General features: G+C 37.6%; 1 protein-coding gene across 3 annotated transcripts; it reads right to left on the reverse strand.

Annotated features, from left to right (window-relative positions):
* Positions 1–35,996: 35,996 nt before the first annotated feature.
* Positions 35,997–106,175, reverse strand: ORC5 (origin recognition complex subunit 5). 3 transcript variants are annotated; one of them, XM_007532674.3, is made up of 14 exons: positions 105,984–106,175; positions 103,055–103,147; positions 101,556–101,756; positions 98,598–98,672; positions 94,502–94,613; positions 87,400–87,530; positions 83,159–83,207; positions 82,982–83,072; positions 81,669–81,721; positions 79,465–79,577; positions 76,840–76,887; positions 74,201–74,311; positions 45,936–46,048; positions 35,997–36,548 (listed from the first exon to the last, which is right to left on the reverse strand). In XM_007532674.3, the coding sequence occupies exons 1-14, from the start codon at positions 106,053–106,055 to the stop codon at positions 36,503–36,505; spliced, it is 1,308 nt and encodes a 435-aa protein (XP_007532736.1). In that variant the 5' UTR covers positions 106,056–106,175; the 3' UTR covers positions 35,997–36,502. The 3 variants fall into 3 exon arrangements, with proteins under 3 accessions (XP_007532736.1, XP_060052354.1, XP_060052353.1); XM_060196371.1 differs by having other exon boundaries at positions 101,556–101,596; positions 105,984–106,001; XM_060196370.1 differs by lacking the exon at positions 101,556–101,756.
* Between the last annotated feature and the right edge of the window lie 38,004 nt (positions 106,176–144,179).

Here is a 144,179-nt window from a genome sequence, read left to right on the forward strand (position 1 = left end):
CCGTATGCGTCTCCCTATCCATACCAAATAATATTGCATCTGCCGATCACAACCTAACCAACACAACGATTGCCACCTCAACATGCTTCACCTCAGACTGTGTCCAGAGACTTCACGAGTGGAATGACAACCCTTCAGCTTCATTACTCGAGTGAGACCTTTCCTTTTATAGTACACTCTAATTTCATCTCAGGTGGTTCACTTTCTAACAAAGTCCCATAACCTAGATATACACCAGTTGCTGTAAGAGAGAGCTTATGTTCACACGTATCCATAAACTACTGCAAAATATATGCCTGAAAGCAGAAGTACACTAGAGTTTGCAGTGAGTACCCCCCTAAGACTTCCTCTCCACTATTCCAACCTTTGGGTCCATGATTGCTCAACAATTTGTTTGGCTTCATATGTTAACTCTCTTTTCAATCACCAGGTTCCAGATGCCACCAGGATGCTGGCCAGGCTTCCCTGGATTGAAGACCCCACCAATGTGTCCTGGAGCTCAGCTTCCCCAGAGACCCACCCTACTAGGGAAAGAGAGAGGCAGACTGGGAGTATGGACCGACCAGTCAACGCCCATATTCAGCGGGGAAGCAATTACAGAAGCCAGACCTTCTACCTTCTGCAACCCTCAATGACCCTGGGTCCATGCTCCCAGAGGGATAGAGAATGGGAAAGCTATCATGGGAGGGGGTGGGTTATGGAGATTGGGTGGTGGGAATTGTGTGGAGTTGTACCCCTCCTACCTTATGGTTTTGTTAATTAATCCTTTCTTAAATAAAAAAGAAAACTAAAAAAAAAAGTAACTAAAAAAAAAAAAAGAACAAGCAAACAAACGGAGACAGAGAGCGGAAGTTGCTACAGCACTGAAGCTCCCTGTAGTGCAGTGGAAACTAGGCCCAAGCTTGGGTGGTGCACATCACTGACAAAGCAGGCTAACCATGCTGATGAGCTATCTTGCCTGACCAATTTATCTCATGCTTCAGAGTCCAGTGCTTTATCTATTGCACCACCCTCCTGGACTGTCTTTTTTTCTTATTTTTTTCTCTTCTTTTTTTTTTTTTTTTTGTAAAGATTCTACCCATTTATGTATGAGAAAGATAGTAGGAGAGAGAAAGTACCTTACATCACTCTGACGCATGTGCTGCCAGGGATTGAACTCAGAACCCCATGCTTGAGAGTCCAAAGCTTTATCACTGCACCACCTCCCGGACCACTTCTCTTTTCTCAGGCCTTTGGGTCTTGCAAGTATAGCATTCTCACTTTTTGACTAAGACATGAAGAACAAGAACAAATCACAAATGAAGTTTAAGGACTTGGCCTGGACAACGCAAAGCAAAATACCCACTCTATCCTTTTGTCGTGAATGTGATAATGCATGAAGCTGAGTAAAATTAAAGATGTTTGCTTTAACCCCACATCAAATAGGAAGGCATTCAAAGATTTTGAGAAGAAAGGTATATGATTTAAGTTTTAGCAACTCTACTACAGTGGCTATGCTGACAAATTGTAGGAGGACTGAGATAGAAATAGGCTGATTATTAGGACATTTGAGTCATAATTCAGGTGAGAGATTAAAGTAGATTTATAATAATGTGTTGGTAGAGTTGGAGAAAGTTCCTGGATTCTGATTTTATTTGGAAATTTCTTTCTTTCTTTCTTTTAAAATTTATTTTAAAAAGGAGACACTAACCATAGGATAAGAGGATACAACTCCACACGATTCCCACCACCAGAACTCCATATCCCATCCCCTCCCCTGATAGCTTTCCTGTTCTTTATCCCTCTGGGACTATGGACCCAAGGTCATTGTGGGATGTAGAAGGTGGAAGGTCTGGCTTCTGTAATTGCTTCCTTGCTGAACATGGGCATTGACAGGTCGATCCATACTCCCAGCCTGCCTCTCTCTTTCCCTAGTGGGGTGGGGCTCTGGGGAATCGGAGATCCAGGACACATTGGTGGGGTTGTCTGTCCAGGGAAGTCTGGTTGGCATCATGCTAGCATCTGGAACCTGGTGGATGAAAAGAGAGTTAACATACAAAGCCAAACAAATTGTTGAGCATGAGGTCTCTTTCTTTGAGGCCATCCTCTTATTACCCCACTCACAACCCCTGACTCCTACCTCCAGGCTTCTTTTGCCTGATTCATAACTTTTTATACTGAAGTCACAGAAGATGTGTTCTATATCTGCCCAATTATTTAAGTTTTAATATATTTTTTATATTTATTTTATTTATTTATTCCCTTTTGTTGCCCTTGTTGTTTTATTGTTGTAGTTATTATTGTCATTGTCATTGTTGGATAGGACAGAGAGAAATGGAGAGAGGGAGGGGAAGACAGAGAGGAGGAGAGAAAGATAGACACCTGCAGACCTGCTTCACCACCTGTGAAGCGACTCCCCTGCAGGTGGGGAGCCGGGGTTCGAACCGGGATCCTTATGCCAGTCCTTGTGCTTTGCGCCACCTGCGCTTAGCCCACTGTACTACAGCCCGACTCCCATGATTTAAGTTTTAAAAAACAATGCCAAGAATCAAATCCAGGGTCTAATGTACGTATACAGTAATTTACCTCCCCAGTTGATTTATATTTTGAAAAAGGCTGAGAGAGAGAGAGAGACAGTGAGAGAGGGAGAAGCAACAAAGTAAAAAAAAAAAAAAAAAACACCACTATGGAATTTCACTTATTTTATTTTTTTTATTTATTTACTTATTTTTTGTTTTTGTTATTCTTTTTTCTTAAGTTTTTTAAATATTTTTTAAAATCATCTTTATTGGATAGAGACAGCTAGAAAGAGGGTAGAGGAGATAGTGGGAGAGAAAGAGAGACACCTGTAGCACTGCTTCACCACTTGCAAAGCTTTCCCCCTGCAGGTGGGAACTGGGGGCTCAAACCTGGGTCCTTGAGCACTGTAACATGTGCACTCAACCAGGTGCGCCACCATCCGGCCGCGTCTTTGTTATTCTTATGTGTTGTCTGAATTGAACCCAGGGCCTCATGCATGGAAACTACTTACCCTCCCACTTTCTCTTTTTATAGTATGTGGGGCTTGATTTCTTTTTCTTTTTTTTTTTTCCTATATATTTTTTTATTTAGGAAAGGATTAATTAACAAAACCATAGGGTAGGGGGGTACAACTCCACACAATTCCCACCACCCTGGGGCTTGATTTCTTTAATAAGCACTTGACATGAGTCAAGAGACACATTAAAATCAGGGACTAAAAAGATCTGTAGATCTTTCCAGAGACAGTGCTTGACTTTGTCTTTTAGAGTCATGGAGAGAGAGAGAGTAATGTCAGTGGTTCTATAAAGAAAGACAGCAGGGCTCAAAAAAATAATGGGACATCAAAGGTTAAAGATTAAAAAGATATTTATACACCTTTCTCATATTTGGGAGCTGCTCTTTTCTCAGATCCAGATTTCTGGTCCTTTTTCCAGCCATGACATAATCTATCTGCAAATCAGATTTCAGGCTCAGGGGAAACAAACAAACAAACAAACAAAAAACTAGTATAGCCACAGGCCCTTTGGAATATAACTAAAATATGCCTACTAGCTACCTACAGAAAGGAGATTCCTCCCCCACCCCCCCAATTCTTCATTTGCACTACTCCAGCCTTTAGGTTCATGATTAGCCAACAAATTGTTTGGTTTTGTATGTTAACTCTCTTTTCAGCCACCAGGTTGCAGATGCTAACATGATCATGCCAACCAGACTTCCCTGGACAGACAACCCCACCAATGTGTCCTGGAGCTAGATCCCCCAGAACCCTGCCCCACGAGGGAAAGAGAGAGGCAGACTGGGAATATGGTTTGACCTATCAATGCCCATGTTCAGCAAGGAAGCAATTACAGAAGCCAGACCTTCCACCTTCTGCATCCCACAATGACCTTGGGCCAATACTCTCAGAGGGTTAAAGAATAGGAAAGCTATCAAGGGAGGGGATGCGATATGGGGTTCTGGTGGTGAGAATTGTGTGGAGTTGTACCCTCTTATCCTATGTTTTTGTCAGTGTTTCCTTTTTATAAATAAACAATAAAAAATAAATTTTACCAAAAAAAAATATTTAAAAAACTTCCTAGACCATTACCCTCATATCTATTTTGAAAGTTTAAATTCTCTAAGGACTTAAAGAATGGGTAAGAATGCATAGAGTTTGGATAGATTGCCATACAGGTCCTGCCAGGATTATTGCAAGAGATCTTTCCATTCCCTTTCCCTTTCAACTTACTCCATTCCTTTTTCTAGTTTTTGTATCTATGTCCACTTCTCTCCTCCCTGTCCCTCAACTTTCCTTCTCCTTCCTGCCCTTCTTCTTGATCTTCTTTCCACCAGAATCTATAGCTTCTCCCCTGCTCCCACACAATTCTTCATGTCTGGCCCTTTTACCATGAACTCCTGACTTGAGTTATCTGAGGATTGGTGTGCTCACAGCACTTCTGAGGGCTGAGCAGGTGGAAAAGACAGATAGGGAAGGATAGATGTGAGTGGAAGATGGACAGAGGGATGGGCAGAACCATTTCAATCAATTATCCTTGGCTCTCATTTCAAGTCCTTCAGTCAATAGAATTAAGTTTGTGTGATTTAATATTTATTGTGCACCTTGTACCATAGCCAAACCCTATTCTGTTTTGTATGTTGAGATGGAGTGGATGGAGTTTTGTTTTATTTTGGCTTCAGCAAATCTATTTCTCTCCAAAAACCCAAAAGGTGGTTTGTGGTGATTGCTGGTCTGTCCAGGGGATGAGGCTCTTACGCTTCTTGCCAGAAGGATGCTCCCTGCTCAGTGTCAATGGGCGAGCATTTAAAACACCAGCAAGGGACCTGGACCTCCTGCTTCATCACTATGCCAAGAATCCCCAGCCTGTATTTCTTTTTCATCTGGTGCCGACAGGGTGGTTTTTGTGTTTTACCCACTGGCTGACTAAATTAGAGTCTTGGCTGAAAATGAACTGGCTGAAATTCAATCCAGACAAGACAAATACCGGGGGTTGGTAGACTATGGAACTTGTAAGAGCTAGCACTGGTCATCTTTACACAGGATTTTCCACCAGGAGATGTTACAGTTTCAGCCGATAGAAATGTGACTATCATTTGGCAAGTGTTAGGTTGTGTTAAGAGGCGGAGTAGTGTGATGGTAAACACCAAAGGGTTTTGGATTAGATCAACTGAGTCTAAATATTGGCTGTCCCATCCAGCTGGGTAACCTTAGGCAAATTGCTTAAACTCTAAGTCTGCTTAAACTCTAAGTCACCAGCATGTCATTTAGGGTGGCACTTGAGTGACCAGATGGAGTTGCTGAAATTATGTGTATAAAAAACTTGGTGCAAGCTCTGGCACAGGTCTCCCAGTGACTGGGCTGTGTCTCTATGTCTTCCACATGGGATTCTGGTTTTGTTTGTTTTCCAATGTGGAGCTGGAGGGAGAACTTATGGTCTCACTAAATGTGCTGAGCCACTTCTCCAGCCCAAATTCCTTTCTCTGATGGTATAAAGGGATTGATCCTGGGACTTCAGAGTCTCAGGCATGAACATCTTTTGCATAGCCATTATGTTATTTTCCTTGTCCTTCTTTCTTTCATTTAAATGAAACAGATAATGAGGGGCAGGCTAGAAAAGAGAGAAACTAAAATACAACAGCAATTGTATTACCCATGATGTTCTTGGTGTTCCCATGTGGGGGCAGGGATCAAACCCAAAGTTTTACACATCTACTAGGCTATCCCCATACTGTGCATTAGGTTCTATTTTTTTAACACCAGAGGACAATCTAGTGTTAAATACAAATGCTTACTGACAAAAGGAGTCTCATTTCACATCTGGTTGGAGGTTAGATCTGAGAAGAGAGACAGTTGAAACTAAAAAAACAAACAAACAAAAAAACTGGAGCTCTTTAAATTGCACAGTGATGCACCCGGTTTAAGCACTCATGTTCCAATGTGTCCCCTCTGTGCAGGGTGTAAGGGAAGGGGGAGGGACCTTCACAAGTCGTGAAGTAGCATTGCAAGTGTCTTTTTCTCTTTCTCCATGTATCTTCCCCTTTCTCTTAATTTATCTGTCTTTATCAAAAGAAAGAAAAAAAAGGGGGTGGGGAGGCTAAAAAAAACAAACAAACAACAACAACAAAAAAAACCCCTCAAATTGTAGCTCCCTGGTTTGGATACTTGCTGAACATATCCTGTGCTGTGCCAATGGCCTACAAGTTTCAGTCTCTGTATAACAGCATGTGTTTGAGGATTATCTCCCCTCAATAAATGGTCACCAGGATCCAGGCCACAGATTATATAGGTCATCCCAAAAGAAGCAACTTCTCACACTCCTTTGAGCTGAAAAATTCCAGCAAAAACAAACATTGAAACCAGGATAGAATCATAACTTCTTAGTCTACCATTGGGATGTAAAAAAAAGTCAGTGGATAAAAATCATTATCAATATAGATATTTAGTACATGGTAAGTAAGGATAGCACACTGGGGCTATTTGCTGATTAATGTCTCAAACGGTGTGAGGGAGAATTATATACATATATATTGCATGTAAATGAAAGCATAGCATCCCCTTTTTAAAATTATTTTTATTTATTCATTACTTATAAGATAGAGACAGAGAGAATTTGAGAGGTGAGAAGATAGAAGGGAGCGATACCCGCAACACTGATTCTCTACTCACAAAGCTTTCCACCTGCAGATGGGTACTGGGGGCTTGAACCCTGGGTTCTTGTGCATGGTAACCTGTGAATTCAACCAGGTGTACCACCATCTAAACCCGTAAAACAAGATTTTAAATAGACATAATAAGGTTAGTAATTAAATTAATAAGTATACATTATTATTTCAATGAAATGCTAGTCTATCAAACTGTATAAAAGTTGTGGGGAGTCGAACGGTAGCACAGCAGGTTAAACACACTTGGTGCAAAATTCAAGGACCAGCGTAAGGAACCCAGTTTGAGCACCTGGCTCCCCACCTGCAGGAAGGTCGCTTCACAGGCAGCGAAGCAGGTCTGCAGGTTTCAATCTTTCTCTCCCCCTCCTCTTTCCATTTCTCTCTGTCCTACCTAACAATGACCACAACAATAACTATAATTACAATAAAAAACAACAAGGACAACAAAAGGGAAAATAAATAAATAATTTTTTTTAATTTAAAAAAAGTTGTGAACATTTAGTCTTAATGCCTAGCCTTAAGTCATGGTGGAGGAGTAATGACAATGAAACATACTTTGAAGACTGTCAGTCTAGATCCTGCTTCACATTCACTCTGATATCCTGTTCTATCTAGGTTCTCACCATGCCCTCCCACTGATATCCTCAGATTAACAAGGTTGACCCACAAGATTTCCTAAATCTGTCTGCAATTTCCTTCTGGGGAAGACTTCAAAGACATCTCATGGAATCTCATGAAAATCCTTGCAAATTTTAATTTAATAGAAGACTAGAGGTCAGGAGATGTCTTAGGAGTTAACACACAGCACTTATCCTGGGTTCAGTCTTCTCCCCCCACCTCACAGCACCACATGGAAGCACTGTGGACAGCATCAGGGATGCTGGAATCATGCTTTGATTTCTCTTTTTCTTTGTATTCTCTTTCTCTCAGACTCTCTCAAGGTATATAGAATAACAGTTGGGACAGGTAGGCTATTTAATGGTATCATACATATATAAGGTCTCAGATCATCCCCTGGCATGGCATTAAAGTAAATAGAAAATGTTCATGGGCTGACGTATGGGGATCAAGCTCTATCTTTCCTTTTTTTTTTTTTTTAAAGATTTTATTTATTTATGAGAAAGACAGGAGGAGAGAGAAAGAACCAGACATCACTCTGGTACATGTGCTGCCAGGGATTGAACTCAGGAGTTCATGCTTGAGAGTGTAGTGCCTTAGCCACTGAGCCACCTCCTGGACCACAAGCTCTATCTTTCCTAAGTTAATTGTTTATTCATCTGTTGGGGAACAGTAAAACCACTGCTTAGGTTACTTTGTATTTCAATTTCTTCAACATTATTAAAAAACATATTTCTTAAAATGCAACATGCTTAATATAGTGTGTATGTGTGTATGGTACCTGAGAACAATTGAAAGTAAACATAAAATTGTATCCCTGTTTATAAACACAGTGAACAATATATTTATCTTAATTCATAACAATTAGCAGTCTATTGCCTGTATGCATTAATAGTCAGGGTTACAAACATGAAACAGATATGACCATTTCAAAAGTGCCACATATGTTTTGGGGGAGGAAGTTGAACTGTAATTTGGAAAACAAAAAGATTTTAAATTCACATTTCTCTAGATATTTAAAAAATATGATAAATGCAATTGAGTTCACATTTCAGTAAGCTGTAGTCTCTCCTCTTCACAATACCCTGATTGAGCTTTTGTAAAGTTACCAAGCATTTGTTTTCAGTTTATGTACAGGATTTCTCCATGGAGATATGTCCATAGCATGAAGGCATTCAATATAGAAAATGACATGCAATGCCTTTATTCTTCCAGTTTAATTAATGTGGTGACAACTGCTTGGCAGAGACTATAGTGGAGAAGAGGCCTCTGTAGAGAACTGCAGGTTATAAGCAGTAAGGAAACTGTCAAACTGTTTCTGGGACCCAGCATATCAAAATCCAAAGCTTATTTTGCAGTATCACTAGAGATAAATTCTGGGGAGGACAAGCAACCTGAAAACTGGGTTAGTTAGTCTAACAAAAAAGTAAATTGACAGTGGTAGACATTGTGTGTGTGTGTGTGTGTGTAGTTCACATTTCTGGAAAGTGGTTTCTCACCTTTAAAAAAATCAATACCAAAGTCATAGGCCCCTTGAAATATACCTAAAATAGACTTCCTAGCTTCTTCCAACATGGAGACCCCAAATTTCACCTGCTATATTCTTACAGTTAGGTTCACGATTATTAAACAAATTGTTCTGCTTTATATCTTAATGCTTGTTAGCCACAAAGTTGCAGTTGCTACCCTGATGCCAATCTGATGTCCCTGGGCAGATGACCTCAACAATGTGTCCTGGAACCCCACCTTTCCAGACCCTTACTCCATTAGGGAAAGATCAAAACAGGCTGGGAGCATGGATCGACCTGCCAACTCCCATGTCCAATGAAGAAGCAATTATAGAAGCCTTCCACCTTCTGCACCTCATAATGACCTTGGGTCCACACTCGCAGAAAGATAAAGAATAGGAAGCTACCGATGGAGGAGATGGGATACAGAACTCTGATGGGAACTGTATGGAATTGTATGCCTCTTATCCTACAATCTGGCAACCATTACTAAGTCAATTTTAAAAAACAATACCAATAATATCAGTTAGCCAAACAATTTCTCCAATCCATGAAAAAATAGTAACCAAATCCCAGTGAAGAAAGAGAAAAGAAAGAAGGGATAGCAAGAATAGACAGTTATGCAAATCTATTATCCACTGTATATTCTAGGGGTAACAAGAGGGCAAAGGGAACTAGAGCAGAGATACACACATAAGAGAGTCCACTCTGAGTCAGATTGCTTCCCCAAAATAATTCAAAAATTCAGACAGGCAAAGAAGAAGGAAGAAGTGTATGACAAGATAAAAAAAAAAAGAGAGAGAGTGAGAGACAAGAGAGAGAAAAGGGAAAAGATAAGAAAAAGAGCTGTAATTAAAGAGCAGTGAAAGGAAATTCCCAAATGTGTATCAGCGAATTCAAAAAAGCACACTGTGGTGTGGGGGCTGGGGGCTGCGACTTTGGAAGCTGTAGGATTAAGGAAGAAGAGATGACAAGAATGAGAAAAAAAAAGAAAGAGAGAGAGAGAAAAAAGAAAAGATAAGAAAAAGAACAGTCATAAAAGGGCAGTGAAAGGAAAGGGGTTTTTTTTTTGTATTTATTTTTAATTATTTAATTAGCTATGCGGGTTGAGGTAGAGGGGTTTGGCTACTTAGAAAGAAAAAAGGCCAGAGGTTTCAGAAGGGTATAGACTTAGAATTAATGATATTCCCTGGTGGGGCAGGAATTTGGTAAAGAAAAGGAGGTCCCCTCCCCTGCTAGGAGCTGGTCCCCAGGCACTGGTTATGGGGGGTGGGGGGGCCAGGAAGGAGGTATGCTTGAAAATTAAAAGGAAGAAAAAAAAATTTTTTTCCCCTTTTTTCCCTACTCTAATTCTTAACCCAAGTTAAGTTATAGTCACCTCCTTGGTGTCACCGCTAGGACCCCTTATTGGCTGGCCTGCTAAAGGCAGAAAACCCTACTGTTTCCAGGAGATGTGGTCAGAGCTTAGCCACTAGCAGCTTCTCAGTCCGCCATCTTCCCACCAATAATATCAATACCTATCCAAAGTACTAAAAATTTGCTTGAGGAATTCAAATTTCTTTCTTTTCTTCAAGGGTGTTTGAACAAGGTAAGGTCCTTGTTTTGTGAATGACCTGAGGGATAGACAGTAACCAAATGATCAGCCACAGTACAGATAAGTAATGAGAAAGACTGGGGAATAGAGTTCTATTAGTTTGCAAATGTTACTATTTTTGAGGACCCAGGTTTATGCCCCCAGTCCTTAGCAGTGAAGCAGTACTGCAGATATCTCTCTTTATCTCTCCCCATCTCTTCCTTTCCTCTCAATTTCTCTCTGTCTCTGCCAACAAAGAAAGAGAAAAATGGCCACCAGGAGCAGTAGGTTAGTCATGCAATCATGAGCCTCAGAGATAAAATGGTGGCAATTAAAAAAGAAAAAAAGCCTAGGGAAATTGAAAAGCCCTTGGTCCTAGATGAAGAGGTAGGCCACTGCAGACAGAGGAGTTAAGGAAGATCTCTCTGAGTTTTGACCTGTGACCTTGGTTAAGGCAAGGAAACCACCCCATTGTGCAAGCACCGAGCCTCAGCAATAACCCTGGAGGCAAAAAAAAAAAAAGGACTTCTTACCTCCAAAAGAGGAAAAATAATAGATTCATCTTATTTTAAGCCACTAAATATGAGATTTACATATTGCTATAGCAATAATAAAAAACTAATACAGTTTCCCCTGCTACCCAAAAGTGAAATATTCCTAGGAATCTCTCACACAAATGCTTCTTATTCAGTTCCTGCATGGTTCCACTTTTCGGCCATTTGCTATTGCAGTTAATTTCCATTTTTTGATTTATTTGTAAAATGGAAACACTGACAAGACCATAGGATAAGAGGGGTACGATTCCACATGGTTCCCACCACCAGAACTCCATATCTCATCTCCTCCCCTGATAGCTTTTATATTCTTTATTCCTCTGGGAGCATGGGCCCAGGGTCATAATGGGGTGCAGAAGGTCTGGCTTCTGTAATTGCTTCCCTGCTGAACATGGGTGTTGGCAGGTTGATCAATACTCCCAGCCTGTCTCTTTCCCTAGTAGGGCAGGGAAGCAGGGCTCCGGGGGAAGCCGGGCTCCTGGACATTTGTATCCCTTCCTCTTGTGAGTACATTGGCTCTTCATCCACCAGTACTTGGTCACAGAATGCTCAAACATCATCTTTATCCACATCCACATGTGTTGAGAGGCTGAACCTAGTTCCTGGGGAGGAACCAAGGGTGTGTGTTCCCCCTGTAGCAGCTACTGCAGAACAGGCTTACTTTCAGGCATGGCATAAGAGTAAAAAGCTTATTCAGATTCCTTTCAGTTAGTGAAAACAGATCCTACTGTAGAGCTGTCATAAAAGGAAAGTGATATAATTTGAATTTATGGTGGGGGAAACCTCTTCAGTTGTCAGAGGCATTGCCTTCTGGTGCATGATAGGTCCAATCAGCATCAAGTGAGGGTACTTTGAACTCCCTTATTATAAGCAACAAGGTGATGAAGTAGATTTCTAGATCCTTTACAATGTCTTACAAGGAGCTATTACCATGGAATCTTCTAATCTTACAAACTATTATTGAATTACTAACAAAAATTACGTTAAAAATTTAACCAATGATTCTCAACTCTGCCTCTGAGAATTTCTCCAGAATGTTTAGTATCTTTTTTTTTTAATTTTTTTAAATCTTTTTTTATTTTTTATTTTTTATATTTATTTATTTATTCCCTTTTGTTGTCCTTGTTGTTTTATTGTTGTAGTTATTGATGTCACTGTTGTTTGATAGGACAGAGAGAAACGGAGAAAGGAGGGGAAGACAGAGAGGGGGAGAGAAAGATAGACACCTGCAGACCTGCTTCACCGCCTGTGAAGCGACTCCCCTGCAGGTGTGGAGCCAGGGCTCGAACCGGGATCCTTATGCCGGTCCTTGTGCTTTGTGCCATCTGTACTTAACCCGCTGTGCTACCGCCCTACTCCCTGTTTAGTATCTTAAAGGTGTTATAGGTGAAAGCCTAACATGAGTAAAAATAATCTTGTACAATACAAGGTAATAGATGATGATGTCTACAATCATATGATTAGATCAAATGGTTTTTGTTCTCACCACCCTACAATGATTGAAAAATTATCCTAATTTCTGACACTAGTTCTCACTTGAAATTGTTTAAGTATACATTTTCATTTAAGCTTTTATAGATATAAACAAATGCAAGCAAACTAGATGGCAAGCAGTTTTATTTCAAAAACTCTTTGTCAAATAGTGAGATAGAAATATTGTCATTTCTTCACTTAACAGGAGAAAAAGGTATGGAGCATTCTGAAGGAATAGAAACAGCTGGAATAATTAATGTCCTCCAGAGAAAGCTTTATTCCTCTGTTTTGCAAATAACTTTCTAGATAATTACTATGCCATCATGTGATGATTAGATCAGTTACCTGTCCCCATCACCCTGCAGATATTTGGGGGTTATAATGTCGTGGTACTTCTTACATTCAATAAACATTTAGTAGCATTTGGTTATGAAGATACTGTATGGAAGTAACATTCTTGGGTTATTCAAGGACACAGCTGAGTAATCCTTAAAGTGACTATCAGATGGAAATGGATTCCTCATCTTTATCATTATTTTTTTAATGTCCATACTAATAGTTATTTGTTGGCTATATGCAACGAGAATAATTATCAAATGTCATGAATGCATCATTTATTCCATGGAGCACATGTACAAACCTATTTTACATACAAGCCCTAGCTAAGCCTCAGTCTCCTCTAAGCACTCCTTATCCCTTAGCATGCCACTGCTGACTTGCCCTAGTTTATGAACTTAATGTTTGAATGAAAATATATTTAGATGTATTCCTTGAAAAGAATTAATTCAGGAAAGACTCTTTTAGATTTTTTTTTATACACATCTAACAATCCTGGTTGTCCTTTGTGCTTGTGAATTTTTAGATACAAGGCTAGGATGTTCAGAAAGAACAAAGACCTTTGCTGTGTCCTTAATACCCCAATATCACAAGTTACAATTAAGGTTATGTTCAATGCAGTTCCTCCCCTTCAATGTCATTTGAAAAATCCAATTCCCGTATCAGCTGAAACCCCATAGGGTTCCCACTGTCTTCTGGTGACTTCCTAGAAGATGAAAAAAGAAAAAAACAGCTGAGATTGATTGTGGGATCACAAGTTTTAGCAACAGCCCCTGATCTAAGAGTATTTCCAGGGGGAAGATAAGTCTGGCTTAAACCTGTCAGAAACAGCCACCCTTTCCCTTATATGAACTCTTTCTCAGAGTTAATCATGAGCAAGGTTTCAAATGACAAACAAATCTGCTACCCACCGTAGACATTTTTAAGAATCCAATATACTATAGAGTTCTGGTGGTGGGAATTGTGTGGAGTTGTACCCCTCTTATCCTATGGTTTATTCAATGTTTCCTTTTTATAAATAAGAAATTTAAAAAGAAAAAGAAAGAGAAAGAGAGAAAAAAGAATTCAATATGCACAATGTCCTGACTTTACATTTGACAAAAGTAAACTTAGATGCTCTGAAATCCATGCATGTGATGTCTAGATTACTATTAACTAGAAGGCTTATATTAAGAACTCAACTTGTGAAGTATACAGTTTCTAGAGACTAAAGTATTGAGAATAGACTGATCATTCTATCCTCACCAAAAGTGTAGCAGTGATATAAGTGAATAGAGTGTAACTTGGGTTTGAAAGCTTCTCCTGTATAAACATTTTTTAATGTTATTATTTGTTTGCTAGATAGAAACAATGAGAAATTGAGAAGGAAGGGGAATATCAAAAGAAAGACAGACATATGCAATACTGCTTCACCAGTCATGAAGCATCCCCGCTGTAGGTGGAGACTTGGGGCTTGAACTCTGGTCCTTGGCCATTGTAACATTTGCAATCAGCCAGATGCACCACTATCCCATCTAGAAAGCTCTGCTTCTTAAATATTTATTACTCTCTCTAAAAAAATTGTTTCCTCATTAATAAAAATGATGGTATCTCCCTGCAGGGTTGTTAAAAATGGTCCACAAAGTCTATTAATAGAACAATCATTGCTAGGTTTGAGATTCTTCTCCTTTCTTTTATTGAAGTATAAATAAAGACATATAATAATGGACATAAATTGCATAACTTTTAAAATATTTATTTATTTATTTTCCCTTTTGTTGCCTTTATTGTTTTATTGTTGTATTTATTATTGATGTCGTTGTTGTTGGATAGGACAGAGTGAAATGGAGGGAGAGAGGAGGGGAAGACAGAGAGGGAGAGAGAAAGATAGACACCTGCAGACCTGCTTCACTGCCTGTGAACCGGGATCCTTCTGCTGGTCCTTGCACTTTGCGCCATGTGCACTTAACCTGCTGAGCTACCACCCGACTCCCAGATTGCATAACTTTAAAGTTTGTAAGTCAATTGAATTTTTATATATCCACTAGGTGTAAGAACAATCTAGATCAAAATATAGAGTACTTCCATCGTTCCAACAGACCTTTTTCTCTCCTTTATTCTTTTTTAAAAAATTTTATTAGTAATTTAATATTTATTTACAAAATTACATGTGAACAGGGGTCTAATTCCACACCATACTCATCACTAGAGTTCTGAATCTTTAGTCTCTCTACTGCCACCACAATTCCCCTAAGATTGTAGGCACACAACTATAGTAGTTTTGCTTGAGTTTGCTAGCTGGCCTGAAGTTGAATAAAAATATTGTCTGAGAAAATGGTGTCAGAGTAGAGAAAAGGGCTAGAAAGTTGAATTAGGGCAGTGAGTAGCTCCCATCCCTGAAAAACAATTCTGTGGATATAATTATCCTGACCAGGACCCATATATATATATATATATTTAGCAGCAGAATCTGTATCACCTCTGAGTCCCTATTGGTCTGAACTCACAGCTCCTGGTCACAGCTGGGAACTTTGCAGGCCACACTCATTTAGGACCAGTCTTGCTTGAGTGGCAGGGCAGGATAACTCTCCCTCCCTTGGGTGGTTTCCCCTTTGTTTTTTAATAGAGACATAGGAAAATAGAGAGGGAAAGGAATTGGAGAAAGAGAAGAGAGAGAAAGAGAGACCTATAGCACTGCTTCACCTGTTCCACTGCTCATGAAGCTTCTTCACCCCTGCAGGTGGGGACTGGGGTTGAAACCTGATCCTTGCTTGCTGGAAAGTATATGCTTTACTAAGTGCACCACTGCCTGGTTCTGAGTGTGTGTGTGTGTGTGTGTGTAACACTTTTAGGTTCACAGCAAAACTGAGAGGAAAGCGTAGGGATTCCCTGTTCACCCACCGCTCCCCCCACACACACACATTTAGCCTCATCTGTTATCAACATCTCTCATCAAAATGATTCAGTGATTGTAACTGATAAACTTCTATCACTATACAGATGTCATTACCTATACATTATTATATAAATCATCATAACCCCAAATCAACAGTGTACATAGAAATTCACTCTTGTTGTGCATTTTATAGATGTGGATAAATATATAAACACTATACAGATTGTTTTCAGTACCCTATTGGAATTTTGATTATGATGATACCAAACAGATGAATCAGTTTGGGGATAATTAAAACCCTAACAGTAATGTTTTTTTTTTCAGTCTATGAACATTTATTTAAGTCTTTGAAAAATACCTCTCAGGGACTTCTAATTCTTTTAAACAAGGGCTATTGCATTTCTTTTGATAGCTTATATTCATTTTTATGCTTTAACATTTGTTTATTGCCACCAGCTTTATTGCTGAGGTTCAGTGTCTGTACTACAAAGCCACCACTCCCAGCAGCCATTTTACCTTTTTTCTTGGTCTTTCTATTTCTATTAGATAATACAAATAGAAATTGGGGAGGAATAGAGAGGGAGAGAGAAGGAGAGACACCCGCAAACCTGCTTTACCACTTTTGAAATGTGCCTCTTAAAGGTGGGGAGCAGGGGGCTTGATCTCGGATCCTTGTGGTATGCTATCAGAACCCACGCACTCCTTTTTTTCTTTTAAAAATATTTTATTGATTTATTTATTTTGGATAGATATAAAGAGAAACTGAGATGGGAGAGAGAGAGAGAGGGAAACAGAGACATCTGTTTCAGCATTCCTGAAGCTTCTCCCCTGCAGGTGGGGACAGGGTCCTTGTACACTGTAATGTGTGCACTTACTACCTAGCCCCTCATTTTTTAAGCTTTTGTATATGGTATTTTTTTCATTTTCCCAATGTTTGTTATTACTATACATGGTCTTTCAAAAAGCTATACATAAAAGGACAACTTCTTACTTCTAATCTCCATGTCTGTCATTGTGTGTGTGTGTGTGTGTAGGGAGAGAGGAAGGAGAGAGAGAGAGAGAGAGGAAGTCTTGTGTAAAGTTTAAATTATTTTTCTGAAATGTTTGGTCAAATATGCTAGTGAAGTCATCTGGTCTTGAAATCTCCATCAGATATTGAAAAAAATGGTATATTTTCTTCTTGAAAAAAAAAAAACTTAGTGATATTCTTGGCCCAGCTTTGGAAAGTGAATTTTTTTTTTTTTTAAGATACAGAGTGGCAGAGGGTGTGTGAAAGAAACCATAGCACCAAAGCTTCTGTCAGTGTGGTGGGATCCAGAATCAAACCTTAGAAAGTAGTTTTTAAAATATTCCTTTAGTACATCAAAGTTGTCAAATTTGTTGGCAGCAAGTTGTTCATGATGTTTTTTATTGCAGTTTTAATGTCCATATTATAGAGTCTATAATAACATATCCATTTTCATTTCTTTTTTCATATTCATTTCTTATATTACTGATTTATCTTTCTCCTTTTTGTACATCAGTCCTGCTAAGAGGACTATTGTTCTTAATTTTTTTTTTTGCCTCCAGGGTTATTGCCGGGGCTCAGTGCCTGCACCACGAATCCACTGCTCCTGGTTCCATTTTTTTCCTTCTGTTACCCTAGTTGTTTTACCATTGTTGTGGTCATTATTATTGTTGTTATTTATGTTGTCATTGTTGGACAGGACAGAGAGAAATGGAGAGAGGAGGGGAAGACAGAGAGGGGGAAAGAATGATAGATACCTGCAGACCTGCCTTACCTCCTGTGAAGCGACTCCCCTGCAGGTGGGGAGCCGGGGGCTTCAACTTGGAACCCTTGAACCGGATCGTCCGCCTGTCCTTGAGCTTTGCGCCACATGCGCTTAACCCACTGTGCTACCGCCCCACCCCCATTCTTCTTAATTTTTTTGAAGACCTTTAGTTGGCTTCTGCTGATTTTTCTCAATTATTCTTGACTTTACTGGTTTACTGATTTCCACTCTTTAAATTAAATCATTTTATTTGCTTGGATTAATGTCTGCTCTTTTCTAACTTCCTGAAATGAAAATTTAGTTCACTGACTTAAATGCTTCTTTTAAATTATACACACTTAAAGTTTGTTGTTAAAATTCGGAGGCTCTAGCCGGGCGGGCTAGCTTCACGGGCAGGTAACAGAGACGACCAGAGACATACGGCTGGGCAGGGAAGCTGTATTTCTTTATTTAGGAACAACGATTCATAAACTAAACCAAACTAATCACCAAACAGAACTCTGCTGTCTCTTTGCGGTGGCGCAAGCACTCTCTCTTACTCTGTAACTCTCCAACTCTGGAACTCTGGAACTCTTTAAATCTCCAACTGTGGAACTCTCTAACTCAGGCGGGGTTCCTTCGGGGCCGCGAAACTAACTGGACTGATCCAATTCTCTTGGCGGGGGAGAACTACCCAATGTAAAGCATACAACAAAAGTTGTATTTCTTTTATAAACACTATTTTAGTCAAATTCCTTGATTTCATATTTTAGTGATGATGAAGTTAAAGCATTTGTTTGCACTGTGAAATATTTTGACCCATATATCATTCAGAAAGCTTACATTATTGTCTAAATATCTAGATAACTAAATATCTAGAGTTATTTATCCAGTTATCTCACTATTATTGTGTCCTAGTTTAATTTTTCAATGTGCAGAGAACATACATACCACAATACCTCAAACTTTGTAAGATTGTCCTATTCTGTGTGCTTTTGAATACATAATCTGGAACTATTAAATATATACACTTATTAGGTCTAATTAGTTTGTCTGTGTTTCTTAAGTATTCTATAAATGTATCAATTTGTATGTATGAGAGTATATACTTGATCTATCTGCTACCAAAAAGCAGATGCTACAAATTCAGCCCACTAAAGATTTAAGACTAGCTTATCTTTCTTCATTCATTATGACCTTTCCTTTACTTTTTTTTTGGGGGGGAGGAGGGATATTTTTAAATTTTTTAAAATAATCTTTATTTATTTATTTATTTATTGGATAGAGACAGTCAGAAATTGAGAGGGAAGTGGGTGGTAGAGAAGGAGCGAGACAGAGAGACACCTACAACACTGCTTCACCACTCACAAAGCTTTCCCCCTACACGTGGGCACCTGGGGACTAGAACTCATATTTTGTTTTGTTGTCACTGGGAACACCCTTGGGAACAAGAGTTGACTCTTTCTCTTAAACACTGAAGACATTCTGGGTTGCTCTTGTTTGTTTGTTTTCTTTCATTGAAGCTTCCTCCAGTGTGGTGGGGGCCTAGCTTGAATCTGGGTCATGCTCAAGGCAAGGCATGTACACTATCCAAGTGAAATATGTTACTGATCCATACACCTTTCATTTTTATTTACTTTAATTGCTTTCAAAAGTAGAGCTGCTCAGTTTTGGCTTCTAGTGGTCCCAAGGATTGAACCTCAGGCATCAAAGATTTTTATATTATTATCTTCTAGGCCAGGCTGACTTTGTCAGATAGAAGAAGACAGAAAAAGAAAGCTAGGGAGAGATAACACAACACAGATGGTTCCTACAGTGCTGTGGTGAAGAGGATCAAATCAGGACCCAGCTAATGGCATTACAATGCCCTATCAGGTGAGTTATTTCATTGCCCAGAGTAAGCCCTTTTGTATTCAATCTAATTATTCCATGTCCAGGACACGGCTACAATTGATAGGTTTCCTGCTCCTACGTTTTGTCTTTTCCAAAGAGCTAGAGAAATAGATAGCTCATCAAATAGGGCACGCCATGCAATGCCATGCCTCAGCTCAAATCTGAGTCTTAATACTACAGAAGTATGTGGTGGCACCAGGGAAAACTCCAGTGTTGTGGAATCTCTTCCTCTCTCTGTCCTTCTGCCTTTATCTTTATAGCTGAACGAAACAGAAAAGTCAGCCCAGGAGTAGTGAAATCACATGTGCAAGGCCCGGCTCTGCAAAAACAAACTAAAGCAGAGAGCCACATAAGTGGAATCACACAACTTGAACTTGTCCCCCTCCCCACTTCTTAGCATGATGTATTTGAGTCACCTGTGTTTCTATATGTGCTGTGGCGTAAATTTATAAATATGACTTTTTTTTGGTCAGGCTGATGAAATAAAGCAATTTACTAGTTTTTAAATATTTAATTATTTATCTATTCCCTTTTTTGCCCTTGTTGTATTGTTGTCGTCGTTGGATGGGACAGAGAGAAATGGAGAGAGGAGGGGAAGACAGAGAGCGGGAGAGAAAGACACCTGCAGACCTGCTTCACCGCTTGTGAAGTGACTCCCCTGCAAGTGAGGAGCTGTGGACTCCAACCTGGATCCTTATGCCAGCCTTTGTGCCATGTGTGCTTAACCCGTGCTACCACCCGACTCCCGAAATAAAGCAATTTAAAAGTTGAGCCAGAGAAAAACTTCAGCCCCTAGACTTTGGCTTAAGATATTTACAAGTGAAAGTGGCAGACTAAAAATCTGGCGCTTTGATTAAAAGAAGACTCTTGCCCTTATCCCAGGTAATAAGACATAAACAAAAGTCTGCATCCATACCTAGTAATTGAATAAAAGGGCCAGTAAGTAAGTGATAGGACCAGAACCAGTCATCTTAATTAAGACTGTCAATAAGGGAGCCAGGCAGTAGCACAGCGGTTAAGCGCAGGACCATGGTAAGGATTCGGGTTCAAGCCCACCTGTAGCGGAGTTGCTTCACAAGCAGTGAAGCAGGTCTGCAGGTGTCTTTCTCTCTCCCTCTCTGTCTCCAACTCCTCTCTCCATTTCTCTCTGTCCTATCCAACAATGAAGATATCAATAACAACAACAATAATAACTACAACAATAAAACAACAAGGGCAAAAAAAAAACAAAGGGAAAATGAATAAATAAATATTAAAAAAAATTTTTTTAAAAAGACTGTCAACAGAGAAGTTTCTGTCAGATAGTAAGGAGATTGAACCCAACACCTCAGACAATAAAGGCATGCACTTACCCTTGAGCCACCTCTCCAAGTTCTTAGTGTTTTTGGCGTAAAAAAAAAAAAGTTTTTTTTATATTGATGAAGAATATTTTAGCATTTTTTCTTTATATGATTTTTTAAAATTTTTGCTCTACTCTTTGTTTAATCCCAAATAACAAAATTTTCTCTTACCTGTCCTTCAGTATTTATAAACTTAGGTTTTAAATTTAGATTTATGATATATATTGTTACTTTTTAAAAAAATATTTTTATTTATTTTCCCTTTTGTTGCCCTTTTTTATTGTTGTTGTAGTTATTATTGCTATAGTTATTGATATCGTTGTTGTTGGATAGGACAGAGAGAAATGGAGAGAGGAGGGGAAGATAGAGAAGGGGAGAGAAAGATAGACACCTGCAGACCTGGAAGGGACTCCTCTGCAAGTGGGGAGCCAGGGGCTGGAACCTGGATCCTTAGGCCTATCCTTGCGCTTTGTGCCACTTGCGCTTAACCCGCTGTGCTACCACCCAACTCCAATTAAGTTACTTTTTTAACGTGTACATTTAACCAGGTGTGCCACTCCCCAGCCCCTGAGTTACTTTTTAAATATAATCCTACCTATGTGTCGAGGTTCCTTGTTTTCACATAGATGTTCTATTGTTTCAGCATTTTTAACTAACGAAACTCCCCCTTCTTTACCAACTTATCTTGGTATCTTTGTCAGGCTTTTTTTTTTTTTTTTTTTTTACTCTGTCTTTGATCAATTTATGTCTGGAAAAAAGATGTCAAGATAACTCAGTGGATATACATTTGTCAGCACCATATATTTAATTGAAGTGGTGAGAGTATCTTTGGCCTACACCTAATATTAAGGGGAAACACTAAATCTTTTAACAGTGTGATACTAGCTATGGGCTTGTCAAAGGTGTCCTTTATAAAGTAGAGAAAGTTCTTTAATTCCTCATTTTCATGGAAGTCTTTTACAATCATGGATAATGGACTTTGTCAAATGATTTTCTGCATCAATTAAATTAGTCATGTGTGTTTCTTCTTTAGTCTATTGACATGGTGAATTATATTGACTGATTTTTGAATCTTAAATCAGTCTTGCATTCCTGGGAAAAATCTTCTTGGTCACGGTATATTATTATTTTTACATATTTTGTGACTGATTCATTAATATTTTGCTGAGGATTATTGTATCTATCTTAATGAGAGATGCTGCTTTGCAAGTTTTCTTGTTATATTCTTGTTTGGTATTGGTATCAGAGACATTCTGAGCCCTAGAAATAATTTGAAAATTGTTTCCATTTCCTTTTTCTATGAGTTTGTATGGAATACATTTTCTCTCTCCTTAAATAACTGCTGGAGTCCTCCAGTGAAGGATATAAGTTTTCAGTCTGTTTATTCTTGAGAAAGCTCTTTGGTAGTCTGTTCTATTAGGAATTAATTTGCTTGATTTAAATAATCAAAACTTATGGACATAGAACTGTCCATAAATCCTTTTTTATTATTCACTGTCTGGAGAACTAGTAATTGTGTCTTTTCTCTCTCTGTCTCTGTCTCTCTCTCTCTTTTTTAACAATTTATTTTTTTATGGGGGGGGTGGCAGTAGCGAGCAGGTTAAGTGCACATGGCACAAAGCTCAAGGACCAGTGTAAAGATCCCGGTTCCAGCCCTCGGCTCCCCAGCTGCAGTGGGGGTCCCTTCAAAAGTGGTGAAGCAGGTCTGCAGGTGTCTATCTTTCTCTCCCTCTCTCTGTCTTCCCCTTCTCTCTCGATTTCTCTTTGTCCTATCTGACAGCAATAACAACAAAGACAATAAACAAGGGTAATAAAGGGGGAAAAATAGCCTCGAGGAGGAGCAGTGGATTCTTGTTGCAAGCACCTAGCCCCACGATAACCTTGGAGGCAAAAAAAAAAAAAGATTTTTTTACAAGATTATAAGATACAATGTATAGTTCCATACTATACCCACCACCAAAGTTCCTTATCCTCACCCTCCCACACCTCCCAAAGATAACCACCATAGTTCTCACAAGTCTTAATGTTTGCTTGCTTCTGTTTTGTTAGTTTTTTTTTTTTTTTTTGGAAAGTTCATATAAATCAGGTCTCTAGATTTCGCATATGAGTGAAACCATCTGGTAGTTTTCTTTTATCTCATTACTTATTTCACTAAGTATAATCACCTCCAGTCCCATCCATTTTGCCCCAAGGGACACAATGTCACTTTTTTTTTTTAAGTGTAGAGTAGTATTCCATGGAGAATATATCCCATAACTGCTTTAGCCAGTCATCTGTTGCTGGGCATTGAGGCTGCTTCCATTCTTTGGCTATTGTGAACAATGCAGCTATGAACATAAGGGTGCATATGTCTCTTCTAATTAGTGTTTGTCTACTGAATAAATGCCCAAGAGTCATACTGCTGGATCATAACATAATTCCATTTTTTATTTAAGGACTTTCAGTACAGTCTTCCAAATGGGGCTATACAAGTTTTTATTCCCATCAGTAGCAGAGTTGCCTTTTTTCTACAACGTCTATAATAGTTGTCATTTCCTGGTTTATTGAATAAGCCACTCTCCAGTGTGAGATGTTATCACAGTATAATTTTAATTTGCAGTTTTCTAATGATAAGTGAAGTGGAGCATTTCTTCATGTGTTTGTGGGCCAGGTTTATCTTTTCTTTAGAAAACTGTTGGGGACAGGCAGTGGTGCACCGGGTTAAGCTCACATAATAAGAAAACTCTCTGTTTACTTCTTTGGCCCACTTTTTTATTGGGTTATTTTTGCTTCTTTTGTAGATATGTACTGATTTCTGTACAGATGTTTGGTATCAGTCACTTGTCTGATGTGTGATGTGCAAATTTCTCTTTTTTGTCAATTAGATCATTAAAAGTCTTTTCAGGGAGCTGGGTGGTAGCACAGTGGGCTAAGTGCACATGGTACAAAGCACAAGGACCGGTGGAAGGATCCTGGTTCAAGCCCCCGGCTCCCCACCAGCAGGGGAGTCACTTCACAGGCCAGGCGGTGAAGCAGGTCTGCAGGTGTCTATCTTTCTCTCCCCCTCTCTGTCTTCCCTCCTGTCTCCATTTCTCTCTGTCCTATCCAACAACAACAACAACAATAATAACTACAATAATAAAAAAAGGGCAACAAAAGGGAATAAATAAATGAATAAATATTAAAAAATATTTTTAAAAAAAGTCTTTTCCAATTTTCTGGTCTTCCCAGTGATAGATAATTATTTTTCCTTTAATCATCTTTCTACTGCCTTTCTTTTCTTTCTTTCTTTTTTTTTTTTTTTTTTACCAGAGCACTGCTCAATTTTGGCTTATGGCGGTGTAGGGGATTGAACCTGGGACATGAGAGCCTCAGGCATGAAAGTCTCTTTGTATAACCATTATGCTATAACCCCACCCAACTGCCTTACTTCTTATGAGAAACTAACAGGGTCTCTTCTTTTAAAAATTTTTTTTTAATCTTTATTTATTGGATAAGGACAACCAGAAATCAAGAGGGAAGGGGGTGACAGAGAGGGAGAGAGACAGAGAGACTCCTGCAGCACTGCTTCACCACTCATGAAGCTTTCCCCCTGCAGGTGGGGGACCAGGGGCTCGAACCAGCATCCTTAAGCATTGTAATACATGCACTCAGCCAGGTGCGCTACCACCCCACCCTAGTAGGGTCTCTTCTGTCTTCTTTCTTATCTGATGTTCTTAGTTGCCCCATCAAGGTTTTTTTTTTCCCTTGAGAGACATTATAAATGTCAACTATTGAATATGTTCTTGCATACTGTATAAACATTAGAGAAGATGTATGGGAAGTGTCAAATGAAGTGCCAGATTAGTTGTTAGAATTGTTCCAAGTAGTTTTAATTGTGAAAAGATCTCAGATGACAGTATATAGCCAGAAATTTTTTGGTTCTTTCCCTTTTCCAGGTAGCTCTTATTTGTTATATAATGATGATGGAAGTATATTTAGTATCTTAATCTTAACATAGGCTTGTCAGTTTCACTTTGGTCTGTCTTCGGCTACTGTCTTACTAATGAGTGTCACTATTCACAATGGGGATTCAGAGAGAATCAGTGTAAACTCATCTGACATCTGGGGCCGCCACTCTAACCATGGTCTTTTCTGAGTGCAACTGAGGTGTGGGTTTATCACAATTTGGGTTAAAAGGTCAATGACAGATAGATGAATGTACTGGTGAACATATTGGTGGGATATAACCAAATACTTCACATGTCGATACACTTTGAAGAAATCTTTATATTTGGTGCAGAAATCTGGTTAACAATCTTCATTAACTAAATTTTATTTCTGAAATGGAGAGGAAGTAAATTCTTTGTAATAAGAACAGCTTTAATTTTCATTGTGCTGCTCAGGCTTGTCTCTGTCTCATATGAAGCTTTCTTATATGTAATAAAATTAATTAAATGAACAGGTTTAGAAATGAGCTTTGGAGGGCTGGGGAAGTGGGCTCAACATTAGAATGCCAGCCTAACCTGTATGCATGAGGCTCTAGATGTAATTCCCTTCACCTTATGGGAACAGAAAGAAGTTACTCCACAATTGGTGGGGTAGGACTTTGTATTCTCATATACTCCTTTGCTGTTCTTTCTCTCTGTTTTTCTCTCATCCTAATAATGGGGGGGGGGGGGGTTGGGCCAGGGAAGTGTCTCAGTGGTAATGCACATGGATCTACTCTAAGCACTTCACCAAAACATAAAACAAAACAGTGCATTTCAAAATGTAAATTCAAGTTTTGTCTGGGTTGGGTAGGGTATGCCTTGTTACATCTAAAAATCTCACTCACTCCTTTCCTGTCATATTCCTTTTTAATGCCACAGAGAACATTTGAAAATTAAGTATTCAAAGTTCATAATTTAGTATTTGAAATTTTAGTGTTTTAAAAGAGAAATTCCAATTAGATCATTAATCCCAACTTCCCATAGGAAAGATTTGAACAAAGGCTCCCTACTATTTAGGAGCAAGTTCCCAAGGAATGTCCTTTTCAAGTAGCCTGGCATATTCCCTAACAGCAGCTCAGTCAGTAAACAGGAAAAGTTTTCTAACCAAGCAAAATCTACCTTAGATGTACATCATTTATGTTTTTCCATTTAAGATACCAACAACCCCCAAGTTTCTATCTCTAGCCTGGACTTCTAGCTCTAGACTGGTTTAACATTCCCTTACCATCTTCCACTTAGAAACCTGATAAAAATATTTAACTAACCACATCTATACCTGGACCTTTGATAGTATCTCCTCTAGTCTTCCTGTGTCAACTATAGTCAACTCTACTCTTCTAGATATTCAAGACAAAAAAGGAAAAAACAAAAACAAAAAAGCACTGACCTCTTTCTTTCACAATCAAGATCTAATTAATTAACAAACCTTGTAGGTATTTGATTTATATCTAGAACCCCACAGCTTCTCACCTTTTTTTTTTTTTTTTTTTGGTAACACCTTTATCCAGGACACCATTATCTTTGACTTGAATTATTTTTAAGTCACACAAGAGAATAAACCTAGAGCCTTGTGGCAGTGCTAAACTGCCTACCTGGTATAATTTTATTTGGGAGGTTATTTTTTTTTTTACATGGGGAAAATTTATTGCAATTTGATGAGACTTCAGTTGTGGTTCAGAAGCAGAGTAAATTCAGTACTAGGGGAAGGATTATAGTGTAGGATATCTTAGAGATAGTTTATGATCCTGTCACTTCAGAGGAAGCAATGCTTTTTGCCCAAGATGTTGTATTTAAAAAGCAGAATTCAAAACCTACCCTAACCTCAGACAAAGGGACACGAACCCCAGGGGGAGGGGGAGCATTCAAAGGTAAACATGATACCAGTGGGGCCCCCAGAGAGACGCAATCCTGCAACAGGTTCTCAGGACAGTCACCTTCATGAGGGAATCTTCTTCTTCTAGCGTTTGCCCTTCTTCCGTAGCCAGTCAACAGCGTCAGGTTGAGCCTGATGTAAAGTTTTGAGACCTCCTTTGAATCTGGAGAGGTGGCAGTCGTTTACTATGTGGGTCATAGTCTGTCTGAAGCCGCAGGGGCAGTTCGGGTCGTCTCTGGCTCCCCAGCGATGGAACATAGCGGCGCACCGGCCATGGTCTGTTCTATAGCGATTGAGGAGAGCCCAATGAGGGAATTGAGGAGAGCCCAATGAGGGAATGAAGACACAGAACTTTGATGCTAGGAATGGTGTGGGATTCTACCTGTCATTTTGTAGTTTTGTAAATCACTAGTAAGAAAAAAAAAATAGAGATTCTATGCCAGTTTGGGTTTTCTTTTGTGGCCAGACACTAAATGGAATTTAGTCTCTTATTACTGCTTCACATACTGAAGGGTGTGAGTTTTATAGGAACATTGGAGATTTAAAAAAATAAAATTGTGGTAAGTTGAAGAGCAGTAGTTATGACCACTACTATGTATCTTCTTTAACTTACTTGAAGATGGTTTGCTCCTCACCATTGTCATGCACACTGTTTTTTAAGAACTAAAGTCTAATTCACTCAACAGCCACCTTGATTCTGATGATTTCTTTATATCATATGTATCTAGTAATAACTGTAATCTCAGTCCAATGACCTACTTCACTTACTTTGTTACTTTGTTTTTAATTTTATAAGGGACTTAATACTGATTTATAAGATTGTAAGATAACAGGGGTATAATTCTGTACTGTTCTGACTACCAGAGTTCTGTATCCCCATTTCCTCTATTGGAAGCTACTGTAGTTCTCCCAAGGTTGCATATATATGGGTTGACTATTATTTCTATATCTATCTATCTATCTATCTGTCTAGCTATCTATATTTATATATATTTGTCCTTTTTTTCCCTTATGGTCCTGCCTTCGCTTCCTTTCTAAGTCACACCTACACCTACTATTCTTTCAGAATGTCTTTCCTTTCTTCCTCTTATTTCTCTGGGTTCTGGTGGAACTGTTTCAGAGTCTCTGGTCATCTTCCCATATCATTTCTCCCCTCTGGGAGTATGGACTGAAATTCTTTTGGGGGTGCAGAAAGTGGAAGGTCTGGTTTCTGTAATTGCTTCTCTGATGGACATGGGCATTGGCAGGTCTGTCCATATCCCCATTCTGTTTCTATCTTTCCCTAGTGAGGTAGGGTTCTGGAGAGGTGAGGTTCCAGGACATATTGGTGAGATCATCTGTCCAGGGAAGTCAGGATGGAATCCTGATAGCATCTGCAACTTGGTGGCTGAAAGGTAGGAAGATATAAGGCAGGACAAAATGATTAATGAACATGAACCAAAAAGTAGAAATAGAATAGGTGAGAATAGGGATCTTAGGGTGGAAAGAAGCTAAGAAGTCTATTTTAGGTATGTTCCTAAGAACCCATGAATTTTGTAGTTTTTGTTTGTTTGATAGCTAACATGGAGGTGGACAAAAATATTGTCTGGGAAGATGGTGTCAGAATTGAGAATTGGGCAAGAAAGTTGGATTAGGGCAGAGAGCAGCTCCCAAATTTAAAGAAAATGTATGACTATAATTATTTACCCATCAACCTGACTTAGGGCCCAAATATATTCATATTAAGCACAGGAGCCTTTGTAACCTCTGAATCTCTCTTATCTGAGCTCACAGTTCATAGTCATAACTGAGAACATTCTAAGCAGCACTCATTTCAGGACCTTGAGTAGCAGGGTAGTATGACCCAGCTTCCCTTCAAAGACGGGGACAGTCCCTACCATTGCTACTTTACAGGGGGAACAAGATCATGGAGTGGCCCATGAAAGGGCTTATGATGACGTTCCTGATGGAAATGACCAGTGATGGTAACCTTCTTCACATTTCCACTTAGATTTCACTCAAACACTTCAAAGGCAATGTGTCTAAATTTGTACTTATCTTCTTCATTCCACAGACCTCTCCCTCCAGGATCTCCTCTTTTAAGGAACGGATCTACCAATGCTGATAGTACCTACTGTCCAGGTCAGAAATTTGTCTCCTTAATCCAATGCTGTATTTCCTGCACCCAACACAATGACTGGCACAAAGCTGGTACTTGGAATTTGTTGAATGAACATTGAATATCTTATGGGAAATGTTGTAAAGTTAGACTTTTAAACTCCTCCCAAAACCAAGGAAATCAATTATGATTTATCTAAACTCTAAGCAAATGTTCAGTGCTTCTAACATCCAGGCTCTTCCCATCATGCCAAAGTTACCACTATTTACTCAAATAGTTGAATACCTTCTAAAATCCCCATCATTACTGTGCATCAACATGCAGTTAAATGAATGAATTGATTATAATTTTCTCTGCTCTACCAAATTTCTCTTTCTCATACTGTGCTTCATGAACATGTCACTGCTGGAAAATGAACACTAACTGCGTATTCAGGGCATTTAACAGCAAATTTGAGTGAAATGTTGATATCTTGATAGGAAAGATTTCTTTGAGCTCTACTAAGCATTTTTGAAAGCAAATTGTGTCAGCAGACTGAAATTACATGCAAAATTATCTAAACTATCCACATATGATAGGCAGTCACTTTGAAACAGATGCAGCTTTCAAAATGTAGGGGATGAGGCTGAAATAATATCAACCTCCAGTCTAATTTTACCTCCAATCTAACTCTGCTCACAGTTGAAGGCATAAAACGCCAACAATTATGGTGCACAACACTGAATGAATTAGCAAAGGAGGACACAAATAGCTCTATTGTACAATGGGGCAGTTGCTGCATTGTCTACTATCTTAGAGTCTTACTGAGTTCTTACAAGATATACAGTATTCCTGGATCTGGTTCATTGCTTTAGTGTCTTTTGTATGGAAGCAAAGTAGGATATACTTTGGAAGAACTAAAGAGGTTCTTTCTGTCTGAGGTTTCCATGCTCCAAGCCACCTTAATTACACTGAACAGTTGTCATCTAATCTGTTGGAATTATACCATCAATTGTTCATCCATCACACCTTGAGGGCAAACATTTCTCAAAAATTCCTGTCACCTGCTCTCTAGTCTGATCATTCCCAGCTCCTATTTTTAACTACTCTTGAATTTGATGAAACATTTTTCTTGAAGTCTTGAAAAATAATGAAACAGTCTATGGATTAGAACCCCGTAATCCTAAAAATTAAAAATTTAAGGTATTATGTCCGTTTGAATTGCAAAATTTTAAGCAATACATCATTTCCCAAGTTAAATAAGAATACCTCTTTTCAGTTGGAACATTGCAATATTCCTCACTTAACTGCTCTTTAAGACACAAATTCTACATGGCAACAACAATAATAATAATAAGAATACTGATAAGAATACTCCTAACATTTATTTCGTACCCATTATGTACCAGGTACATAACTTAAATCAGGAGTTTCTGTGGAGACCAGGAGATAGGTGACCTGATTGGCCACAAACCGTCCTATGCACAAGACTCTAGGTTCAAGCCCCTATGACTACATGGAAGCACTCGGGAAGAGCACCAGGGGAGCTCCATGATGACGGAGTGGTCTGCATCATCATTTTTCTCTCAAAAGAAAAAAGTATTAAAGTTGGGCAGGGGAGGTCACTACGGGATATTGTACATGTACATGTCCATTCCCCAGCATCAAGTAAAACCAATCAGGGCTTTTTGCTTTGTTGCTTCTGTTGTAGAATGTACATTTAGGACATTTAGCAACTCAAGCATCTACCCTCCCCACTTCATACCCAACTGTGACAACCAAAAATATCTATAGAAATTGCTTATTGTGCACTGGATCGACCTTCTCGTGGTGCATCCCGTGAGTACCCATTCATTGGGGAATCTGACGATCCTTCTTAGCCGACTGAATCCACATGGATCCCAGTCACTTTCAAAGCCAGCAACAAGCAGCTCCTGACAGCTTTCAACCTGACGCTGTTGACTGGCTACGGAAGAAGGGCAAACGCTAGAAGAAGAAGAAGTGAGCAAAACTACCACTAGCTGAAAATTACTATCCTAGATTTATCAAGATTGTGTGTGTGTGTGTGTGTGTGTGTGTGTGTGTGTGTGTGTGTGTCTATCTATAGGGGTCCATTTCTGGGTTTCACCATGTTGGGCTAATTTTTTTCAGATAGAGGCAGAGAGAAAGAATCCACAGCATCAAAAACACAATTCAAGTTAGGTATCTTACTGGCCTAGATTATGAAGTTTTTAAATACTTAAAATAAGTTCATAAGGTTAAGGTCTACTCTTCATTGCATAGATAAGAGGTACAGAGATTCAATAACTTGCCTAGTCAGAGCTTGAAAAAATATAGCCAGTACTTGATTTAGTAATCCAGAAGCTCCAATTCTCTCTTCATATATATATATATGTATATATAATTGACTTATTTATATTGGATAGAGACAGAATTTGAGAGAGGAGACAGGGAGAGAGACTACTTCACTGCTTCTAAAGCTTCCCCCTGCAGATGGGGAGAGGCTTGAACTTGGGTCCTTGCACATGGTAATGTGTCTGCTCAACTAGGTGTACCACCACCTGGTCCCAAAGCCCCAATTATTAACTGCTGCCCTAGAGACATCACCATTTTCTGGCATTAGGGTTTAACGAGAAGCTTGTAGGATCAGAATTCCTTCCAGAATAATTGAAAAGTAATTGCTCCAATAAGGAAGACTGATCTAGGGATGGAAATTGACTTGAAAATGAGAGGAAGTTAGGTCTTCAACAGACTGCATGCCTGGATTATGGTAAATGGAAGGTATTTTTAAAAAGAATGCTTACATATATATACCCTGCAGCTTGGTTAACTTTCTGCCTACCACTTAAATACTTTTTAGCTAGATGGAATAGATGCTGAGAATAAATGTAAGGCTTCCTCTCTTAATAGAAATATCTGGCCCACCCGTCTGCATAATTTCCATCATTAGATTACCTCTTGTAATCGAAGATTTATTTCTTCCAATTAGAGGATTCATTTGCAGATAACCCTTGTTAAAATGTTAATATCCATATTAAACTCTGTTACTCTTCATTTAAATTAATTAAATTAGTTATTGAGTCATTTGGCAAGCCCTTAGAAAGTAAATTATAAAACAGAAAAGTTCTGATAGTACAGCCAGGGCCAGAGAAAGGCTGGGGCTGCTGGCATGGTATGTCACATACCAGACAGGCACTGTGGAGGGAGGGGACAGTGGCCAGCAGTGAGGATGAGCATGGAGTCAGAAGACATTGCCTCTTTTTTCTGTCCTTTCCGGTGTTCTACTTTTTTTTTTCTTTTTTTTTTTCCTCCAGGGTTATCACTGGGGCTTGGTGTCAGCACTACGAATCCACTGCTCCTGGCAGCCATTTTCCCCATTTTATTGGATAGAACAGAGAGAAATTGAGAGAGGGGGAGACAGAGATGGAGATAGACATCTGCAGGCCGATTCACCGCGTGAGGAGTATTCCTACTGCAGGTGGGGAGCCAGATGCTCAAAACCCAGATATTTGTGTCAGTCCTTGTGCTTCTTACTATGTGTGCTTACCTGGGTATACCACTGCCTGGCCCTGATACTTAACAATATCTTCTGTCAGTCTGGAATTCTGCCCTCAAAATGCACCTCAGTCCTAAAGCAAACTCTTGAGGGGTGAAAACTTCCAAAGTGGCATTGCTCCACTTTGAAGCACCTAATCAAACTGTTTTCTATTTTAATGGTAAGTGGGAATTTTTGTGCAGGAAATCTAAGCCTGAAGTCAAAATGCACATGGGTTTTCCTTGGCCCTGGTTGCCTCCCCCATTTTTTTTTTTCTGTATTGAGGGAATTAATGGTCTATAGTCAACCATAAAATACAGTAGTTTTGTACACGTATACCATTTCTCAGTTTTCCACATAGCAATTCAACCTCCTCTACGTCCTCTGACATCAAGTTGGCCCTGGTTTTTCTACAAATTTAGTGCCACATAAAATGTCATCATCTTATCTGGGATAAGTAAGTAAGTCCTTTTTTTTTTTTCTTTCATCGTATTTCTTTTTTTTCCTTTTATTTCTTTATTGGGGAATTAATGTTTTACATTCAACAGTAAATACAATAGTTTGTACATGCATAACATTCCCCAGTTTCCCATATAACAATACAACCCCCACTAGGTCCTCTGTCATTGCTCACTGTTTATGTCATAAATTAAGGAAGAGTCTTTCTTGCCATGTTATGTGAGGAGGCAAAACAGAATTCTATTCCTTCTGCTCTTATTCATTATTTCTGAATAAATCCAAGAAGATAGCTACTGGGTTGTTTTCTTTAAATCATAGTGGCTAATGACTATATGAAAAAGATTATCCATCTGGGAACACATATAGTCAAATTTTTTCTTCAAAAAAGGAAAAGATTAAAATCCTATTGAAGGCACTCTATGTAACTTAAATCTGCTCAAAACAATCTCTAAGCGGGGCTGGGCTGGGTGGTGGCGCACCTGGTTGAACGCACATGCTATAGTGTACAAGAACACAAGTTCGAGCCCCCAGTCTCCACCTATAGGGGGAATGCTTTTCAAGTGGTGAAGCAGTGTTGCAGGTGTATCTGTCTCTCCTCTATCACCCCCTTCCCTCTCAATTTCTGGCTATCTCAACCCAGTAAATAAAATAAAGGTAATAAAAAAATTATCTCTAAGTATTCAAATGTTAACAAAAATTTTTCCCAAAAAATATGAGCAGACAAGAAAATCATTCACATACCTAAAGTAAACTTCCTAGCTTCTTCCCACCCAAAGACCCTAATTTCATCTGCTCTATTCCTACCTTTGGGTTCCTGCGTATTAAACCATTTGTCCTGCTTTATATCTCACTGCCTTTCAGTCACCAAACTGCAGGCAGTACTATGATGCCATCCTGGCTTCCCTGGGTAGACGACCTCACCAATGTGTCCCTAAGTCTCATCTCTCCAGAGCCTTCCCTCACAAGGGACAGACAGAAACATGCTAGGGGTATGGATCAACCTGCCAAGGTCCATACCCAGCAGAGAAGCAATTACAGAAGCCAGACAGACCTTCCACCTTCTGCACCTCATACAGAATTTTGGTTCATATTCCCAGAGGGATAATAGGGAAGTTTCCAGTGGAGCAGATGGGACATGGAACTCTGGTGATGGGAACTGTATGGAATTGTACCCCGTTATCTTGCAATCTTGTTAATCATCATTAAACCACTATTAAAAATTTAAAAATCATATCCAAGGTTCAAAACTAATATAATAGAAAAAAAATTATTGTGGAATTCCTAAAGGTATAACCCTTCCTGACCTCAAATTATACTATAGGGATATTATAATCAAAACTGCCTGGTACTGAAGCAAAAATAAACACACAGACAAATGAAACAGAATTGAGAGCCCAAAAATAAGCCCCACACCTACAGACAACTAATATATGACAAGGTGGCCTAGAACATTAAATGGAGATCCTTTTCAACAAATGGTGCTGAGAAAATTGGGTTGAAGCATGGCGAATAAGAAACAGGATCATTACATATCAACATGCACAAAAGTCAACTCTAAGTGGATTAAAAAAAAAACTGGACTCTAGAAACCACCAAACACACAGAATAAAACATTGGTGGAAAACTCTACGATGCTTACTTCAAAAAAGTCTTTGAAGAATCAAGTCCAACAGCATGGAAACACAGAAAGAAACAGAAAGAATGGGAACACATCAAATTGAAAGGCTTCTGCACAGTGTAAGGAATCACCACTAGGATAGAAAGATAACCCTGCTGAGTGGGAGAAGACCTATATAAGCTATATATCAGATAAAAGGCTAAGAACCAAAATATATAAAGGTCACCAAACTCAGTGACAAACAAATCTTTATTAAAAAATAGGGAGAGGACATGGACAGAATCTTCACTAAGGAGGATATCCAAACGCCAACAGACATATGAAAAAGTGCTCAAAGTGACTGATTATGAGAAAAACACTGATTATGAGAAAAACATCTAAGTTCATTTCCCACGTCTACACTCAACTGGACCTGCCAATATACGCGGATATCGCCCACCCTGTTCAACGTTTGACGTCTCGTCACCCAATCTGGTCCCCTACGCCTACACTGAACTTCTCTGCTCCAGTCTCTTAGAAACAGAGCTGGCAGTCAGCTGAGGTAAAGAACAAACATCTCATCACAGACCCCTGCAAGTGTCAACCCGGCTTTGACCTAGCACGTTATGATTGGGCCCTCCTCAATCGCTATCGAACAGGCCATGGCCAGTGCGCTGCTATGTTCCATCGCTGGGGAGCCAGAGATGACCCGAACTGCCCCTGCGGCTCCAGACAGACTATGACCCACATAGTCAACGACTGCCACCTCTCCAGATTCAAAGGAGGTCTCGAAACTTTACATCAGGCTCAACCTGACGCTGTTGACTGGCTACGGAAGAAGGGCAAACGCTAGAAGAAGAAGAAGAAGAAAAACACAATGAAAGACAATGAGATACCACTTCACACCTGTGAGAATGTCATACATTAGAAAGGACATAAACAAGTGCTGGTGAAGATGTGAGTGATAAAAACCATTTTACACTGCAGGTGGGGATATAAATTGGTTCATTCCCTGTGGAAGACAGTCTGAAGATACCTCCTAACATTAGTAATGGACCTACCACATGATTTGGCCATCCCACTCCCTGGAACCTATCCAAAGAAGTCTAGGTACACCAATGTTCAAGGTAGCACTATTTGTAATAACGCAAACAGGGAAGCAACCTAGATACCCCACATAAGATAAGAAGCTAAGAAAGTGATAGTATGCATACACAATGAAATACTAGTCAGCTGTTAAAAATGAAGTCATCTCCTTAGCTTCATCTTAGATGAATAGCAGAGGAACCATGTTAAGTGAGATAAACTAACTAGTAGGATGAATACCAGATGATCTCTCTTACAGGCGGAACTTAAGAAATAAGTTGCGAGAAGCGAAACAAATGGTGAAACTTGGACTAGAACTGGTCTACTATAGCAACATCAAGGATAGGGTGGGGACAGGAGAAGGTGGCTGAGAGGGTACTGGGAACCCAATGCACAATGGTGGAAGAGACCCAACTTGGTGGTGGGAATGGCGTGCAGATATCTGTCCCAAAAGGATAAGAAACTGTGCCTATGTGACAAAAATTGTCTTGTAAATCATTATTTTCCTAATAAAACAATTAAAAAAATATATTCTAAAAATTGCTTAGATCAAACCAAACATATATGCAACTCAATTTTTTATCAGACTTCCATTACAAATAATTCATTTTAATATGAAAACTATGACAAAAGTAAAACATTTTTCTGATTTAAAAAAATACCATCATATGGATTTAAAAGCTTGACTGGACAATTAATTTGTATGAACGACCAGATAAACCTCTCACAAGCACACTGTACTTACCAAGTAGGCTTAAAGATGGAAAGTTGACCTATATCTGATCAAACTACTCTGGGCTTTTAAGAAATTATGGTGAGAAGATAAGCATAGACAAGATTCTGATTTTCAGAAACTTTTGTTTATTCTATTTTGCAACTATCATCTTTTAAAACTGTGGCCTTAGGAAAACCTGCTTTGGCAAGCAACTGTAGCAGTTCCTGTGGAGAGGAAGTGAAAAGACTGGGCTTATATACAAGGGCTGCTGGCATGTTCAAAGCGCAGGGGATAGTTCACAGAGCAAAATGTAGTCCTAAGTAAATGGGTTGCAGGCAATTTCAGTGTTAAGATAACATCATTAAGAGTAGAACAGATTGTGCTCAAACCCTGCTGTTTATAATTAACACATTGCTTCCAAATACTCCAGGGCCCCTGGTAAATAGTCTTCTGCTCACATTCACCCAGACCAATCAGAGTATTTTCATCAGATTCCATGCTGGGCCAGCACCTGTCTGGACAAATCCAATACAGCCAAAGAACTCCTCTCCCTGGCCAGCTAAGTAGCTGGATGAACACAGCTTGGCTTAGTCATTGTCACAATGTCCATATGGCTTTGAGGCTTGTTTTCACAAGAAATCATACAAGTATTTTATTATGTCAAAGTTCACCGTCCTATAAACAAAAAAACAGATATGTTAGTATCCTTACCCCCCGAGACTGCTCAGTTTTGTCTGATTATAAGAAACCATACATAATAGTTCACAACTATGGCTAAACAATTCTAAAATGCTATCAAAAGCACTAAAATGAAACGGACATTAATTTCTAAAAATGTTGCTAAGAACAGCTTCTTAAAAGCTTCTCATTCCCATGAAGTCTGTTTTTCTTAAAACTTTTCAACATTCTATATTAAAACTAAATTATAGAACATTAGGATTTCATTTGAAGGCTGTTTGCTTTTTGTCTAATGAGAATAAAGTAATTAGAAATGCAGAAGTACTTATCTTTTTCTTTTGAACAATGTTTATCTCCCAGAACACCTGTTTTTATCATTACATAATGCACAACTCATCTATTCTGATTTGTAGTTCTCATTCTTCTCAGTCTTAATACTGCTTGGCGTGTGTGTATTGTAACTAAATCTGTATGATCCAAGAATATGATACAACAAACAGACTATGAGAATGTATATTTTTATACTGTGATGGCAGGCAGAATATAGCAGGGAGAAAAAGACATATAATTACTTTCCTTTCTCCAAACTCATTCTTCACTATAAATATTCAGACGTGGAGGTTTATTATTTGAATAAATGGTCAAAATAATTAGATATAATGATCTAGAATAAGTATAAAATTAAAGTCTTAAGTATTCAATTCTACAAAAATAATCATGTGAGAAGGGCCTTTTAAAGATTCACTAATTGCATGCTCTTATTTATTAAAGTATCATCAATGCTTTTGTCTATCATCTTGTGATACACTTTAAAAAGATTCTAAGCAAATGATTGGCGTATCAAATATTTTTTAAAATTCAGAATGGGGGGACTGTAGATACTGATGATAAAAACACTTAAAAATAGATCAAATGAGAAGCTATGGCTATTGTGATATCTACTGCTGGACTGAAGAATATGCTGTTCAAGTACAATAGTACCCCTGAAGAAAACAAGATCTTTCTACATGATATAGAAACTGCCCACAACAGTCCTGTTAGCACCAGTAATTATATAACAACTAAAAATAGTTATTCAAATATAAAAAGCAGTCTTACTTCAACCATAAAGGTATGATTATTATATCATAAACCCATTTTTTCCCTCTTTCAACTCTAGAATACTCTAAAAGAATTTAAATCAACAAGACAGTTTTCATATTTTTTAATTTTTTAAAATTTGCTTCCCCTCCTTTTGTTGCCCTTGTTGTTTTATTGTTGTTGTGGTTATTATTATTGTTGTTATTGATATCATTGTTGGATAGGACAGAAAGAAGTGGGGAGAGGAGGGGAAGACAGAGGGGGGGAGAAAAAGACACCTGCAGACCCGCTTCACCGCCTGTCAAGCGACTACCCTGCAGGTGGGGAGCTGGGGGCTCAAACCAGGATCCTTCTCCGTTCCTTGCACTTTGCACCATGTGCACTTAACCCACTGTGCTACCGCCTGACCCCCAACAAGGCAGTTCTAATAACTAACTTCCTTTTTAATCATGATACTAGTTAAAACAATCTTTTAAGAATACCTTTGAAGGAAACAGAGTAGGCCATTATTAATTAAAAGGATAAACAAGTAGTATACTTTGTATGTTTCTCTAGGTACATTTCTCTACAATGACTTTGAGTTTTAAGCTACGAATAAAAAATGAAAAGATAAAGTGGTTTTGCTGGTTGCTTTCATGAGTGTTTTTAAATTGACACTGGATAATAAAAAAATAGTTAAGATGAAGCTAAGACTGAAATAACTTAAAAGTCCAATAGTATGGGACTAGAAGACATTTAACAAAAATATTCTATAGTTATATAAAATGATCAATATGAAAACTTACAATGATATAAGAGGGGAAAGGAAAACAGAGAATTGCAACTTTGTTCTGATAACTAAGAAATACTTTTAATGACTAATACAAGAAAAACACATGAAAAATCCGTTGTGAATTATTAGTACTTATTTAGTTATCTATTTGTGAAACTAATCATAGCATAGTTTCTGCAATAAAATTCTCTTTAACAGAACAAATGGATTTAAAAACATAAAGCAATTTAAATGTATTTATGAAAGTTTCACTACATTCCATTGCTATGCCTTGCTTCTGGGAAGCACTGAAGTAAATTGAGTCATAGAATTAAGTTTTTAATGACATAAAAACAAAAATCAGGACCTGGGAGATAGCTTAATAGTTATGGAAGACTTTCAGGACTGTAGCTCCAGAGGCCCAGGTTCAATCCTTAGCGCCACCATAAGCCTAAAGTAAGTGATGGCCTGGTTTAAAATATATATAAAATGTAAAATTTTTAAAAGCTATCCTGGGGCAGGGGGCCAGGACTTTGTCATATATAAAGACTTGTGCTTGAGCACCCAGCCACTACAAAGGAACATCATGGTGAAATGACTCCCCTGCAGGTGGGGAGCCGGGGGCTCAAACCAGGATCCTTCTGCCGGTCCTTTTGCTTCACGCCATGTGACTTAACCCACTGCACTACCGCCCGACCCCCCCATCCCCCAATTTATATCCAAAATAAATAAACATTAAATACATTGTACAAAATGCATGCTTTTTATGGCTTCAGATATACTTTAGAATAATACAAATACGATAGTTTTTGTATACTATGCATAGACTACCTCAGAGAACTTAAAGAAATTGTTTTCTGAAATAAGCACCTGAAAAAGAAATATATATGTATTTATAGTATTATAGGATATAGTATTGGTGGATATTTGCTTAGGAGTAACTCTTCAACAGAGTTCTAGAATACTTTCATACAAGTAAATTATATGGTACCTATCAAGGGATTTATTGATAATATTGCCTTTCTGGTTTCATTTTACTTTGCTTATTCTTTTACTACATGAAATACTTTCTTGTAAGATATTATTTTATTACATTTTTGCAGTTTGAATTTGGATTTTTAAAAATTTTTTTTAGTTCAGTTCTTAAGACTTGAAATGGTATAGTTGCAATCTTATATTACAATGTCTCCCTTTTGACTAGGAAAGAAAAGCAACTGGGAACTTGGTTACTGTGGGCGTGGCACACCCAGTAGAGTACACACCTTTTCAGGCCCAGGTGCGAACCTCCAGTCCTCACCTACATGGAGGAAACCTGATGAATGGTGGAGCTGTACTGCAAGTGCCTCTCTTTCTCCCCTCTCCTATTTCTGTTTCTATTAGAAATTTTTTAATAAATTGGGTTTGGTGGAATAAAGAATGTTCACGAGGACATGCCTCTGCTAAACACACTGCTATGCCCACCCCAAGAGCTAAGCACTGACTATAAAGCACAATATAGTAAATGTTAGATGAATAAATGAAGAATCTTATCTGATGCTTTAACTTCCTCCTAAATACTACACATACTGTAATCACACATATATCCCACTGTATTGGAAAGTGTCCTTGATTAAAGTCATAAATGGCTACTATTAAGTTAGATAGATTCTGCTTGATTTCTTGGCTACTGACAATTTTGGCCATACTACATTCCCCTTAAGTCTGCTATGTACAAGTTTATGGATGCGTGCACAGTATTCTGCTTTTTAAAAAATGTAATAGCTGAGGGGAGATGGGCGGTAGCGCAGCGTGTTAAGCACATTGGTGTGAAGCGCAAGGAGACCAGTTCGAGCCCTGGCTCCCAAACTGTAGGGGGGTCGCTTCACAAGCGGTGAAGCAGGTCTGCAGCTGTCTATCTTTCTCTCCCCCCCGTCTTTCCCATCTCTCTCCATTTTACTCTGTCCCATATAATAATGACGATATCAATAACAACAACAACTACAACAACAATAAAAAAAGACAACAAGGGCAACAAAAGGGAAAATTTAAAAAAATGTAATTGCTGGTAGCTAGGTGGTAACACACCAGGTTAAGCACACAGAGAACAAAGTGCAAGGATCCTCGTTTGAGACCCGGCTCTCCAAGGGCTGCTTCACAGGTGGTGAAGCAGGTTTTCAGGCGTCTAGCTTTCTTTCCCCTTCTATATCTTCCCCTCTCCTCCCCTCCCCTCCCCTCCCCTCTTAGTTTCTCACTGTCCTATCAAAAAAAAAAATGTAATTGTCACCAGGGTTATCACTGGGGCACAGTGCCTACATGAATCCCTTGTTCCTGGCAGCCATCTTTTCCTTTCATTTTATTAAACAGAGAGAAATTGAAAAGGGAGGGTGAAGGAGACACCTGCAGCACTTCCTTCACTGCTTGTGAAGCTTCCCCCTGCAGATGGGAACCAGGGGTTTAAACAAGGGTACTTGGACATGGTAACCAGGAGCATGGCTCAGCTCCTACATAAGTGTTCTTTTTTTAAAAAAAGAATATACATGTTTTCCCTTATTATGAACATTTAAATTGTGTCCTGCAATCTGACTGTTCTCTATTTCAAGTGTATGGAATCAGGTCTACCTACATCTCTCCGGCCCCAGCACCCTCTTCCCAAGACTTCACAGGGGCTTTGTGCCTGCCAAGACTCTACTGCTTCCAGTGGAATCTTTTTTCTTTTTAGTGTATGAAAAACAAGGAGAGAAAGAGAGAAGAGAGATACCACAGTACTATTTCACTAGTAGAGACGCTTTCCCTTTACACGGTGCTCCTATGTGGCAGACAAGGCTTAAACCTCAGGCCTCAGTGCATGGTAAAGCGAGCACACTACTCAGTAAGCTCCCGCCCTACATCCCTCACACATCTTCTTTGGTACTTGCTTTAGGGATTGCCTCTCCAGTAAGTCTTGAATTTGATATGAAACTCAGTTCTTTTTTTTTGCCTCCAGGGTTATCACTGGGGCTTGGTGCCTGCACTATGAATCCACTGCTCCTAGAGGCCATTTTTCCCATTTTGTTGCCCATGTTATAGTTGTTATTGTTATTGTTGTTGGATAGGACAGAGAGGAATCGAGAGAGGAGTGGAAGACAGGAGAAGAGAAAGACACCTGCAGTCCTGCTTCACGACTTGCAAAGCGACCCCGTGTAGGTGGGGACCTGGGAGCTCGAACCGGGATCCTTACACCAGCCCTTGCACTTCACGCCATGTGAGCTTAACCCGCTGTGCTACTGTCCAGCCCCCTGAAACTCAGTTTCTACCTCCCCTAAAATCACATCCACAATGACCCCCTTTTATCTAAAAATTTATGGCTAAGTTATCATAAGAAAATAGGCAACTTTTAGTTCCTTTTTTAAATATCTATTTTTATTAATTTTTTATTAACTGATTTAATATTGATTCACAAAATTGTAAGATAACAGGTGTATAATTCCACACCTTTTCCACCATAGAATTCTATGTCCCCACTCCCCTCTACTGGAAACTGCATTTGTTCTCCCTAGATTATAGATATGGGTTGACTATTATATATGTATATATGGCAACTTTTATTTCTTTTAGCATACCCTACATTTAAAACACTGTATTAAGTTTGAAGATGTGGTAGTCAATGATTAGCACAAACAGCCCATGTTTTTACCGTCTTAAAACTATACAGAAAGATGAGTTCTAGTTATTGGGTTAATTTATTAAAGCCACGATAGGTATTAGGAACAGAAAATGGAACCTGTATAACTATATGTGGTATGTGAGGTGGGGTGGTTGTGGTAGTCACAATATAGATGAGAAGGTGCCTTCAAGGGATAGTTACATTTGAAGCAGTTAGCCACGTAAAGAGGAGACTGTCAAGTGCTGATCATGCGAGGTGAGAAATAGAAACGTGAATTCAAAGAATGAGGAAGAAACAAAGTGGCTGAAATACAAATACCCATGGGAGAAGACATGTGTTCCAGATGTGGTTGAGCATAATGGAAGGAGGCAGGTCATTATGGCTTGCAGACAATTTTAAAGATTCTGTTTGAATCTTTAAAGGGTTATAGGAATCTACAGAAGACTTTGAAGTAGTAAGTTGGTACCAGATCTTTACAAGATCATTCTGGTTATAGAGTAGACAACAAATAAGAAGAGAATAAAATAGGCAGAAGACCAATTAGAAGATGACCAGAGAAGAGGTGATGGTTGCTTGGCCTAGAATAGCAGTAGCACAAAGTAAACTCATTAGGTGCAACTGAGCTAATGTCTGAGGTACTGGGAATGTGGATGAGAGAAATAACAAGAATGACTTCCAGGACTCATGTCCTATATAAGATGGCAGTGCGTAGTGCTAATCACTAAACTAGGAATGAGTGAACATTGAAAGAAGCCACAGCCATATCTTTCTTAGCTTTGTTGGCATATGTATAGAAGTTAAAATTTCCAGCATTAAGTTTTGCAAAGGTATTAATTATAGCAGAGGCAAATCTAACCTAAAAAGAAAAAAAGGCACGGTACATAAATAAATTACTGGAATTTTCAAGCACCAGGTTCTGAGTTCTACCCCAGCCAAAGTGATGCTCTGGCTTTCTCTCTCTCTCATGAGAAGTAAATAAATATTTTTTGTAAAGGTCTTGTCTTTAAACATTGAAAACTTATTAATATAGAGTGATGAATGTTTGAGAGATGGATACAGTTAAATCTGCCTAATTAAAAAAAGAAGTCAAGTCTCAAAAACCAGTTACATCTACAGATCAGATGAAAATAATGAGCCTCAGCAAGAAACCGGGCAAAGAATAAAGAAGGGCAAACAAGGGTGGAATCCTGGTCTCTAGAGAAATACTGTTCAGTGTCACTGAGAAGACAAACTGGTGAGTAAAGGTGGCTCTAGGGGAGTGGAGAAGATGGTACCCAGGTCACAGCTGGAAGAATCCACCTTAGACAGGAAGAGAGGGATACTCTACTGAAAAAGGAAAGAAAGAACATGACAGCAAGGTTAGTAGCTGAGAAAATTCTCAATAGCTGGCTTCAATTTTCTTCTGTGAAACACAACAAAGCTAAATAGTGAATATAAACATTGAGATTTATGATTCAAGTTGATAATCTCGGTGGAAAGTTTACCTGTGAATTTTGTGCTCTTCAGTATATAAGGTGGGAAGGCAGGGAAGCTGGCAGAAAATAATTACTTCAAAAGAGAATAGAGAAATAGAAGCAGATTGCACATTTCTCAAAGCCCATTATTATTCCAATAGTGCTGGGGGCACTAAGAATCTGGAAGTGGCAAGGCAAAGAAAGAATGACACTGAAATAGCCTCTAACCCCAAGGGTTTCAGAAAATAAGCAGCCACTACTAAATCCAGGTCCAGGGGAAGTAGTCTCCCCTGGGAAGAGTAATATTTTCATTAAGGTAACAAGGAAGAATATTACTCCCCAGAGAAAGGAGGGAAGAGACAATAACAAGGCAAACTTCAGAGCTCCTAGGATCTACGGTAAAATTCCATCTTCGTAGTTCTTTTATTCACATTTGAGGCAGTAAAATGAAATGTACTTTTGAATATATATTTAATATCATTGACACTGTGGATTAAGTAATAGTAAATTCAGTTTGGGCTACTGTATATCCATTGATTAGAAATTTACAAACCTCTATCTAATACAATATGATGTCAGAGCACAATTCAAATTAGAGTATGTAGCGTCATGACATGTATAGCAATGACAAATTCCTTGAAGTATGCTTCACTCAGAAGTTAAGCCTCTGATAAAGGCTACTGGATATAATTTTTAAAAAACATCATTGCTTAAATAGTAATTTGTTTTGTCATACTGGGCACACTTTAAGATCCTGTTCAACTTCTTCTGTACAAAACTGTTCATTTTTTTTTTTTATCATAATGATACATTTCAAAACTCACATTTCAGGCTAGGAGATAGTATGCCTGGTACAGCAAATGCTTTGCATGCTGGAGGCCCTAGATTCAAGTCCTGGCACCTGATGGGCAGACCATGAATGCTGGTGCAGTGCTCTTATATTTCTCCTAAGTTTTTCCTGTATTACCTCTCCCCTCACCCCATTCTTAAAAAAAAAAAAAAAAAAAAAGCCACCCAGAATAGACAGTTCTGTTGGGGAGGCTGTTCAAGCACAAGGATGAGTTCATTGCTAGCACTACATTAAACAAAAATACCCTCTCATTTTATATATGTGAATCTAAATGTCATCAACATGTCATAAATAGCTGCACCAAAAATGGAACTTTTAACTAAGAAGTTGCCTTGCTAACCTGTGTAATCTGAACTTTTAAGACGTTATAAAACCCACTTGGAAGAAATCTTTAAATACAAACCCATACCAAGTATCATTTTTGAGCTGAATAAATAGGTTTTTGGATATATATTAATACATTTGAATCTATGCAAATAGTTCCATGTTTAATTTTTTAAAGGATACTAAAACAGAATATTCATATTTTAAAAGACTAGCAAAGAACTTTCTTACTCAGCCTAACAGTCTGCACACAGATACACTCCTTTCATGCAGTTCTGACAGATCATTATCCTGATACAACCATGAGATGAGGTCATTTACTCATTCATATAAATGGTTTTAACATTTTCCATAGCAGTAACTATACCTCTTTGTGAGAAGATGCATTACATTTTTAGACAGTGCTCATTTTGATAGACACACTTTCTTCCCTAGAACTTCTAATGTTCTAGAATTACTCAGAATTAGTTTCATCTACTTTGCACATGACAGCCCCTGAAATATTTGAGACAGTTACTATATGCCTGCTCCATATCCTCTCTCACACCTCACCCATCAGGAACAATGTGACATATTCCTCCTCTTACCCTCTCAGCATGTACCACTTGTCAATGTCCCTCTTTTAAAAAACTTCAAACTCCACATGACACACTAGATTTGATCTCTCAATGGCAAAGTAGACCTATTACATCCTTTGAGTTAGACAGTGAATTTCTATCAGTGTTATCTAAATTGGGATTAAAAAAAAAAAAAAAACCCTTATAGTCAACTAAAACACTTCAGACTTAAGTCTCTCTCACACTGGTTTAATGCATAATTTTTGTAGTCAGCTGTTCATTAAATCCTGTCTACTACTAGAATATTATTGCTGTCTTTATGCCCCCTAACTCTTAAGACAGAGTGAGATAGAGAAGCAAAGAGAGTGAAAGAAAGAAACCAAAGCACAAGCACTGAAGTATCCTTCAATGAAGTGGAAGGCTGGGCTAGAACCTGGTCTGTATACATGGCAAAGCAGTGCACCATCCAAGTGAGATATTTTGTCAACCCCTATTACTCCATTATATTAAGGTAGCTCAAAATATTGTTCTTTGTGATCAAATAAATTAATTTCCTAATTTCACAACATTTGTTAATATGATAAGAGGGTTTTTCTACAGTGAAGCATATTAATTCTTGGTACTTAATGATCTTTTCTTGTTTAAATGACCAATGATATTACATTAGGAAGAGCAGTAATTTTTACATTTGGTGTATTTTTTATATAATTCAATACGCTTTACATTAACAATTATTTTATACTTACCTAGCAATAGATCTGATGAAGTCTAATGATACTGTGCATTTGTATTTTGGTCCATCAAGTTGATCATCATGGCCAACCAGGGTTAACAGCTGAAGTGTGACTAGAGAAGAAATCTAAAAATAAGAAAGCATTTTTTGAAAATGTTTTAATGAGATTATCAGATGTCTCTTTTCCCCCCTGGAACATTATATAGCTCTTGAAATAAATAACTGAGACCACAAGATATTTACAAAGAATATTCTGAAATATATATATATATATATATATATATGTATATATATATATATATATATATATACATATATATATATATATATACACACACACATGCAAATAGGTACTTATGCTTAGAATCTGAGTTGCAAACTAGCAGTCTAAAAAAAATTCCATTAGAGACATCTTTGCTCCCTTAATGGCTACAAGAAATTATTACTACCCTTAAAGACGAAAACTAAAACAAATTCCTTCTCATAAACATAATATGGAACGTCTCACTAAATATTTCAGATTATCAAAATTACACTCCTTGAGAAGTTAAAGGTGAATCTGGGAATTTTTTAGAGTTGGGTAGCCAATCAGATAAGAGATAAGAAATATATCAGATATGGATTTATTAGTCTTTCTTAAAAACTGATTACCAATCGACAAAATTATTTCACTAAGTATATTAAAAGTAAAGTAACTGCTGCAAACTAAAGGAAAAAATTTAAATCTACATACATGCTATTTTTAAAAGCTACATCTAAAACAGAATAATATGTGAAAAAGTCTAAGGACAGAATGGTGAATATATGAATACTAATGAAAAAGAATAAAGAAGATGTAAGTGCTGGGCAACGGTATACCCAGTTGAGCGTACATGTTACAATGAGCCATGACCTGGGTTCAAGACCCAGCCCCCATCTGTAGGAGGAAAGTTCTGCAATTGGTGAAGCAATGCTGCAGGTGTCTCTGACTCTCCCTCTCTATTATTTCCCCCCTTCCAATTTGTCTTAATCCAATAAAACAAAACCAAAATATAACTAAAAGAGAATAATTGAAGGTATTCACTTAATAACAAAATGCAGGCCCTAAACCCATCTCTTATGAGTTGCTTGAGATTTTTACTATGAAGGAAAGTGAAACAGAACAGGATGGACAACTAAGGAATGATGGAAGTATAGTTACTAATATGCTAACTACTAATATGTTAACAGTCAAGACAAAGTATTGGTCCAACCAATGTGAAAAAAAAGTCTAGAGGTTACTCAGAATACTAGAAATGAACCTATCCTATCACTTGACCATTTCTCTCCTGCTTTCATTTACACCTATGTTCATAGCAGCAAAATTGTAACAGTTAAAACTTGGAAGCAACCCAAATGCCCCCCAAATGATGAGTTAAGAAAGCTGTGAAATATGTACACAATGGATTATCACTTTGTTGTTCAAACTGATGATGGCATCTCCTTTGCCTAATCTTGGATGAATATCAAAAGGATGATGTTAAATGAAATAAGCCAAAAAGAGAAAGACGAGCGCTGGATGATTTCATTCACAGGTAATACTTAAGAAAGAAGGAAAGGGGGGCCGGGCAGTAGCACAGCAGATTAAGTGCAAAGGGCAAGGACTTGTGTGAGGATCCTGGTTCAAGACCCTGGCTCCCTACCTGCAAGGGGGGGGTCACGTCACAAGCAGTGAAGCAGGTCTGCAGGTGTCTGACTTCCCCTCCTCTCTCAATTTCTCTCTGTCCTATCTGGCAATAACAACAATGACAACAACAATAACAATAATAACAAGAGCAACAAAATGGAAAAAATGGCCTCCAGGAGAAGTGGATTCATAGTGCAGTCACCTAGCCCCAGTGATAACCCTGGAGGCAAAAGAAAAAAAGAAAGAAAGAAAGAAAGAAAGAAAGAAAGAAAGAAAGAAAGAAAGAAAGAAAGAAAGGAAGGAAGGAAGGAAGGAAGGATAGGAGGGAGGAAGGGAGGAAGAAAGAAAGAAAGAAAGGAAGAAAAAAAGAAAGAAAGAAAGAAAGAAAGAGAACACAGGCTGAAACTTGAACTAGACATGGTGTACTCCACCAAAATACAAGACTCTAGGGAAGGGAGGGAGTGGAGAAGGCATTGGGATTTTCTGCAGATACCTATCATGGGGAGATGAGAAACTGTACCCATGTATCAACAACTGTACTGTAAACAATTAAAATCCCTCCCAATAAAATCTGGAAACAGACAAAACAGGCAGGAATCTTGATGAGAAAGGTCTCAAATTTTAATGAATAGCCAGCTATATAAGAAAGAATTATTATAGTCTCCTATGGCAAACTATATTTTTAATTTCAAATGAATCTCAGTTTTCCTGAGATTCATTTGTAAGAGTAAGTAATAACAGTCATTTGAAATATACATATGATATCCCTATATTAACAAGTATAGGGAGGTTTCTTAGTTTTTTCTTCTAGTATAGAAAATAAAATTACCTTTTACTTTGCCACTGGCTTTTCTCATAATTTTTCTTATAACTATTAGTTTCCTGTGATCCAAATACTTTCAATTCTTTAGCCCAGACTGCATGCCAAATTACTTTCTTTTATATCTCTTACTAGAATCATAAGTACATTGCTAATCTAGTTCAGAGTTCAAATATATTTTATTGGGTTATTGGAAAAATCAAGACATACTCTTGTTTTTTTATGCAAAAATGTCATAACTTTCTCCCAACAACCCACTAATACACAATTTAATTTTTTACTACTTTACCACATTAGTTATAATCAATTTCCAAGTGTAGTTAAGCTGGAGCAGGTAGTCTGTTGAGTCCTTTTCATTTCTACCAGAATTCCATGGGCAAATCATGTAAATTATGCAAAATGTAGCAGCCAAAACACTAATAAGATCACTGTTCAGTTTTTTTAGGGGTGTGGTGAGGTGGTTGTCTGATTTATAAAAAGCTAATACATGAAAAATCTAAACCTAAATAAAATAGGATGTGATTAATCACATTTTAAAATAATTCCAGAGAATTTTTATTCTTTATCTTTTCAAGAGAAACAAAATAACTTGAAAATTTAGAACATAACATAAAGCAGTATACAAATATACAAATAATATAAAAGTATCTTGTCATTTTACTAAAAATACCATAAGGGTAAAGTGGAAGAAATCAAGCCTAAAGATTGACTGATTCAACATTTTAACCACTAGCACATTAATTTACAACTAAATGAAAACTTTTGGAAAAAATAAATACTTGCAAAATTATGTCTATATGTGTGAAAGTATAAGCACACTTTCATCCTCATTGTTCTATCTTTAAAATCATCTATTTTTTATTTTCGATATTCCAATATTCATGAATCTCTTTGGAACTCCTTCTAGGTACTATGAATTCTAAGAATGAAGTTTTGGGGAATGGGCAGTGGCACACCTGATTGAGAGCACACATTACCATGAAGAAGGATCCTGGTTCAAGCCCAGGTCCCCACTTGCAGGGAAACTTCTGTGAGTGGTGAAACAGTGCTGCTGGTGTCTCTCTATCCCCCCCGCCCCCATCTTCCTCTGTTCTACCAATTAAAACAAACAAAATGAAGTTTTAGAAAAAAAAATTTTTTTTATTTACTGCAAGGGGAGGGGACAAATGGTTCAAAGTACAATCATTGGCACATGAGTGCAATCTGTCATCTCCCTGTACTAGGCACATACAGAATGCTCTCACCACTGACTTGGGTCTTTTTCCACCACCACTGATAAACTTCTTTGCCCAACTTTAAATGTTCATTATAATACAATGAAGTTTCACCTCTAGGCAAGCATTAATCATAGAAACTTTGTTATGATTAGTGGGAATGAGGCAGAAATCTATGGATAATAAAGAATCAGAACCAGATTTATAGTGGTATCTTCAGTATTGCATGTGCAAAGGTAGAGACAGTCATTTCTATTTGCTGTAGCAGCCAATGATTCAAAAACAAATTTATTATTGAAAGAAAATAGATACATAGAATTCATTCCTATTAGGATTTAGAGGACAGGAAATAACTTAGAATAATACTGGTTTCAGCAAAAAACAAATTGAAATAATTTGCAGCCTATGTAAGTACTGTCTCAGAAGGATTTAATCTTTGTTGGGGGAAAAGCTCTCTAAATAATAATGGTAAAATGTGTGTATACTCTGAAATATTTTTAAACACTTGTCAAATTTACAGAAGACATCTCATGCTTTTTAGCTTTGAATTAGTCTGGAACATATTTCATAAACACATACTAATAGAGTTTATTATATAGCAGGGTTTGATGAAGATAGTAATTTTTAAAGATTTATTTATCCATTAATGAGAAAGAGAGAAAGAATCAGAGTATCAAGCAGGTACATATGATGTTGGAGATCAAACTTGGGACCTCAATACTTTATTTACTGTGCTACCTCCTAGGCTGAGAGAACTAACTAAAAAAAAAAAAAAAAGTGCAGGAATACTTCTGTCCAGAAAGAAAGAAGGCATATTTTTTTACTTCTATTCTTCCCTGTAAGTGCAACTATAAATCTAGGAAATTACAGTTGCAGCAACCAAAGGAGTATTTTGAGAGTGGAAAGAGAAAGACAGACTGCCTCGGTATGAAGGAAAGGAAGAGTGATATAGAGGCAGGAAGTTTTATGATTTCCCAATCCAACAACATAAGGAGGGTTATCATCTTCCACCTCCCAGTTTAGAACAGGAAGCCTGGCAAAACAGGACTGGTAATTGTGGACACCCTGAATGACAAAACTATCCAAATTAGGACTAAAGACTGTCTCCAGCATACCTGTATTAAAGTCACAGCTGAATTAAGCTCTTCAAACAAAAAAGAAATAATAAAAGGAAGCATTAGCATGAAGGAGGAACAACAACAGGAAGATCAGAAACTGGATCAAATACACCATCTACTCATGGGTTTTCTGTATCATATTGATTAAAAATAGTGAGCACAACCTAATATTGAAGGCAGTGATAATGGTTGAGAGAGAGAGCACACCAGGTATGTGGAGACATGGGTTTGAAGCCCAGTATCACATGGAAACACCATGGACAGGACCAGGGTGGGCTCCAGATACTGGATCTGTGCTATACTGTGGCATTTTATTTCACCTTTCTGTCTCTGTTTCTCTCTCTCTCTCTCTATCTGATATAAATAGAATAAAAGTCAGCCTGGGAGCAGTAAAATTGTGCATGAAAGAGCACCAGTGTCACACTATAACCAGTGAGGTATCTTTCTGGCCCAAAGAACTTGAATAGAAGTAAGGCTGCCACAATATGAAGGAAATGGGAAGAAAAAGAAGAAAAAAAGCTGATACCATGCATAAAATTAAACATTTGGCAACTGCGCTCAAACATTTTATTCCAGAGAACTAAATGTTGACACTTCAAGTTAAACAAATATTCCCCCCAAATAATTACTGAATAAATATGTTCATAAAAGACACTATATTTTAGAGGGTTTGAGAAAGACCAATGGAATAAATTTTACCTTAAAATATTTAAATTCTTACAAAGTTACATAAATCTACTCAGAAATAAAACAACAACAACAACAACAAAACTTTGATGTGACCCTTATCAGGATTATAAAAGAAACTACCTATACAAGACTGCATAAAGTGCGCAAGTCAAGAATTTTGATTAGTTCAATACTGACATGCATGGGGAAGGGCTACATGAGTATATAGATTTTCCTATTGAAATCCAGCAAGTTATTACTTGTGGCTGTCACAAGAAGGGTTTGCTAATCATTGCTTTCATGTTGTTAGCCCAAGAAGGCCTCACAAAAATACTATAGTTCTTTGACTAGGACAATTTATCACCTGTCTCAAGCACAGGTGAATTATAGATAAACTACTTTAATATAAATCCCAATCTAAGTGTTCTACTTATTCCCAAATTCTACTTTCATATCTATATTTTTTTTAATGAAAAGAGCTTTTTTTCTTGTCTGTTTCTCTGAGTAAAGAAAAAAAATCAACTGTATTTTAAACATATCAAAAGCAAAAATGCTTCAGTGTATTATTAATTAGTGTAAATAAAATTTTCAGCTAGCCTATCAGTATTGGAAATCTAAAGCTCAACCCCTCACTTTACAGAAGAGAAAAAAGGTATCATGAAAGGATGACTGGCATTTCCATCACTCATTAGTCACTCCAAAAACACCTTATATATTGAGACAGTCTAGCACAAGTGTCAAAATTATTTAGTACAAAAGACCCAAGAAGAAAGTACAATACATATACCATGCTAAAGATTTATTAGAAAACATTTTAGACTTGTAACTCGTAAACTTCAAATTAAACATTTACATTAAATAATGTATTTAACATAAAATGTTCAGTCAAAATAACACATATTGGTTCCTGATGAATATAATAACATAAGGTGGTTTATCAAGACTATGTCTCCTGTAATAAATATCCCATCAGCATTTTTATCTTTTCTCTTAAATTTTTTAAAAATTCTTGAGAATGATATCTATATCTATATATATGTGTGTGTGTGTGTATATATATATGTATATATATATATACATATATGTAAACTAATATTCACTCAGGATATATAGCAAAGGATGTGGGAAAAATTGAGTGAGAGAAGAAAATGCTATGGGAACAAGTGAATATCAAAACTGCAGGTAATTAGTGGGGTATGAATTAAAATTTATTGATTTCAGGCTCTACAGAATAAATATATAGCCACTAAATAGGTATATATCTACAGACTGCAGATGTAGACACTTTTATTTCTTCACTCATCACAACAATCCCACCATGGATGGGCCCTATAATAAAAACCTTTGTTCTAAATGAAGAAACAACTATAGAAAGGTTTGTAAATGTTTAAGGTCAATAAACTATGAACTTGAGTAAAATCTCACTCCAACACTTATATTCCTTAGAAAACTCTAGATATGGAGCTGCTGCCGAATATGGAGAACAAATCACTTTAGTCCGGCAGACTATGTAAGGAATGCTTTATAGAAGATGGCAATGAAAAGGGAAAATATACAAAATATTAGCTTTGAAACTGTTCTACGCTGAAAAGTGCCTACTATGAAGATGCTGCAGCTTAGCTCTTTTGGTGGTGGGAATGGAGTTTATGTACACTACTAGTAAAGTGTAGTCATATAAACCACTACTTAATTAATATGAGAGGGGGGAAATTAATTGTCTCAAAGTTTTTAAAACACAGACTGAGTCTTCTTAATATATAGGCTGTGTATTTGATACATGGACTCTCTCAAAAGCCTAGACCAAGTAGATTAGAGGCAACCAGTGGCACAGCTATTTACAAGACACTGGGTACTGTACAGCAAACCCTAACAAAAGGACTTTTCAAAGTTAACCCAATTACCAAATAATGTGATGATAACATTAACTATCCATTGTCTTTATGAACCCTAAGACAGCAGGAACCTCACATCTCCACTATAGAGCCTATATTTCTCCCAGTCCTGGAAACTTAGGATAGGGCCCATTTCCCCACATGCATCTCCCAATCCGTATCAAATAATAACGCAACGATTGCCACCTCAACATGCTTCAGCTCAGACTGTGTCCAGAGACTTCAGGTGTGGAATGACAACCCTTCAGCTTCATTACTTGGGTGAGACCTTTCCTCTCACAGTATTCTCTAATTCCATCCCGGGTGGATCACTTTCTAACAAAGTCCCAAAACCTAGATATAGACCAGGTTCCAGGAGATAGAGCATATGTTCACACGTATCCATAAACAAGTACAAAATATATACCTGAAAGCAGAAGTACACTAGAGTTTGCAGGTAGTACCCCGCCCCCCAACACTTCCTCTCCACTATAACCTTTGGGTCTATGATTGCTCAACAATTTGTTTGGCTTTGTATGTTAACTCTCTTTTCAGCCAACAGGTTCCAGATGCCACCAGGATGCCGGCTAGGCTTCCCTGGACTGAAGACCCCACCAATGTGTCCTGGAGCTCCGCTTCCCCAGAGACCTACCCTACCTGGTAAAGAGAGAGGCAGACTGGGAGTATGGACCGACCAGTCAACATCCATGTTCAGCGGGGAAGCAATTACAGAAGCCAGACCTTCTACCTTCTGCAACCCACAAGGACCCTGGGTCCATGCTCCCAGAGGGATAGAGACTGGGAAAGCTATCAGGGGAGGGGGTGGGATATGGAGTTTGGCTGGTGGGAATTGTGTGGAGTTGAACCTCTTCTACCCTACGGTTTTGTTAATTTATCCTTTCTTAAATAAAAAATAAATTTAAAAAAAAAGGAAACCAACAGAGTACATACTACAAACTAACTGGGGGAAAAAAAGTGAAATTATAACAGAAAGAATAAAATAAGTCAGTGCCCTGACCCAGAATATAGATTACAGACTCACCTTGAGAATTAACAATCAATAATTCTGTGAATAGAATGCAAAGGATTTGATTTCACTTAAGTAAAATATTAATGTGGCATTAACCTACTGACATTTTTGCTTTTCATAGAACGTTAAATATAAAATTACTTTTTTTTTCCTTCTGCACTGCTGGTGGGAATATAAATTGGTCCAGCCTCTGTGGAGAGCAGTCTAGAGAACTCTCTCAAGGCTAGACATGGACCTACCATATGACCCAGTAATTCCTCTCCTGGGGATATACCCCAAGGACTCCCTAATACCCAACCGAAAAGATATGTGTACACCTATGTTCATAGCAGCACAATTCGTAATAGCTAAAACCTGGAAGCAACCCAGGTGCCCAACAGCAGATGAGTGGCTGAGAAAGCTGTGGTATATATACACAATGGAATACTATGCAGCTATTAAGAACAATGAACCCACCTTCTCTGACCCATCTTGGATGGAGCTAGAAGGAATTGTGTTAACTGAGTTAAGTCAGAAAGATAAAGATGAGTATGGGATGATGTCACTCATCAACAGAAGTTGAGAAGAACAGAAAGGGAAACTAAAAGCAAGATTTGACTAAATCTGGAGTAGGGCACCAAAGTAAAAACCCTGGGGTGAGGGTGAGGGTAGATATTCTGGGCGGCAGGAGCAGGTGGTGGGTGGGATGGGACACAATCTTTTGGTGGTAGGAATGGTGTTTATGTACACTCCTATTAATTTGTAGTCATATAAATCACTAATTAATATGAGGGGAAAAATTGATCGTATGTCTCAATAAAGCACAGACTGAGTCTTTTTTAATACATAGGCTAAGTCTTTGATATGTTGACTCAAAAGCCTAGACCAGGGAGAACAGAAGCAACAGATTGCACAGCTATATGCAATAATGTCAAAGGACATAAATTATGGTGATTGATGTTGGGTATGATACAGCAAATCCGAACAAAGGGATTTTTCAAAGTTAACCCAATTGCCAAATAATGTGATTATAACAATAACTATCTAGTGTCTTCTTTAACCCTAAGACAGCAGGAACTTCAAATTTCCCCTACAGAGCTTATATTTCCCCCAAAGGGTGGGGCACACTTTCCTGCATGCTTCTCTCAACTCATACCAAATAATATTGCATCCGCTGATCCCTACCTAATCAATGCAACAAGTACCACCTCAGCATGCTTCACTTCAGACTGTGTCCAGAGACTTCAGGTGTGGAATGTCAACCTTTCACCTTCATTACTTGGGTGAGACCTTTGTTTTCATAGGATTCTCTAATGCCATTCCAGGTGGTTCACTTCCTAACAAAGTCACAAAACCTAGATATAGACCATGTCCCGTGAGATAGAGCATATGTTTACATGTATCCATAAATTAGGGGAAAATATATACCTGAAAGCAAAAGTACACAATAGCTGTAGTGAGTCAGTATAAAGTTCATAATGAAATAGTATCTAATTAGACTTAGATGCCCTTCTCACCTACTTCCTATTACACTTCCCTCACTCACTCCAAAGCTAACCTTAGCAAAACAAGGACTGCAAAAGCTGAATAAGGGCAAGAGATTGGCATATTTTAAAGATGACTCCTTAGTCACTATCAGGCCACCCAATCAGCTGGGGTCCTAGTCAGGGAGTCCTGAGATTCTCAAACAGACATGATGGGCCTAGACCTCAAATAAATCCCTTTCTCCATTGTTACCAGTCATATCTATCAAGAACAACAAAATAGACCCCTTTGTGGGCCCTCCATAGGACCTTGCCCTCAATGTGGATCAACAATGGTAGAGAATGTTCCATCCTCCGAAGGGAGGATTGACAACATACTCTATGCTACACCAAGGAAGATAGGTCGATATTGGGCAGCTTGGAATGTTCCTACTCATGACCACAGAATGTGAGCTCAGATCTACAGGGATGCAAAGGTCACATAGGCTCCTAAGTTGAATATGGGCCCAGACCAAATCAAATCAATGGTGTTTACAGTCAGCAATATTTATACCCCTTTCCCACATTAGGGAGCTACTCTCTTCCTTGATCCAGCTTTCTGTCCCCTTTCCAGCCATGACATCATCTCCCCAGACAATAACTTGAATCTACCTGCATATCAGATTTCAGGCTCAGATAAAAAAAACAAACAAAAACTAGTATAGCCAGAGGCACTTTGGAATATAACTAAAATAGGCCTAGTAGCTATCTACAAAATGGAGGACCCCCCCAACACTTCATCTGCACTGTTCCAGCTTTTAGGTCCATGATTGTTTAAAAATTTGTTTGGCTTTGTATGCTAACTCTCTTTTCAGCCACCAGGTTCCAGATGCTACCATGATGCCAACCAGACTTCCCTGGATAGACAACCTCACCAATGTGTCCTGGAGCTCCGCTTCCCCGAGCCCCACCCTACTAGGAAAAGAGAGAGCAGACTGGGAGTATGGATCGACCAGTCAACGCCAATGTTCAGCACGGAAGGAATTACAGAAGCCAGACCTTTCACCTTCTGCATCCCACAATGACCCTGGGTCCATACTCCCAGAGGGATAAAGAATAGGAAAGCTATCGGGGGAGGGGATGGGATATGGAGATCGGGTGGTGGAAATTGTGTGGAGTTGTACCCCTCTTATCCTATGGTTTTATTAATGTCTCCTTTTTATAAATAAATAAATAAATGAAAAAATTGCTTTTTTTTAAGATTCTCCTATTTCGGATTTTATTTCAGATAAAAATTTCAGGATATTCTGGGATACAAAATTAGCATTAATTTTCTATTAAGTTGGTGCACTCTTTTAAATTTATTTTATTGTATATAAATCTCTAAATTGAAGCAACACATGCAAAAACATTATTAAATACACACTGGTTTACAGTATAGTATTTAACACACAGGAAACACAAAATGAATCTTTTTAATATATAGGCTGTGTATTTGATATGCGGACCCTCTCAAAAGCCTAGACCAAGTAGATTAGAAGCATCCAATAGCACAGCTATATACAAGATACTGGATACTGTACAGCAAACCATAACAAAAGGACTTTTCAAAGTTAACCCAATTACCAAATAATGTGATGATAACATTAACTACCAATTGTCTTTTTGAACCCTAAGACAGCAGGAACCTCACATCTCCACTATAGAGCCCCTACTTCCCCCAGTCCTGGAACCCTTGGATAGGGCCCACTTTCCCGTATGCATCTCCCAATCCATACCAAATAATATTGCATCCGCCTATCACAACCTAACCAACGCAACGATTGCCACTTCAACATGCTTCACCTCAGACTGTGTTCAGAGACGTCACGTGTGGAATGACAACCCTTCAGCTTCATTACTCGGGTGAGACCTTTCCTTTTATAGTACACTCTAATTTCAGCTCAGGTGGTTCACTTTCTAACAAAGTCCCATAACCTAGATATACACCAGTTTCTGTGAGAGAGAGCTTATGTTCACATGTATCCATAAACTACTGCAAAATATATACCTGAAAGCAGAAGTACACTAGAGTTTGCAGTGAGTACCTCCCTAACACTTCCTCTCCACTATTCCAAGCTTGGGATCCATGATTGCTCAACAAATTGTTTGGCTTCGTATGTTAACTCTCTTTTCAATCACCAGGTTCCAGATGCCACCAGGATGCTGGCCAGGCTTCCCTGGATTGAAGACCCCACCAATGTGTCCTGGAGCTCAGCTTCCCCAGAGACACACCTTACTAGGGAGAGAGGCAGACTGGGAGTATGGACTGACCAGTCAACACCCATGTTCAGCGGGGAAGCAATTACAGAAGCCAGACCTTCTACCTTCTGCAACCCTCAATGACCCTGGGTCCATGCTCCCAGAGGGACAGAGAATGGGAAAGCTATCATGGGAGGGGGTGGGTTATGGAGATTGGGTGGTGGGAATTGTGTGGAGTTGTACCCCAACTACCTTATGGTTTTGTTCATTAATCCTTTCTTAAATAAAAAATTTTTTAAAAAAAGTTAACAGTAAAAGTTAAGAACTCTACCTCTGTTTTATTTATGCTTTCATTGATGGCTCCTCAAAACAAAAATTCTGGGGCTTAGTACTCAGCTTAAAAATAAATCTAAGGGGACCATATTCCCCAACCCCTCTGCTTTAGCAGCATACTGACACAATTAAAGGAATTTATGCGATCTTAAAATAATAATGTTTAAAATTTACTTTATCTTAAAATGATCTAAAAAAAATCAAAGTGAACCTTTCCCCCCCCCATGACTGAGGCATTCACACAAAAAGAAATAGGAAACCTTATACATAGAAATTTTATACCTAATATAGGACTATGCCATATTTGCTTAGTTTTTGCTGTCTACTATTATGTTCTTTGTTCTCTTTCATGTAGGAGATGTGCTGGTTATTTATGTCTTAACAATAGGAGTTCATGTACCACAGTGAGGACTTTTTTCTCTTAATCTGAGAGGCAGTCACTAACAAGCTGCAGCTGGAAGTGCTTAATGTTAAAACAGTGTGAACCTGTTCCTGGGCTAATAATCTATGTTCTTCTGCCAACAAAAGAAAATCAATTTACAACTGTAATTAATTTTTAACATGCTCATTATTTTTAAACTTTCACAGGTTAGTATGTATGTCGACTTGTGAAATACTTTTTAAAACTTTTACTAAAGCAGCACTACAATCTGAAACATTACATTTTTAAAAAAATAAATTAACTTACCATGTGATATGTCAGTATATGATCTGTACAACCCAAAAAGCACTGAATTTGATCTACATTCAAATGATTTCATAGCTTACTTGCATAAGGCACATACAAGAGAGTTCAACTTATATTTTTACAATACACAAGTTAGAAGTGACAAGTATTACAATGGGAGACAAATACTGTCAAAGCTACCAAAATCATTACCTCAATGTTCTATTACTTTAAGAAAATGAAAAGCATAATGGCTTGCTACTCTTCAAGTAAACTAAGACAAATAAAATGTGGCATGTGTTCATACAGAAAGCAACTAAAGATAGCACTTCTAACCTCTGGTACTTCTTCAGCACAAATACTGGAAACCTGTAGTACCTAGAAAGAATGCGCTTAGAAGCATGGCAAGTCACTAACTCATGAAGTCATTAACTCATGAGTGAATTTCATGTTCAAGGCACTGTGTAAGAGGCAAAAAGAAAAAAAAAGTCCAACTGCTCAAATAATGTGAAGTATGAGGAGAGATAAACATGTATAAACTGGTAATGAAAATGTAAATGTTGTGTTTGTCACTGCCAGGCCTTTATTGCTCTAGTGTGATTGTTTTTCCAACAGAGCGTGAAAGCTATCATAGTGCTGACACTTCCTCAGTGCACTGAGAGCTGGGCTTGAACCTGGTTGAACGCATGACAAAGCAGGTGCACTATACAGGTATGCATCTCGCTGGCCCAGTTATAACATATTTATAAGTATAAATATGTTTACATATATGTGTATATATGTGACCTTATATGTGTATACATGTGTACGTGTACATACACAAATATATTTATCATATAACAGATAAGACATATATTACAGAGAATAAAATGACTGAGATGGGAGAGACAAAATGTAGATTTGTTGGATTCATCTGAAGGCAAGTGAGGGAGCATTAAATAGAGTTCAGTAGTGATAAGGTAACAGCATATATGAAACTACATACAAAAAAATAATCTGCCTATAAGAGGTAACAGCTTAATGTGAATGGTGTATAACGTGAATGAAGGAAGTGGCAGGAAACAAGAGTTAATCTGCAAAGAGCCTTAAAGAAATGCTTGGTAGACCTGGCTCTGTAGCTGAGTGGCAACTCATCTAATAGAGCACAGTCTAGCATGTGCAAGAACCCAGGTTCAAGTCCCTGGCCATCACATGGGTATGCCTGCATAGGAGGGAAGGAGTAGTGTTGCAGTGACTCTCATTTTATCTATTCCTCCATCTCTCTCTCTCTCTCCCCCCATCTCTCATCTGCTAGGACCAATGGAGCTGTATAGTCAACATACCCCAGGGATGACCCAGGTGGAAAAAAGAACTGAAAACAGAAAATAGGATTAAATTAATTTTTTTTCCATTTCCCCCCCCCCCTTTTTGTTGCCCTTATTGTTGTAGCCTCGTTGTGGTTATTATTATTGCCATTGTTGATGTTGTTCATTGTTGGATAGGACAGAGAGAAATGGAGAGAGGAGGGGAAGACAGAGAGGGGGAGAGAAAGATAGATACCTGTAGACCTGCATCACTGCCTGTGAAGCGACTCCCCTGCAGGTGGGAAGCCGGGGGCTCGAACTGGGATCCTTACGCCGGTCCCTGCGCTTTGCGCCACATGCACTTAACCCACTGCACCACCGCCCGACCCCCTAAATTTATTTTTAAGATATATCTATCTGGGAGTTAAGACAGCTCAGTGTGTAGGGTACCTGTAACGCCATGAGCATGATCCAGGTTTAAGCCCTGTCATGACATGGAATGATAGAGGACATTTTGGTGCCATGGTATTTTACCCTGAAAGCAAAAACAAACAAAAAAAGAAGCCCCAGGTTTCATAGGGGAAAAAATGGCAGTGAAAGTGGAAGGGACGTTCAAGAGACATTTCTATTTAGGAGGAAAAATAGGATCACTTAGTGCACTTATTTGGCTTCTGTGCAACCCAAGTTCAAGGTCAAAGTGAAATCTAATAATTACAATAATAGCACTACCTGTTGACTCAGCAATAATAATTATAATAGCACTACCTGATGACTCAGTAATACCCAGCACAATAAATGTGCAGAGAATTAGCAAAAACAAACTTCAGAACATGACAACTCAAAAAGACATAAATGAAACAGAACTCCAAGAAATTTTAGAAATAGAGTCAGAGAAAGACTATAGGAAGCTCATTATGAAGTCTCTTCAAGAACCTAAGTACAGTACTGAGAAGCATACTCAAGGATTGAAAGAATTATTTTATTGAGGAGTTAGGAAACACAAAAGAAAAACTCCAAAGTTCTCTAAGAAATTAGAAAATATGAAAGAAGAATTTCAATCAGAATTTACAAAGCAGTTAAAAAGCAAGAAAGACAAACTTCAAATAGAATTGCAGGGTGTGAAAACACTTTGAGTGCAGTACAAAGTCAAGGATCAGGCTCTGGAAGTAGGCTCACTCATGCAGAGGAAGGAATATCTAAACTAGAAGATACAATTAGTCTCTTCTTGCAATTTAAGGATGATGGAAAAGAAAGGTTTAGAAAGAATGAAGCAACCCTCTGTGCAAATGCAGACTCCATCAGAAGGTCGAACGTAAGAGTGACAAGAATTCCTGGGGAAGAGGACAGGGTAAAGGGAACAGAGGCTATATTCAGGGAAATTATAGCTGAGCATTTTCCTCACCTGGGAAATCCTCAGAATATAAACCCCCTGGAAGCAGAGCTTATACCCATGTACCTAAATACAAAAAGACCAATAATACATATATATTATAATATAATATATAACATATATTATTATATATTATATAATAAAGATAAAAATATATAATTTGTATTATATATTATAATATATGTAGTATAATTTAATATAGACTATATTATATATATCATAGTAAAAATATTAAAACTCAAGAACAAGGAAAGATTATTGCAAACTACTAGGAGAAGAAAAGTGGTATACAAAAGTTTCATCAGATCTCTCTTCACAAAGCCTGGAGGCAAGGAGAGAGTGGAATGACATATTTAAAATACTAAAAGATAAGAACTGCCAGCCATGTATACTCTATTCCTCAAAGCTGTTCCTTAAAGCTGTCCTTCCAGTAAGAAGGAGAAATAAAGGTCTTCTCAAATATTCAGAAGCTAAAGGAATTTGTCACCATCAACCCTATCTAGCATGAAATGCTGAAAGGAGTCCCATGGGAAACAAAGGATTACATGTTCTAGGTGAGGTGAACAGCAGTAGACTAGAACTAAGAACACAACATAAACAAGAAAGAATAACAAAATAGGAAAGGAGAGGGAAGTAATGGAAAAAACAGTGTTATCAAATAGTAACTAGTTCAAGACAAAAATAAGTTTTTTTTAAAACTTATTTTTAACTTTTTTAAAACTTATTTTTAACTTATTTTTAACTTATTTAAAACTTTTTAAAATAAGTTATTACACTTATCACAATAGTTAAATTAGTGAGGAAAATCACCATATAGAAGAAGCATCCACACAAAATGACAGAAGGAAATGCGAAAACAATCAACAACCTAAAACAACTTTAAAACAAAGCCCAGAATGGATGTACGGAAACCACATGTATCAATAATCACCCTAAATGTGAATGGCCTGTGAAATTCACCTGTGAAAAGACTCACAGCAGCTAAATATATTAGAGACCATGATCTATCCACTGTATGTCTCCAGGAAACACAGTCAAAGAAAAGATCAACAGAAGCTTAATGTGGTTGGAACAAGATGTTCCAAGACAATAATGCAGAAAAAAAGAGCAGTACCAGTAATTCTGTTCTCAGATAAAATACACTTTCAGGTAAAGAAAGTAAGTAGCGATAGAGAGGGACACTACATATTGATCAAAGGATCAATCCAACAAGAAGCCAAAGCCATTATAAATATAATTGCACCCAATTATATAAAACAAGTACTCACTGAACTTAAGGTAGATACTGACAGTGACACAGTAATAGTAGGAGACTGAAACATACCACTCACAGTAAGAGACCTTGACAAAAAAATCAAAAGGGAAATAGCAGTTTTAATTGAAACCATAAATGAAATGGACCTAACAGATATATAAAGAACTTTCAATCCCAAAAGAAATGAACACAGTTTCTACTCAAGTAAACATGGATCATTCACAAGGATTAACCATATGATGGGTCACAAAGACAGCCTAACCATATACGTGAATATTAAAATCATAAAACGCATCCTCTTAGACCACGATGGTATGAGGCTAGAAATCAATGACAAAAAGAAAAGACCCATGCCTCCAAGTCTGGAGACTAAACAACATGCATATGAATAATACATGGGTTGTTGAAGAAATTAAGAATTTCCTTGATATCAATGAAAATGAAAAAACCAGTTATCAGACCCTATGGAATATAGTAAAAGCAATCTTGAGAGGGAAGTTTATAGCAATACAGGCCCACATTAATAGAGGAGAAATCACTAGTTAAGCATCTAACAACTCAGCTGAACCAACTAGAAACAGAGCAACAAAGAGATCCAACAGTCAGCAGGAGACAGGAAATAGTTTAATCAGAGCAGAAATCAACAAAATGGAAAACAAGAAAGCCATCAGGAAGATTAATGAAACTGAGAGTTGATTCTCTGAAAGGATAAATAAAATAAACCACTACACTCACTAAGAGAAAAAGAGAGAAAGTAATGATAAAAATCACTCAGAAACAAACGTGAGATATTACAATAGATGAGGCAGAGATACAAAGGATCATGTAAGATTATTATGAACATCTAGATACTAATGAATTTTATAAAACATTAAAAGAAGAAAGAACACCCATTCTCCTCAAACTCTTGCAGAAAAATAAAAGCTGGAATACTCCCAAATACATTTTACAAGGCTAATAACATTCTGATCCCAAAGCAGGAAAGTATTACACCAAAAAAGTAAACTATAGATCTATATCCCTGGTAAACATTGATGCAAAGATCCTCAAAAAAAAAAAAAAAAAATCCTGGCAATCAAATCCAACAACATATTAGGAAAATAACAGACCAAGACCAGGTTGGATTCATCTCTGTGAAACAAAAACGGTTTGGCATCAGCAAGTCAATCAATATAATCCACCATACCAACAAAAGGAAATATAAAAATCACATGATCTTATCAATTGATGCATAAAAAGCACTTGGTAAGGTCCAACACCCATTTATGATAAAAGCACTCAAAAAATTCAGAATGAAAGAAAAATTCCCCAACATAATAAATTATATATATATATTTTTTCTTTTTTCTTTTTTTTTTTTCCCTCCAGGGTTATTGCTGGGCTCGGTGCCTGCACCATGAATCCACCGCTCCCAGAGGCCATTTTTCCCCCTTTTTGTTGCCCTTGTTGTTGTAGCCTCATTGTGGTTATTATTATTGCCATTGTTGATGTTGTTCATTGTTGGATAGGACAGAGAGAAATGGAGAGAGGAGGGGAAGACAGAGAGGGGGAAAGACAGACACCAGCAGACCTGCTTCACCGCCCGTGAAGCAACTCCCCTGCAGGTGGGAAGATGGGGGCTCGAACCGGGATCCTTAAGCCGGTCCCTGCGCTTTGCATCACATGTGTTTAACCCACTGCGCCACCGCCCAACCCCCTGAGTTATATATATTTTTTAAACCCATGACTAACATCGTATCAGTGGGGAACTAGGCAAGGATGTCCACTCTCAATACTTCTATTCAACATAATCTTAGAAGTCCTCACCAACATTATAATAAGGCAAGAAAAAGAAGGAATTCAGATTAGAAAGGATGAAGTTAAATTATCATTATTTTTATATGATATGCTGTAATACCTAAAGGAACCCAAAATTTGCAAAAAAAAAAAAAAAACTACTAGAAAGCATCAATAAACTCAGCAAAATAGCAGATTAAAAAATTAATACTCATATCTGTATACAAAAGATGGGCCAGTGGAAAGGGAACTCCAGGAAGCAATCTCATTTACAATTGAATCCCAAAATATAAAATACCTGGGAATAAATCTACCAAAGGAGGTGAAAGACCTTTTCAAGTAAAATTATAAGACACTGTTAAAAGAAAGAGGATGAGGGAGTTGGGCGGATGCACAACGGGTTAAGTGCACGTGGCACAAAGCGCAAGGACCGACACAAGGGTCCCAGTTCAAGCCCCCGGCTCCTCACCTACAGTGGAGTTGCTTCACAGGCAGTGAAGCAGGTCTGCAGGTGGCTCTCTTTCTCTTCCCCTCTCTGTCTTCCCCTCCTCTCTCCATTTCTCTCTGTCCTATCTAACAATGACGACATCAACAACAACAACAACTACAATAAAACAAGGGCAACAAAAGGGAAAATAAATAAATACAAAAAAATTATTTAAAAAAACACTTAAAAAAAAAGAGGATGAAACAAAGAAAGGAAAGATCATCGCCTGTTTAGGCAAGAGTAAACATCATAAAATGGCAATACTGCCAAAAGCAATGTATAGATTCAATATAAATGCTATTAAAATCCCAATGAGATATTTTAAGGAAATTGAACAACTTATCCAAAAATTCATGTGAGATTATAAAAAGCCAAGAATAGCAAAAGCTCTCCTGAAGGATCACAATTCTTGACTTCAGTTTATCCTACAAAACAATAGTAGTTAAAACAGTGTGGTATTGGAACAAAAATGGACATATGGATCATGGAACAGGAGAGCCCATAATTAAACTTACACATATATAGGGAAATTATATATGATAAAAATGCCAAAAATGCTCAATGGGAAAAAGAAAGTCTCTTTAACAAATGGTGTCTGACAACTATATTTGGAAAAATGAAACCAGACCACCACCTAACACCATGCATCAAAATTAACTCAAAATGGATCAAAGATCTGGATATTAGACCTGAAACTATAAAATAGATAGAAGAATACATCAGTGAAACATTTCAGGACCTTAACATTAAAGATGTATTTAGATTATCATGGCAAATGGTAACAAAGACAAGATTGAACAAATGGGAGTATATCAAATTGAAAAGCTTCTATATACATCAAAAGAAAAATTCATTAGGATAAATACAATACTCAGCAAATGGGAAAAGATATTTGTACACTGCACTTCAGACAAGTAGTTGATATCAAACACCTATAGAGAACTCATACAGCTCAACAACAAGAAAGAGAACAGCCCCAAAAAATAGTGGGCAGGGAGTTGGGCTGTAGCACAGTGGGTTAAGTACAGGTGGCACAATGCGCAAGGATTGGCAGAAGGATCCCAGTTTGAGCCCCCGGCTCCCCACTTGCAAGGAAGTTGCTTCACAAGCAGTGAAGCAGGTCTGCAGGTGTCTTTCTCTCCCCATCTTCCTCTCCTCTCTCCATTTCTCTCTGTCCTATCCAACAATGACAACATCAACAATAAAACAACAAGGGCAACAAAAGGGAATAAATAAATAAATAGTAAAAAAAATAGTGGGCAAAAAATATGAATAGATGGCTCTCTAAAAAGAGATGCACTCTCTCGATCCATACCATTTGATACTGCATCTGCTGATCTCAACCGAATCAATCCAACCAGTACCACCTCTACATGTTTCACTTCAGACGGTATCCAGAGATGGCAGGTGTGATGGCAAACTTTCATCTCCACTACGCTGGTGAGACCTTATCTAGCTCATGGGACTCCTGATTCAAAGGGTTATATGCATCCCATGTTCACAGTGGCTTCATTCACAATAGCAAAAACTCAGAAACAACCAAAATGCCCTTTAACAGATTACTACATAAAATAGTTATGGGACATATACTCAATGGAATACTACTCATCAGTAAAAAAAGATGATATTGTGTCCTTTGGGATAAAGTGGATGAAATTGGAGATTATACTTAGTAAACCAAGTAAGGATGTAAAGGACATCTATAGAATGGTTTTACTCACATGTAGAATATAGAGAACTCAATATATGAATGCGAAAAAAAGTGTCAACCTGTATCTAAGACTATGGGAGAACTATAATGGTTATTTATGGGGATGGTGGTAGGGACACAGACGTTTGGTGATGGGAGTGGTGAGAAAAAACAAGACTATACTGTAAACCATCAACCTCTCAATAAAAAATAAAAGTTGAAGTAAAATAAAAAAAAAAAAGACAAAAGAGAGGGTTCCAAGATCATTTCTTCATTTAACTAAAGTTACAAGTATTACCTTTCTGTTTGTCTAGCATCTAATATTATGCATACAGCAAAGTATGCTCCCTTAGTAAAGAATAAATAAATAATTTGAAATCTAAGGAGGACTGAAAAGGTTTAGAGAATAATCTGATTTAAGATACACCACCAATGTGTGATGACTAGGGCACATTCCAGTATAACTGTTCTGATATACTTCAATTTGTGTCCACATCTAGAGACCACGGACTAAAACTAACAGAATTCAAAAGTTATCACTGTACATGTAGCTTCTAAAGCCAGGGTAGTTATTTTATCAAATAAATGTGAGTTAAAATAAAGGTCTATTTAAATAAAATAAATAGTAGTTAAAATAAAGGTTTATTTAATAAAATAAACCTAGTAGTTGCTTTCTTTCTCTATAATAGAAGGGCATGATTACTTCTATTCTAACAATTAAATTCTCTAGGTACCTACCCTTCAATGTGTCTAAAGTGAGGGAGATTGTTTTTAACTGGAGCTATACTCTGCTCTGGTTTATGGTAGTTCTGGGAATTGAACTGGGACCTCTGGTATCTGAGGCAAAAGTCTAGAGGTGAACTGCAACTGAGAATCTTAATTCCTCATCTAAGGAAAAGAACTTTTTGTAGTACCAACTACTCAAAAATGTCTATGCATACACAGCAGAGCAAATCTTCTCCAAAGGACAAATTAGCTGTGAGTTGACAAGGAGTCAAGACAGGCATAACATTTCCTTTTATTATTCTTTTCTAAAAGTACTTAAACATATAGCACAGGAGTCAGACAGTGGTACACCTGGTTGAATATATACTTTACCATGCACAAGGACCTGAGTTCAATCCCCTGGTCCCAATCTGCATGGAGGAAGCTTCACAAGCATTGAAAAGATGTCTTGGAGGCAGAGTCAAGCTGGTGGCCTGAAGGTGACCAACAGACAGATTCTCCCCCCAAAAACTGATTCAAATCTTGGAAAAAGATGTCTCTTTTTCTCTATCTTCCACATACCTCTCAATTTTTCTTTGTTCTACCATATAAAAAACAAAGGGGTGGGGGATCAGGGAAAAAATGGCTTCCAGGAATAGTGGGTTTATCATGCAGGCACCAAGCAAGCCCCAGTGATAACCCGGTGGCACATTTTCATATTCATACATTTTTATATTACATATTTATTTGTCCAAATCATTTATCTCTTAACCCATTATTACTAAAACTCTTTTTCTCTTTACAATGATCAAATCTTAAAGCTCTAAGGCATCCACCTTTACAGTGACTATAATAGTATAGGTTTTTCTTCATCATGTGAAAACACATATCCTTACAAACCTTTCTGTGTACACTTTAAGCAAAAAGTCTACCAAGTCAAATGAAATTTATTGGTGATTCTTGAATACAATTCTTTCCTAAAGTGAAAAGGATATGTATTTTGCATATTTACTGGAAGCAGTCTGTTTTGAGAGAGTATTTTATTCAAAAGTTAATGGGATGATTTATGCATACTTTTATATCTTCTGCAGTATTTTACACACTAACCTTAAGCAATAATTCCATTTTTATGTACTTCAGTAAAAAAATGGGTATTTCTGGGCTGATTGTATTCACAAAGAGGAAATGATTACATTGAAGAAATTTCTAACACAAGATTTAGGGAAGATAGGGAAAAACACCATCCTTTTATCAGAAAGAAAAATCTCACATAGCTGTGCAATAGAATAAAATATCCTTTCTCTTTTCATTACCTTTGGTAGCAATTAACATTAGTATTCCTTGTAATAGTTAGTCACAGATCACCTTTTTATAGATGAAGCATCCCAAAGTACTTACAAAAGCCTTCTGAACTAGGCACCTACTGCAGAGTAGTCTGGTGGCAGAATAGTAATACATCCACACTGGGGGTAGCAGGAGATTTGAGAATCTAATTTACTGCACCAGTGGAGACTGAGCATCAGGGCAGTGAGGCTCTTAGCTGCTAAAGAAGGGCCTGGACTGCCTCTGTCAAACAGCTCCCCTGCTGACCTATTCATCAGTGAAGTAGGCATTAAGTAAGGCTCCTCTACCATCTTTGGTATGGAATGGCTTAAAATCTCAGTGTATTGAAAGGAAAAACGTAAGAGTATTAGAAAATGTTAGCATTCAAGATATTTTCTATAATTAACATGATTTACCATAACAGCATCAAGCATTTCAGTGGGATATTACAGAGACACTAACACGATGTATTCCTAATAAGCACAGCACAGAGAAATTGTGAAAGAATCACTTCTTATGGATTCTAATAGAATCTAAGAAATTTGTTGTCAGGAAATATGAATATCATAGCTGGATTTGAGAATGTTTACAAAGTTGAACTTCTCATCTAATCAGCATATGCAGTAGATAGGCTATCAACTATGATTTGTGACATTACGTGACTAGAATGGGATAAATGCAGTTATTATCTTTAGAAATGCAAATCAAACAACCATAATATTATGAAATATGCAGGCTAATTTTTCAATTTTTTAAGAGATGTTTCATTTATTAACAGAGAGAGAGAGAGAGAACAAACCAGAGTATCATCTTGGTACATGTGAAGCCAGGGATCAAAATCAGTACCTCACTCAATGCCATTCTCTGGGCAGCAAACGTTAAGACTTCTTATATTAGCCAGGAATATGGCTTAGTGGGTAGGTGAATAACCTTCCCTGTGTGCGGATCCAAGTTTGATCCTTAGCACTGCAGATGACTGAGTGGTGCTCTGGTCTCTTTATTTCTCATAAAATAATTAATAACTCCTCTATTTTTTTTACCAAAAATTGTAGTTATAAGTCAAATCAGTATAGCCTTCCTTTATCATTAGTATTTAAAATATAGCTATTTAACTTCTTCAAGAAAAGCCATTTAGACAACTTTAACATTTATAATACACTACTTATTTGACTATAACTTAACAAATCTTAGTCTTAATGAAGATTACCTGATGCCAATAAACATAATTACTTAAATGTAATATAGTTATCAAGTAACTGGGAACCACAGCACTAAATTGAAAACAAGTAAGAAGATCAACAAAAAGATATAAAGGAAATATTTATATAAGTATCTTCTTTATCAAGAATCAGACTACTAAAGTAAAAACACAAATAAAAAACCCTTTTTATTCATTTCAAGCATTTAAATATTAATTTTCACCTTAAGTATTTAAGTTTTAGTTCCAATAGTTCCCCCCTCCAAAAAAATGCAGATATATGCTATTAATTCAGTTGTACCAAGTACAAATGAAGAGCAAAGAATGCCATAGTGTGTATAAGGTTCCTGTAGGCAGAAACTGCCTTTTCCACACTTTTACAGTGCCCAGAACATAGTGAGTTCTTAATGAATATCTATTAAGTGAACATTTAAACAGTAACAAGTTAATTTCAAGTGGGAGTCTTGAATTTTGTCATCACCAGGGCTTCCCCATTTTGGACTAATTTACTTGGCAAGATACAAGAGAGACATAGACTGGCCACAGACAGCAATGGGATGGGCTTGAATTTGGGTCATGTGCACAGCAACATAAGTACACTGTTGAAATGAGCTACTTTGCTGATCCTGAATTATTAATAAAATCTCTCCATTAAAAAAAAACCTGAAAATATATGAATTTAGCATACATCTACCTCTATGTGAAGAAAAATGTTCAAGACTGAATAAAATACTAGTTTTCCTAACAACTATAGCAAAAACATCTTCCTCTAGCTAATTAGATAAGCTTCTGCTTTCTAAACTTTCACAGATAAAATAACCAGTTTATCATTATGTTTTATCAATGATTATAAGTTCATTTTGAAAATGTCAAAATAATTAGTTTATACATACCTTGATATTTCATAAAACAAACACAAATGACTAAAAGGCATAGATTATCTAAATTCTACCACACTTAATACAATTTTGGGGGGAAAGATCATGTTACTTAAATGATGAAAAATTAAATGCAACAAGTATGCATCTACAGTAGTCTAATATATAGTATTATGAAGTGATTTCAAAAGCGGATGGAAAAATGCCAAAAAACAAATTTGTATGTTATACTTTGCTCCAAAATCCATTTTACTTATAGTCTTAAAATTAATTTAAGAGGATATTTTAATTTACTTTTCTTAATCATTCTGAAATTAGGCATTAAATATGTGAATAATGCAACTTGCCAATATGGCATACAAAATTTTTTAAAAGGCTAATTTTCTTTCTGCTATTTAATATTAGCTCTGAATCAACGGACTCTTCTAGCAATAAAACAACAATTCACAATTAAAATTTTAATGACTACAAAGGTTCTTGGGGTCAGAGAGTTGGCTGAGCAGCAGAGAACATTCTTTGTATGTATAAAGGCCTGGGTTTGGTCCGAGGCATTAGATAATGGTCCTGTATAAGAATAAGAAACATACATACACACACAAACACATCAAAACTGGTAGAATGATGTAGAGGTCTTGGTTTTATCTTTTTTCTCTCACACTCTTTCACAACAACAAAAAGAATTTTTAAGTGGTTATTTCTATAACTTTGTTAGAAAAAAATTAAATGGAAATAAATTTGCTTAAAAAGAAAAATTTAGTATATATATCACATCTGATAAATTTATCATGTTAAAAGCTATAAATAATTATGTAATTAGTGTATTTATAGAATTAACATACTACCATAGAAAAAGTCCTGGGTCTGGGAAGACCACATATGGTTATGAAAGAAAATTTTAATACCTGAGGATCTTTGAGGTACCAGGTTCAATCCCTAGCCCCACCATAAGCCAGAGCTGAGCAGTGCTCTGGTTTTTCTCTGTATCTCTCTCTCTCCTACTAAAATAATACATCTTTTTAAAAAATCCTATAAAAAGCATGTAGACTAAATGAACAGAAAGATTATTTCATATAGGTTATACTTAACAAAAAACAATTTATTTCCAGTTAGAAAGTAACTCCTTTCCAATTTTATTTGCATATTCATAAAATCATATATACATACTTGCGTGTGTCACTAAATATCTTCAGGCAATTTTATTTTTATTCAAAATAAACCAATATGTTAGCAGTTCTCCAAATAGTAAAAACAGTATTAAGTAAAAGCTGTTTCCTTTGCTCATCTTAAAGCCAGAATGCAACAACGTTGCCATCTAGTGTGCATATCAAGGAAGTATTTAAAATACTAATGTCCTACTCTTGTTTGCACTTAAAAATTTAGGTGTGTCTAAGTTAAATATAAATTGTCGCTTCTATGGGTAATGATTACGGTGACAGTAAGTGAAAGAAGCTCACCAGAGGGATAGTGTGTTACTTTGCCAAATATGTAGCCCAGGCTGGAGCCTGACCCCCACCATATTGAAGAAGCTTGGTGATATGGTCCTATGATTTTCTCTTCCTCTCTCTGGCTCTCTCCCTCTATCTCAACAAGAAAGAAAACTAACTGAAAATATATAGCAGACAGGCCCTTCTTTTGGATGTAAATTCTGTCACTTCTTGTTAAAGAAAAAATTTTTTTTTTCTTGAATATTTTAATGATCAAAAAAAAAAAAAAGGCCATTCAACTCATTAGGGTCATTTACAACTACAATTTGCATACACCCCCTCCTGATCCTTTGTATCCCAAATAGAACTGAGATCAAGTCTTAAATGACTGTCAATGAGCCAAAACCACTTTAAGATGAGGGTTTAAATATACAAAAGCTATCACTTTAATTACTGCAAATGAGTAAGTGATAAAGAATTAAAAATTATTTAGGACTGCAGAAAATTCTACAACTATTAAGGTTAAAAAATTAATTAAAAATGAATGACATTGAAGAAAAAAAAAAGTAATGATATTGGAGACTTACAGAGGTGTGGCTACAGAACAGGAGCCACTTCAGACCACTCTCCTGTGCAACTAGGAAAAACAATGAAAAGTTCCCTGAAGACTCAACAAAGTACAACCAGGATTTCTTCAGAAACTCACTAAGTCACAAAAGAGTACAGACACATGTGGTCAGCAGGTGGAAAAGGGGTGAGAAGGAAGCAGGGAGTATAGTGGTTATGCAAACAGACTGCATAAATTTTAAGTTTTCTAACTTATTCGGCTATTTTCCAACTATCTTTCACTGTTACCCTGCCTGGGGCTCCAAAGTTCCAGGTTCAGTTCCCCACACCACCATTAGCCAGAGCTGATCAGTGCTCTGGTTAAAAAGAGAGAGAGAAAGAAAAAAAGAAAGAAAATAATATTTTCTGGGTTATTTTAAAAAATCTTCTATAATTTAATTCAGTAGATTTTTCTGAAATTGTCAACTTATAAGCCTTAAATATATATATGTATTTTTTAAATATTCCTATTTTGTGCTACTGCTGCCATCTACTGTAAGTTCTGTGAACTTATTCACTCTGGAAAAAAATTAAAAATTTTAATGCTTATTACTGTCAACCTGCAGAGAATACACACACACACACAGGAGGAATAAAGATATTATAGTTTACTTTCTTAAAATTATTTTTAAGGTTTTCATTAAATTATAATTTATCATTATAATCATGAAGCCATTTACTAATACTTGTGGTGGATATGAAGAGTTGTATACACATATATAGCTGTAAAACAAAAATATCATGCAATATTGTAAAGCAATGTTAAATCAGTGAAACATTAGGTGGTCTGGGAGATGGCACTAGAGCGTTAAGACTCTCAAACATGAGGTCTGAATTCAGTTCAGACCAGCACATGTACCACAGTGATATCAGTTTCTTTTTCTCTGCCTATCTTCTTCATGAATAAATTAATAGAAAATTTAAAAATAAAAAAATTAGAAAAAAATGTGTGTTTACATTGAAAATTTTTATTTTAAAAGACCCAGAAACATTGGGTTGCTTTTCTCATTAACCTGTATCTGAAAATAAGCCAATTCAGTAATACTCTCAAAAATTCTGTATTTGACATTTTATTCACCAAGAACACTGTCCATTACAGTTAAAATAGTATCACATGCAGACCAAAAATCTAAATGCCTATAACTTACCAGTTATACAAATCAAATATCCCATAAAATAAAAATGATAGATGATGACCTATCAGTAAGCTTACCTGGGAAAAGATATTTGCTGTTGGAGCAACTCTGCTGTCCACAATACTATATAATATTGCTAACAATCTGTCTAGTGGAAATGGTTTTGGTCCAAGGAGATGATTGCTTGTCTGTAAGGGGGGGAAAAAAAAAGCACAAAAGTTCTTCTCGTAGCTAAACACTCCTCACTTTCTGTACTATATTAATAGTAAATATATATATATATAAATTCTCCAAAGAAAGTGACAAAAACCAGCTTGAAGTCTTTAATATAAAACTTTCTCATATGATCACAATTTCCCTTTTAATATTTTCAGGAATTTGTGACTTAACATCAAGAAATATTAAATAAAAAAGTTTAAATCACTCAGCATAGTCCTGAACAGCACCTGCATTTTGCTGCAATAACCACGTTAGATGACTTAGCCAAGTAATTTGTCAAGACAGTGCATAACTAAAACCACAGTCAAGGATGTAACCCCTAAACTAGAAATTACTTTTTACTTCCCACCACTCCTCTTTGTACCACTACATACAAAAAGTACTTGTTTAGTATAACAATTTAAAAAAGATCAGCTGTAGTAAATATTAGCTAGAAGCTAATGTTTTTTAAAAATATTTTATTTATTAATTTTCTCTTTTGTTGTCCTTGTTGTTTTTCATTGTTGTTGTAGTTATTATTGTTATTGATGTTGTTGGTGTTAGATAGGACAGAGAGAAATGGAGAGAGGAGAGGAAGACAGAGAGGGGGAGAAAAAGACACCTGCAAACCTGCTTCACTGCCTGTGAAGCAACCCCCCTGCAGGTGGGGAGCCGGGGGCTCGAACTGGGATCCTTGCCGGTCGTTGCGCTTTGCACCACATGTGCTTAACCCGCTGTGCTACCACCTGACTCCCAGAAGTTAATGTTTTATAACTTGTGATTGAGCTTTCAGCTCAAAAAAAAAATTTATTAATTTTTTTAAAGTATAAAATGTTTAAAATTGAGAACAAGGCCATATAGAAAATAATACAATTTACTGTCATTAGAAAACTGCAGTAGTCAACTTTCATCTTATTAGAAAGTCTTAATATCAGTATAGGAATTTAAGTATTATTAGCAAAGATAAGCAACGGAAAATTATACTTACATGCATAGGAGTAGCTATTTCATTATATATTTTAATGATTTTTTGAGAGAATAAGAAAGAATAACCATTATGCTACCTCCCCATCCCATAGTCTATATTTTAGGTCAAATCTATAAAAATAACAGAACAAGAACTGATAGAGAACTAGAAAGCTCTTATATCTGTTCATACAGCTCCCTCTGTCAGGAGTCCCTTTCTCCTAGATTTGAATAAGCTGCACTCATTTCACGTCAGCCCTTTTACAGTCCTGACATCATTAACATTCAGTCATTTCCTCAAAATTCTGATTTTGTTTAATGGCCTAAATTTCTTGTATTTATACTCTTTCTGTTTAACAAGTACCCACCGAAACACCAAATGTAAAGATAACAGTTTGCTTAAAGAACTGGTGAGAACTTTGGTCCACAAGACAGCCTCAACTAGACTTTTCTCTAAAACTCACCATACACTCCAGTCGTCATTTCTCTTGCTTGGCTCAGATAATTTACTCATCTCCTCTCCCTAGTTTGCACATACCTCACCATTTCTTCAAGCCCATTCAAGTGCAACCCTACCACAAACCTTGGCTGAACCACACAGCCAACATGATTCTCTTCTATCAATCTTTTATCAACCTAAAACAGCTACACATTTGAGGGCACAAAATCAGTGACCTGTCCAGGGGACAAAGTCTTATCAGAGATGTCTAAGTGAAAGAGCTTACTAGAAAAATGTCACCATCTCAATTGAATGGATTTGTTAAAATAAAGAAAATAAAATAAAATCCTGGTATACTTCTGGCTCAGTGTGAAAGGAGAAAAATATTTCCAGGAATTTTTAGCAAGAAAGTAGGCCTAATTTTTTTTTTTGGGGGTATAAAAACGTCCAAACTGAAAATTGCTTCAAACAATCCTAGGCTACCAGCATCCATAACAATTACACAGAAGTATGGAAACATATAAAACAACATACTTCGTGCCTTGAAGCTTCTGAAGACTGTATCAAGAATTAAAAATAATGTGATATTCAGGAAACAAGGCATTCATTATATGTGTAAGTCAGCAAAAACAGAAAATGTGAAATCAGATCAATGACTTATTAAAAAATTGTAAACTCACTTAAAAAAATTTTTTTATTATCTTTATTTTGATAGAAACAGTTAGAAATCAAGAGGGAATGAAGAGATAGAGGAAGAGAGGCAGAGAGACAACTGCAACACTACTTCACCACTTACAAAGCTTTCCCCCTGCAGGTGGGGACCAAGGACTTGAACCCGGGTCCTTGCATACTGTAATGTGTGTGCTCAACCAGGTGCACCACCACCTGGCCCCGTAAACTCACTTTTATCTGTCAACTCACTTGAGTGTCTTCACTAACAACAAATACTTTCTACTACATTATAGTGGTATTATGTCAAGTCTATGCAACTTTAGTCACAATATTACAAACACAACTGACAATGACTAACACAATTATGCATTGATCTACTTCCTAAAAGATGCTAAATTCATGAGTTTATCCTAGTAGTAATATTAAAATATAAAGGAGTACCTTTTCATGCTTCTTTAGAAAGTTGGTTTTCTTGATTTTCCCATGATGCTGCAATTAAGGAAAATAATTGTTAAATGAAAGCAAGATACTATTGCACAAATACAGAAAATTTTGTTTAAAACATGGAACTTATAATACTTGATTATTTTTTATTTTATACTACTTATCACCTAAGATATCACCTTTAAACACTGACAAATTTTAAGATACACTTGATTTAGATCTTCATTGTATAGAGGATTTCTTTCTTTCTTTCTACCATATCACTGCTCAGCTCTAGCTTATGTTGGTGCTGGGGAATAAATCTGGGGACTCAGAACTTCAGGCATGAAAATAATCTGCATAAATATTATGCTGTTTTCCCAAGCCCAGGATTACTTTTGCATGTAAAAGAGGCTTTGAAATGAAACAGAGATGGTGATATACCTAGTAAAGGCACAGTTTACCTACCATATGGGATAAACCAGGTTCAATAACCCAGCCTTCATCTGCAGGAAAGAAGTGTCACTAGCAGCTGAAAAGTGGTGCAAGTGTCTATTCTCTCTCCCTCTGCCTGTCTCACTATTTATTAAAAAAAAAAAAGGCACTGGTAGCAATGAAATTATGGTACATACACTCAACCTCACCAATAACCCTGGTAGGATAAAAAAAAAAAAAGAGAGAGAGAGAGATGCAGCCTAAAATAACTTACTGTGTTGATGTTTAAAAACTTATTCATTTATTAGAGACACAAATTGAGAAGGAAGGGGACATAAAGAGGGAGAGAGACCTGCAGTACAGTTTAACTGCTCATGAAGCTTCCTCACTAGGGGCTTGAGCCTGGGTCTTTGTGCATGGTAACATGTGCTCTCAACCAAATGTGCAACCACCTGGCTTTCAGTATTGACTTATTACAGTACACTTTTGCTATAATAATAAAAAAAGATAATGGATTTTTATTCAAAACTTGTAAACATTCTGCAAATTAACAACAACAAAAAAAACCTGAAAACATTTTGCTATGCACTTAGAATCTCATGAAACTAAGGCTACTGGGAGAGAGGCAAAAATTAAAACTTACTTTATTATAAGTACATTTAATGAAGAATTAAATACCGTATTTTTTTCAAAAAAAAAAATTCAGAAATTGAGTTTCTTTAGCATACATGCAGAAGTAGTTCACGAATGTTTGGATAATGGTGTGTGTAGTTCATGACCATGACACTTCAATGGAAACTCTTGAATGAAAGAATTACCACCCTCCTTCAGCTAGCAAAATAGCTCCTTTGGACAGTGTGCTACTTTGCCATGTGCACGACACAACTTTGAACTCTGTCCTCTTGCATAGAAGGAAGCTTCCATGCTGTGATGTCTTTCATTCTCTCTCTGCCTTCTCTACGGTTAACAAAACAAAACAAAACAAATCAACAAAGGCAACAACAACAAAAAAGAATGAACACCCTTAAAACTACTCCTACCCTGCATTCTTTAAACAAAATCTTAAGTGATCTTTTCAAAATCTAGATCACCTAAAATATACTGCAACTCTTCATGAAGCTACTTCTCCCAAATTTTTAGAGTGTGATCTTAAAATCTTTTTCTTTTTTTTTTTTTTTCCCTCCAGGGTTATTGCTGGGCTCGGTGCCTGCACCATGAATCCACCGCTCCTGGAGACCATTTTTTCCCCCTTTTGTTGCCGTGGCCTCGTTGCAGCTATTATTACTGCCATTGTTGATGTTGTTCGTTGTTGGATAGGACAGAGAGAAATGGAGAGAAGAGGGGAAGACAGAGAGGGGGAGAGAAAGATAGACACTTGCAGACCTGCTTCACCGCCTGTGAAGGAGTCCCCCGCAGGTGGGGAGCCAGGGACTGGAACTGGGATCCTTACGGCGGTCCTTGCGCCTTGCACTTAACCCACTGCGTCACCGCCCGACCCCCGATCTTAAAATCTTTATAAAGAATGTGTTCTAAATACATATCTAGTAATATTTTATTCTAATATCTGCCCCTTAGAAATTTATAGGCATTGGGCAAGGGTAGATAGCATAATGGTTATGCAAATAGACGTCATGCCTGAGGCTTCGAAGTCCCAGGTTCAGTCCCCTGCACCACCATAAACCAGAGCTGATCAGTGCTTTGGTAAAAAAAAAAAAAAAAAGACACTACAAAAAAAAAAGCATACCAATAAAAATATTCCTTAAAAAATAAAGTCATTTGTTATAAAAATAAAAAAGACATTTATAGGCATTGAAAAAAATTTTAATTCCTGGAATTAGGTAGTGAGACAGCACAATGGTAAAAAACACTATTTCAGGGGACCAGGCAGTGGCAGACCTGGTTAAATGTACATATTACAGTGCACAAGCTCCTGGGCCCCACCTGTAGGGGGAAAACTTCACAACTGTAAAGCAGGGCTGCAGGTGTTTGTCTGTCTTTACCCATCTGTCTTCCCCTCCCTTCTCAATTTCTCTGTCTCTATCCAATAATAAATAAATAAATAAATAAACAAAATTTAAAAAATAAATAAAACAGTATTGTATTCAAGTTCTACCACCACCTAAGCTACAGCTAAGCAGGCCTCTTTTACATTAAAATAAATCTTCAGGAATTATCAAAACTAAGTGAAAAGAAGTTAGCTATTCTTACCTTAAGAAAGAATCTCTTATCAGTTCTCGCTGGATTATATGATGCAAGGTATGCAGCAATTAAAATAAACTTAGAGTAATAAGGGAGCTCCACATGAGTATATGCCGAGAGACCTACACATAAAATTCTTTGTGAAATTTTTTTTCACTTGATACATTTACCTCTAATAATTTTTTTAAATTTCTCTATTAGGGGATTAATGGTTTACAGTAGACAGTAAAATACAATAGTCTGCACATGCATAACATTTCCCAATTTTCCACATAAGAATACAACCCCCCTACTAGGTCTTCTTCTTTCATCATGTTCTAGGACCTGAACTCTACCCCCTTATGAAAATACTTCATGAAGGTTTTTAGTATAGTGTTAGACTTTAAGCATCTGTACATTTTTTTTTACATTTTATCACTTATCTTTTGACTCTCTTTTAGTATTCTGTAGTCAAACTCAAAAGCACAGATTAAAATGACATTATAATAAAGGTGAGAGTGATGGTGATGAGCAGTTATTAATGACATGCTTTTCCCACTCTGTTATCTTGGCTTCAATTCTACCCACTCTATCCTTCAAAGTAACGCTTTCCATAAATCTTCCAAAGATCCCCCCACTACCAAACCAAAAATAGAGACATTTTTCTCTACTATGAATGCTTATTTTTTGAATTTCACATAGGAATTTTGTAACTTTATATTATTTCATAGCAGTGGTGGGTACCCAGCCCTCAAGCTATATGTGGTCTATGAAATCATTTGTTCAAGCCCTGCCAAGGTAACTGCAGGCAGGATGTAGTAACATCAAAAAGCTACCTTCTAAGTTAATAATGTTATATGGCCTTTGAAGGATGTTATAAATATTCCAGTGGTCATTGGCAGAGAAATAGTTCCCCACCCTTTCCTTATAATAATAGTTACTTATACTTAAATTATACTTCTTACTAAGTTATATACTTTTTACTTGATGAAGTCACCATCAAAATTGTTTTTATCCCTATGGTGTCTTGCACAAAACTGATCAAATAAATGGACAGATAATGCAGTCAGTCAAGCAGCATCAAAGAGAAAGAAAGAAGGATATAATATTTATAATATATGCAGAATATATGTCAGATACTGTGCTACTGAGTAGTCAGAAAAGTCCTAACATTTTTACTATGCAAAAATGCATCATGACTTTTCCAACAAACCAATAGTTGATTTACTTAGACAATCCCTGAATATGCAACAATTTACAGCTAGGTACTCTATTTCAGATGAAGAGACTAAACTGAGCAAGCCACAGAATTATGGAACACTCCAGTACTATAGACTTTCCCAACTCAAGCACCACTTTTCTTTCTATTATAGCACACAACTAGAAAACACATGTATGACATCTGGAAAATTAGAAACCAAATAGGCCAAATAAAATTTCAATGCCAACCCCCCCCCCACTTTTTATTGCCACCAGGGTTATCACTAGGGCTCAATACCTGCATGAGAAATCTACCACTCCAGGTGGCTATTTACTTTCTTTTTTCTCCATGACAGACAGAAACTGACTGAGAAGGGGGGAGATAGAGAAGAGATAAAGAAAAATCTGTAGCACTTCACTCATGAAACTCTCCCCTGCAGGTGGGGGGGACTGGTGACTGGAACCCGGGTCCTTGTGCAGGGTAATGTGTGTGCTAAAACTAGAATGCCACTCCCTTTCCCCACTGCCCTTCATTTCATGTCACCACTCCCAATCAGTAATCACTGACCTATTTTAAAATTAAGAATATTCTAGACAGCCACCTATTTTTAAAGTAGATGTAATTCTATAAAACCCTAAAATAATATTTTGAAAACAAAGGCATCCAGCTTTCAAAATCTAACTGAAATGCAGCCCCTGAATTCTGTAACATAAAATTGGGCCTTCTTCCATGAAATACATACATACTATAATAAAATTATGTCAAACATGTAAAAAGATAAAGTCTACTTGGTTTTGACATAACCCAAAATTTAGAAAACAAAAACAGTGGTATGTAAACTGAATTCCTTCTAGTCAACTAGACCACCCTTTAAAAGAAAATCATTGACTAAAATGTTGCAGTTTGCTTAGTAAATATATTTTTATAGCAATATGTATTGCCTTATGCTATCTTTAGTAGAAACTTTAGTATATTTATTAGTAGTCAATGAAAGCAATATTTCTGACAACTATGTTAATACTTCCTGGGATACCTTTCAGTTGTCCTGGATCTGTGTCTTCTTTCTGTATCTTCTCCCACTGTGAACTGTAAGAGAAGAGAAAAGCAACAAAGGACTAAAGTTAATTAAATCATCATACTGTACTTATACACAACTTTTACTTAACATACTTAATTTTTCTACAATATCAACTAAATTCCATAATAAACAAGAAAAACAATATAAAGATATACCAATGCCTGGATGCTAAACTTTTAAATCTCTTTTTCTCTGGTAATAGTTCAAAGCTACTAAAAAATTAAATTAAATTAAAAAACTTATTAAACCATTAATAACTTTACCTACCATTCGATAAAACTTTCAAAATTACAGTTGCCATATTAGATATACTAGTTATATATATTTTCTGAAACTTCAGAGCAATCTCTTAAAGTAATCTATGATGATAAGAGAAAACTTAGGCCAAGGGACAATTTATCCAAGAATACCCTGCTGGTCAGTCGTGAAGCTAAAAGCTTAGTTCTGATAGAATGCCTGAAAAGTTCTAGTTATTTTCCCTGTTCTGTCTTCTTGAAACTGAAACTATTAGCAGTCTCAAATATAAGAAGACTACGAATTGATTATGTTCATCAAATCAAATCTACATGGAAACACATGTAAGTATAAAGACTGCCCTGTGAGAAAGATGTGTTAGCAAGGCAGTTAAATGTAAATGATCTGTAAAGACCCCTTTAGTCCTAAAGTTCTCTTACACTGCTTTCAACTAAGTTGACTAGAAAAAGAGATCAATTCCTCTACCCTATCTATAGTTGAACAGTGTTACAGAGATAAGGCATTTTCACATTCATTAACTTTTATAAATGTAAATATATTTTACCACTTAAAATATCAGAGCCCAAGCTTTATATTTAAATTGAAATTTTTTTCTTACAAAGAATTACTCATTTAACATTGTAATTTAACCCCAAAAGACAGAGAAAAATTAACCATCTTTAATGAGAAAGACGGTGAGTAGCATTTACTATTATGAGTTTAATAAGCTTGTGAGGTAGGTAGTATTTCTTTCCTTTTTTAATGAATAACAAAACTTAGAAAAAAATAAAATTTCAAGGATAAAAAGCTTTTAAATGGTGAAACCAGCAACTGAACTCAGATCACGCTTACTGAAAAGCTCACTTATGGTCTAAATAAATATACATGATCTATTAATTTCCAGAAGAAACTACTAAGAAATTCTTCAGGCCTAAAAGAGTATTTTCCAATGTGAAAAATGTAAAAAGAAACTGTGTACACTTTAGTAAACAAGTAAAGGTCTAGAAATAAACACATACAAAATAGAAAATTACCTTGATATTTCCCTGAGATAAACAGTCTGCATGGCTTTCTTCAAATGAGGTTCAATGTTTCTCCAGAGTTTACGAGTATCACGTTCACTTGCTAGCAGAAAGAGGAAAACACTTTTAATAGTTTGTAGCTTACAAAAATTTTCTTCAACCAAATGTTATAAACGAAATTACAGTTACCTTCTCCTTTAACCACAGGTTCACAATATTTGGGAAAATTTAGTACTGCCTAGAAATAAAGAAGTACAAAAAAGTGATTTATGTGCCACAATTAGAAATTATTTCTCAAGTGTAAATTTTATTGCAACTTGGGAAATTTTAATACAATTGTTCAAATAAAATACTATATTGCAATAGGACCATTATCAGTAGTCACAGTTAAGATATGAAATCTAAGCAACCAATGGCACAGCTATATACAAGATACTGGGTACTATACAGCAAACCCTAACAAAAGGAATTTTCAAAGTTAACCCAATTACCAAATAATGTGATGATAACATTAACTATCCATTGTCTTTTTGAACCCTAATACAGCAAGAACCTCACATCTCCACTATAGAGCCTCTATTTCCCCCGGTCCTGGAAACTCAGGATAGGGCCCACTTTCCCGCATGCCTCTCCCAACCCATATCAAATAATATTGCATCTGCCGATCGCAACCTGATCAACGCTACGATTGCCACCTTAACATGCTTCAGCTCAGACTGTGTCCAGAAACTTCAGGTGTGGAAGGACAACCCTTCAGCTTCATTACTCAGGTGAGACCTTTCCTTTCATAGTATTCTCTAATTCCATCCCAGGTGGTTCACTTTCTAACGAAGTCCCAAAACCTAGATATACACCAGTTTCTGTGAGAGAGAGCATATGCTCACATGTATCCATAAACTAGTGCAAAATATATACCTGAAAGCAGAAGTACACTAGAGTTTGCAGTGAGTACCCCCCCCCCAACACTTCCTCTCCTCTATTCCAACCTTTGGGTCCATGATTGCTCAACAATTTGTTTGGCTTTGTATGTTAAGTTTCTTTTCAGCCACCAGGTTCCAGAAACCACCAGGATGCCGGCCAGGCTTCCCTGGACTGAAGACCCCACCAATGTGTCCTGGAGCTCTGCTTCCTCAGAGACCCACCCTACTAGGGAAAGAGAGAGGCAGACTGGGAGTATGGACCGACCAGTCAACGCCCATGTTCAGCGGGGAAGCAATTACAGAAGCCAGACCTTCTACCTTCTGCAACCCACAATGACCCTGGGTCCATGCTCCCAGAGGGATAGAGAATGGGAAAGCTATCAGGATATGGAGATTGGGTGGTGGGAATTGTGTGGAACTGTACCCCTCCTACCCTATGGTTTTGTTAATCTATCCTTTCTTAAATAAAAAATAAATAAATAAAAAAGATATAAAAACTTCCACAATTGGCTAAATCCTGCCTGATACACTAGGTCTAGATATAAAATAATATACTGAGTAGTAAAATATCACTGGGAGTTTAAAGCATAAACTATGTCATTAAAAAAACTGTAACATAGGTGGTAGTGCAGCAGGTTAAGTGCACATGGCACGAAGCACAAGGACTGGTGCAAACTTCACAAGCAGTGAAACAGGTCTGCAGGTGTCTGTCTTTCTCTCCCCCTCTATTTTTCCCTCCTCTCTCAATTTTTCTGTCCTATCCAATAATAATAACAACAACAAGGGCAACAAAAATGGGGGAAAAATGGCCTCCAGGAGAAGTGGATTCGTAGTGCAGGCACCAAGCCCCTGCGATAACCCTGGAGGCAAAACAAAAACTAACATATTTAATGTATCTCTAATTCTAAAGAAGTAATTTATTATTTTCCAAGGTCTGAATATTCTCACAAATCAAACATCATTTAGTTTAGTAAACAATCAATTTAATGGACAGCACTACCATTTGCTACAACCCAAACTCTTACCACCATTACATGGATAGTTCCACTAATAGAGTTGGGTCCCTTGTGTTACATGTGATCTGGCTTCTGTCCAGAACAGCCAAGTCATTGGAATAGTTTTCCCAATTTTACTTCATAAAAAAGTAGAATATTGCAAATTCTATTAAGTAAGTTTATTAGTTTTGATCTACAGGTGTGAATTAAATTAATAACATTAAAATGTCATGCTAGTTGTTACTGGTAAATAACTTTAAAAAATATTCCTATTGACAGTCAGATAGTAGCGCAGCGGGTTAAGTGCACGTGGCTGAAAGCGCAAGGACCAGCATAAGTTTCCCAGTTCGAGCTCCTGGCTCTCCACCTGCAGGGGAGTTGCTTCACAGGTGGTGAAGCAGGTCTGCAGGTGTCGATCTTTCTCTCCCCTTCTGTCTTTCCCTCCTCTCTCCATTTCTCTCTGTCCAATCCAATGACAATAATAACTACAACAATGGCAACAAAAGGGAACAAATAAATAAATATTTTAAAATATACTCACATTTTGTGTAAAATATAAATAAGTATATTCAAATAACAGTACAAAAGCAGTAAAGTAATTATACGAAACTACTTTCAGGCTTTAACAAATTACAGTAAGAGGAAAATTAGTATTTTACCTAAATCATTACAAAAGAACAGAGGGTACACAATTATTATATTACATTTAATTGTCTAAACACTTTCTATGCTTAAGTAAGTCAAAGCCTAACCCTTATGAACAAGTGGAATTTTATCAATAATGTATCTGTCCACATACTAAAGACTTTGTACAACTTTGGCTATTAATATTCAAATGTGCTTCTAATATTATGCCCATCTCTCCCATGTTAACCATCAAATATAAGTAAGTTCTCACTTGTCTGTTTTGTGGCTATTTATCTCATGTGTAAATTCAGTCCCACTGGTATTTTAAACTATCTTCCCAACAACTGAGTTATTGAAAATAAGAAGACTGTTAACAAAATCACAAATATAAACCTAATGTCCACACAGAAACAATTTTTTCACTAGTGATTTAATAATGATTGGCAAGACTATGGGATAAGAGGAGTACAATTCCACACAATTCTCACCATCAGAGTTACACATCCCATTTCTTCCACTGGAAGCTTCCTTATACTTTATCCCTCTGGGAGTATGGACCAAAGATCTTTATGGAGTGCAGAAGGTGGGAATTCTGGCTTCTGTGATTGTTTCTCCACTGGACATGGGAGTTGACAGGTCGATCCATACCCCAGCATGTTCCTATCTTTCCCTAGTGGGGTAGGGTTCTGAGGAGGTGGGGCTCCAGAACACATTGGTGAGGTCATCTACTCACCTGAACTCTGTTTTCTAGGCTTAAATATCATTACTATTTTCTGACATATGCAGAGAATATCTTAAGTATTAATAGAAATTTCTAAAAGGAAACCAGACACTCTTCACTCCTTCCTCATATATCCCTACAACATAGAAGTACGGTCAAAGAAAAAGTGAATAATTTCACTTTTAGTGAATAGTAAATAGTGAATATTGTGCATTCTGCACAATACCTCAACTATAGTGTGCTTGCTCTGTCATGCGTATGACCCAGATGACCCAAGCTAAAGTCTGAGTCACACTGCACTGGAGAAAGGTTTAATATTGTGGGATATTTTCCTTTCTCCCTCTATCCCAGCCTCTCTCTCTGAAAAAAAAAAAAAAAAAAAAACAACCAACTAAGAGTGGTGAAACAATGGTGATGACAATGGTAATAAAATAAATTTGATGATTTTCCGAGCTGCCTATGATCCATAAACATCTATACTACTGCTTAACCTTTTTAAATGCATAAATTATAAGTCTTTTATGTAAACATTACTAACTCAAGATCAGTGGATAAGACCTACAAAGTACAGACTACACTTAAGTTTGTCTACATTCCACACCATTAACATTTTATATATACATATATATATATATATATATATATATATCCTGACAGAAATTTGTCACCAAAAAAATTAACAAAATTGTAAAACTGCATTAATTATTAATAATTTCTTTATTGGGGATTAATGGTTTACAGTCAACAGTAATATACTATAGTTTATATATGCATAACATTTTCACATAACAATACAACAATATAACCCCCACTAGGTCCTCCTCTACCTGATCATGTTTCAGGACCGGAACCCTTCCCCCCAACCAAAGTAATTTTTACTATTTCTTTCTATTACACTTAATTCTGATTTTAATGGTGTTGTACACTTGCTGCAATTATTAAAAAAGAGAAGGAAAATCATTCCTAGTAAATAGTGAAAAGACAACTAAAGATGAAAGCTTTCTGGCCAAAGTGTATACTAATCCACAAATTTCTTGCTACAGTAGCCCCAAAAAGCTTGACAAGAATTTCCAGAATAAGATTTCATTTACTAGTATATCTCAAATCATTTCTACATGGCAAAACATTCAAAGATAAACATCTGCTAAAGTAACATGGATCACTCACCAGATGTCTAAGTTCCTTTAAATCCCGGCAAACAGTGTAGAAAACTCCAAGAAGAATATTAATGTAGGCAGCATAGAAATCAGCTGAATACTCTGGAGGGTGATCATGGGACAGTATCTTTTGGAGGTTGCCTGTAGACAGGACACAAATGAACTTGCAATGACCAACACAACATGTTTTCTTCATCCAACCTTGGAATTCTCTCTTTACAGCTTGTTTGTTTGTTTTGCCACCAGTATTATCGCTGGAACTTTATGTCTATAAAATTCCACCATTTCCAGAAACTTTTAAGAGAGAGGAAACAGAAAGAGGAAGAATGCCACAACACTCCTGCACTGCAAATGAAGCTTCTCCTCTGCAGGTGCTCTCCCATGGGCGGGAGGTTGAACAGTTTCGCATGAATGAGAAATTATTCACTCAACCAGGTGAAGTTATTTATACAGTAGCAAATGTTTTAAATAAATGCATTTTTACTCTGCTAGAAATATCAAATTGTAAAAGCATGATTACCACTTAAAACTACCTATTAACAAAATTTTCCATTTACATTATGTAGGCCAATCATTCATTCATTCATTACTTATTGCAAAACACCATTTTCTATGTAATGGTCTCTTCTAGCACCTCAGTTAAAAGCTTTCTTTAGGCGACTGGACTGTGGCGCACCAGATTAAGCACACATAGTACAAAGCACAAGGACCCATGCAAGGATCACTGTTCAAGCCCCTGGTTCCTGACTTGCGGGGGGGTCGCTTCACAGAAGTGAGGCAGGTCCGCAGGTGTCTATCTTTCTTCCTATCTCCCACTCCTCTCAATTTCACTGTCCTATCCAATTAAAAAATGGAAAAAATGGCCACCAAGAGCAGTGGATTCATAGTGCTGGCATCGAGACCCAGCAATAACCTTGGAGACAAAAAAATAATAAGAAAGCTCTCAAGGGAGGGAATGGGATACAGAACTCTGGTAGTAGGAATTGTGAGGAACTGTACCACTCTTATCCTATGGTCTTGTCAGTATTTTTATTTTATAAATAAATAAAACTCCCACAGTTCTGATCACCATAATTCCCTTTCATCTATTGTTCCCACTAAGTATATGGTTTTCTATAGTGTAATAGTCTGTCATTTCCCATGCAAATCTGCTCCATATTTTGTCATGTGGTTATCATATATGTTATATTCAAATTACAAATATCTAAAATAACTTTAAAAAAAATTTATCTCAGCATCAATTGTCTGAACTGCTTATATTTCTTCTTGCACTTTCATATTTCATATCTGACAGATGTCTCAAGTTTCTGTTTCTGGGTCTGTTTTATCTTATTAAAAGTTAAGTGTTAAATGTTCCTAATTTCTTTTTTCTGTGGCACTCCTTTCAATGGCTCTTTCAAAGCAGGTCTGGTCACGGCAAACTCCTTCACTTTCTGTATACCCGATACAGTTTTTATTACTCCTTCATAACGGAGTGATAGTCTTGCAGGCAGAGTATTCGTGGATAATAGTTACTGTCTTTCAACACACTGAATATGTCATCTCACTCACTCCTGGCATTCAGGGTATTTGCCCCTCTACCCTCAGTTCTTTTAACAGTCACTTTTTTCTTTTCCATAGCAGCTTAAAACATTTTTCCTTTGCCCTTGACTTTTGGTAGATTTACACAGGGTCCAAGTCCAGAGGGGAGATTCTAACCTGCATCCCCTTCTTTCCAGCTTTTTCCTTACAAACACTGACTCTGCAGGAAAGGGTGGAATCACTTCCCCAGCCTGTATAACTTTACCAGGTTAGTTTTTCTGGTGAAGTCATGCTCCTGGATCTTGAGACTTCACTGGGACAGTTTCTCCAATAGAACTACACCCCCAGTTCACAGGTCTTCAGGCACTTCCACTGGCTAAGACTGCCCGCAGCCCAAGCATCTCTAAGTGGTTAAATGTCATAAAGCTTTTTTAAAACCATGCATAGGAAATGACCTGACAGGCAGAAAAATTTGAGAGGTGCCAGCCAGGTGGTAGCACACCTGGTTCGGCATACACATTACAGGGCACAGGGCACTGGTTCATGTCTCTGGTCCCCACCTGCAAGGAGGAAGATTAATAAGCGATGAAGCAGTGTCGTAAGTACCTTTCTCTCTCTCTGTACCTCTCCCTTCAATTTCTTTCTATCTCTATCCAAAATAAATAAATTAGAAACAAATAACACTTTAAAAAACTGCAGAGGTAACTATATAAATGCACAAATGAGAAGCTTTGGAAAAACAATTCAAGCCTCCAACTCAGATTATATTCCTACACAACTGCTAAACAACTCTGTTATTTGTAGGTAAAATTTAAGAAACAAGAACAGAATTGCAAAGCACAAAGACCTGGACTGGGTGTGGTGCAATGCACCAAAGCAAAGAACTCAGGGGGAAGAAAAAAGGATAGGCTAGAGGTGGCATTGAAGTCTTGACGCATAATGATGGACAAAGACATAAACTGGAATTAAGAGTGTTTTACAGACACACAAGATGGGAAGATAAAAAGTTGTACCTATGCATCAACAACTGTACTTTATAAATTATTCTGCCCACAATAAAATGATAAAAAAAAAAAAAACTTGGGGAGGGGGTTGGATGGTGGTGCACAATAAAACTCTCACAAGGCTAGACATGTACCTTCCATATGATCCAGTAATTCCTCTCCTGGGATTATACCCCAAGGACTCCATAACACCCAACCAAAAAGAGGTGTGTACTCCTATGTTCATAGCAGCACAATTCATAATAGCTAAAACCTGGAAGCAACCCAAGTGCCCAACAACAGATGAGTGGCTGAGAAAGCTGTGGTATATATACACAATGGAATACTATGCAGCTATCAAGAACAATGAACCCACCTTCTCTGACCCATCTTGGACAGAGCTAGAAGGAATTATGTTAAGTGCGCTAAGTCAGAAAGATAAAGATGAGTATGGGATGATCCCACTCATCAACAGAAGCTGAGTAAGAAGATCTGAAAGGGAAACTAAAAGCAGGACCTGATCAAATTGTAAGTAGGGCACCAAAGTAAAAACCCAGTGGTGAGGGGTAGACATGTAGCTTCCTGGGCCAGTGGGGGTGGGAGTGGGCGGGAGGGATGGGTCACAGTCCTTTGGTGGTGGGAATGGTGTTTATGTACACTCCTAGCAAAATGTAGACATATAAATCAGTAGTTAATTAATATGAGAGGGGGAAATCAATTGTATGTCTCAAAGTTTCTCAAAAGACAAACTGAATCTTTTTAATATATAGGCTATGTATTTGATATGTGGACTCTCTCAAAAGCCTAGACCAAGTAGATTAGAAGCTTCCAATAGCACAGCTATATACAAGATACTGGGTACTGTACAGCAAACCATAACAAAGGGACTTTTCAAAGTTAACCCAATTAACAAATAATGTGATGATAATATTAACTATTGATTGTCTTTTTGAACCCTAAGACGGCAGGAACCTCATATCTCCACTATAGAGCCCCTACTTCCCCCAGTCCTGGAACCCTTGGATAGGGCCCACTTTCCAGTATGCATCTCCCAATCCAAACCAAATAATATTGCATCCGCCGATCACAACCTAACCAAAGCAACGATTGCCATCTCAACATGCTTCACCTCAGACTGTGTCCAGAGACTTCACGTGTGGAATGACAACCCTTCAGCTTCATTACTCGGGTGAGACCTTTCCTTTAATAGTACACTCTAATTTCATCTCAGGTAGTTCACTTTCTAACAAAGTCCCATAACCTAGACATACACCAGTTTCTGTGAGAGAGAGCTTATGTGCACACGTATCCATAAACTACTGCAAAATATATACCTGAAAGCAGGATTACACTAGAGTTTGCAGTGAGTACCTCCCTAACACTTCCTCTCCACTATTCCAAGCTTGGGATCCATGATTGCTCAACAAATTGTTTGGCTTCATATGTTAACTCTCTTTTCAATCACCAGGTTCCAGATGCCACCAGGATGCTGGCTAGGCTTCCCTGGATTGAAGACCCCACCAATGTGTCCTGGAGCTCAGCTTCCCCAGAGACACACCCTACTAGGGAAAGAGAGAGGCAGACTGGGGGTATGGACCGACCAGTCAACGTCCATGTTCAGCGGGGAAGCAATTACAGAAGCCAGACCTTCTACCTTCTGCAACCCTCAACGACCCTGGGTCCATGCTCCCAGAGGGATAGAGAATGGGAAAGCTACCATGGGAGGGGGTGGGTTATGGGAATTGGGTGGTGGGAATTGTGTGGAGTTGTACCCCTCCTACCTTATGCTTTTGTTCACTAATCCTTTCTTAAATAAAAAATTTAAAAAAAAAAAGTCCCTGAAAAAATAAATAAAATAAAATAAAATAATTAAAAAAATAAAATAATAAAATAATAAAAAAAATTTTTAAAAAATAAAAAAATAAAAGCAGGATAAACAATACAATTTTCTTCTTTGTCTTCGTAGTTCTTGCAATTCCAGATAATAGTAATTTATCACAGACTGGGTTAAAAGCACATATTACCAAGGGCAAGGACCCGCGCAAGGATCCTGGATCTGGGAGATTCCAGAAGATGGAGGAATGAGAAGCTGCTAGTGGCTTGAGCTCCGACTAAATCTACTGGAAACGTTGCTATTGTAATTCCTGAGGTTGGTGATTGCATTTGTCATAAAGGTATTTAGTACAGTGTTGCTTGTACTCAAAACAAGGATCCTAGATCTAGTCCCTGGCTCCCCATGTGTATGGAGGATGCTTCACAAGCAGTGAAGCAGGTCTGCAGATGTCTCTCTGTCTCTCTCCATATCATGTAAAATTGAAATAAGCAAAAATTCAGTGAAAAATATTTCAAGAGGTTTAATAAACACATATTGCAATCCCAGATAAGGTATAGAGGAGGAATCATTAGAATATATAAAGAAACAAAGGCTAAAATTTTTCCAGTGTGTGAAACTACATGTATTCATATATCCAAGAAACACACACATACACTCCCAAGCAGGATAAACAATACAATTTTCTTCTTTGTCTTCGTAGTTCTTGCAATTCCAGATAATAGTAATTTATCACAGACTATAATAAATGTAGAAATAAAATTACAGTGCGCGCACAAAGATTATGAGACATGAAACTAAGTCAAGCAGTCACTGTTTACTAAAGAGTAACTTTACCTGATAGAATAACCAAACCAAAAATTTGATCTAGGGCATTATAATCCACCTAGAGGAATAAAAAACATGCTTTAAAAAAAATAAGTAGTCTGCATAAGGCAGAAACTAGAAAATAAGAATTGTGAACTGTGAGCACTGCTGAAAGAATTATCCCGAGCATCAGAGACTGCATTCCAAAAGATGACTTATACCATGGGATAGTATTAACCACTAAAACTATCCCTTTACCTTCATCTCATGTTTAATTACTTTGACTGTATTTTGGCTTATATATGTTTCCTCTTAGAATGCTTTAATATGATTGTGGTGTTTTGCTTTAAAAAAGGAGGTGGAGATACTTAAAAGGCACAAAAACAATGACAGTAATATTGAATCCATTATTATAGCTTTTCAAAATCTATTACTGTACTCCAAAATTGTCAAGATAACTGCAAATTATTAACTTCTCAAATTCTTTCAATATATACTGCTTTGTATTTTCAACTAAGTTTTAATCAAAATATTTATTTTGTGACTCTTATGGGAAAGAACCTATTGAAAATAGGAGCTATCTCATCTATTTTAGGTTCTCATCAGTTAATTGGGTACAGTGGGAGTTCTATTTCATGACTGCTCTTACAGAAAAAAAGCAAAAAAGTCTGATCTAAACAATTGTTGTTTACTTCTGATTAGTTCCAGCAGGTGGCAATGGTTAGCAGAAGACACTGTAAGTTATAACAGAAACAAAAATGAGATTTATCAATAAAAAGTCAAAAGTCAACCAAAACAAGATGAAGATTTCCATATAAATTCTGTTCTGTTAACTGTCTAATTCTTACCTGCATGGCTGCTACAATATGTATTTTTGAATGAGTAGTAATGGTGTACATGTTCACACCTTTAGTTAGTACAATATACTCTAGTGTATCCTATATAGTATGCGCTATATACTTCTAGTGTTCAATATACTTTAGTGTATTAACTAAAGGCATGAACATCTATACCATTAGCACAAAGATCTGAGAATTATTAATTCAAAAAGATTTATTAATTATATGAGAAAAGCCTTTAGTTCCCAAACAAAAGCTCTTTAAGTGAGAAAAACATTTCTTTAAGTGAGGAACATTTTAGTTGAGATTGGCAACAAACCTTAACAGATCAAAACATCAAGGTAATCCCATTTGAACATGACAGTTTAATTGTCCACCGCTCCCTTTTTTCTACCTTTTCTGATAAATATAGAAGGAGGAAAGGAGAGGGAAAGAAACAAAGACATCTGTAGCACTACTCCACTGCCTGTGAAGCTTCCCCTTTGCGGGTGGGGACCAGTAATACTTGGACCTAGGTTCTTATAAATGGTAACGTGTGTGCTCTGCAATCAGTCCTACTCTAGTTTACAAATCAAACAAAACTATTTTACTACATATCATTTGTCAAAACAGTGTTCCAATATTTACCAAAGCAGAGTGTTCTCTTTGGTGTAGCAGTATTGGAACTATGGTGATTAAGTGCAGTGAGTTGTATACACCACATACACAAAACCATACTCATGAAATTTATAATATTGGGTGGGGTCAGGCAATAACATACCCAATAAAGCACACTATACACAAGGAGTTGGTGGCTTTTATCATGCACAAAGACCTGGGTTCAAGCTCCCATCCCCACTTGTAGGGGGAAAGTTTCATGAGACTAAGCAGTGCTACAGGGGTCTCTTTTTCTTCTCCTTCTCCCTCCCCTTCTCTACCCATCCCCTTTCCCTCTCAATTTCTGTCTCTCTCAAAGAAAAAAGAAAATTAGCCTTCAGGAACAGAGGTTTCACTGTGCAGGCACCAAGCCCCAGTGGCATTTCAGGTGCCAATAAAAAATATTAACTTGTAGTATTGTAAAACAAATTAAATTAATAGTATAGAATTTAGAGAAAAAGATAAACAGTATTGGGAAAAAAAAATCAAACTTACCTATGCTATAATCAGGAAAATACAAGACAAATGGCTCAAAGCATCCATTATTCGGACGAAATTTTTCCCAAACAATTTCACTGAGAAAGATAACAGTCACATTTCTGTCAGTCTATAAAAGAACAATAAATAAAAGTAACTACATATTAAAAAATCTTGATCAGAGTAATAAGTTCATTTGAATTTTTCTTTTAAATAAACTCAAAGCTCCAACATGTATCAAATTATTTGCATATTAACAAGCCATATTTAGAAAACCTAATCAAGGAGCTCATATACTTGCAAATTTTCATACATAATTACTTGGAATTTCCATAAAACTTTAGATTACTGATATTTCACTTAGCCAAAAATTCTAAGGCAATTACACAAGGACTTATTGTATAAAAATTCAAAAACACATTTACTTGAATCAACAAAATGACCTTTATAAGGGTTTTTTTAAACTTTCATTCAATAAATTAAAAAGTTAACAAAGACAACACCTCTCATTAATAAATCGCTATAGTTATCCAAAGAAAGGAAATAAGAGTAGAAGAACAACAGATCAGTCAAATATATGATCACACAATAAAATTGTTAAATTTTTAAAGTTATTTTCATACAAATCATTGAGTAAAACTGATGTTGAATATACATATGCATACTGATAACAACAGTCTTCTAAGTCATTTTCTCAATAAAAATAATATAAACAAGTATGAGTATTAGTATCTAAAATACCAGTGATAAGTACATGGACATCTTCTGAAGTATATTTACAAATTATAATTAGTCTACCTAAAGAGCATTACAAGGGGCAGGGGTAGATAGCATAATGGTTATGCAAAGGAATTCTCATGCCTGAGCCTCCAGAGTCCCAGGGTCAGTGCCCCACACCACCATAAACTAAAGCTGAACAGTGCTCTGGTGTAAATTAATTAATTAATAATAAATTAATAAATAAAAGTTAAAAAAAGAGCATTACAAGAAAGAAAAAGCTCAACATCTATGTAATTCTTCTAAAGACTGGTCATAAATGTCCTATGTCAGAATGATTCCACAGACACCACTATTCTTTACCTCAAACATAACTTTTCCCATATTTTTTGTGTTATCTCTTACACTGACAAGACAAGACATGTCAGTACTTTGTTCTATATCTATCTACTTGTCCAATAACCTTGGCCCCAGTCTCACACCTAACTGAACTATGCCTTGAAGGTGATTTATTATACCAATTTTCAGTATATAGAAAAACATTCTTTTGACTAAAAAAGATAGCTAAATTCAATAAATAAATGATATCTTCTTTGGTGCCACCAGAGTTGTTGCTGGGGGGGGGGGGTAGGTGCCTGCTGGACTGGCAAATCCATTTTTTTTTTGTTTTGTTGTTTTGTTTTTGATATTAGATACAACAGAAAGAAATCTGGAGGGGAGGAGGAAATAAAGTTTTGATATTAGATACAACAGAAAGAAATCTGGAGGGGAGGAGGAAATAAAATAAAGGAAATAAAGAGACACCTGAAGACCTGCTTGTGAAGCTTCCTCTTGCAGAGGGGAAGTGGGAGCTCTAACCCAGGTCCTTGCATATGGTAATGTGTGCACTCAAGTGGGTGTACCACCACCCAGCATCCAAAATCTACTATCTTTACCAGAGAAACATTTTCATTTTCAAATGTCTTTATTGTTTCATGAACATGTTCATCTGTAAGATTCATCAAATATATTTCTATAGGAATAAAAATCATGCTCTAAAGTAACTTTAATTGTGAAACCTTTGTCATTTAAAAAAATTATTATTCAAAAACATTTTATAAATTAATTAAAATATATTGTTAAAACTGGACACTATCTCTCCAAAGCCCTACCCAACTAAGGAAAGATAAAAAGAGGCTGAGGGTAGGGATTGACCTGCCAATGCCCATGTCCAGCGGAGAAGCTATTACAGAATCCAGAATCCAGAACTTCCACCATCTTATTTAAATTTAAATAAGAATTTTGGTCTGTACTGGGGGGGGGGGGATTGTTAGAGGAAGATAACCAGAGAGCTTTGAATTCAAATTCCATTACGTTCCAGAGAAGTGGAAAAAAGGAAGGATGCTAGAAGTAGCAATAGGTGTAAATGTGACTTAGATGAGATTAGGTGTGTTCAGGATGATATGGCTGCAGACAGGCTAGAGGTGAGAATGTTTTTTAAAAACTGAGAAATTTAACACATGTACCCACAATGTATTTAGTGTAAACCATTAGTCCCCTTAATAAAAAAAATTTTTAAAAACCCTTTATCAAGAATTAATGCTAATCACTTCATAATTAGAAAAAAAAAAGCTACAATAATTGAAAAATAAGCAGTATTAGATCACAAATTGCTTTTACTTTGAAAAATTCTCAACTTGACTCATAAGAGAAATTAAAATTATATTAATTAAAATTTAAATAGCATTTCTTTTTTAAAAAAATTTAAAATCTTTTTTTAAGACCATTTATTTATTATTGGATAGAGACACAGAGAAATTGGGAGGGGAGTTGGAGATAGAGGAAAAGAGACAGACACCTGTAGCCCTTCTTTACCACTCATGAAGCTTTCCCCTTGCAGGTGGGGACCAGGGGCTTGAACCTGATCCTTGTGCACTGTTACTGTGTGCTCTTAGCCAGGTGCATCACTTCCTGGCCCCTAAAATAGGATTTCTTACTAAAGGAAGAGAATTCAGGGCCATAAAAAGTGGGGGTACAGGTGGAGGAGGATACATATAGGTAGATAACAGTCAACCCATATCTGTGATTTTGGGAGAACTACTGCAGTTTCCAATGGAGGAAATGAAGACACAGAACTCTGGTGGTGGGAATGGTGTGGAATTATACCACTGTTACCTTATAATTTTATAAATCAATATTAAATCACTAATAAAAAAAGAGACTTAAAAATTAAAATAAAAGCTATCAGTCTAAAAAAAATTTAATCTATTAAAACCTGCATTGACTCTTCTGAAAATACTTTCAATAAATAATCATATATGTCATAATTTAAATTTAATTTTACTCAGTTAATAAAACAACTGAACCCACCCAAAAATGGGGAGAGGATATGAACAGAATCTTCAACAAAGAAGACATCCAAAAGTCCATCAGACATATGAAAAGTGGACTAAGTCATTGATTGCCAGAGAAATTCAAATAAAGACAACAATGAGATATCATGTCACTCCTTTGAGAATATCATACATGAGAAAGGATAGTAACAATAAATGCTGGAGAGGTTGTGGGGATAAATTAACCCTCCTGCACCTGGGAATGTAAGCTGATCCAACTCCTATAGACACCAGTCCAGAGAACTCTCAGTAGGCTAGAAATGGACCTGCCCTATGATCTTGCAATTCCTCTTCTGGAGGTACACCCTAAGGAATTGAACATACACATCCAAAAAGATCTGTGTATACCTATGTTTACTGCAGCACAACTTGTAATAACCAAAACCTGGAAACAACCCAGGTGTCCAACAACAGATGAGTAGCTAAGAAAGCTGTGTTATGCATGCACAATGGAATATGACCCATTTAAGAGGAATGATGAATTCACTTTCTTCACCTCATCTTGGATGGAGCTTGAAGGAACCATGTTAAGATAGATAAGCCAAAAAGAAAAGGATGAATATAGGATGCCCTCACTCATAGACAGAATATGAACATAAGGAGAAACACAGCAGAACTTGAACTGGGTTTGGTATATTGCACCAAAGTAAAAGACTGGGGGTGGGGGGTGATCTACTTTTAGGTCCTGGTGCATGACGGTGGAGGAAGACCTAGGCTGAAGGTGAGAATGCTTTGCAGAAAATTGAGAAATTTTACACATGTACCAACAAATGTATTAGTATAAACCATTAACCCTCTCAATGAAAAATTTAAAAAATTTCAGAAATTAATGCTCATCACTTCACAATTTGAAATAAAAGCTACAATAAATGAAAAATAAGTGACAAATTGCTTTTACTTTGAAAAATTCTCAACTTGACTCATGAGAAATTAAAATCGTATTAATTAAAGTAGCATTTTTTTCCAATTTTAAAAATGACAATAAAATCTGATTATGCCACAGAGAAAAAGATTACATTACTTACCAGCTCTTGCAACCTAAGAAACCCAGGCAAAAGATTTGCTTCCATATCTCTTAGATACTCCGCTTTATCTAAAACCTTATTAAATAGAAAAAAAGTATTAAAATTAATTCACAAAACCCTTTGTAAATCATTTATAGAAGTCTCTTAAAAGAAAAATCGTAACTTAAGTTTAATTTTTAAATGGTATTTACATTTGTAGAGGACATTCTCAAGTTAAAAAACAGATTACTCATAACATCTTTTAACCCAAATATCTAAATAGAGAAATGTTTCGGAGTTACATTAAAAAAGTTTATTTTACAGGTACAGTATCAAAAGGACAATGAAATAAGATACTCTATAAGGACTTCTGTAATATAGTTTGGATCTGGAAATATGGCACTGCAAGCTGTTTTACTCTCTCAAAACAGCCTTAAGCTTTTGATGGTCTTTGAGGGTCCATACAAAGCTTAACATTGTTTTTTCCTATTTTGGTGGGCAAAAAAAATGGGATTTTAAAATAAAGATGGTACCGAATTTACAGATGGTTTTAAGATTTTTTTGACATTTCAACAATATTAATTCCTACCATACATGAGCTCCTATCTCTTTGAAATGATCCTAGTAATAGCTGATAGTTTCCTAAGTTTATATTCCGGCAAGATGTTCTAGACTCATATATATTCTTTTCAGAACTGAAAACAATTTTCTCCAAAAATGAAAGTCATGTTAAAAAACATTAAGTTTTATTAAAGTTAATAAATATTTTGCAATTACTTTGGCTGCCAATTATAATCACTTAAACTAGTGATACATTTTAAATGCAAGGAAAATGTTTCCCTGAATAGCCCAAATTATTTTGTATTGATTTTATTAATTAATGGATAGCTTATAGCACTGTATGAGAGTAATCAACATAATATATCTCATTTCTAATTAGTTTAGACAAAGTAAAGCTAAAATTACTTATTACTAAAAAGATATAAATTAGTTTCTCTACTCCACATTCTCATTCTTATGCAATTTTCCCATCAATCTCTATTTAAATAACTCTCTAAGCCAGGACACAATTAATTCAAATAAACTAGTTCATTTTTATACATAATTTAATGCAAAATACAAAGCTAAAGCAATAAACTCACTTTTCTGGTGTGATACAGTTAATTCACCATAATTAATTATTTTATGGTATTCTCATATCCTTTTTCAAAAGCAATTATCAGATAACTAATATCTACAGAAGCAAAATCTTTGATTCAGATCTAAATATTTTCCTTAATGATTTAAATGAAGGCATTCTATAAACCCTTGATTTTTAAAGTGGTTTATGTATTAGAAAATATTTTCAACCACCTTTCTCTATTGTTTTCCTATGTATTAAAGCTTAAAATGTATTTTTAAAAATGTTTCACACTAAAAATAAGTCAACTTTTCCATCCTTAATATTTATTCAACAAATACCTAATGAATGCCTACTTGAATACATCAGACAAAAAACTCAAGAGTCCTACTAACTCTTCATAGTTATTTCTAGAACATTGAGTACTCTCTACAAACTCTTATCTTTGGGGGCTGGGTGGTGGCGCACCTGGTTGAGTGCACATGTTACAATGTACAAGGAATGGGGTTCAAGCCCCTGGTCTCTACTGGTAGGAGGAAAGCTTTGCAAGTGATGAAGCAGTCCTGCAAGTGTCTCTCTTATTCTCTATCTCATACTTCCCCTCAATTTCTGCTATCTTTACCCAATAAACAACTAAAAACAATAAAAAAACAGATTTCCACCAATATTTAAATTAAAAAAACTTATCTTTGTAAGTCTGATCACTGGAGTCATCAAAATATTCTAGTACTATCCCTTCTCATATGTAGATATTGTGGTTGTGATTCATAATTCTCTAATGCAGCAATGACATTTTTGGGATATTGCAAAATACACATAAAAGACCTCACTCAGTTATGGGACTCTTTGTTTCTTGAATTCCTCTCCAACAAGGATCTTATTGCCCACTCTACACCATGGTAAAAAAAAAAAAAATGGGGGGAGTTGGGCAGTAGCACAATGGGTTAAGCACAGGGGGCAAAGCTCAAAGACCAGCCTAAGGATCCTGGCTTTCTACCTGCAGAGGAGTCACTTCACAAGTGGTGAAGCAGGTCTGCAGGTATCTTTCTCTAATCCTCTCTCTTTTCCCCTCCTCTCTCCATTTCTCTGTCCTATCCAACAACAATGACATCAAAAACAACAACAATTAAAAAAAAAAAAAAAACAAGGACAACAAAAGGGAATAAATAAATATAAAGAATTTAAAATATAACTTAAAAGAATTAATTCCTAGATAACTGGTATTTGGAGTGTAGTTTGTGACCCAATAAATGAGCAGAGTTGTGGCACAGGGACCATATCTGATTCCTTTCAGAAACTGGACATGTAAAAACCATGTTCATAATTAGTATTTCTCTTGTTCATCATGTTGACACTGTCATTGATGATCCAAACCCAATAGTGAATTAAACAAGAATGGCAGCTCACCTTAAAGAGAATTGCCTAATGTGATTTTTGTCTCATATACCTTACATGTGAAATTGAAGAAGAAACACCAAAAGCCAATAAGCAGAGACCACAATGCCCCATCACAAGCCTTCTCTCTCTAGCCCAAAATCCAGGAGCGTGTATTACAATGAGAATTCCAGGTCACTAAACTCTTCACATTTTCACTGTACATCACTGATTTCTTCCGTTACATTCATTCTCCCTCATCTCTTCATTCTCTAAACATTTGTGTTACAAGTGTAATGTCACAATTCTGTTACTAAGCTCAAATTCCTTTTGGATAAAAAAAGTATCTGAAATTCTTTTGTATTCAAAAGCACCTTGCATAATGCACTGTACATAATAAAGCTAAAGCAAATATATTTGGAAATTGAGCTAATAAACAAAAATCAGTCTCCAAACAAATGGTATAATGAAGTTAAATTACTTACAATATATACAGTTTGATCCTTGAGATTTTCTGCTTTAGTTACTTGTTTAAATAAACGAACAAAGTCATTAAAAGCTTCACAGATTATTTGAGTAGAACATTCATTTTCAGAAGTACTAAGTTGATTCAGCTTATTTAAAATGTGTTCCAAAAGCAGTCGTACAGTAAAGCATTCAACACAATTCACAAAGACATGTGGGAGCTGGGGGGGGGGGGGGAGAAAAAGTATAAATAGTAACAGATACAAATCATAGCTCTGCTAATCCTCCTCATTTTCTCTTCAAAATGGATAGCTCACTGTTCTCCAGCCTGTTCTATGTCCCCAAGAGACCAATCACTACACGCTAGTTCTAGCTGGATATCCTGCCAATAGGGAAAGCAAACAGGAGAATGAGGGAGAATGGTAAGCAAGGGAAGTTGAATATTCATTCCTTTGATTCATGCCCCCAGCCCTCAATGGTCTACATCTTACAGAGGTTAAATTCTGCTATCAATAGTCACACCACTAGTTCAGCAGCCCTTCGTCTAAAACTACAGCTCTTGCTGGTTGCTGATAAACAGTCCTTCCTAGTGCCCATTCATGCTGGAAGGGAAAAAGCACTCAGGCCTTTACTATGTCTTATGGATCTCTTAACACTTTTTAAACTTTGTGAAATAAAATACTCCTTCATTAATCTCACTTCAATTATCTGAGTTTGATGTTCATTTCCTACAGGGACTGGTGACTTTTTTTTTTTTTTCAAATCTTACATGGAAACCCAAGTACATGTGAATGTGATAATTCTTAGTGAGAATTTCATACTCACATTTTAAGGTAGTAAACTTAAATGATGAAGAATTTATTTACTATTTTCTACCAGAGCACTAGTCAGCTCTGGCTTATGATGGTATGGGGATTGAACCTGGGACCTTGGAACTTCAGTCATGAGTTTGTCTTGCATAAGCATTATGCTATCACCCTTGCCTCCCCCCCCAAAAAAAAAAAATTTAAGAGTTAAAAATCAGTAATCAGGATAAGAAGATACTGGGTTGTCAGAAAAGTCATGACATATTTTTCTAGTCACCCAGAACAGCACACACTTTACCATGAACATGGTCCTTATTTGAGTCCAGGTATCACATGGGACGTATCATAGACAATATCAAGGGCATGGACGATGGAGTGGTACTATAGTCTAGTTGCTATCTTTGCCTGTTTCTCTTTCTCCCTCACAGTAATCTATTACTGTGTTTGTTTCCTACAAGTATTAATCAGTTAAAGAAAGTCTGAGGAGAATTTGGTTCAATCTTTTAAAATAACTTTCTAACATCAGAGCTCAAGTTATCTATCAATAGTTACTTTCTAAATGTTTATAGTCTTAAAGGTATCCAGACAAAAATTAATCATAAGTATTTTATGTAGATAGATATCCCTTCAGAGAAAGGTAAATTGGACTAAATAATCTATTCAATCCTTTCCATTTCTATGACTAAACATATTGAGTGTGGAGTTATTCATACCTCTAAAGTTTTCATCAATGTTTGTGTTACATAGGTCTTTCCACTGGCAGTATGTCCATAAATAAAAATGGATGGAAAGCTGAAATGATGTCTCTAAGAGAGAAAAGACAAATTACCAGTCTTCAAATATGAAGCAAAATAAGTAAACCTTTATCAGCCAACCATGTTTTTTTAATATAGTAAACCATTCAATACAAAAATTTTAATTGTGTATGTAGTGAATTAATCATTACACTTTGAACTTACTTAAATTCAGCTCTAAGTACTTCAATTCTGAACCATCTGCTAAGCAAATTATATAGCAAATATAATTTTAAGACAATTTAACCATCTGCTAAAATGTCTTAAAATTATAGTTGCTATATTCCTTGATATTGCCTATTATTACATACATTAAAATATTTCATTACTGTATAAGTTCATGTACACACTTGTATGTTCAAATTTATAGGTGATTTAAGAAATATCTCAATAATTATTATTATACTTTCTTTTTACTTTAACCCTTTAAAAAATATGATCACACAGACTTCCAAAATCAGTGTACATTTTAAGACTCTGAAACTACATATAGGTAATCACAGAGCTACAAGAATTTTCAAAAGAACTCTCAAGAAAACCTACTAGATATATCTGAACTAGGCATACTGCATTTATCTCACCTAAGTGTATACACTTTATCAAACTGAACAATGATAAAGTCTTCATAGCATATATTTCAAACTATGTATTTGCAAGATCCCCATATGACCCAGTAATAAGTAAAACTTATCAGAGTTCCCTCTGCTGGACTAGTCATTACTACAAATATGTCTTATTCACATTTATTCAATGGACATTTATTAAACATCAACTAAATTAAAAAAAAAGCCATGACCCACTTAAGAGAACAAATACTAATTAAAAAGAAAATATGCTATGGACAAGTCCATACTTTGGTGGGAAAACAAACATAAATAACTACAAGAAAACTGAATGGTATAATTTTCATGAGAAACTACAGTATCTACTATAATCATCATCTAAAACTACAAAACTAGTCATAAACAATTCATTCTAGCCACTAATTACAGATTAACTTTTGCACAGCATATCAAAAACTGAACTTATAAAGGCATGCTTTCTTTTCTTTTTTTTAAAGAGGCAGAGAGAAAGACAGAGATCACAGCAACAAACCCTCCTTCAATGTAGTGAAGGGCAAGGTTGAACCTGGTTGGTGCACAAGGCAAAGCAGCACACTACCCAAGTGAGCTATTAATATTAAGTCAGCTTAGGGGTAAATTTCCTAAATAGCATACACCTAAGGGGAAAAAAGAAAAAAACAGTCTGTAGGCTTATGCCATGAATCTATTTTTTTTAAGTTTAACAATCTTGTGAATTAACTGGTTCAAAAATTCTGTCTGTAACTGAGGTATTGACTAAGCATATAAGTGATGAACAACAGAAATAAAATCAGGCCCAAGTGTTTCTCTTTTTTGCCTCACTCCACAAAAAAAAAAAAAAAAAAGTCACTGGGAGCTGGAGCCAGACAGGCACTGAGCCCTAGTAGTAACTGTTGGGAGGGGAAAAAAACAAAACAAAACATATATATATATACACTGACAAAAAACAACTAAAAAAACCTTGGTGTGATCCACACCAAGCTAATATTATTCATCCTGCTTGCCAATACTCTTTACGTAAAAGGAGCATTTCTGGTTGGAACAATCTGGGTTTATCAACTCCAGAAAGGAGTACACAGAGATAGCCAAGAAAATATTTCAGTGATAACAGGAATAACTATAACTGAAGGTACTATATCTAGAACACCCATTGAAGATGCACTCTTTGGCCTGTTACTTCTCTAAATTATCTGCCCCTTTTGGAGATGGCACGTTTCCACTGATACTTCATAGGATACCTCAACTGCCATCCCATATTTCTGGTTAAAATAAAGTTTGGAAGATTTGGGAGGAGGGAAGGAAGAAGTTGCATTTCCTCTTCTTAGAGATAAAATCCAAGTTTAATTGATTCAAAGTCAAAATAATTAGTTCTAAAGCAAATGCCTAACAGAAAACAGCAGAATTTAAAAGAAAGTACATTAAAGTTCTGTGTTAGTTGACAGCTGTATTCTACAGATAAAGAGGATCCCTTAGCAACGTTCATCCAGAGGAGACACTGAACCTTTTCTTAGGTATCATCTAAACTGCTACACAAGAAATCTTCCGGGAAAACCACTGAAGTGTTATCTTATTTTTCCATTTGAAAATGTAATTTTTCCTGAATTACTAATTCAAAATGCCTTTAATCAAAAGAAGCCCATTATCTCATAGCATCCCAAATAAAGGTGGGTTCTCTAAACAACCAAACAAGTTCAAGTTAGTTCACAGCTCTCAAAACTTTTTTTTTTCTTAACGCTTACTATTAGTGATTTAACGGCAAACGCTAGAAGAAGAAGTGATTTAACAATGTTTTAATCTTTCTCTCGAAAGAGGACTCCCTCACTCCCGCGCTGCCAAAGTTTTACACCTGAAGCCCTGCTAGGCTTGGTGCGGTCTCACTGGTCCTGAGAAGCACACTCATACCTCATAGTAACCACCTCAAACGAAATGCAAACACTCAACCTTAGTAACTAACATCCTGCTGCAAGCACAGCCCTGGACTAAAAATGCAACATCATCAACTGCCGGAACCCGGCAACTTTGGATGCTCGTCCTACGCCATCCTCCTATGAAGTAGGCCGGCCCAGTCCGAGCAATTCTTCTTGAAAAGGAACTAGCCACATGTCATTCGAGTGCAGAAGTGGGGGTGGACCCACGAGAACCCTTCTCCACGTCAAATAGTGATCTGCCGTCGTCCAACCCAAACACGTTAAGCTGAAAACTTGGAACTCTCGTCGCCAAACCCGACAATCTTTGCCTCCAGGTTTTCGAAAGAAAAGACGATATACCTCCCCAAACAAGGACTGCAACGTGGTCACTTGAGACTCGCGACAAAGCACGATGTTTTCCAGATGAGGCATGCTGGCGGGAGCCCAAGGACAGTGCTGCCCCGGGGTTAACTCCGCGGGTGCCCACGGGGACCCACTCCTCAACCCTGCAATCCACGTTCCCGCCGGAAACCAGATTCCCGGGGCTATGGGGGGCGGGGAGAAACACATGTACACATGCGCAGGTGTGACGTCAGCGCGCGAGGAGCGCCGCCCCGCCCGAGTCTCCGCCCTCGGGAGGTGCTGGAGTGTTTTTTGCTTGTTGGCTGCCGCTGGGCTGTTAGTGCTGGCTAAGCTGAGCCCTGCCTTACGGAGCAGTGATGTTTTCCATCCGAGTGTTAAGACGTGGGGCTGAGCCGACAGAGAAGGCACTGGGCAAAGCTATGCTGTCTGTCAGGCCTCTTGTGACCCGGGAATCAGTGACTGTGGTTTTCCCGCGTAGACACCAAATTTAGAAGCCTTGCATAATGGAGAGCTCTGCACAAGTGCCCCGGGAGCCAGTACCCCTGGCTGTTCTGGGACTTCATGAAGACAAACTCCTACAGAACCTATATATTGCCGAAAGATAGGGCTTTTTACCTTAAGCGTTTGGTGGATTTTTTTTCTTTCCTTTTTTAAGGGGCGGGTGCACCCTGTTGAGCACACAGATTACCATGGCCAAGCCCCCATGACTCCTCTGATGATAATTAAAAAAAAAAAAAAAAGTGTGAGTGGGGGAGTAGGATGGAGGGCGAATAGCAGTTTGGAATGATTATTCTTTCTAAAAAATATTTTTATTTATTATTGGATACACATAGAGAAACTTGAGTGGAGGGGAAGATAGGGAGAGACAGAGGCAACTGCAGCCCTACTTCGCTGCTCATGAAGCTTTCATCCTGCAGGTGGGGACCAGGGGCTTGAACCTGGGTCCTTGTGCACTATAATGTGTGTGCCACCGCCTGGCCCCATGAAATAACTATTCTTCCTGCAAGTCTGAAACCAGATCTAGAAATTTCTCTTCCTACTAAGAGAGACTACTAGTGTAAGCAAAGATGACAGAAATAAAAATAAAGATACCTTTAGCAGCACCAGACTTTCATATGTGTTTACTAGTGGAACACGTACAAGAAACTAGACATTAGAAAATTCTGGAAATAAGTTGTAGCTAAGTGGATGAAAGGGGAGTTAGGGTTGTTTGGAACCACTAATGGTTCTGAACAAAGATAGGGAGTATCCTTGAACCACTGAATATTTATCTGTAAAATAGCTTTAATAATAGACAGGTTATTGGTGTGAGTGAAATATGTTTCACTTAATGTCTGGTAGATTTAAGTTGTGACTATCGTGATCAGATTCTTATATTTATGATGACCAAAAGAATATTTTGATAGTTGTGGCCTCTTACAGTGTATTTATTAACTAACCAAATTTTTATCTGGTTTTGTTTGTTTGTTATAACTGGAGCTTCACAACTCCAAATCAACTTTTTTCATATAGAAAGATAGACACCACAGCACAGAAGCTGAGTAGTGCCCATGACAAAGCAAGCACATTATCCAAAACACCCCAGTCTCTTAATTTTTTCCACTACACCGTGTCAAAAAGAGGTTAAATCCAAGAGAGATTCAGAAGCAAACTTCACAGAAGTCGGTAGCTGTTTAAATGAGATGGAGGAAGGAGTCATTAAAAATAACATTTAGGTTTCTAACTAGGTGATTTTAGGCTTTGCCTATAATTAAATAAAAAATAAGATGTCAGCTAGTTGATTTTTTAAATTATCTTTATGGGGAAGATTTAGTTTTATCTTTATGACCAAAGTGAGTTTGTATTGTCAGTTTGAAATATCTCCAGGATAACCAAGAAGTCCAATAAAGCTTATTAGGATCTGGAGCTGCAGAGAGAAAGAGATTTAGAGATGAAAAGACAGCATAATGGTTATGCAAAAGACTTTCATGCCTGAGGCTCTGAGGTCACAGATTCAATCCCCAGCACCACCATTACCCTGCTGATCAGTTCTCCTCTCTATCTCTGTATCTCTCTTTCATTAAAATAAGTAATTTTTTAAATATTTTATTTATTTTATTAATGAGAAAATAGATGGAATGTTTTGAGTATTTAAATGCATAGATTTCAATTCTGAGTATATATTCTTTTAATCTAAGCACTTAAGGTTTCAAATTTGTAAATTGGAGTTCTTTTTTTCTTTTTGCCTCCAGGCTGGAGCTTGGTGCCTGCACCATGAATCCACTGCTCCCGGAGGCTATTCCCCCCCACCACCCCATTTTTAAAAATTTTTATTTATAAAAAGGAAACACTGACAAAAACCATAGGATAAGAGGGGTACAACTCCACACAATTCCCACCACCAGAACTCTGTATCCCATCCCATCCCGTGATAGCTTTCCTATTCTTTATCCCTCTGGGAGTATGGACCCAGGGTCATTATGGAGTGCAGAAGGTGGAAGGTCTGGCTTCTGTAATTGTTTCCCGGCTGAACATGGGAATTGACAGGTCTATCCATACTCCCAACCTGTCTCTCTTGTTCCCTAGTAGGGTGGGGTTCTGGGGAAGTGGGGCTCACTGTTGTGGTCGTCTGCCCAGGGAAGTATGGTTGGCATCAAATTATCATCTGGAACCTATTGGCTAAAAAAGGAGTCAGCATATAGAGCCAAAAAAATTGTTGACTAATCATGAACCTAAAGGCTGGAATGGTTCATATGAAGAGTTGGGGTGGAGGTGTCTCTGGCTTATAGATAGTTAATAGTCCTATTTTAGTTATGTTTCAAAAAGCCCATGACTATACTAGATTTTTTTTTCTCCTGAGCATGACATCTGATATGTAGGTAGATCTAAGTTATTGTCTGGGGAGATGATGTCATGGCTAGAAAAAGGACCAGAATATGGGAAAGGGATATAAATATTGTTGACTATAAACCCCATCAATTTTATCTCATCTGGGGCTCATATTCACCTTAAGAGCCTATGTGACCTCTGCATCCCTATAGATCTGAGCTCACATTCTATGGTCATGAGTAGGAGCATTCCAAGCTGCCCCAATTTCAGGACCCATCTTCCTCATCAGAGGATGTAACATTCTCTACCATTGTTGATCTGTTAATCCACATTGAGGACCAGGTCCTATGGAGGCTCACAAAGGGATCTATTGTGTTGTTCCTGATAGAGATGACCAGTAACAATGGAGAGATGGATCTATTTGAGATCTAGGCCCATCATGTCTGTTTGGGAATCTCAGGATTCCCCGACTAGGGCCCCAGCTGATGGGGTGGCCTGATAGTGACTAGAGAGTCATCGTAAAAGTATGCCAGTCTCTTGCCCTTATTTAGCTTTTATAGTCCTTACTTTGCTAAGGTTAGCTTTGGAGTGAGTGAGGGAAGTATAATAGGAAGTAGGTGAGGAGTGTATCTAAGTCTAAGCAGACACTATTTCATTATGAACTTTATGATGTCTTTCTAGGTCTCACTACTTGCTTGCTGAATATACTGACTCACTGCAGACTATTGTGTACTTTTGCTTCAGTATATATATGCCTGGCTGGCTAGCTTCACGGATGGGAGACAGATGACCAGGGACTCATGGCTGAGCTGGGCAGCAGTATCTCTTTATTCATGTGGAATGCAGCACAATCTAAGCCAAGCTATCTCTAATCACAATCCTGTCCTTATATATATACTCGCCAAGTAGGGTGGAAACAGGATGTGACATAGAGAGGGTGGAGTGAAAAGAGACTGGTGCAAATCAGGGTGTACTACAAGAGGGGGCAGAGCAAAAAGACATCATGAACCAGTGGGAATTAAACCAAAGCCCTGCAGCAGGGTAGTGCTTAGTTAACAGTGGTTATGTAAATAGAATACAGTGTTAAGCAGGGGGGATTAAACCAATGAAACAGAAGGGGTTTTAGAAGCAGAATTAGAAGCATACCAACATACATATGTATATATATATATATATATATATATATATATATATAACATACATATATGTATACATATATATAACATATACATATATATATACATATATATATACATATATATATATATATATATATATATGTTGCCCTTGTTTAATGTTGTGGTTTTTATTATTGTTGTTATTGATGTTGTTGGGTAGGACAGAGAGAAATAGAGAGGTGAGGGGAAGACAGAGAGGAGTAGAGAAAGATAGACACCTGCTGACCTGTTTCACCACCTGTGAAGCCACCCCCCTGCAGGTGGGGAGCCAGGGGCTTGAACCAGGATCCTTAGGATGGTCCTTGAGCTTTGTGCCATATACACTTAATCTGTTGCACTACCGCCTGGCACCCCTAGAGTTAATTTTTTAAAAATCTTTATTTATTGGATAGAGACAGCCAGAAATCAAGACGGTAGATATAGGTTCACCCCTGGAACTGCCCATCTCCCTGGCCTTTGGGAGACAGAGGTCAAGAGTGGTGCCTGCGGGTCCAGAGCAACTCAACCTGTTGAGGGCAATGTATGGAGGGAGACAAATAGTCAGCTCTGGGAAAAGCCTAGGAGGGCAATTCATTTATTTGAGAGAGAAAGCAAGTACACATACACATTGCCTAGGCAGAAGGTCAAGGTAATCATTAACCCAAGCACAGAATAACACAATGCATAGCCGCATGTTGACCTATAAACTTTTTGATCACAAATGAAGAATTACCACACAAGGTTTAATCACAAGCTTCACAATGCATATTTCCCTGAGGGTAATTACAGGCACCTCTGTCGGGCTAAGCTTCACTGACGGGAGACAGACGACCCGGGACTCATGGTTGAGCTGTACACAGTATCTCTTTTATTCATGCAGGACGCAGTGCAATCTATACCAAGCTAAGCTAAACTAACAACTAACTAAAACGAACAATGTTGTCTTTATATATACTTCCCAAGTAGGGTGTGAACAGGATGTGACGCAGAGAGGTGGAGAGAAAAGTGACTGGTGAAAATCAGGGTGTGACAAGGAGAGGATCAGGGTGTGACAAGGAGAGGGGGTGGAGCAGGTGAGAATTCTACCACTAAACCACCAATGCCCTGGAGGGAAGGTGGTGCTTTATGTAAATGTAAAAGTGATTTATGTAAATACATGACAGTGGTTATGTAAATAGAATACAGTGGTTATGTAAATAGAATAGTGTTAAGCAGGGAGGATTAAACCAAATGAAACAGAAGAGGTTTTTAAAAGCATACCAACACACCTCAGAGTAAATTACAGGTACTTCAGAGGAAGGGAGAGGAGGAGGGGCAGTTGAGCAAAAATGTGGTGGTTTTCAAGTTCATAGCCTTTGTTTTAAGGGGAGAGGAGAGGCATGTGCAGAAAGGTAGCCCCCTTTCCAGGGAAGCCATCCATCATCATTAGTTCAAGAGGTCAGGGGAACCTGCCCTTCACTCGACCTAAAGGGAGAGTTGGGGGTCAACTCCCTTGAACCTCATGGAAATAATGGCCTGGACTTACTATGACAGTGGACCCTATTCTCCAACAGGTAGTGAGAGATAGAAAGGGACAAAGAGACATACCTACAGCCCTGCTTCACCACTCAAAAAGCTTTTCCTCAGCAGGTGGGGACAGGGGGCTAGTACCCAGGTCCTTGGGCATTGAGACACATGTGCTCAACCAGATGTGCCACCACTAGGCCCCTGGGGTTAAATTGTTAATGTATTTCTACTAATAGGTCTTTCTTTCTTTCTTTCTTTCTTTCTTTCTTTCTTTCTCTCTTTCTTTCTTTCCTTCTTTCTTAATATTTATTTATTTCCTTTTTGTTGCCCTTGTTTTTATTGTTGTTGTAGTTATTATTGTTGTTGATGTCAGCATTGTTGGATAGGACAGAGAGAAATGGAGAGAGGAGGGGAAGACAGAGAGGGGGAGAGAAAGATATGTAGGAACTGAGCAAAAAGTAATAAATGTAAAATGGTATATAAACAGACAAATGAACCTAGACTTGGGCAACCCAAGGGTTACGTAAGCAAATACAAGATAGGCCTGGGAGTCTGCAAGGCCTGAGATAAATACGAGGGCAGACTCTGAGAAAACAGCCTGGGAACCTGGAGTCAGGAAAAAGAAATAACTCCAAGAACAAAAAAGACCCCCTCCCCTTCCCTGCACCTGTGGGCTATAGATGTAAAAGTGTCATATAGCTACATTGTGTAGCTGAACCTTGTCATGTAGCCATGTAATCTGAAAGGTATATAAACCTTAATAGGACTTGGGTACGGGGTCGATTACCAGACAGCTGGTATGTCAGCCCCTCGGTAACTCAGCCCTAGCTGGCTAGAATATAATAAAGGCTCTCTGCTTTCACATCACCTTTGGTTCCTTGTGGATTTCTTTATATCACGGACCCAGGAATAACAGATAGACACCTGCGGACCTGCTTCACCACCTGTGAAGTGACTCTCCTACAGGTGGGGAGCCGGGGGCTTGAACTAAGATCCTTATGCTGGTCCTTGCGCTTTGCACCACATGCTCTTAACCTGCTTCACTACTGCCCAACTCCCTCCTTTTTTAAAAAAAATATTAAATCACCTATAATCTTAGATCAGGAAGACCAGAAGCAACCAGTCCTATCAGTATCTAAGATATAGTTATCTGTAAATAGCATTAAATGACATAAATCATGGTCAGGTCTTGCATGGTATAGTAAATCCTAACCATGGGATTTTCAAAGTAAATCAAATTCCCAAATAACTTGGTTTAATAATAATTATCTATTGCCTTCTTAAACTCTAAGGCAGCAAGGAACATTCCTCATTTTCTGTGAAATCTCTGTTTCTCCAAGTTCTGAAACCTCTGGGGCTTTGCTTGTTACCCAGCTTTTTTTTTTTTAATTTTTTCTTTTTTAGTTTGAGTGAAAATGGTGCACTTTTCAGTTTTTTGCAATGTAGATAGTAGTAAAATTCAATTCTTTGCTTTTAAAGTCTAAGTTCACATAAATTATTTCACTTCTTTTAAATTATTTTTAGATTCTTGACATTAAACTTAAGACCGTATATATAAAGTATATGCTGTACCTCTGAGTACCCTCAATCTATTACTCCTTTTTCTTGCACAGATTTCTGCACTTTATTTGAACATTCCTTATGGAAGCACTTTTATCATTAACTCGGCCTGCATTTTCTAGTGCAAGGAAGCAAAATCTGCCACCTCAAAAAAAATGTCTTTGGGGAGTCGGACTGTAGCGCACCAGGTTAAGTGCAGGTGGTGCAAAGCACAAAGACTGGCATAAGAAACCCGGTTTGGAAACCAACCCCCCCCACACACACACCTGTAGGGGAGTCACTTCACAAGAGGTGAAGCAGGTCTGCAGGTATCTATCTTTCTCTCTCCCTCTGTCTTTCCTTTCCCTCTCCATTTCTCTCTGTCCTATCCACAACAACAATAACTACAACAATAAAACAACAAGGGCAATGAAAGGGAATAAATACATATTTAAAAAATTAAATAAATGTCTTTGGCAGAAGCATAATTTCATGGAAGGGATATTGAGTTGACATTGCCTTTGAAAAAGATTTACATGTTAATCTCTTCCTTGAGGGCATCTCTCTCAGAGTATCTGAGAAGAGCTAACCCCTTTTATCTTTTTCAATTAGTACGAGAACTTAATTCTTGCTGTGCCTTCTTCCACTAGCCTCCTTAATCAACATCCCTTTCTTTTCACCATCATCCGCTGCTCTAGTTAATTTACATAAAGACAGACTCTAGAGTCACATAGGTAGGTGAGTTACTCATCTTTACTGAATCTCTCCTATGTGTAAAAAACCTTAGCATACACTAATAACTCACCTTTTTCTCTTTTTCTCTCTGATACTTAATTGATAATTTGTTCAACCTTTGAAAGATCCAGATGGATACAGAATTATTTCAGTTATGCCTCATAAACTAGGAAGCTAAATCTCAAATAGCTGCCTATCTTAAATGCCAGCTCCAATGGTAAGAATCTCTTCTACACACATCATTTCTTGAACAAAAATTTTCTGTCTTTCAAGTCTTACAGAATTTATTATACTTGTAAGAATTAAAACTCTCAAATTGCATTATATACTATTCATTTATTTATTTTACCAGAGCACTGCTCAGCTCTGGCTAATGGTTATGTGGGGGACTGAACCTAGGAACTCAGAACCTCAGGCATGAGAAGCATGAGAATCTTTTTGCGTAAATACTATGCTACCGCTTCCACCCTTGAATTATAGATATTTGTGTTTGTGAAACCAACTTCATTTATTAATTTATTCATTCATTAACCTAGCATGTTTTGAAGATCTATCACACTGGAATGCCAGTGGTGATATATGCCAAAGAGAGACATTAGACTTCATGAAAACTATAATATTGGGGCCAAACGGTTGCATATCAGGTAGAGTGCACACATTACCATGCACAAGGACCCAGGTTCAAATTCCCGTTCCACCCTGCAAGGCAAAGCTTCATAAGCAATGAAGCCATGCTACAGTTATCTCTCTCCTTCTTCCCCTCTCTGCCTTCCCTATCCATTTCTCTCTGTTTCTATCCCAAAAAGAAAGGAAGTGGTCCTGGGAGGGGTGGATTCATCATGCAGGCACTAAGCACCAGTGACAACCCTGGCAGCAAAAGTAATTAAGTAATTAAAAAATAAAATTGCAATCTATAGGAAAGACAGATAATAAATATATAATCAGAAACTTATTAGATGCCACAAATACATAATTCAATAGATAGTAGTAATTAATGTGAACACTTATAGAATGAACAAGTGAGTCGTTGAATAAATATGTGAACTATAAGTCATTTTCCACAATTGCACCTACTATTTGAACTAAATATATCATTTCTTGTGGTATTTATCATACTACCTGAAAATTTCACTTTATATAACTCTAGGAAATATTTTTCACAAAACTTCTTTGATAAATGATCAAAAAGTAGTTTTTAATAACCATTTTATTATAGGATCACAGCGTTACATACTCATTGAAAGATACTAGAATGTATTCAATGTCTTTTCTTCAATATTAAACTGACTAGAACAAATATTTTTGAAGTTCATCTCCCTCAACTTAAAGTCATTTTAGTGGAATATTTCTTTAAATTATACCACAAAAGAAAAAGAAAGTAATAAAGATATGTAATGAAACTATATCCCAAAGTAATTTCTGTCATGGAATGTAAAAAAATCCAATATCAGAGTGAAATTAAATCAATATTAAGTTAAGAAAGCAATTCAGTTAACTCCACAGGAGAAGTCAGATCCATTATTTCCACATTACTTCTTTTTTTAAGCTTTTAATATTTCATTTTTAATCAAAATTTATTGGACAGGCTAATTTAACACTTATTAAAGACATTCACTTATTGTTAATGAATATTCATGAATATATTATTATTCAAAGGAAAAATATTAAAGCATGGGTTCCAGAGTCAGACTCCTGTTAGAATAGTGACTCTGTAACACTTGCTAACTGCGACCTTAGACATGTTACTATTTTATGGTTTAATGTTTTCATCTGTAAAGTGCTAAGAAATAAAAGCAATATCTACTTCACACAGTGGATATCTCCATATTTCTACCTCATCTACACTGAACCTCTCAGCAGTTTGTTCTTCACCAGAATACAAGTGCCACAATGAAAGGCAAGGGAGTTTGTTGGCTTTGTCTAGTTCTGTATCTCTAGCAAATACAATAGTAACTAACATGTAAGAAACTCAGGAGCATTTACTGAGTGAGTGATGCTTCTGTTCTTCTATGCAGTCTGTGTTGATCTCTAAAGTATAGAGTGATGCTTTAGACTCACCCATATGTTCTAAGATTCTCTCATTAGTGTCTTGAATAGCTGTTACAATGAAAAGAAGTGAAGGAAGGAATAACACATGACACCATCTTGGAGATGTCATCCTTTCCCTTTGTGCTAACACAGTATTTAGCAATGGAAAATACCCAATAAATAGAATTATGATTTTATTATTCTGTTGATTAATTAGCTTGACCAAACCAAACCTTGAATGCTTGCCCTGATTCTCCCAAAGTCAGTAAATTTACACTATAACAATTTTAAATTATTTATTTATTTATTGAGAGTGACATTCAGTAATTGAGAGTGGAAGAGGAGATAGACAGGGAGAAAGAGACACTTGTAGAACAGTGAGGAGGGAGAGGAAGATGGCAGCCTGAGAAGTTGCTGGCAGCGAGCGCTCTGACGGCATCGTCGGCAACGGTAGGATTTTCTGCCTTTAGCAGGCCAGTTAATAAGGGGTGACACCAAAGAGTGGGTACAATTTAATTTGGGTTAAGAATTAGAGTAAAGGTGACACGGACTAGCGGGGCTCCAGAATTCCCAGGGCGCCGGGCAAGGAGAGTGCGCCGGGCATTGTCCTCCGCCCGCCCGGGAAGGCGGCTCCTCCGCCCGTTGCAGAGCGCGGCGGGCAGAGGACCCGGAGAGAGCACTTTAGCTCGGGGGCTTCCTCTTGGGAGAATCCAGGGTCCACCGTGACCCTGAGAGCAGATCCAAAGACTTCTTGAGTATAGCTCTCATTGGATCAAAGGATTTGGAGCTAGTTTTCATTTTTGAGAAATCCTTTAAAAAAGTCTGGAGGGGGGGGTTTCCCGGAAGATGGCGGACAAAGGAGAAGTGGCTAGCCTTTGAGCTCCGGACACATCTCGTGTAAACAATAGGATTTTCTGCCTTTAGCAGGCCAGCCAATAAGGGGCCACAGCAGTCATACCAAAGAGCTGTCTATAACTTAATTTGGGTTAAGAATTAGAGTAGGGGAAAAAAATTCTTTTTTCTTCCTTTTAATTTTCAAGCATACATCCTTCCCGCCGCTCCCCCCCCCCCCCACCATAAGCAGTGCCTGGGACCAGCTACTAGCAGGATACCCCATACCACCAAACAGGGTTTTTTTTTTTTTTTTTTTTTTTTTTAAACTCACTGATAACACATTTGGGAAGTTCCTCGCACTGCTCTTTAATTACAACCCTTCTTCTTATATTCTCCCTTTTCTCTCTCTTATCTCTCTCTATCTCTTTTTTTTATTTTTTATTATTATTATTATTTTTTTATCTTGTCATACACTTCTTTCTTCTTTGCCTTTCTGAATTTGTGAATTACTTTGGGGAAGAAATCTGACCCAGAGTGGACTCTCTATGTGTGTATCTCTGCTCTAGTTCCCTTTACACTCTTGTTACCCTAGAATATACACTGGATAGTAGATTTTCATAACTGTCTATTCTTGCTATCCTCTCTTTCTTTTCTCTTTCTTCACTGGGATTTGGTTACTATTTTTTCACGGACTGGAGAAATTGTTTGGCTAACTGGTAATGATTAAACTCCTTCAATACTTACTTCAGTTGCTACTGTAATTCCGGAGGTTGGTGAGTGCAATTGTCATAAAGGTATTTAGTACAGTGTTACTTGTGCTCAAAACACAACAACTGAGGAACAACAGAGCATTAAAAAAAAAAAAGAGAGAAACACATAAATAAAAAAAATGGGTAGATTAAAAACAAATAAAACTGCTACCCCAATGAATGAAGACAAGAGCCCAGAAGAAACCATAAATCAATCAGAAGTAACCATAGATAAGAAAAGTATGCAAGCAATAATAAACTTATTAATCACAGAAATGAAAACAACATTGGAGGAAAGGAATGGCAGTATTAGGGAAACAACAGTTGAGACACCCAAGGAAAATACTGATTATCTTGAGACAATTAGAGAACTGAAAGCTGAAATAGCTGTAATGAAGAAAGAAGCTGAGGCAAGGGAAAGCAGACTAACAGAAGCAGAAAACAGAATTAGTCAGACAGAGGATGAGTTAGAGAAAACTAAGAAAGAGGTGAAAGAGCTTAAAAAGAGATTGAGAGACACTGAAAACAACAACAGAGACATATGGGATGATCTCAAAAGAAGTAACATTCGTATAATTGGCCTGCCAGAGGAAGAAAGAGAGGAAGGGGAAGCAAACATTCTAGAGGAAATAATACAAGAAAATTTCCCAGACCTGAATAACAGAAAGGATATCAAGGTGCAAGAGGCCCAGAGAGTACCAAACAGAATCAACCCAGACCTGAAAACACCAAGACACATCATAGTCACAATGAGAAGAAGTAAGGATAAAGAAAGGATCCTAAAGGCTGCAAGAGAGAAACAAAAAGTCACATACAGGGGAAAACCCATAAGACTTTCTGCAGATTTCTCCACTCAAACTCTAAAAGCCAGAAGGGAGTGGCAAGATATCTATCGAGCCCTGAATGAAAAAGGGTTTCAACCAAGGATAATATATCCTGCTAGACTTTCATTCAAGCTAGACGGAGGGATCAAAACCTTCTTAGACAAACAACAGTTAAAGGAGGCAACTATCACCAAGCCGGCCCTGAAAGAGGTACTAAAAGACCTCTTATAAACAAGAACATCACTATAATACTTGTAATATATCAGAGTAAACAAATCGTTTTTTAGAACAATGGCACTACAATACATTAAATCCATAATATCAATAAATGTTAATGGCTTAAACTCACCCATCAAAAGGCACAGGGTGGGGGGATGGATCAGAAAACATAACCCAACCATATGCTGCTTGCAAGAATCCCATCTGTCACAACAAGATAAACACAGACTTAAAGTGAAAGGATGGAAAACTATCATACAGGCTAATGGTCCAAAAAAAAGGGCAGGAACAGCCATTCTCATCTCAGACACGATAGATTTTAAATTAAATAAAGTAATAAAAGATAGGCAAGGACATTACATAATGATTAGAGGATCAATCAGCCAAGAAGACTTAACAATTATTAACATCTATGCACCCAACGAGGGACCATCTAAATACATTAAACACCTACTGAAAGAATTTCAAAAATACATCAATAGTAATACAATAATAGTGGGAGACTTCAATACCCCACTCTCACACTTAGACAGATCAACAAAGCAGAGAACCAATAAAGATACAAGAGAATTGAATGAAGAGATTGACAGACTAGACCTCTTGGACATTTTCAGACTCCTCCACCCCAAAAAACTGGAATACACCTTCTTTTCAAATCCACATAACACATACTCAAGGATAGACCACATGTTAGGCCACAAAGACAGCATTAATAAATTCAAGAGCATTGAAATCATCCCAAGTATCTTCTCAGACCACAGTGGAGTAAAACTAACTTTTAACAACAAATGGAAAATTATTAAAAGACATAGAATTTGGAAACTAAACAACATGCTCCTTAAGAACCACTGGGTCAGAGACTCACTCAAACAGGAAATTCAAATGTTCCTGGAAACTAATGAAAATGAAGACACAACCTATCAAAATATTTGGGACACAGCGAAAGCAGTAATGAGAGGGAAACTTATAGCCATACAATCACATATTAAACACCAAGAAGAAGCCCAAATGAACGACCTTACTAGACACCTCAAGGACTTAGAGGAAGAGGAACAAAGGAACCCTAAAGCAACCAGAAGGACAGAAATCACTAAAGTTAGAGCAGAAATAAACAACATCGAAAATAAAAGAACCATACAAAAGATCAATGAAGCCAAATGTTGGTTCTTTGAAAGATTAAACAAAATTGACAAACCCCTAGCCAGACTCACCAAACAAAAAAGAGAGAAGACTCAAATTAATAGAATTGTAAACGATGCAGGAGATATCACAACTGACACCACAGAAATCCAGAGAATTCTGCGAAACTTCTATAAAGAACTATATGCCACCAAGCTAGAGAATCTGGAAGAAATGGAACAATTCCTAGAAACCTATGCACTTCCAAAACTGAACCAAGAAGAACTACAAAATCTAAATGCACCAATCACAGACAAAGAAATTGAAACCGTTATTAAGAATCTCCCCAACAACAAAAGTCCTGGACCAGATGGCTTCACAAATGAATTCTACAAAACTTTCAGGAAACAGTTAATACCCATACTTCTTAAGCTATTCCATAAGATTGAAGAAACAGGAATACTCCCTTCCACCTTTTATGAAGCCAACATCACCCTGATACCAAAAGCTGATAGGGACAGAACAAAAAAGGAAAACTACAGACCAATATCTCTGATGAACATAGATGCCAAAATATTAAACAAGATCTTGGCCAACCGGATACAGCAACACATCAAAAAGATTGTTCATCATGACCAAGTGGGATTCATCCCAGGAATGCAAGGCTGGTTCAACATCCGTAAATCAATCAATGTCATTCATCACATCAATAAAAGCAAAGCCAAAAACCACATGATTATCTCAATAGATGCAGAGAAAGCCTTTGACAAAATCCAACACCCATTCATGCTCAAAACTCTACAGAAAATGGGAATAGATGGGAAATTCCTCAAGATAGTGGAGTCTATATATAGCAAACCTACAGCCAACATCATACTCAATGGAGAGAAGCTGAAAGCCTTCCCCCTCAGATCGGGGACTAGACAGGGCTGTCCACTGTCACCGTTACTCTTCAACATAGTATTGGAAGTTCTTGCCATAGCAATAAGGCAAGAGAAAGAAATCAAAGGGATACAGATTGGAAGGGAAGAAGTCAAGCTCTCACTATTTGCAGATGATATGATAGTATACATAGAAAGACCTAAAGAATCCAGTAGAAAATTACTGGAAGTTGTTAGGCAATATAGCAAGGTATCAGGCTACAAAATCAATGTACAAAAATCAGTGGCATTTCTTTATGCAAACACTAAATCTGAAGAAGAAGACATCCAGAAATCACTCCCATTTACTGTTTCAGCAAAATCAATCAAATACCTAGGAATAAAGTTGACCAAAGAAGTGAAAGACTTGTATACTGAAAACTATGAGTCGCTACTCAAGGAGATAGAAACTGATACCAAGAAATGGAAAGATATCCCATGCTCATGGATTGGAAGAATAAATATCATCAAAATGAATATTCTCCCCAGAGCCATATACAAATTTAATGCAATACCCATCAAAGTTCCACCAGGCTTCTTTAAGAGAATAGAACAAACGCTACAATCATTTATCTGGAACCTGAAAACACCTAGAATTGCCAAAACCATCTTAAGGAAAAGAAACAGAAATGGAGGCATCACACTCCCAGACCTTAAACTATATTATAAAGCCATCATCATCAAAACAGCATGGTACTGGAACAAAAATAGGCATACAGACCAGTGGAACAGAATTGAAAGCCCAGAAGTAAATCCCAACACCTATGGGCATCTAATCTTTGATAAGGGGGCCCAAAGGATTAAATGGAAAAAGGAGGCTCTCTTCAATAAATGGTGCTGGGAAAACTGGGTTGAAACATGCAGAAGAATGAAATTGAACCACTTTATCTCACCAGAAACAAAAATCAACTCCAAATGGATCAAAGACCTAGATGTCAGACCAGAAACAATCAAATACTTAGAGGAAAACATTGGTAAAACACTTTCCCACATACACCTCAAGGACATCTTTGATGAATCAAACCCAATTGCAAGGAAGACCAAAGCAGAAACAAACCAATGGGACTACATCAAATTGAAAAGCTTCTGCACATCCAAAGAAACTATTAAACAAACAGAGAGACCCCTCACAGAATGGGAGAAGATCTTCACATGCCAGACATCAGACAAGAAACTAATCACCAAAATATATAAAGAGCTCAGCAAACTTAGCCGCAAAAAAGCAAATGACCCCATCCAAAAATGGGCAAAGGAAATGAACAAAACATTCACCACAGAGGAGATCCAAAAGGCTAACAAACATATGAAAAACTGCTCTAGGTCACTGATTATCAGAGAAATGCAAATCAAGACAACACTAAGATACCACCTCACTCCTGTAAGAATGGCATACATCAAAAAGGACAGCAGCAACAAATGCTGGAGAGGATGTGGGGACAGAGGAACCCTTTTACATTGCTGGTGGGAATGTAAATTGGTACAGCCTCTGTGGAGAGCAGTCTGGAAAACTCTCAGAAGGCTAGACATGGACCTTCCATATGACCCAATAATTCCTCTCCTGGGGTTATACCCCAAGGACTCCATAACACCCAACCAAAAAGAGGTGTGTACTCCTATGTTCATAGCAGCACAATTCATAATAGCTAAAACCTGGAAGCAACCCAGGTGCCCAACAACAGATGAGTGGCTGAGAAAGCTGTGGTATATATACACAATGGAATACTATGCAGCTATCAAGAACAATGAACCCACCTTCTCTGACCCATCTTGGACAGAGCTAGAAGGAATTATGTTAAGTGAATTAAGTCAGAAAGATAAAGATGAGTATGGGATGATCCCACTCATCAACAGAAGCTGACTAAGAAGATCTGAAAGGGAAACTAAAAGCAGGACCTGATCAAATTGTAAGTAGGGCACCAAAGTAAAAACCCAGTGGTGAGGGGTAGGCATGTAGCTTCCTGGGCCAGTGGGGGGTGGAAGTGGGCGGGAGGGATGGGTCACAGTCCTTTGGTGGTGGGAATGGTGTTTATGTACACTCCTAGCAAAATGTAGACATATAAATCAGTAGTTAATTAATATGAGAGGGGGAAATCAATTGTATGTCTCAAAGTTTCTCAAAAGACAAACTGAATCTTTTTAATATATAGGCTATGTATTTGATATGCGGACTCTCTCAAAAGCCTAGACCAAGTAGATTAGAAGCTTCCAATAGCACAGCTATATACAAGATACTGGGTACTGTCCAGGAAACCATAACAAAGGGACTTTTCAAAGTTAACCCAATTAACAAATAATGTGATGATAATATTAACTATCGATTGTCTTTTTGAACCCTAAGACAGCAGGAACCTCACATCTTCACTATAGAGCCCCTACTTCCCCCAGTCCTGGAACCCTTGGATAGGGCCCACTTTCCCGTATGCATCTCCCAATCCAAACCAAACAACATTGCATCTGCCGATCACAAACTAACCAAAGCAACGATTGCTACCTCAACATGCTTCACCCCAGAATGTATCCAGAGACTTCACGTGTGGAATGACAACCCTTCAGCTTCATTACTCGGGTGAGACCTTTCCTTTAATAGTACACTCTAATTTCATCTCAGGTAGTTCACTTTCCAACAAAGTCCCATAACCTAGATATACACCAGTTTCTGTGAGAGAGAGCTTATGTGCACACGTATCCATAAACTACTGCAAAATATATACCTGAAAGCAGGACTACACTAGAGTTTGCAGTGAGTACCTCCCTAACACTTCCTCTCCACTATTCCAAGCTTGGGATCCATGATTGCTCAACAAATTGTTTGGCTTCATATGTTAACTCTCTTTTCAATCACCAGGTTCCAGATGCCACCAGGATGCTGGCTAGGCTTCCCTGGATTGAAGACCCCACCAATGTGTCCTGGAGCTCAGCTTCCCCAGAGTCACACCCTACTAGGGAAAGAGAGAGGCAGACTGGGGGTATGGACCGACCAGTCAACGCCCATGTTCAGCGGGGAAGCAATTACAGAAGCCAGACCTTCTACCTTCTGCATCCCTCAACGACCCTGAGTCCATGCTCCCAGAGGGATAGAGAATGGGAAAACTATCAGGGGAGGGGGTGGGTTATGGGGATTGGGTGTTGGGAATTGTGTGGAGTTGTACCCCTCCTACCTTATGCTTTTGTTCACTAATCCTTTCTTAAATAAAAAAAAAAAAAAAAAAAAAAAAAAGAGACACTTGTAGCACTGTTTGACCACTAGTGAAACTTCCCCTCTACCCATGGAAACCAGGGGTTTGGACTGAGGTCCTTGAGCATTATAATATGTGTGCTCAACCAGATTAACAACCTCCTGGCCCCTATAAGAATTTATTAAAGATTAATTAATGAGAGAGGAAGAAAGTATGAGAAGTAAAACATCACTCTGGCACATGGGATTGAACTCAGGGCCTCTTGCTAGAGAGATCACTGCTTTATCCAATGGGCCCAAGACTATAACAGTTGCTGAAGTCGTATATGCTTTTATTTTTTTCTTAATACTCCACTAACGCGATGAATTCTGGTCCTAACTATTTTTTTCAGTTTCCTATTGGTGAGATGTGTTTTAAATTCTATGGACCTAACCTAGTGACCACTACTTCTAAAGCCAAATTATGGAGTCCAGTGCCTGGCTCCACAGAAAGCTAAACCCTGCCACAAAGATTTTTATATGGAGGTAGGTCTGTTTTATTGCGTAAGCCCAGGCTAGAGTTTATTAATTCAGATTAAGCTCTCCTTCAAGGAGTACTATTCTTTTATGAAAGAGGAATTGGGAATGAATGATTAAGCCAAGAACTGAATTTTCGGACAAGCAGGGGAGGGGTAAAGGGTATATCAGACAACTTCAACCTTGTTGGGAAATTGTGAGGAGCCTCACAAAGTGAGGCATTTTTCTGCCTTCAGGAGCCTGGCATTCCTTAAAACATTAAGCCAGCTCCCCCTGCTCCACCCTGCATTCCTAATACTATAGCCTACCTACATAATCATTGTTTTGCCTGAAAGATCCCCACCCATTCCATTCCTTTGATCTATCTTTTTACCCTCAAGACCCTCCCTGCCTGCAGGGTATTATTAATCCTACCAGTTAAAACCCTCACAACAGTTGCTAAGAAAGTTCCTACCTTTCCAGCCCCTTTCCTAGCCATTTCCATTTCCAACTTGCCACTTCCAGGTTTGCCCTTTAAAAGCCTTGGCTCTCTGATGAATAATGATGTTGCACTGCCTTGCTGCCACGAGTCTCTTCCTGAGTCATCTGCCTCTCATTGTTGAGTGAGTAGCAGCCCAGGCTGGCTCCAGTCAAGTTCTCTCCAAGCCAGAGTGTACGTGCCTAGGAAGAGGCACCCCCACACTAGCCCAACACAACCCTGTACCTTTTTTTTTGTGGGCTCTTTTTTACTTCCCTGAAGGTTCTGAGCATGTGTTGATCTATATAAGTGAAGGTGGCTATGCATGTGTACACATGTTTGTGAGCTATGAGATTAAATCAAGTGTCTCTCATTTATTTATTTATTTATTTATTTATTTATTTATTTATATGTTTTGTTGCAACTGGGGATTTGTGTGTGTACAATTTCATTGCTCTGGGCCACATTTTTCATTCAGAGATAGAAAGTCACTATAGCATAAAGTTTACTCCAGGGACCAGACAGCGGCATATCCAGTTGGACACACATGTTACCATGCTCAAGGACCTGGGTTCAAGACCCCCAGCCACCACCTGTAGGGGAGAAGGTTCACAAGTTGCAAATCAGGGCTACGAATGTCCCTCTTTACCTTTCCCTCATATCTTTCCCTCCCCTCTCAATTCTCTCTATCCTATCAAATCAAAAGAAAGAAAAGAAAAAAAAGGAAGGAAGGAAGGAAGGAAAGAAAGAAGGAAGGACGGAAGAAAGAAAAGAAAGAAAGAAAAGCCACTGGGAGTAGTGGATTTATCATGCCACACCAACTTCCAGTGAAAACCCTAGTGACAATTAAAAAGAAAAAATTAAAAAGGCAAGAAAAGAAGCTTCCTCCAATGGTGCTGGGAAAATTGGGTTGAAACATGCAGAAGAATGAAATTGAACCACTTTATCTCACCAGAAACAAAAATCAACTCAAAATGGATCAAAGACCTAGATGTCAGACCAGAAACAATCAAATACTTAGAGGAAAACATTGGTAAAACACTTTCCCACATACACTTCAAGGACATCTTTGATGAATCAAACCCAATTGCAAGGAAGACTAAAGCAGAAACAAACCAATGGGACTACATCAAATTGAAAAGCTTCTGCACATCCAAAGAAACTATTAAACAAACAGAGAGACCCCTCACAGAATGGAATACTATGCAGCTATCAAGAACAATGAACCCACCTTCTCTGACCCATCTTGGACAGAGCTAGTAGGAATTATGTTAAGTGAACTAAGTCAGAAAGATAAAGATGAGTATGGGATGATCCCACTCATCAACAGAAGCTGACTTAGAAGATCTGAAAGGGAAACTAAAAGCAGGACCTGATCAAATTGTAAGTAGGGCACCAAAGTAAAAACCCTGTGGTGAGGGGTAGACATGCATCTTCCTGGGCCAGTGGGGAGTGGGAGTGGGTGGGAGGGATGGGTCACAGTCTTTTGGTGGTGGGAATGGTGTTTATGTACACTTCTAGCAAAATGTAGACATATAAATCAGTAGTTAATTAATATGAGAGGGGGAAAATCAGTTGTATGTCTCAAAGTTTTTCAAAACACAAACTGAATCTTTTTACTATATAGGCTGTGTATTTGATATGCGGACTCTCTCAAAAGCCTAGACCAAGTAGATTAGAAGCATCCAATAGCACAGCTATATACAAGGTACTGGATACTGTGCAGCAAACCATAACAAAAGGACTTTTCAAAGTTAACCCAATTACCAAATAATGATAACATTAACTATCGATTGTCTTTTTGAACCCTAAGACAGCAGGAACCTCACATCTCCACTATAGAGCCCCTACTTCCCCCAGTCCTGGAACCCTTGGATAGGGCCCACTTTCCCGTATGCATCTCCCAATCCAAACCAAATAATATTGCATCCGCCGATCACAACCTAACCAACGCAATGATTGCCACCTCAACATGCTTCACCTCAGACTGTGTCCAGAGACTTCACGTGTGGAATGACAACCCTTCAGCTTCATTACTCGGGTGAGACCTTTCCTTTTATAGTACACTCTAATTTCATCTCAGGTAGTTCACTTTCTAACAAAGTCCCATAACCTAGATATACACCAGTTTCTGTGAGAGAGAGCTTATGTTCACACGTATCCATAAACTACTGCAAAATATATACCTGAAAGCAGAAGTACATTAGAGCTTGCAGTGAGTACCTCCCTAACACTTCCTCTCCACTATTCCAAGCTTGGGATCCATGATTGCTCAACAAATTGTTTGGGTTCGTATGTTAACTCTCTTTTCAATCACCAGGTTCCAGATGCCACCAGGATGCTGGCCAGGCTTCCCTGGATTGAAGACCCCACCAATATGTCCTGGAGCTCAGCTTCCCCAGAGACACACCTTACTAGGGAAAGAGAGAGGCAGACTGGGAGTATGGACCGACCAGTCAACGCCCATGTTCAGTGGGGAAGCAATTACAGAAGCCTGACCTTCTACCTTCTGCAACCCTCAATGACCCTGGGTCCATGCTTCCAGAGGTCTAGAGAATGGGAAAGCTATCATGGGAGGGGTTTGGTTATGGAGATTGGGTGGTGGGAATTGTGTGGAGTTGTACCCCTCCTACCTTATGTTTTTGTTCATTAATCCTTTCTTAAATAAAAAATTTAAAAAAAAAGAAGCTTCCTCCATTATCATAGCACTTCTCATATGTTTCTGGGACTCTAGCCTGGATCATGTGGCAATGCAGGTTCCCTACCTACCCTGTGAGCCACTTCTCCAGCTCCAAATGCCTCTCCATTATATTTTATATTTGATATAAGCAACAGTGAAAATGTCAAAGTGCAATTTTTTCTTATGACTACTTGTTTAAGGTGTGATTCATTGATCATTTATTAGAAATATTATAAAGTGAAAACTATGCAAGCATTTCCATAACCAAACATGATAAGATTTTGAATAATAGTTAAGGTTTTTATGTTGCCAAACAGTAGTAATAATTACTTTTTGAGAGCAGTACACAATAGGTCTTGGTCTTCTGGTGCCTGCTTAGCAGGATCATATTTTATTCAAGTGAAGGTACAATTCATACATGACAAGTAGCCAGAAGACTTAGCCAGTGAGCCGGGAGTCTCTGAGGGCTCATGGTCCCCTATGCTCTGTTAGTGCCATAATCATGCAGTAAAGCTCTCTATTAAGTAATCTAACACCTGGATGAGGCGATGAGGAAAAATAAACAGGTTTGAGAGGTTTTCTTGAAAGCAGAATTGACAGACTTATTTGCTTAAAGACAAGAATGATTGTTGGGATACTGAATGGAGGTAATGGCCATAGTTGAGTCAAAGAATATTGGGTAGTGGGTGTCTTAGGTGGAAAGATAAATCTTTCTAGGCAGTCAGAGGTTGAGGAGCATGGATGGTTATGTCTAGCTGACTAAATGGCTCTAGAATTTAGGAAAACCATTTTAGCTAACAGCCCAGATTTGAAAGTGCTTAACATTTAAATGGCTGTTAAATGTATGTGATAAATGAAGCTACTCAAGGAGAACGGATAGAATAAGAAGATAAAACGTAGGGATATATGGACATCTGAAAGATATTAACATTCAGAAGTGAAGAAAATAATAGCAGATTGAGAAGGTTGACATAGAGAGTGCAGGAAAATGAGGAGTGGGGAAAGAAGTGTTATGAGTCTTAAAAAGTACAAATAAAGAAATTATCAGTAGTGTTTAATGATATAGAATGTCAAATGAGTCACAAATAGGGATTATATTAGATCTTTTGTCTACATACCACTTTTTTCTTACAAGATATTACAATTATTTTTTTAATTTCAATAATTATATCACCTGTATTGTTGTTTTAATTTGAAACAGTACTGAGGTCAGGTGGTGGTGCACCTAGTAGAGAATACGTTACCATGCACAAGGATCAGAGTTCAAGCCACTAGGTCCCACCTTTGGGGGTAAAGTGGAGCTTCACAAGCAATAAAGCAGTGCTGCAGATATTTTCCCCCTTTCTCTCCCCCTCTCTACTTCCTCATGTCTTCTTAATTTCTTTCTATGTCAAAAAGAAAAGGGAAAGAGAGAGGGAGGGAGAAAGAATGGAAGAAGAAATGACCACTAGGACTGGCAGACTTGCATTTCAATATAGAGTTTACAGATAGTTTACTTAATGAGTATAGTCAGTCACTAGATGAAGCTTAAAATTACCAAATTTTGTTTTATATAAAAAAATTCTGTAACCATAGAGCAGTGGGATGAAATTGAAAGTCTAGAAATAAGTCTGACATCTGTGAACAGCTAATTTTTTATAAAGGAGCTCTAAATAAATGGAAGTAGGAGAGTTTCTTCAACTATACATAGTGCTGGAAAAATTAGATTGAAACATGTAAACAGGTGAAGCTGGACCACCACATATCATCATGCACAAGTCATCTCCAAGTAGATAAAATACATGGACTAGACAAGAAGCTGTGAAATACATAGAAGAAAACATTGGCAGAACATTTCATGATCTATGCTTCAAGAATGTCTTTGGAGATTCATATCCAAAAACAAAGAAAACAAAACCAAAAATACATCAGTGGGACTACACCAAACTGAAAAGTTTCTGTACAGCAAAGGGTGCCACTATCCTAATAGAAAGACACCCTAAAATGTGGGAGAAGATCATTATACAATGTACATTATACATCAGATAAAGGGACTAATAACCAAAACACGTTAAGATTTAAGTAAACTTAATAAACACAAAAAAAGTCCCATTAGAAAAGGGGATGAGGATATGGATAGAAAAAAATATTCCATTGTGTTGTTATTGTTGCTGCTGCTGTTCTTATTGGATAGGACAGAGAGAAATTGAGAGAGGAGGGGAAGACAGAGAGGGGGAGAGAAAGATAGACACCTGCAGACCTTCTTTACTGCTTATGAAGCGACTCCCCTGCAGGTGGGGAGTCAGGGGTTGGAACCAGGGGCTTGAACCAGGATCCTTGCACAGGTCCTTGCACTTCACACTGTGCGCTTAACCTGGTGTGCTACTGCCTGGCTCTCTGGATAGAAATTTTACCAAGGAAGCGATTTTGGTCTTGGAAGATGAGAGTTGGCCTTTCCTTGCTTCACCCACTTACTCAATCCCACGGTCGTCCTACAAATTCATGCCAAGTCAAGAACTTGAGAAGATATACTGGTTGATTCTGTTCATATTAGAGGAGGTTAAGGAGATCAGTCACCTATGCCCTTCCCCTGGTCACCAGGACTGACTGATGCTTAGAGGGGGTGATGAACAACTGACCTTACTTTGTCTGAGGTCTTTTGGCTAAATGATGAGAGCTCATCACCTTTCTCTACTGATGACTCTGAGAATGAAAAGGGCTAATGTATGTTATAGAAATGTAATCCAAAATTGGCAGGAGGGCAAGGGCCAGATATTAAGAGATCAACTTCAGCTCTCGACCATTTTACTCTGGTAGGAGTCTTATCACCCAGTAAAAAAGGATTTCGGGGGTTGACCAGAAAAGACAATTCAGACAGCTTTCAGCTTGGCCTGCAGCTACTTTTCTGCCTCTAGATGTCGCCCTTGGAGTCAGAATAGTAAGTATTTTTTTGACAGCACTAGTGTCCGTGAAAGGACTTTGGATTAACCTTACCACCCCCGGGAGATATGACAAACCTTAGTTGAATTTAGACTTAACTGATCTCCAAACTGAAGAGTTCAGAGCTGAATGAGAGCAAATGACAGTCATTTATGTCTCTGTTGATGTCAGATGTTTGAAGAGACCAGAGGCTAGAAACTGGAATTATGGTACAATGACTAAATTACCCAAAAGAGACTCTTTCTTTGTTGCCTGTGGGGTGAATGAGTTTAGACCAGTTGCTAACTTTTATTCTAATCATCAACATCTTACTGGCCTTAAAATTCCCCACATGCTGGGCAGATGAATTTCCTAGAAAATTCCTTTAAACAAATGACAATTTAATTATTTCCTGGAAACCAAGAAATCTGCAATTGCCCCACTGGAAAGATTATTCCCATGATTACCTGTTAAAAAGAGAGAAAGAAGGGGCGGGGAGAGATAAGAAGTGAGAATGGGTATCTTTTTGATGTATTTTGATGTGTGGACCTGCAATAGTATAGATTTCCATAGGGTGGGGCCAGATATCAGGTATTTGATGCTCTTTGTTTATTATGACTCCCAATAATCACTATTTATTTTCCATGTCATATTAAAGATTCATCTTTGTCATCTTCACCATACATCAGAATATAAAAAAATGAAGATTATAAAAACAGCCAGAGAGAAAAGTCAGAAATCATGAATAGTTTGATAATAGATATGTTACTCAACAAAGATAAGCAACAGGCTAAGTATCTATAAAAAGCTGACTGAGGCAGGGATAGATTACATAATGGTTGTGCAAAGAGACTCTTATGCCGGAGGTTCTAAGGTCCCAGATTCACTTCCCCATGCCACCAAAAACTATAGCTGAGCAGTGCTCTGGTTAAAAAAAAAAATGAATGAAAAATAAAATCTCAAATTATGTATCCAGAAAGTCCTCTTTCATGGCTGGGGATTAGGGCCTGGGAGATAACTTACCTGATAGTACGATGCAAGAGGACCCATGTTTGAACTCTTGGCAAAACAAAAGCACTTGTACCAGAGGAACTTTCACCAGTAGTATAGTGGTATTATAGTGTCCTTCCTCTCTCTTTCCTTTTCTGGTGCTCCTTCCCTCTTTCCTTCCTGCTGTGCTTCTAACAGAAATTAAGAGTAAAATTAAGTTAAATTAATAAAATTTCTTTTATAAAAAGTCATCAACGGAGCCATAACAACAACATGTAGAAGTTGTACTTCACAAAAGAGAAAGGTCTGAGATGCTAGAAGCAGTATGGGATAAAAATGTAGAAAAAACCCAGACAAACAAACAAAAAATCAAACACAATAAAAATAATAAGGACTGGAAGATAGCATACCATTTTTGTAAATTACTTTCATGCCTGAGGCTCTAAAGATTTTTCAAGTTCAATAATAATAATAAGCCAGAGTTGAGTAGTGTCCTGGTTTGAAATAATTATGATAATAATGTCTGCCTTAGACTGGGAGTATGGACCGACCAGTCAACGTCCATGTTCAGCGGGGAAGCAATTACAGAAGCCAGACCTTCCACCTTCTGCAACCCACAAGGACCCTGGGTCCATGCTCCCAGAGGGATAGAGAATGAGAAAGCTATCAGGGGAGGGGATGGGATACGGAGATCGGGTGGTAGGAATTGTGTGGAGTTGCACCCTCCTACCCTATGGTTTTGTTAATTTATCCTTTCTTAAATAAAAAATAAATTAAAAAAATAATTCTGCTTTAGAGGATCTCAAAAGGGATAAAACTAAACATGGGGCAAGAATAGCGTACAAAGTAGCAGGGAGTTGATAGGAATATGCATTGTTTTTCAGAAAGGAATAAAGTTTAAATATTTACTTTAACATTTGACAAACTTAATTTTTTAACTTATTTATTATTGGATAGAGACTGAGAGAAATTGAGGGGAAGAAGAGATAGAGATGGAGAGAGACAGAGAGATACCTGCAGCCCAGCTTCACCATTTCTGAAACTTTCCTCCTACTGGTGGGGACCAGGGGCTTGAACATGGGTCTTTGCACACTTTAGTATGTGCGCTTAACCAGGTGCACCACTGCCTGGCCCCTTTGACAAACTCTCTTTTTAATTTATTGTATTGTGTAAGTCATATACAAGTCTTCGAAAAACCTGCTTTCTCTCGTCTTTTACTTTTCAGATTCATTCCCCTCTTTCTGTTTCTTCCTAATGTGTTCCTGTAGGACTTGGAAAACAAATGCCAGAGAGGGAGCTTAATTGTACCCCTACTATCTTATAGTCTTGTTAATCATTATTAAATCACTAGTAAAAATTAAAAAAAATAAGCACACGAGGGAATTGTCTACTTGTAAACTGGAGATTGAAAAATGCAAATTAAACATTATCCTTTCGCATTAAAGTCAGCCAGGCTTAGCCCCTTTGTTAGACAGAAAGTGTATTATGCACAATTAGGTTGTTATGCTTCCAAGATTCCCAGATTCCAGAGCAGGGAGGATGTGAGTAAATATTCTCAATAAAAGGCCCCTGATTCACAGAGCTTGCAGTAGGGATTGACCAACCCTGGGTAAACAATCAAATATTGAAGTTGGTAATCAACCTACTAATAATTATGGACTATGATAAAAGTACTTAGTTCAAAAATCTAGAATGTATGGAAAAATGAAGAGCAATTATTTGGAAGCAAAAATCCACCATGATCTAACCTGAAACTGTCTGTAGTATTCACTCTCCTTATTTTGTGTGAGTAGTAATACATTTTGCTGAAGAGATATAAATGTTTGATAAAAGTCTCCAACTTGATGGAGATATTAAATAACAAATGGTCCATGTGTTATATTTCATCATAAGATCAGAACAAATCTTAATTCCAAAATATTAAGCCATAAGAGTTTTAGAAAAGTGACTATAGGACTCATGTACTTTGGTTTTACTGTCTCAGGCACAGAGCAATTGTCCCAGGATATACTCCTTAAGTTACTGACTTCCAACCATGGAATATAATATCAGAGCAGACATGTAGGGTGATTATTCTCAAGGTTGATTAACCTAAGTCTGCTCTCTCCTGAGGGCAGACAGGGAGCAATGAATCGTGAGGACAGTAGCATATGGCTAGGGCTCCCTTACTCTCTGCGTGGATTTTGAACCTGCTGACCAAGAAAGTAATAAATTCAGAAGAGTGACAAAATATTCATTGTTGGCTAAGCTTTAGTCACTCGTTGGGAACCAAAGGGGGACAGAATCTATGTTCAGTGTCCTTGAGATAGATGTGAGGGATGAAAGGACAAGAGAGTGGGCAGTTGCTATTACCTGGGCTGAAACTTAGTAAGTTTCAACTTATGTTTTGGAGAACAGAAATCTAGGGTTTTGCCACCATAGTTATTGTGTAGGTTCCATAGTTGCATATTTCACTGCTGCTGACAAACTCTTTTTTTTTAAAGGTAGAAGGTGAGAGACATACAGAGGAGAGACATCACAGCACTACTGCTCCATCACTCATTCCCTATGCAGGGGCTCCCTTGTGGTGGCCAGGATCTTAAACCTAGATCCATGTGCATGGTAAAGTGTGCACTCTATTGGATAAGCTCTCAGCCCTGAGAAACCTAGATTTTTCAAGGCAGAAATTACATATTTACTAGCTATCAGTTTTCTATGGACAAAAAGAGATATAGTTAGAGAAAAGCAAACTTAAGGAACATTAAATAGGAAATAATTTCAGTGTGAAATGGTTTATTTCTTTATGTGAGAAGAGCTAATTCAGAAAGAGGAATTTTTCTAAGAGGCAACGATGCAGACAAGAATTCAAGACTATCAAGAGGAAAAGTACTGACATATGTAGGCCTCCTTGCAGCAAGTGTAAAAAGACATCTGTAGGTTGTTTTCACAGTTTGAGGAAGAATCCATAATGTGAAGACTTTACTGGGGGAGAAAACATTTGTACAAATTGTCTTAAATGCTCTGATGAGCAGAAGAAGTGTGGATAAACAAACAAAAAAGGATAAATAAAAATTGTGTACCACAATGTGGGGAAAGGGCCCACTGTCTGGGAAGTCCAAGCCATTATTTCTATGAGAGCGGGTTGACCCTGGGCCCCCTCTCTGAGGGTAGGCTGGTCCTCCTGACCTTGTGAACTTATAACGGATGGGATTTTCCAGATGGGGTACCTTCCTGTACACACCCCATTCCCTTTAACAAGAGCCATGAATCACTGTGTATGGCCAAGCTGAAGCCCACCACAAATATCCTGGCTTTGTTCTACTTCCCACTGCCCATAGGTGCTTGTAATCCACCCTTAGAGAAAAAGGCCTACATATGCATTGTGAGCTCATGACCAGATCCTGTATGGTAACTTCCCAGCTAAGATCAAACACCTGACAGGTCAAGATTTAACTCTGCATTGTGTGTATGGCTTAATGACTATCTTAACCTCTCTCAAACCTTTTGGGTATATCTATCTGCTTGTGTCGCCCAATAAACGAGTCATCCATGAGGCTTCTCCTGGAGCTGGTTGTGTGTTTCCTCTCTGTGCACTCTACCCTCATTCTCAACACCCCCCCCCCCAGAGTCCCCAGGGGACAGAAGTGGAAAGCCCTGGATGACCTGCACCACAATATGTATGAAACACATTTTTCGGGGCCGAGTGATAGTGCACCTACCTGGTGAGTGTATACATTACAGCGTGCAAGGACCAGGGTTTAAGCCCCCAGCATCCACTTGCATAGGGGAAGCTCCTGAAGCAGTGAAACTATGTTGCAGGTTTCTCTCCTTTATTTTCCCCTTCCCTTTCAATTTCTCTCTATCTCTTCCCAAAATAAATACATTTAATTGTTTAAGAAAATAATTTTTTTTTAAAAAAGTACACACTTGTGTTGGCTCAGATGAGTGCGTTTCTAACATAATACCTTTTGCCGTGAGTGTTAAGGTGCTCACCACAAGATTTGTGACTAAGAATCTTTCATCTCCTGTGAGACTTGGCAGTGTATCTGTCCTATAAAGTTCCTTGTTAACCAGTATATGTTAGGGTGATGTTTACTCTATAATGCACATTCTCATAAAGAAGTTGAGAAGAGTGTGCAATTTGCACAGCTGATTAACACAACAGGTCGGGGGGAAGATTGAAGTGAGGTTCCCATTTTCCCATCCAGGTTGCAGATGTGACAAGGTTCTCATCTTAGCCCCTGTCTCACAAGGAGTCCTCTGGCAGGTTTCCAGCAGAAGCTGTAGAAAGGATCTTTGACCTACTTTCAATGCTGCAAGTTCCCGTCTGATATTACCTCCAGCATCTTGCTAATTGTCTTCTCTCTCAGCTTCTGACTGTTTTGTCACCTTGGCTTGGCTGCCTCCTGGGAATACCTTCTGTTCACCCTTGGTTCTGCTTTATTTCCTGGCACTGGAATGTTACTCATCTTACTTGTCTATCTCTTTCTCGTCCAGCAACATCTGTGGCGAGATTTCATATACTCCACCCTATCAGTCCTTTTTCTGAGGGATGCTGTATTATTTTTTACCTCTGATTAGCCTCCTCCATTTTTTTTTTTGCCATACTCTTACTTAACCTCACTTTGATTATGTACTCCTAGACTGTCTGGGGACTACCTTGTATGCCATTTAGATTCTACATGATGCCTGTCTGCATTTATGGACATTATTAATTATTCATTGGATAGCTGTCAAGCTAAACATCAATCAAGCTGGATTTCAAAGCACTATTAGTTGGAATGAAACTACTATGATGAGTCAAGACCAGGATTTTACTTTATTCATTTATTTATTTGCCAACAGTGCTGTCACTTGGGCTCACTGCCTGCACTACTCCACTTTCTTTCTCTCTTTTTTTGTCATTTATTTATTTTTATTGCCACCAAAGTTATTGCTGGGCCTCAATGTTGACCCTATGAATCCACTTCTCTGGGAAGCCCATTCATCCACTCTTTCTTTCTTTCTTTCTTTCTTTCTTTCTTTCTTTCTTTCTTTCTTTCTCCCTTTCTTTTTTCCTTCCTTTCTTTTCTTTTTTTCTTTCTTTCCTTTTTTCTTCTTTAATAGGACAGAGAGAAATTGAGAGGGGGAGGAGAGATAGAGAAGGAGAGAGAAAGATAAACAACTGCCAACCTGTTTCACTGTTTATGAAGTGCTTCCCCTTCAGATAGAGAGTGGGGTCTTGAGCCCAAGTCCTTATACATGGTAATGTATGCACTCAACCAGGTGAACTATCTTTGGCCCCTGTCTTGTCTTTTCTTTCCTCTCAGTAGAGGGTTAGTGATAGAAAGAGGAGAGACACAGAAGTATTTCTCCACCACTATGATGATTCCTTGCTGCAGGTGTTTCCATGAGTGGCCAGGGGGCTCTAACAGGTCCTCAAATATATGATAATGTGTGCACTGTACCCAATGAGCAATCTGCAAGATCCATAGGATTTTATTTTAAATGAAACAGAATGTTCTAGAGCAGAAAATATCAGAGTACATTGCAAAAGAGAGTATTGTTTTGTGAAACACAGAGTCCATCAAATTTGGGAATCTTATAAAACAGTTATTCATCAGTACTGTAGGTTATAGTAAAAAATAAAATTGAAATAGTGAATTAGATAACAGAGTGGGTGAGATATAAGAACATCATATCCTTTATGTTTCTGGCAATAAAACTACTTTTAGTTCATGCTCATTGGATAGATTTTTATCTCACTAACCCATCCCCTGTTCATTGTAACGAGCTAAGGAGGAAATAGGTGGCACAAATTAATCAGAGTGCTCCCTGAGGGTTCTTGGTTTTGGTTTTCAGTAGAATGATCAGAAAAAACTTTACCATTGCTATTGTCAAGTTGGCAGAATAGGACCTTGCTTTTTTTTTTTGCCTACAGGGTTATCCCTGGGCTTAGGTGCCTGCACTACAATCCACTGCTCCTGGAGGCCATTTTTTCCATTTTGTTGCCTTTGTTGTTGCCTTAGTTGTTATCCTTGTTGTTGTTGTTATTGGATAGGACAGCGAGATCTTGAGAGAGGAAGGGAAGACAGGGTAAGAGAAAGACACCTGCACACCTGCTTCACAGCTTGTGAAACAACCCCCCATAGGTGGGGTGCAAGGGGGCTCCAACCAGGATCCTTACCCTGGTCCTTGCACTTCATGCCATGTGCACTTAACCCACTGTGCTACCACCCAGCCCCCAGAATATGACTTCAAGTCTATCATGCTTGACAGACTACAAAAAGAGACACTGCTCTTCATTCCCATGTTGTCACTATTTTTATTCTGTTATGATTTATTATTATTTTATTAGATAGAGTCAGTCAGAGAAAGAGGGAGAGAGACAGAGAGATACCTGAAGCATTACTTCACCACTTATGAAGCTTTCCACCTGCAGGTAGGGTCCAGGGACTCGGACCTGTGTCCTTGTGCATTGTTAAGGTGTGCACCCAACCACGTGTGTCACCACCTGGCCCCTGTTTATTATTATTTTTTTAAGTACATGATTTCTCTTCTTTCTTTTTCTTCCTCTCCTCCTTCTTTCCTCCTCCACCTCATCTTTCTCCTTTTAGTTCCCCTCCCCTTTTTTCTCTTCCTCTCCTCCCTCTTCTCCTTCTTTTTGTTCTTCATCCTCCTCTACCACCTCCTGCTGATGCTGCTGCTCCTCCTTCTATTCTTCCTTCTTCTTTGCTTTTAGCTTCAGAAAGTTAAAATTGGAAGTTGTCCTTGGCAATCAAAGGAATCCTGGTCAACAAAGGAGCTACTGGAATAAGGAGTAAGGAATAATAAAGGTTTAGGTATAATCACATTACACACTAGATATAAACCTAGTAGTATCACATTCTTAGAAAAATTAAAAAAAAAATAGGGATCTCAGTTTTCTTTTCCTCAGAAATAAAATAAGTGGATCAGGTAGTACTTCAGTCCTTGTTGGTTGGTCATCAGTGTTCCCTGCAGAGCTTTGAAAATGCACTGATGGTGCTAGGAATGTAGCTCAGTGGTAGAGCATGTGTTTGGCATAAATGTATAAGACCTTGAACCCCTCAAAACATAAGAAATAAATTAAAAATATAAGTTCCTGAGCTCCATGCTAGGTTTTTTTTTTAATCCAAATCTATATGTCTGTGACCAAGACAGATATTTCTAAAGTAATTTTAAGTGTTTCTGATGTACCACCAGTGTGTGTAGGTGTTGGAATAGCTCACCTCTGTGGTGTTTTCTACCTTATTATGTGTCTGAGATCACAGTCTTATTTTTTTTATCAGTTGACATAGTGGCAAATGAAAAACTTGGGTTCACACTAATTTGTTGACTGACCTAAAGTAAATGATGCTGTTTGTGTGACATTAGTGACCAATAAGGGTATGCCATAATTATTCCTAATTTTTAGAAAACTAATACCAATGCATCAATCACATTTATTTTCTTAGTGCACATACCTACAGTATGGTCTGTTACCAAAAAATCTCCTTCCCCCAAGATGTAGAAGCTCAAGGGAATGAGTATAAAAGTTAAAAGGAAGTCAGATGATTAAATTTTCTCTTTGTCATTACAATTTTTTCTTGTATCCAGAAGTGTCACATTTTAGCTCTTTCCTGTGTCATAGCACAAATATAAATTAGAGATTTAGACAAGTGATAATACAATGGCTCCAGTGTTCTTTCTTAAGTAAATTTTTCTTGCCTAAAGGTTTCACTCTGTACAAGAAAGGCATGATTCTCTCATTAATAATAATAATATAAAAAAACAGAGATAAGTCTCATTACCCCTACATACTTTTGTCTACTTCCCTCTTTAGTATTCTTGAAGACAATTCATTTGTCTGTTCTCTGTTTTTCACAGGAACACTAAAAAGACTAGCAGACTTGAAATTCTTTGTCTAGGAGACTGATGTCTTGATAAATCTTCATTAAACGTCTCTCACTCCTACCCATCTTTGAGTTAAAGAATAACTGCAGTGATAAATTCAAGATTTTCAGACACACACACACACACACACACACACACACACACACACACATATTGCCATCAGGGTTATTGCTGGGGCTTGGTGCCTGCACCATGAATCCACTAATCCTGGAGGCCACTTTTTTCCCCCTTTTGTTGCTCTTGTTGTTGTAGTCTTGTTGTGGTTATTATTGTTGCTGTCGATATCGTTCGATGTTGGATAGGACAGAGAGAAATGGAGAGAGGGGAAGACAGAGAGAGAGAGAGAAAAACAGACACCTGCAGACTTGCTTCACTGCCTATGAAGCGACTCCCCTGCAGGTGGGGAGCCGGGGGCTCAAACCAGGATCCTTAAGCCAGCCCTTGTGCTTTGCGCCATGTGTGCTTAACCCAGTGCGCTATCGCCAGACCCCCCAGACACTCATATTTAATACAGTGGGTTTTTTTTTTTTTTTGGTGAGGGGAAGGGGATACAGAACAATAGCTACAGCGGAGATAAGTTTATGTGTTGCCTGTGAATGACTGATGAAGACCTTTAAGAAAGGAAGAGGAAGATGCATGAGGACAACAGAGTTGGTAGGATTGTGTGTGTGGGGAGGGATGATAGGAAGTAATTTTGCACCTAAGGAAATACTATTTTTGAGATGTTTGAGTAGCCTGTTAGAGTCAGCCTTGACAGGTTTCTTTTTTTTTTTTTCTTTCAGATTTAGAGGAAACTGGGATGAGTAACTATAGGCAGCAACTGTCAATGTCAAGATATTTCTGTAATTAGAGAAACACAAAATATGTCTCATTCAAAGACAACTCAATAGAGTTACAGGGGGAAGTATCAGTTAGAAAAGGTTAATAAAGTCAGAGCAGTCAGATAATACTGCTGAAGCTGAGAACTATAACACTGCCCATGACAGGAGCTGATGTTCTGTCATCCTTAGAGCGTGGGCTTTGTTTAATAGTAAATCTGGATGGATTAGTCTGGGAGAAAAAAATGTATCTTGTAATCTGCTGAGAAATTAAAAGGAAGTCAGAGAGGAAAATTTACTAAATTCTTGTGCATTAACAAGTCAGGCTTTCAAAAATTTACTTTTCTAAGTTAATAGAATGAAAACTACTTTGAAGGGAGGAGCATGATTTCTCTAGATTCATAATATAGTTGAAGTTCATGTTCACTCATGCATGAATCTAATAAAATCATAGCTTACTGTCTACATTTTCAGCTTAGCAGTGTTGAGTCAAAATTTTAGCCACCTCATAATTTCAACCTATGATAGGCTTTATAAAATAAGTATTGCAAGTCAAAGGACTAGTTTGAGAAATAATCTTCATCAATTATGTCATGAATAGGAGAAACATTTGGATGCAGGTATCTTTGGGCATTTGGATTAGATTTAGAACTCCAAATAAACATCCTGAATTGTGTAAAAGCACATGATTAGAATAACTATATAAATAATTTTGTTATCTGTGATTTTTGTCTTATTTCTTAATTCAGAAGTACCTCTCTTCTTCTCATGTTAATATAAAGAGTGCAAAGGAAATATATCTATGATTTTATGCATTCACAGGCTTTAAATGGTTTTCAGCATAAGAATAAGGTCAGGAAACTATTTCTTATAAAGCTTACCTTTATAAAGGGTAAAATAGTCTCCCTTCCTCCTCACCTTCCTTTTCTCTTCTCTCCTTTCATTTGCATTTTATATTTAGGATATGAAATCTCTCCAAGCAAATGTGAGAACCATGTGAAAATTAGGCTAAAATGGACTTTGTTTAGGGTAGATTTATTCATCAGCCATAAATAGATGTAATCTTTAAATACTAATACACAGAACCCAGATATAGACCAGGGCCCATCAGATAGAGCACTTGTGCACATGTACCCATAAGTTAGAGGGAAATATATACCTTAAAGTAAAAATGTGCAATAGTCTACGGTGCAGCAAGCACGTAGAAAGACCTAAAAAAGACACTTAAAAAAAATTAAGTACTTAATCAAATAGTTTCTACTTAGACCTAGATACCCTCCTCAACTATTTCTAATTTCACTTCCTTAAATCACTAAGGCTAACCTTAACAGACAAAGTAAGGACTGCATAAGTTGGGTAAGTGCAAGATATCAGCATACTTTAATGATGGGTCTTTTGGTCACAACCAGCCCACACTATCATCCAGGGCCCTAGTCAGGGAATCCTGGGATTCCCACATAGGCATGATGGACCTAGACCTCTAACAGATCCCTCTCTCCCTTGTCACTGGCCATCTCCATCAGGAAAAACATATTGGACCCTCTTGTGGGCCTCTATAGGACCTTGCCCTCAATGTGAGTCAACAGTGGTAGGGACTGCCTCATTCTCCGAAGGAAGGTTTGGTGAACATACACTGCCACTCGAGAAAGACAGGTCCTGTAATGAGTGCAGCCTAGAATGTTCCTAGCTATGACCACAGAATGCAAGCTCAGGCCTACAGGGACACAGAGGTTACACAGGCTCCTGTGCTGAATATGGGCCTCAGATCAAATCATTGGGGTTTACAGATTACAATATTTATATCCTTTCCCCATATTTGAAAGCTATTCTCTGCCCAGATGCAGCTTTCTAGTCCTTTTTCCAACTATGGCACCATCTCCCCAGATAATACCTTTAGCCCAGATGCATGTTAGCTGTCAGGCTTAGGCAAACAAACAAACAAACAAACAAACAAACAAAACCCCAGAGAATTGTTGTCTTTCGTCACAGTTACAACCCTCCTTTTCCACCCTCCTTACTCTTTTATCTTCAAATAGTATTAGTTTCAAAGACTGTTTAGTAAGCAGTCTCCTTTCTGAGTTCAGATTCTGTTTTCCAAGCTGTCCAAGCTGTGATTCTTCCCAAAGGACTGACCACATTATTATTCCTGAGTGAGGGTTAGTTTCACACCATTTCTTTGAACCTGGAATCAGTCCTCCTCAGGCATCTACAGCAACTGGTTTCAGCTCACGAGGTCCTTTGGTGGGTGATGGAGTCTCCTGGTTAGATATACATCTAGCTTGGCATCTACTTTGAGCCAATTTTAATCATCCACATAGTCCCTGCCATGACAAAAGTACAGTATTTGAAGCTTCTTAGCCCTAATAGCAGTATTGGTCAAGAAAGTATGAAGTACTGTATTTCTCTGACAAGGGGCTATAAATCTTTAAAACATTATTATGAGATCGAGACAGAGATGCAGAGAGCAGAAAGAAAGGGAAAGAAACCACATCAAAACTTCCTTCAGTGCAGTGGGGAGCAGGCTTGAACTCGGGTTTGCATGCATGGCAAAATGGCAAAGCAGCACACTAAAAGGGGCTATAACTCTTTCAGCAGGTCATATAGAAAAAAAATCAATTCAGTCAATGCTTACTTGAACAATAACGATATCAGAATTACTAAGCTTGCATTTGAAAGTCTCTAAAGAAGGATTAAGGTCTTTTCCTCAAATTTCTTACAATGTGAAGGCTAGAATGTACTCCTTTGAATCACTAGGGTTATTGTTGGGGCTTAGCAGCTGCATGATTCCCCCATTTTATTTATGTATTTATTTATTTTTGCCTCCAGGGTTATTTTATTTTATTTTCCCTCCAGGGTTATCACTGGGGCTCGGTGGCAGCACTATGAATCCACTGCTGCTGGAGGTTATTTTTCCCATTTTGTTGTCCTTGTTGTTGCCCTTGTTGTGGTTGCCTCCAGGGTTATTGCTAGGGCTCCGTGCCTGCACTATAAATCCACTACTCCTGAAGGCTTTTTTTTCTTCCCTTTTTTGTTACCCTTGTTGTTTATCATTGTTGTTGCTTTTATTATTGTTGTTGCTGCTGTAGTTGTTGTTGGATAGGACAGAGAGAAATGGAGAGAGGAGGGGAAGACAGAGGGGGAGAAAAAGATAGACACCTACAGACCCGCTTCACCACTTGTGAAGTGATCCCCTGCAGGTGGGGAAAGGGCTGGAACCAGGATCTTTGCACAGGTCCTTGCACTTTACACCATGTGCGCTTAACCCGCTGCGCTACCGCCTGCCCCATTTATTTATTTTATTTTGTTTTGTTTTATTTTATTTATTTTATTTTTAGATTATCTTTATTTTATAGAGACTATTTTATTTTATTTTATTTTATTTATTTTTTACCAGAGCACTACTCAGCTCTGGTTAATGGTGGTGTGGGGGTTTGAACCTGGGATTTAGGAGCTTTAGGCATGGGATTCTCTTTACATAACCATTATACTATCTACCCCCACCCATGGCAGTTATTTTTTTCTTCTTTACATGAAGAGTGAAAGACAGAGAGATGGAGGTAAAGAGACAGAGAAGAGAAGGAGACTCCACAGCATTGTTTCATCATAAAGCCTTCCTACTTAGGTCCTATACAAGGTAATGTGATAATTCTACTGGATGAAGCACCTCCTGGTAGCAGCCCTGCCCCATGCCACCCCTTGCTGGCTATAGTTTTTCACACAGTATTTCCTATCCTTCAGAGCCTAGTTATAATCATGACTTTCAAAAACAACATTCAGAAAGAATGAACAGTATGTCAGTCTCTTTATGTGTGCCCTTGTACTTTTCAACCATAGTACCAAGCATTTAGTAATTTCTTTCACAGAGATGCTTTTTGTTTGAGCCCAAGAACAGACTACATACCAAAATTGATAGTTTCTTGGCTTATCCTGTGTGTGTGTGTGGGGGGGTTTACTGGGGAAGATGAGAGTGGTTATATCAACCAGGAGTTTCATAGATAACTCTGCATGTCATGTAATTCCTTAAAGATAGGTTACATAAAAGCATGTTTTTATGAGCCTAATTAAGGAGGCCAAGGCTCAGAATTCTGATTCTAGACAAGTAGAGTCACATTCAGCATTGTACTCTCTTACAAACATACTATTTTTAAAGGTCAAACTTACAGGCAGCTTTTCTCAAAGATCAATTTTTACACTTATAAACATAGTAGATTATTTTATTACAGCAATAAATACAACTTGGATGGAAAATAGCTCTCTGGATAGTGTGCCTGCTTTGCCATATGCACAACTCAAGTTTAGGTTCAGCCTTCACTGCACTGGAGGATGCATCAGGGTTATGGTTTTTCTGC

The sequence above is a fragment of the Erinaceus europaeus genome, chromosome 8 (assembly GCF_950295315.1).
Source record: "Erinaceus europaeus chromosome 8, mEriEur2.1, whole genome shotgun sequence".
NCBI lineage: Eukaryota > Metazoa > Chordata > Mammalia > Eulipotyphla > Erinaceidae > Erinaceus > Erinaceus europaeus.

What these genes read in the sequence shown, in the direction of transcription:
- ORC5 (XM_007532674.3), bottom strand. Translation starts at nt 106,055, where the DNA reads ATGCCTCATCTGGAAAACATCGTGCTTTGTCGCGAGTCTCAAGTGACC. An exon ending in TTCTAAAGAAGCATGAAAAG is followed by an intron (nt 74,312 to 76,839) that starts GTACTCCTTTAT and finishes CCCCCCTTACAG; the next exon opens with ACAAGCAATCATCTCCTTGG. An exon ending in TTCATCAGATCTATTGCTAG is followed by an intron (nt 36,549 to 45,935) that starts GTAAGTATAAAA and finishes TTTTGTTTATAG; the next exon opens with GACGGTGAACTTTGACATAA.